Source organism: Schistocerca serialis, chromosome 10 (genome assembly GCF_023864345.2).
Source record: "Schistocerca serialis cubense isolate TAMUIC-IGC-003099 chromosome 10, iqSchSeri2.2, whole genome shotgun sequence".
In the NCBI taxonomy this organism is placed as follows: domain Eukaryota; kingdom Metazoa; phylum Arthropoda; class Insecta; order Orthoptera; family Acrididae; genus Schistocerca; species Schistocerca serialis.
In genome coordinates, this window is record NC_064647.1 from 40,193,871 (window position 1) to 40,338,049 (window position 144,179).

General features: G+C 40.3%; 1 protein-coding gene across 1 annotated transcript; it reads right to left on the reverse strand.

Moving 5' to 3' along the window:
- Positions 1-5,969: 5,969 nt before the first annotated feature.
- On the reverse strand, positions 5,970-115,102 carry LOC126425214 (serine/arginine repetitive matrix protein 1-like). Its single transcript, XM_050088171.1, has 10 exons — positions 114,999-115,102; positions 106,701-106,936; positions 102,544-102,732; positions 91,269-91,462; positions 83,165-83,205; positions 62,476-62,611; positions 45,143-45,300; positions 44,897-45,067; positions 10,605-10,813; positions 5,970-6,168 (listed from the first exon to the last, which is right to left on the reverse strand). Exons 1-10 carry the CDS (start codon positions 115,098-115,100, stop codon positions 5,970-5,972), a joined length of 1,635 nt encoding a protein of 544 aa, XP_049944128.1. The 5' UTR covers positions 115,101-115,102.
- Between the last annotated feature and the right edge of the window lie 29,077 nt (positions 115,103-144,179).

Consider the following 144,179-nt stretch of genomic DNA (forward strand, 5'->3'; position numbering starts at 1 on the left):
TTAGAGGCCAACGTGAAGCAAAGCTCGCTGGGAACTTAGTTGGACACGATATTCATTTTAAAAACATTTTCGAAGGCAAGACTGTAGAGGAGAAAGCGAATGGGAGGCCGAGAACATTCTATCTGAAGAATATGACCAGTGAGACGTGATATTGTTCATACGTCGAAATGAAGGGGACTGGTGAAGAGAAAAAGCTGTGGTTTGAGAGACAAAGTTTAGCCATTTGAAACAAGAAGAGGAATTATTTTGCTGCCTAAACGGTATCACCCTCTACTCCCCTAAAATCGCATACTGTTTTATGCATTTTGAAACGTGCTTCGGCTGGCACATCAGACATCGAAATACTGGGTCGTTGCCTTACATAACGCAGTCACACTTGGAGATATTTTGGCTCGGCGCCGCGCTCCACCGTGACGTAGAGCGGTCGTCGACCACGCGGCCGTCGACGCCGCCTGGCACGGGCTGATATCGCCGCCGCCCCCGGTCTTCTCTATTTACGGGCGCCCGCCGCCACGAGTGCCAAAGCCCCAATTACCAGTAATTAGCGGCCGCCGCTTCGCGAGTAATGGCGGGGGTGCGACGGAGAGCGGAGAGGGCACGCCTGGGGGGGGGGGGGGGGGAGGGAAAGCCCCGCAGTGCTGCCAACAAAACGCCGAGAGCAACAGCTGGCTCACTTTGCGGCGGCGCACGCAGGGGAAATACACGACCGCAAAAGCGAGCAGTGTTACATGAATTCCGCGACATGGAAACCCATTTCAGGTCGCAACGTAATTCCGTCAGAGGGCGTATTGCAAGAGTGGTGGTCTAACCAAATACACGGTACAGTGGACCACAAATTTTCCTGTAACTGAATAACAGTATCGACGATGCTGGTTGAACTCAAACGTGAAAAGAGAAACTTCATTAGTTCATTATGTGCGGAAGAGTCACTACGATTCCTCAGTAACCACTAGTTTGTGAATTACGCTGTGGTTACAGTTAAAATTGCGAGAACGAACGTTCCTAGAACAGTTAATCAATATGTTGGTTTCTCCTACATATACAACTGTAATTAGGATTTATAACACCCCTATGCTGAACTGTGGTTTGTGGAATTGAAGGGACCAGACTGCTACGGCCATCGGTCGCTGAACTGTAGTATGGCCCTACCAGGGGAAATGTTTGAAAGTCTAATCCACAAAAGTAGCGTTATGAAGCTATTTTGAAATTGAAAGTCCACAACTCGTGGATTAAGTTTTATTATGTAACTGTATAAAATTTTGCAATAACATTTATGATATAACGAATTGATGCCGTTAAAAAACGAAAAGAATTTTAGGTTTGGAATTACCACTTTTAAGTTTCTCTTTGTTGTTGATGGCGATTATTCTGTAGTTTAAGCGAACCATAATAACAGATCAAACTCGAAAATATTAAATTTATTCAATGACGGGTACAGTCACCGAGTCAATTCATTCCATAATGTTGCAAAGGGACGTTGACCGAAGTTTAGAGTCGTTAGTAGTACAACTAGGACAAAAAATGTCTTTCTTATAAAAGTATATTCGTATTTTTATATCCATTTGTGTACTGAAATCCACTCGACGGTAATCTGATTGGCTGACATTATGGATCTTAAGACATGTGGTGTCTTTCACAAAAGATGCCAACTAATAAACTGAAGAAAAAAAATTATTTAGTTACTTAGTTACTTGATTCACAGACTAATTGAGTCCGACAATAGATTTCCATTCTATCAAAGAATCACAAGAGTAGGAGGTATACTTCGAAAATACGGAAGATACGGGAAGATCCCTGTTAGGTTACATCATACTAGAAATTCCAAACACAGATATTTGATTGCAATGCGTACCCAGGAGCAAATATAAACTCAGATAACAATTAAGTTATGATGAAGAGTAGGCTGAACTTTAAGAGAGTAGTCAGGAAGAATCAATATGGAAAGCAATAGGATATGGAAATATTAAGGAATGATATGTTTGAAATTCTGTGAAGCTAGAGGCACAGCGATAATGAATAGCTTAGTATACAGCTCAGATGAACAGAAATTAACATCTCTAAACGAGCAGTCAAAGAAGGTGGAAAGAAAAACATAGGTAGAAGGAACGTAAGTGCAAGGAAGCCATGGTTAATAGAAGAAATACCTCAGCTGATACACGGAAGATACAAATACAATAACGGGCAAATAATTCTGGAATACACTTACACAGGTCACTGAGGAATGCAATAAATAGGAAGTGCAGGGAAGCTAGTGAGAAACAGTAGCATGAAAAAGTGAAGAAATTGGAAAGAAAATGATTGTCGGAAGGACTGATTCAGCATACAGAAAAGTCAAAACAACCTTCGGTGAAATGAAAAGCAAAGGCGGTAACATTGAGAGTGCAATGGGAATTCCACTGTAAAATGCAGACGGCAGAACGGATAGGGGGAAAGAGTACAATGAAGGCATCTATCAGGGACGTGACATGAGAGGAGGAGGAGAAGAAGAAGATGCAGAAGGAGGAGGAGGAGGAGGAGGAGGAGAAAGAGACAGAGAAGTCGATAGGGAAGAGATAGGGCTTCTATTATTAAAGTAATAATTTAAAAGATCTTTGGAAGACTTAAGGTGAAATAAGGCAGATGCGACAGATACCATTCCAAAGAAATTTCTAAAATCATTGGCAACAAAACGACTATTCTCGTTGTTGTGTATAACGCAAGAGACTGGCGATGTACTGTCAGACTTTCGTAAATCATCCACCCATTTCAAAGACAGCAAGAGGCGACAAGTGCGAGAAGTATTGCACAATTACCTTAACCTGCATCTAAGTTGCCGACAAGAATAACATACCTTAGGAAAGGTAAAGACAGCAGAGAGGCAGTTCCCAGGTCGCGGGTAGAAATGACGCAAGTATGAAGAAAAATCAAAACACGCTCATAGGAGTTGTCAACCCGGAAAAAGCGTTCTACAATTTAAAATATTGCATGATGTTCGTAATTCTGAGAAAAACAGTGACACGCTATAGGGAAACACGGTTAATACAGAATATGTATAAGATCCAACAGGGATCCAAGAGGGAACGAAGTGCTGGAATTATAAATGGTGTAAGACAGGAGTGTAGCCTTTGCTGTTCAGTATATACATCGAAGAAGCAATGACGGAAATAAATGAAAGGTTCACACGTGGAATTAAAATTGAAGGTAAAGGGATATAACGATAAAATTCTCTGATGGGATTGCTATCCTCAGTGAAAGTGAAGAGGAATTACAGGATGTGTTTAACTGGACTGAACAGTATAATGAGTTCAGAAAAAGTATCGAAGAAAGACGGCAGTAATGAGAAGTAGCAAAAATGAGACTACCGAGAAACTAATCATTGGAATTATTGATCACGACGAAGAAGAGGATAAGGAATTCTGCTACCTAGGCATCAGACTAATCTATAACCGACGGGCAATGAGGACATAGCGCTGGAAAAGAGTGCATTCCTGGCGAAGAGAAGTCTACTGTTATCAAATATAGGGCTTAAGCTGAGGAAGAAACTCCTGGGAATATACGTTTGAAGCACAGTGTTGTACGATACTGAAATATGGACTGCGGGAAAACGGGAGCAGAAGTAAACTGAAGTATTTGCGATATGGTGCAATAGCAGAATGTTGGAAATTAGGTGGACTTGTGCCGTAAGGAATGAGGAGATTCTCTGCTGATACGATGAGAAAATAAATACATCGAAACCATTGACAATAAGAACGGAAGGGAATAACTTACATGGTAGTAGAGGGAGCTGTAGAGGATAAAAACTGTAGAGGAAGACAGAATTTGGAATATCTCGAGCAGATAATTGAGAATGTAGGTTGCTGGAGCTACTCTGAGATGAAAAGGTTGGCTCTGAGCACTATGGGACTTAACATCTATGGTCATCAGTCCCTTAGAACTTAGAACTACTTAAACCTAACCAACCTAAGGACGTCACACAACACTCAGTCATCACGAGGCAGAGAAAATCCCTGACCCCGCCGGGAATCGAACCCGGGAACCCGGGCGTGGGAAGCGAGAACGCTACCGCACGACCTGAAAAGGTTGGCACAGGAGAGAAACTCATGGACAGCCGCATTAAACCAAAGGACGGTTGATAGGTTTCTCAAACAATGTAAGGCAAGAAGCAGTACTACGTTTGTGGAATTATAGATATGTCACTTAACCTGCACGAAATAATTTCCACGCCAGTTGCATTTTGGCCATTACAGATATGTCACTTAACATGCACGAAATAATTTCCACGCCAGTTGCATTTTGGCCATCCTGTTGTTGTTATTAGGTTATGATGTAGACCATTAAAATTTGTCACCTCTTTCTTCGCTTCTCTCGTCTCGAGTATTTTCCTCCACCTTTGTCTTCCGCACTTTCATTGCAAGTTATCAAATTTAGTCCCCACGGAAAGGGGACCAGGGTACGCAACCTGACTGTCACTCCCTGTACGAAACAAAAGTAGTTTCGAAAGGTATGCTTAACACACATTGCTCAATGAAGACATTATTTACATGCGACCTCTGGCTCCTTATCGCAAAATACTCACTTTAGGACGCTGAACTGTCTGTATAATTTTTTTCGTGGCAACCTGTACATTCTTTGCCACGTAGAAGGCACAGCGGCTGCCTAAGTAGAATCCATCGGGAAACACAGCAGTGGCCAGTAGTGGAATATTGTGTGCCGTCCACGACGCGTCGATCGCACTTGTAGCAGGCATCCAAGTATCTTTTTAAAATTTATTTTGGCTTCGGCAAAAACCGACCATGCAGCCAGAAATAGTTGTAATTGTTAAAAATGGAGTTAAAATAAACTATCGGGCTATATTACGTTTTTACAGTTGGAAAACCACGCCATGTGGTAAGAAGGTATGAAAACATAACTGTATGTGCTCTTAAAAAATCTGTAATTAACATTTAAAAACTAATATTTACTTTTATATAAACAGTAAAGAACATTCCTTATGTTGAACAGCCACAAAATAATGCTGCAACTGCAGTCAAACATGTCTGGGCCAAAAAACTAAATTATTCTTTGCTAATGGCGGGCCCCATCCAGAAAAATATGTATTGTTAGAACAAACACAGACAAAAGAGCTTCAACATCTAGGTGATTAATGCGTTACCCTTTGTAAACTTGTCACAATAATCGATTAACTGAATAGTCATGTTTCCTACGAGCGCTTCCAGACGATTCCTGGTATCGTGCAGAGGTGTCATCATCTCGACCCCTCTGTAATACCGATAACCTGTGACGTTGGTGATCTGCTTTTGTAGCGACACTAGTGTTTATAGTATGTATGTGTGTGTGTGTGTGTGTGTGTGTGTGTGTGTGTGTTGTGTGTGTTGTCTCCCCGCATAATTGTCGCCCCGCATATCGAGTTTTTAATTATCTTGTCCAGCGCTCAGCGCATTGGTACCTTGAAAATGAGAGGGGATGCGCTTTATCGAAACACCTGCTGTCTCCGAAGACGTCATCAGGCTGCGTTGCCGTACGATACTTGGACTAGAATTTTTATTAGACGTGAATGTGTGGTGTACATCCGTGTCCCAGCCTCATGCGAATGATGGACGTCTCACGAGTTTACTCAGCTTGAGATAATCGAACTACAGTCCAAAAGAGATGTCTGGTTGTATGACCAACGGGTTTCTTCCCATGTGGTACATACTGTTCACGGCTACAGCCACGGGGAAGCAGCATTCTCGGTGTTAGGTTTGGAGTCAGTGTACTGAGCAGCGCCCCGGCTGCCTTGAGCTACTCACCCGTCTGCGTGCTACTCACCCGTCTGCTTGCTACTCACCCGTCTGCTTGCTACTCACCCGTCTGCGTGCTACTCACCCGTCTGCGTGCTACTCACCCGTCTGCGTGCTACTCACCCGTCTGCGTGCTACTCACCCGTCTGCGTGCTACTCACCCGTCTGCGTGCTACTCACCCGTCTGCGTGCTACTCACCCGTCTGCGTGCTACTCACCCGTCTGCGTGCTCGAGTCGAAGAAGGTGCTGCTCGTCTCGACGGTCATGGTGGCGAACGTGCCGTCGATGATCTGCGCCGACGAGTCGCGCCGGCCGCGGGAGCGCGTGCACTCCTCCGCAGACTGCGAGCTCTGGCGCCGGAAGTTGCGGCACCGGATCATCTCCTCAGTGGTAGACTGCCGCCGGAACCTGTCGGGGCAAACGACGGGGACCTGTAGTCACCGCAGCGTAGCCAGAGTGCTGAGGCGCGGCGCGGCTACCCGCTCCGTACTTATCCCGGCCGATAAGTAAGTCTTCTTGAGGAGTTTACATGATACAAGGTGTTGATCTGAGCTGGGGCTTCCGGCGAAGGGTGGGGCGAGGGGGGGGGGGGGGGTCAGTCATAGGTACCAAGTGGCACTGTCGTTCAGGGTCCACGTTAGACTGAAGGCCTCCATTAGTACAGTTCGATAAGTGACCTCAGAGGGCGCAGGAAGGCGAGGGCGTATCATATGCGGTAGGACTATTCTTATAAGGGAAACTCCCATCGCAGCCCCCTCATGATAGAGCGGTAAAATGGCACAGTGGATAGTCCACCGAAAACCATTTTGTAAACCCTCGTCGCCAGTTTCGTAAAGGCCTCAAGGTTACTGCTGTGGAGACCGAATTGCCACTGTTGTTTACGGAAGGTCGCGAAACGGCTCTCGCTATTCGTCCACGAGACTCAGAGGGCCATAGACACGGGTTCACAGGTAGATGCCGTGTTTCTTGACTTCCGCAAAAGCGTTCGATACAGTTCTCCACAGTCGTTTAATGAACAAAGTAAGAGCATATGGAATATGAGACCAATTGTGTGATTGGATTGAAGAGTTCCTAGATAACAGTACGCAGCACGTCATTCTCAATCGAGAGAAGCCTTCCGAAGTAAGAGGGATTTCAGCTGTGCAGCGGGGGAGTGTCATAGTGTGGATGACATCGGAAGTTCACTGAGGCTTTTTGCGGATGATGCAGTGGTGTATCGACAGGTAGTAACAACGGAAAATTGTACTGAAATGCAGGAGGATCTGCAGCGAATTGACGCATGGTGCAGCGAATGGCAATTGAATCTCAATGTAGACAAGTGTAATGTGCTGCGAATACATGGAAAGATAGATCCCTTATCATTTAGCTACAATATAGCAGGTCAGCAACTGGAAGCAGTTAATTCCATAAATTATCTGGGTAGGCATTAGGAGTGATTTAAAATGGAATGATCATATAAAGTTGATCGTCTGTAAAGCAGATGCCAGACTGAGATTCATTGGAAAAATCCTAAGGAAATGCAATCCGAAAACAAAGGAAGTAGGTTACAGTACACCTGTTAGCCCACTGCTTGAATACTGCTCAGCAGTGTGGGATCCGTACCAGATAGGGTTGATAGAAGAGATAGAGAAGATCCAACGGAGAGCAGCGCTCTTCGTTACAGGATCATTTACTAATCGCGAAAGCGGTACGGAGATGATAGATAAACTCCAGTGGAAGACTCTGCAGGAGAGACACTCAGTAGCTCGGTACGGGCTTTTGTTAACGTTTCGAGAACATACCTTCAACGAGGAGTCAAGCACTATATTGCTCTCTCCTACGTATATCTCGCAGAGAGACCATGAGGATAAAATCAGAGAGATTAGAGCCCACACAGAGGCATACCGACAATCCTTCTTTCCACGAACAATACGAGACTGGAATAGAAGGGAGAACTGATAGAGGTACTCAAGGTACCCTCTGCCACACACCGTCAGGTGGCTTGCGGAGTATGGATGAAGATGTAGATGAAACGGCTTCTGGTGCAGTATACCGCTAAGACAATTTCTCCCTCCACTATTACACAGCTATGCCTCAGTATCAGGTAACAGTGTAGGAGAACGGCGGTTCTACAATACTCCAACAAGTTAGTAACATAGTCACACAAATGTCTTAAGAGATTTGCTTACCCTTAACTCATGGGGCGTGGTCCCTAAGACCGGGCGAGAAATTTCGAACTCGTTCTCCAAGGTCAGTTCAGGCGGAATACTACTATACTCCCCCTACCCTACTTAAATTGCCCCGTCTACGATGTTATGCTGTTGGTTGCATTATAGCCTTCTTTGCTCGTTACTAATACATGTTACTGATATGTGCTGAGGTCTCCTAGGCTTTGCCTCACGAACTATGTACTTGTTTCCTTCAGCAAGGTACAAAATTTGTACACAGGATCGTGTCAATTTTAACGATCCTAAGTTTCATCAAATAATTTTTCGGTGCATGGAAGAAGATGTCAGTGATACAGTTCAAAGAAATAGATGAAAAAGACGATTTTACAGTAGAGAATGATCACACTTCTGCTAATGGAGGATCATTCAGATCAAGAACTTCGGGACAGCTGTGATGTGCACTTTTCTGTTACTCCAATTGTAAGGTGTCAGGCAAATCCAACACCTTCCATGAAAACCCTGACATGATAAGCAAATCCAGTAGTATGTCACATAGCTCCGAATAAATCGTGACATTAAAGTAACCAAAGTAATACGAGTAACGAGTGAGCAAATGGAATACCACAGACTAATGTAAGAATGCCTAAATGCATGTCATACCTTCCCACCGTGAGTCAGACGCAGTTCCTAAGGGAGAAACGAAAACAGAAGCCGAGAGCAGAACCGTGTTAAGCTGGAAGGCCCTACGATAAGGGACTGACACCCACGTCGCCAGCTAACCGCTAGGACCACCCCCCCCCCCCAGCCCATGTTAAAAGCTAGAGCCCTCTAGAAGAACAGTATAGATCTTACGATAACACTAAAAGGGCCACCCCAGCCGCAAGTTTTAGCGTGAGACTTTTTCGCGTCTCTGTTACGTCAGGACCATCCCCCCAGCCCATATTAAAAGATAGAGCCCTCCAGAAGAACAGTATAGATCTTACGATAACACTAAAAGGACCACACCAGCTGTAAGTTTTAGCGTGTGACTTTTTCGCCCCTCTGTTACGTTGCAAACTTTAAAATCATTGCCCCACCACTAAAAGTATAACGTTTCTCATTGGATAGACAGAACTTTTGTAGGCGGAGCTTAAGGTTAACATTGAGACCCTGATTGGTCAGATGAGAACACAGCCAGATAGTTTTTTTTAAACTAACTTCGGTAAATTGTAGTAAGGAGGAGTTAGGAGAGAGTTGCTTCCGAGATGGCGAGGTGAGCGGAGCTGTGCTGCCCGCTGCCCCCTGACGAACACCGACAAGGTAATGAACGCACGCGATGCCACATAACAGCGCATAAAGCTTCACTCAGAACTGCAGAAGTCTCATCTGTTACACCCCCTTTTTGCGTAATGCTAGTGTCGATCGTCAATTAAAGCTCATGGTGTTCACATTTGCCACTTGAAATAAAAATCTGAAACGCCATGATTTTTCTGTTATATAGTTATTGAGAAGCCACATCAGCCACTGTAATTTACGACAAGTGAGATAAGTAATTAAAGACAATTGAAGGTCACTGTAGACCATTTTGACAGTTTTCGCTTTTGTGAAACTTAATTTAAATCTAGATTATAGATGTTATATGGCATAGGTCATCCTTCGATCCATTGTAGAACTTGGAAACCCATTCAGGGAATATTCGTTCACATTTTTGTTGAACGCAGTTGGTTTATACCATCCTGTATTAAAACATTTCGTTTTATCAATAGTGCAATTTATAAACAGTGTTTTGTGAGTAGAATAAAATTTCCAATGGTAAACTTAACTACTTTTTCGACTTTATTTTACCAGCTAACTAAAAATAGGAAAGCCTTGGACCCCTTCCTCTAAATTTAGTTAGTATTAAGATTCTTTTACAGAGAGTGCAGTGGAGCTGACGCTGAAATCATTAAGTATTTGGTGATATCATCGCTAGTCTCACGGAACTCTTCTGAACTCTACATGTCATGTGTGGTCTGATGTCTCCTTACCAGCAGCAGGTTCCAGGTTCAAACTAGTCAATTCCCTAAAAAACACGCTCAGAGCGTCGTTGCGCGAAAGTGGTAGGGAGACACGATATAGAACAACAGACACCACGCAAAATGTCAAACAATAAAATTCTTAAGTGTTACTGAAAATCAAATGTGATCTCAGTGGTGACAAAGAAAAATATGTATCTCAGAACTGAATGTCAATTTTGCAGACTGTCCTTTTGTACCTATTGAGAGCAATTTTTATATGTAAGTTTAAACCCTGGAGTTTAGTCTTATGTGAAAGTTTACTTCCTACAGGTACAGTCCATTTTGTCAAAATATAAAAGTCACTTCTCTAACAGTTCGCGTATGTGTGTTTTTTCTGTTAGAAATGCAGTAGATATCGCCATAAGAGAGGATATGTTGGAATAAGGCCGTTTAGGTATGCAATGTCGTGGACGTATGCAGTCACTTAGGTAGCGGTATTGGTAGTTTCAGTCTTTTGCAGGTTTCTTGTAGTTTGGATAGTAGGTAGGGTTTCCTTATGAAGCAATTTATTGGGTTAGCTGATTGGATAGGGTACCTGTGAATGATAAGGTAGAAATGGTGAAGGCTGCAGGTGATTTGTGATACAAATACTATCTATGTTTGGCTGTGCAGCGTCTGATGAGTGGCAGCCAGAGCTGAAGGTGTAGAGAGCCGGACTCACCCCCTGGCGATGAGGATCTCCTCGGTGGTGGACTGCCGGCGGATGGCGGGCGCGTGCGCGATGGGCCCGGCCGAGCTGCCGGCGCGCTCGCGGGCGCACGGCGAGGGGTCCCTGGAGGAGCAGGTGGACGAGCAGGAGTCGGGCGAGCGCGGCGGCGGCGGGCACACCGAGCCCGCGCGCGACAGCGGGCCGCCCGTGATCGACGTCGACTGCCGCCGCAGCCGGCCGCGCCGCGTGCGCCCCACCGGCGACACCTGACGACGACGCCACACGTACAGGCTGAAACGTCTCAGGCTACAACAGTACAGCATGAAATGACACGGTCGTGAGAGAATGCCTTTCCCCTTCTGTTTCACATTGCCTCGACTCACCTCAAGCTGCACTGCATGCGGACCTCGAGGAATCCCGCACTGTAGCCTGATAAACAAAGTAAGAGCCTACGGAATATCAGACCAGCTGTGTGGCTGGATTGAAGAGTTTTTAGCAAACAGAACACAGCATGTTGTTATCAATGGAGAGACGTCTACAGACGTTGAAGTAACCTCTGGCATGCCACAGGGGAGTGTTATTGAAACATTGCTTTTCACAATATATATAAATGACCTAGTAGATAGTGTCGGAGCCGGCCGTGGTGGCCGAGCGGTTCTAGGCGCTTTAGTCCGGAACCGCACGACCGCTTCGGTTGCAGGTTCGAATCCGGCCTCGGGCGTGGATGTGTGTGTTGTCCTTAGGTTAGTTAGGTTTAAGTAGTTCTAAGTACTAGGGGACTGATGACCTCGGATGTTAAGTCCCATAGTGCTCAGAGCCATTTGAACCACTTAGATAGTGTTGGAAGTTCCATGCGGCTTTTCCCGGATGATGCTGTAGTATACAGAGAAGTTGCAGCATTAGAAAATTGTAGCGAAATGCAGGAAGATCTGCAGCGGATAGGCACTTGGTGCAGGGAGTGGCAACTGACCCTTAACATAGACAAATGTAATGTTTTGCAAATACATAGAAAGAAGGATCCTTTATTGTATGATTATATGATAGCGGAACAAACACTGGTAGCAGTTACTTCTGTTAAGGGGAGCCGGAGGTGCCAATGCTGCCCATGTTAAAATCACTAAGTTTGGGGAACATTTATAAATAAACTACCAAATAGAAAAATTGAATTTTTTTTCATATAGAGTGGTTTAGTATTGCAGTTATGACAGAGGGATTTTGGAGTGTCTTTTCTAGTTTCCTTCCAATTATTTTTTTATTAATGACCCAAACTTTTTACAAATAATTGCTTTATAATTAAACTGAAATGAAACTACTGAACATATTGCCAAATGGCTGTGTTACAACGTAATTTTTACCACTAGGAGTGCTGTATAAAAATTTTCTCTCTCTAACTTGAGTGGATTTTGAGAAAATGTTCCTTATATTCGAAAAATTCTAATTTACGAGAAATGGCTATCAAAGTTTCTCAATACATTCCTGCACTATAGGATGGATTATCAGGGTCTTCTTCTTCATCCTCCAAAAGCTTCCTCTTCTGTCTTCTTCTCTGGCCTATTGTTCCATCATACTTCATATGCCTTTCTCTTCTTTCTGCTCCTATTATCCTTTCTCTGTCAATATTTCTTAGTGCTCGTACAGTGTTCACCCCAGCTGTAAATCCCAATGCCTTCAGAACTTAACACTTCACACTGTTCCCTTGGTTGTAGGTTGCTATTGCATCATAAATGCCAAAGTGCAGTGTTTTTATGCTTAGAAACACCCTTTTAGGAATCACTTTCCAAATCAAATTGTTTACGCTCTCATTAGGATTCTGCGTCTTTCCATGTAGACATTTGTGTAACAATTCTGGCTGTGCTAAGTGATGAAAAATTGGTTTTATTGTTCCCTCCTGATTCTTGTACATACTGCATATTACGCTTTACACAAGAAGTATAATACTACCAACAATAGGCGCAACACTGAACTAATTCGAAACGGTAAACAGCCAAGAGACTATGTTCCGCGCTCTTATTCATTGTAGTATCGCAACTTGGTATTAGTGTGAATTTTCTTTTCTCTACGTTCTTCCTCTTCTTATATACACGGTTACTAAAACATGGCATCGTAACCAGAACAAAAGTGAACGACAATATTAAATGGAGCAAGATGTTCGAAATTCTGAGGAAAATAGGAGTAAGCTCTAAGGAAATACGGGTAATATTTGTCACAGAAAACAATGTAGCCAACCCTTGCACATTCGCTGTATGCGTAACATAAGGCGCTGTATGCGTAACAGGCCGAGAAAATCCCAAGCAGTTCGCCAGGAAGTCACGAGAGGGTGTTGGATGCATTCAGCGGCCGCCCATTTCCTCTGCAGGCGTGGGGGAAAGTGATAATAACTCCACTTCTAGGGCGAGTAGAACAATAATTCAAAGTTTACATTAAAGAGGAATGTTCCAATTAATTTTCAGTAGCAAAAACAAAAATCGTAATTTTTTGGATTTGACCACCACCGCTCCCCTTAAATATCTGGGAGTATGCGTGCGGAACGATTTGAAGTGGAATGATCATATAAAATTAATTGTTGGTAAGGCGGGTGCCAGGTTGAGATTCATTGGGAGAGTCCTTAGGAAATGTAGTCCATCAACAAAGGAGGTGGCTTACAAAACACTCGTTCGGCCTATACTTGAGTATTGCTCATCAGTGTGGGATCCGTACCAGATCGGGTTGACGGAGGAGATAGAGAAGATCCAAAGAAGAGCGGCGCGTTTCGTCACAGGGTTATTTGGTGACCGTGATAGCGTTACGGTGATGTTTAGCAAACTCAAGTGGCAGACTCTGCAAGAGAGGCGCTCTGCATCGTGGTGTAGCTTGCTCGCCAGGTTTCGAGAGCGTGAGTTTCTGGATGAGGTATCGAATATATTGCTTCCCCCTACTTATACCTCCCGAGGAGATCACGAATGTAAAATTAGAGAGATTCGAGCACGCACGGAGGCTTTCAGGCAGTCGTTCTTCCCGCGAACCATACGCGACTGGAACAGAAAAGGAAGGTAATGACAGTGGCACGTAAAGTGCCCTCCGCCACACACCGTTGGGTGGCTTGCGGAGTATAAATGTAGATGTAGATGTATTACAAGCCACATGTGGACCGAAACGTGTCAGGCTATGTCAATGGCAGCTCTGCCTAATGTGGCAGCATGAAACGACATGGCTAAGAGAGAACCGTATGTTTACTTGTTGGACATCAGCTACTGCCACATGCAGCTGTAGTACATGGGCCCCATCAGTGGGAACTGAGGATAACTCACCAAATACAGGCTGAAAAGTCTGAGACAATCTCAGTTGCTGATTATCAGTGGGAAAGCGGCATAAAACCATTTGGTCACGACTAGGTTTCGTTACTAATGTCATTGACTGTGGGCCTCCACCAGTGAGTGTGGATGACATGTACAGACTAAAACATTGCAAATTACACCATTTGATCATCAGCTGCGTAAAGGCAGTAAGTAGGGACACAGGCATGAGAGAACACTTTTATTATTTCTTCACCAGGATGACAAAACCTATTGTTGCAACCAAAATTTCTGTATATACCACATGGGCACACCTGCGAATGACAAACTAAGACAGGACACAACATCTCAGGCTCAAATGTTGATCACCCACGTGGGGGCAGCATACAACGATATTATGAGAAAGATTTTCTCATTTAAACCCCCTGTGTTGAAAATAGATTGCTCCACCAGGAACACCTAGCGATGATTTGATGTGTGGGCTGAAACGTCTCAGACTACAGCTCCTCTTATCAGCTCTATGAAGGCAACATACAACGATATGACTACAACACTATTTATGCCCCCTGATTGGATGTGGATCTCCACTGCAGGTCAAATGACTACATCAGCTGCTGCTCAGCTGTATAAGATACCATACCGTCTTATGATGGTAAAAGAATGCTTCATTTACCTTGCGGTATTGTATGTTGATTGCCATTGCAGATGGTTCTGTCATATAAGCATGCAACAAATAGCAAGCTATGCCATCTTCATAACCCATTGTTCCGATTTAGATAGTCTGCATACAACGACATTCATGTAAAAAATAGGAAGCTATGCCATCTTCATAACACATTACTCCGATTTAGATAGTCTGCCTACAACTACATTGTCAAGAGAGAACTATTAGGTTAAGAAATATTAATTTATGTGTAATGTTACTGCAAAGTGCCATGCTGCATGTGCTCCATTAGGAACTCCAGAAAACAGTGCATCTGGTGTGGGTCAAGCTTCTCAGACAACATCAACGCTGCTCTGCTGTACGAAGACAACATCTAATCAAATAGTCATGGGAGAACAGTCCATTTACTTAACCCTCCACTGATTGTCACTGCCATGCTTCATATACCTCGTGATATGACAGCAAGAGATTGCGTTGTTTATTTATTCCCAGAAATCGACCTTGATTAAGACTGCAGTCAGCTGCACCGATTATGCTCAGCCAGCTACACCCAAGCATTATGCACCACACACAGTCTGAGTTGTTTATCTCCTACTGATAGAGTATATGAACGCAGAATTTAAATATGCTACAGTGAGAGAACTCTTAAATTAATTATTCATCATGACTGAACCAGATTACAACCATAAGTGGCTGCAGCACCTACAGCCAACTGATGATCTCTGAGCTTGTCATGCCATGTGCAGGTCAAAACATTCGGTCTACATTATCTGCTGCTCTCTAGCATGATTTTCGTATATAATCGTGAGGTCACCTCATAGCCGTTCCTTGTTCTATATACTTTGTGAGATGAAAGTAAATTCTGACACTGAGAAGGGTCAAGCTATGGTCTCAAATATTAAAAGATTTATTAGAGTAAATTAGTTAAATAAGTCAGTTTCGGATTATTTAAAGAAGTTACAACTTACAAATAAAGTAAATGTCATATGCATGTATGAAAATCATTAGACTACTGAATCAGTAATGTAGAATACTGATGGATACATCGTACCCTCCAGTAAGTACAGACTGGATATGAAGGAAGGATAACTTGCCACTTACACTAAAAAGGGATAGAAATATGAAAGAAGCAATATTCTCAGGTTTGATAATGATCACCATTTTAAAGCCTGAGATACAACATCAGAAATTTATGGAAAGTTAATGGTAACAGCCATAATATACAGTTCTCCAACTGATAATGTGGTAATACTTAGTGCTGATTGCAATTAAATTCTTTGGAGCATACACAATCTATGCTGGAGTCCCTTCACCTTCATTATGACATCTGACACAATTTGCATGAGGAGTTATGATAACCAGCAGCATCGTCATTGATAACATTTTTATGTACGCTTGAGGCTGCTGTCATCTTTTACATACGAAAAGTTAATGGAAACTAGCTCACTCACTAGTGTCTTACGGTACAATTATGTACGTGATGTCACACATCACTTAGGAAGAAAATAAAGATAACACAAAAGCAAGTTGTGAGAATGATATACAGTGTTCACAAACATCTTGTAGGCATGTATTCAAGGAGTTAAGAATATTAGAAGTGTTGTGAATTGGCAGGGGTTTGGAGGAAGCCGAAAGGCACGCGTTTAAGCTCACGCAGGCTGGCGTGAGGTCTGGAACAGGTAAAGTAATTATGCTATCAAGAAAAGTACGTAGCTGCTGGAATACTTAACTTTAATCCATAATTGGTGAACATCGCTCTGACTGTACATGCATCACAAGATAAATAGCAAATGATAATGGCGCCTTGCTAGGTTGTAGCAAATGACGTAGCCGAAGGCTATGCTAAATATCGTCTCGGCAAATGAGAGCGTAATTTTTCAGTGCACCATCTCCAGTAAAGTCGGCTGTACAACTGGGGCGAGTGCTAGGACGTCTCTCTAGACCTGCCATGTGGCGGCGCTCGGTCTGCAATCACTGATAGTGTCGACATGCGGGTCCGACGTATACTACCGGACCGCGGCCGATTTAAAGGCTACCACCTAGCAAGTGTGGTGTCTGACGGTGACACCACAAGAAGCTCCTTCACAGCATGTCTATTCCATAATGAAATTTGTCACAAATAGTCCATGCAACTCGAGAAGGTTTGTAATGTCAATATCTACAATACCTGAAGGAGATTAACTTTCATCAGATATCATGATAGCTGTCATAGCCTCAGAAAAGAGTTCAATGAATTTCTAAAGATTTCTGTCATATTTTGCCATAAAATACAAAATGTCTGACAAGTAGCAAAACACATTTTAATACAGCCTAAAAACATTTATTCGGCACAAAGTCTATTCCACATACAAAATTTTAATTAAAATCTGGTAACATTTGTACATTAAAAATTAAAATTAAGTGTATTACTGCTTATTATCCATAATATTATAAATTTGTGTGAAAGTTCTTATGACAGTTGTGCCAGTGAACTACTTACATGTTTGTAATATGTTGTTTACCAGCATGTAACCCTACCACCTAGATCATTCCCTATAATTTTCATCAAAAGTGTGCAGATGACATATAGATCACATAATTAAATAGATAAATTAAGTATTGTAAAGTTTAAACCAAAGTGATAATATCACTGAAATTTAGATGTTTAGGATAAATAAGTTCATCTGCTAGAACAACTAGATCTATGAGGAACACCACGAAAAGTGGGACTGGAAAAATTAATAATGGAAATGAGAAGATTTTCGTAAACTATATGATATGACCAGAGTTTTAAAATTATCGGTAATTTTTTCTGACAGTGACAGTGAGACGTAGCACCCTGTCTTGTACCTCTCTATGTAAGAGACAGAAGCAAGCAGACAGATACATTCTGATCCAGTAGCTAGCTGCAAGTAGGTACAACTGTGGCAGAAGGCTGTGAGCATATTATGGATTATAAAATACTCTGAACAGCCAAAGAAACTTGCTCAATAACGTGTGTGACCCTGCGAGCTAACATAAGTGCGGCGATACGATGTGGGATGGACTCGACTAATGTCTGAAGTAGTGCTGCAGGGAGCTGACACCATGAATTGTCCAAAAATCCGTAAGAGTACGAGGGGTTGGAGATCTCTTATGAACAGTACATTGAAAGTCATCCCAGATAAGCTCAATAATGTTCATGTCTGGGGAGTTTGGTGGCCAGCGGAAGTGTTTAAACTCAGACGAGTGTAACTTCATCCAATCTGTAGTAATTCTGGACGTGTGGAGTGTCGCATTGTCCTGCCGCAATTGCCCAAGTTTTATATTGCACAATGGACATGAATGGACGCAGATGATCCGACAGGATGCCTACTTGCATCTCACCTGTCGGAGTCGTATCTAGAAGTACCAGGGGTCCCATATCACTCCAACTGCACACGCCTCACACAATTACAGAGCCTTCAACAGTGTCCTGCTGTCATGCACGGTTCATGGCTTCACGAGATTGTCTCCATACCCGTACATGTGCATCTGCTAGTTACAATTAGAAATGAGACTCGTCCGACCAAGGAACATGTTTCCAGTCATCAACAGTCCAATGGCGGTGTTTATGGGCGCAGGTGATACGTAAAGCTTTCTGTCATGGATTCATCAAGGGTACACGAATGAGCCTTCGGCTCCGAAAGCCCATATCGATGATGTTTCGTTGAATGGTTCTCACGCTGACACTTGTTGATGGACCAGCATTGTAAACTGCAGCTATTTGCGGAAGGGTTGCACTGCTGTCACGTTCAACGATTCTCTTCTGTCGTCGTTGATCCCGTTCTTGAAGGATCTCTCGACCGCAGCGATGTCGATGATTTGATGTTTCACCGGATTCCTGACGTTCACGGTACACTAGTGAAATAATCGTACGGGAAAATCCCCACATTATCGCTACCTCGGTGGTACTGTGACCCAACGCTCGTGCGCCGACTATAAAGTCACACAGAAACTCACGTAAATATTGATAACCTGCTATTGTAGCAGCAGTAACAGATATAACAACTGCAGCAGAGACTTGTTGTCTTACATAGGCGTGGCCGACCGCAGCGCCGTGTTCTGCTTGTTTACATGTCTCTGTATTTGAATACCATGTCTGAACCAATTTCTTTGGCGCTTCAGTGTAATACGCAGTTAAAATATATTTTGTTTATTGGTCTGAATGATGGTGTGAATGTAAAGAAAGGTAATTTTTGAATATTATTATGTTTATTAACTGAGTATACGTTCTTGTGAGAACTGTGTAAAAAGAGTGAATCATACTCAGGAGAAACTGTAAAGTGCAACTAGCCTGTTTAGGAGACTGTGCAAACAAGCAACATTGTACAATACTTTCGTTAATTAAAGAAGGAGTTAGTTTGGTATTCGTGGAGGCTCTAAATTTGTGCATTTAGTAAATTGTTCATAAGAGCTATTAACTTGTGTTTGGTCAAATGTAAAAGATGTGCAGTGCACGGTTTTCATGGTAATGTCGGATTGGCTATTATGTGTATCAGCCAATCAGAGGTCGGTACGATCATGCGTCACTTGTGGGTTAAAGAACTGGTTTGTAAAGTGCAAAGAGTTCATTTCGAAGCTCAGCCAGGATGATGTTCAGATGCGTATATAAGGAGCTCCGAAGGGACGGGATAATTTTGTAGAATAATGATTAAAACTTGACAGTGGAGTGCAGCAAAGTGGATGAGAATGTTTGAGAAAATCGTGCACGTCAAATTCCGATATTAATTTGTAAACTGTGACTTTTGTATAACCAAAATTCGCGTGGCGTGATGTACAAGCCGTGACCGTAATCTGAACGCTAATAATGGTCAAACTGTGTAATATTTGAGCGAGCGTTGTGTCACAGATAATATGTTTTGTAATCCTTTCCGGTATTAGGTTTGGTTCAATACCGTAACCAGGCTATTACGAGTGACTTTGTGTGCTGAAACTAGAACTTAAGATTAATTTAGGTTAGGCAAGGTTCTTGCATCAAATAAGCGCCAATATATCAAAGTTTTCACTCATAGGCTACCTTTCAATTAATCTCTCATTTAACCTGATACTGAGAAACATTTGTTGCACCCGTTGGATTTGTGTAATGCTTCTGATTTTACTACAGTTTTTCCAGTCGGATGCAGCATTCATTTTTAACAGGGAACGCGTGTCGAGCGGACAGCAGAAGAACAAGCCCACCGTAATGAGAGCTGACAGTTTCTGTAGGACGAGAAAAAGCAGCCGCGCCGTCACAAGTGGAGCACAGCGCCCGAAAATAAAAACTGTAAGAGGTCGAAACAGCGGTCGGGAACAATTTAGAAAGAGGACAGTGTAACACAGTGTGCGAACTGTAACATGGAACTGTGCACGCAAATATTAAAAAGATTGTCGATGCCAACAGGACGGGAACTTTACGACGGCAAATATCAGCGAGACAACATAGCTCGCACCGTAGAATTGGACAAGGCAGCGGCATATGTTGCAACTAAGGGCTAGCAGAAGAGGGCAGTGCAGCAATTGTGGACCCAGGAACTGGTATAACTGAGGACGGAGATTGGACACACAGAAACAACACGCAGCGACCACTGGAGACAATGGAAATATGTGAAATGTAATTCATTTGTTGCAGCTTTGTATTAAAAAACTTACAAGCGGGAAAGAAAGTGAGAAGTCCGTAAATGTGAAAGAAGGGGATGAAGTACAATGTAGTACCAGTGCGAATCAAACAAGCAATCCTGAAAGAAGAAAAAACAGATGATCTAGTAAACAATGCTGTTTCAACTGACGATATAACTCAGTTATCTCCATTTGTGGGGGTAGAACTTGACAAAAATGTTTCCACAAATGAAGCTATGGGAGTCTAAACTGTAACAGTAATCGGTTGAGTAATTTGAGTGAAACTAGTTCTATTTGAAGTTAGTCCATGCAACGTAAATAAACAAGTGAGTGTGGAAACATATACCGAACAGGGTCTGATGACTGCCGAAAGTGGGCATAAAGTATGCAGGAAATATTTGCTGCCTAAATGGAAACTGTGAAAAACAATTTTATGGTGATAAACAAAAATTTTACGTATATAAAAAAAAATATAGAACAACAGACGAATAACCTGGATACGAAAATAGAACTTCAAACAGAAGTACACAAACGTTTGATAGCGAGTTGAAACACCAGTCTAGTAGTATTAATAGTTGGGCTGGTGAGCTTAAGCCGTTTAAATCTGAAATTAACGTGAAATTGGAAAACTATGCTGCGGAGTCGAAGAAAATGTGGGAAAATGATTTCCATTTTCTGGTACTAAGGTTGACGAAACAAGCTGAGAAAGGTTGTAAGAAATCCTCATAAAATGGTAAAAGTCAGCTAACAGAGGTTATTAAAAAGGTAGCTATTGGAAGTAAGCAACAGATAAATCAAATTAAGGAGGATGCACATAATATTTAGCAAAAACATGTTTGCGCAAATGACCACGAAACTTTGGAAATTAAAATTAATGTTGTGCAAATTGTTCAAAATCTGCGAACAACGTGTCTAATGGTGTGGAAGTGGTAGAATCTAACACAGACCAGTTGACTAATGAAGTTGAAACAGTGCAAACTAAACCGCATGAGCAGGACAACAGATTGTCTAACGTAGAACATAACGGTGGATTATATACAAACAGGTGGGGGTTGTAGTTTGGTTCATCAGAAATTACATATACACTGAAGCTCCAAAGAAACTGGTATAGCCATGCGTATTCATTTACAGATATATGTGAACAGGCAGAATACGGCGCTAAGGTCGGCAATGCTCATATAAGACAACGAGACTGGTGCAGTTGGTAGATCAGTTACTGCTGCTACAATGGCAAGTTACCAAGATTTAAGTGGGTTTGAACATGGTGCTGTAGTCGGTGCAGGAGCGATGGGCATGCCATCTCAGAGGTAGCGATGAAGTAGGGATTTTCCAGTACGACCATACCATGAGCATACCGTCAGTATCAAGAATCCGGTAAAATATCAAACCTCTGATATCGCTGCGGCCGGAAAAAGATCCTTCAAGAAAGGGACCAACAACGACTATAGACAATCGTTCAGCAAGACAGAACGGCAACCAAACTGAAAATTGCTGAGGATTTCAGTGCTAGGCCATCAACAATTGTCAGCATACGAACCATTCAACAAAATATCATCGATATGGGCTTTAGGAGCCGAAGGTCCACTCATATACTCTTCATGACCGCACGACACAAAACTTCACGCCTCGCCTGGGCCTGTCAACACCGACATTGGACTGTTGATGACTGGAAACATGCGGCCTGGTCGAACGAGTCTCGTTTAAAAATGTATAGAGTGGATGGACGTGTATGGATATGGAGACAACCTCATGAATTGTGGACCCTGCATGTCAACAGGACACTGGTGGAGGCTCTGTAATGGTGTGGGGTGTGAGCAGCTGGAGTGATGTGGGACCTCTGACATGTCTAGTTACGATTCTGATAGGTGACGCGTACATAAGCATCCTGTCTGATCGCCTGCATCCACTCATGTCCATTGTGCATTCCGATTGACTAGGACAATTCCAGCAGGACAATGCGACACTCCACACGTCCAGAATTGCCTCAGAGTGGGATCAGGAACATTCTTCTGAGTTTAACCAGTTCCAATGGCCACCAAACTTCCCAGACATGAACATTATTGAGCATATTTGGGATGCCTCGCAACGTGTTGTTCAGAAGAGATCTCCACCCCCTCATATTGTTACAAATGAGGAAAGTGACAAATTCCTGGCATGTATTGTAGGTAAAAGAAAGATTTGGAATGGTGTAATAAACAGAGGACAGTGCTGGGGGTAATGACCTCAGAGGGCATTTTACTCTTTCCAATTCCAGATGTTGGACTTTGATAAAGCACTCGAATTTTTGAAAAAATTATCTCTTTTTCCTTTCATATTGTAATCATCCTGTCATTTTGAACTTTGTCTGTAATCTTCTTAACTATCGAGGAAAAAGTAGAGTATTGCAGGGTGTTGTGAAGAAGTTAATTATTGGAAATCTAAGGAAATTCAGAGTCAAGAAATGTATTAAGAAAATCGGAAGAGTACTAATGAGGTCTTGAGGGTCTATTTGACTGAGAAGTAGTGGCTCCAGTCACGAAAACTGACAACTGCTTATAGAGCGGTATGCTGACCAGATACCTCTCCATATCAGCAACCAGTGACCCCTATATGTTGAGGACTACATGGCCATCAGTCAGTACCATTATGGTCATCCCAGACCTGGTGCGACAGAGTTTACTTTTAATCATGAGGTCTATGATTAGCTATGAAAACAATTAATGAGGAAATGGAGTAAGCTGTTTCTGAGAAGGGAGAGTTGTTTTGTTGAATAACCGACAATGGATACTGAAATAGTGTTGCAAAGATTAGTAGAGATGACATCTGAATGAAGGATCAGTAGGAGAAAATTAATTGTGGAATGATGTGACTTGTGGTGGAAGAGGGTGTTATTGGATTGGAAAATAGACAGGACGTCACAGAACAGTGAAGTAAATAATACCTGTTGTGCTTTATCAAGAACCTAACTAGTTATGGAATAAGGTGCTGATTGCAGAAGAACATGCTGAAATGATGAAAAGTAATGAATACGTTTTGGAATAGTGACTAAAATGTATTAGATGTGACTAATTTAAATGAACTGAGTGGTATGATAAAGCAGAGTTTTACTGGGATTATTGAATATTTATCATAGTATGAGTGAACCCAAGTGTCAAAGAGAAAGACTGAAAGAAAGTGATATTAAGAGTTTTGTAATTAATTTCATGATTTTGGATGTAATCTCTTTCTGTATTAGGTCAAATATTTTATTGTGGTAGTTCTGAGAGATATCCTGGCCGACCTATAATATATATGAGTGTATATAACTGTGAAGAGAAACTGGTAAAATGGAAATGAAGTAATCTGTTTCTGCGAAGGGTGTGTTGTTTTGTTGAAAAACAGGCAATGGATACTGAAATAGTGCTGCAAAGATTAGTAGAGAGGACATCTGAATGAAGGATCAGTACGAGGAAATTAATTGTGGAATGATGTGACTTGTGGTAGAAGAGGGTGTTATTGGATTGGAAAATAGACAGGACGCCACAGAACAGTGAAGTAAATGATACCTGTTGTGCTTTCTCAAGAACCTAACTAATTATGGAATAAGGTGCTCATTGCAGAAGAACATGTTGAAATGATGAAAGGTGATGAATAGGTTTTGGAATAGTGACTAAAATGTATTAGATGTGACTAATTTAAATGAACTGACTGGTATGATAAAGCAGAATTTTACTGGGATTATTGAATATTTCTCCTACTATGACTAAACTCAAGTGTCCAAGAGAAAAACTGAAAGAAAGTGATATTAAGAGTTTTCAAATAATTTCATGATTTTGGATGTAATATATTTCTGTATTAGGTCAAATATTTTATTGTGGTGGTTTTGAGAAATATATTGGCCAACCTATAATATATATGAGTGTATATAAACTGTGAAGAGAAACTGGTAAAAACAGAGATACGTAAATTATGTTGCAAAACTATTAAAAGCATGATTTACTGTAGTTTTAAGCTTTTCCAAAGATTCTGCTAAACTTAGGTACTGAGTTAAGTAAATATAAAAATTGCATTCAGTAGTAACCTTCTGTACTAAAGTTATTGATGTTTCTTATTTCAGGAAGAAATAATTTTTCAAGTAGCTTCATGTTTGTCCCCTTTGAAAGCATCAATCAAAGATAAATTCTTTGTTAATTTACTTCCAGTGAGGAGAATAAATTAAATATTTTCACTCCTCAAATACATGACAACAAGAGGACTGTTTCTGAACGCCATAAATCATTATCACTGTTGCTTTTGTGTTATCACTCTTTTCTTTCTGTGCAATGTGTGTCATGATATAATTGTACCACAAGACACAATTTATTGAGCTATAAGTCATCAACATCTCTTATCTAAAAGATGACATCAGCCTCAAGGCAGATGTAAAAATGTTATCAAAATGATACTGGTGGATACTGTAACTCCTAATGCAAATTGTGTCAGATGTCATAATAAGAAGTATTTTTCAAGTAGCTTCATGTTTGTGCCATTTTAAAGGACAAATTAAAGAAAAATTCTTTGTTAATTTACTTTCAATGGGGAGAATCAATTAAATAGTTTAAATTATATTTAAAAAAATAGAAAAAGAATAATTTTAAGAAAAATGTATAGTATAATATTTGTCTTTCCAGTACACACTGTGTAAAATATTAGTCTAACATGAAAGTACGGTTTCACATAAATAGCCATGTAACTGCAGTTAAGTCTGTGTTTTAAGCAGAGGTGAAGTCTTAAGGATGCCACACAAAGTAAGTGCTGTGGCAGTGTAAGAAAGACAGTTCCAAAGGGAGGACACTAGTGAAGTGCTGTATATAAGGTAGAAATGGAAATGTAATTATACATAGACACATTACTGAGAGAAATGAGTAGAATTTCGAGGTGAGGTGAAAAAGATATTGCAGAAAGTATAAACAAACAAAGATTTTAAAATTAAAAGAAAGAGAAATTGATTGGTTCACTAAAATGCTGTGAATAATTTGTAGTCTCAAAACAGAAGCTAATTTGTTGGTTTTAAAAACAATTTGTATAACTCATGATTTTGTTAAGTCATAGAGAAAAACAAGATTTTGAAAAACCATGGGCTAACTGCAAAGTCTGGAGTAAAAATTATGTATTCTTGTTTAATATGTTTTCTGTTGTAAAACTATTAAAAGTAGAAAAATTGTTTTTGTTCAGTATAATTACTAAAAATTTATTAGCAATTTTTTTCATAATCATAGGGTTTCTGAAGGCATCTATGTATAAAAGAGACAAAAGCGAGCACAAAGATGCAACAGTCATTGTTATCACATAACAAATGCGCTCTGGTTCAGTAGCTAGCTGCAACTAGCTACGATTGTGGCCAAAAGAAGTGAGCATTTTATGGACTGTGAAACAATACGTAATTAAAACATATTTTTTTGGAAACGAAACTGGTCTATTACGATTTTCATTAATTATTGTTAATTTAATTTACTTATTAGTGTGAATGGAAGATATGATTATAAATGAATATTGTTATTTATATTAAGTGAGTATAGGTTATTGTGAGAAGTCTAAACAGACATTGAATCATACTATCATGGGAAACTCCATACTGCATCCCCCTCAGATTTAGTGGTAAGAGGGCCCAGTGGACAGTCCGTATAAACTGAACTCAGATCAAGCATGAAAACAGGAAGAGGTGTACTGAAATGTGAAAAAAAGGCAAAGTAGAAACAGAGAGTGGTCCAAGAACAAGAAGTGTAATATGGAACAGGCAGGAACAGAAATGGCGGCGCGGTTAAGTGATTACTGTGTTGGACTATCAGGTGGGCGAGATGTGTTCAAACGTTCCTGGTGCCAATTTTTTTTTTTTTCGCTGTTCGCTTTATTCAAATTTGTGTCTGTGTCACAGTGTAACGTCTGTTTGCAATGGCAAGGTGTAAAGTAGGGACCTATTATGACAGTGTTGGGCCACACACAGTACGTGGTTAATATGATAGGAATCTCTTACCGACCCACCTCATTTGTACAGCTGATAAGTGAGATATGCCTCCTCCCCCAATAGAGGTGTTCGTATGAACGTGATCACTACCGAAGAAATGATGAAAACATAATAGTTTGCCACATAAGCTGCAACATATGAACGCAACAGTTTCACAATCACACAGTTTCTCAGTGCTCTGTCAAAACACAAGTTTTTAACGTTTTTGAAGTTACATTCCGTTTTGGAAGTCTTGAATATTGAATTCCTGTGTTGTAAAATAGTTCACATAAGTTTATTTGTTGTGTTCATTTCTGTGAGACATGCGTGTGGTATCTGGCCTGCTCCCACTATTCATCACATTTACTTGCAACGGTAACGTATTTTTACCACATGACTGACAACCAATGTATAATTTGACAACTACCAATATTAGAGAAAGATAACAAACATTTCAGTGACTGGACGGACTGTTCATAATGTTGTGAAAAAAAAAAATTCATGGCAAGAGGTAGCTTTCAACACGAGTCACCCGCTTTGTAGCTCAACACCATGACCTCATACCCACGATGCCGATGCTGTCTCAGGCTGCTCTTTTATCGCACTTTTTGTTCTTGGATCGTCCACTGTTTCTTTTTGTTTTATTTTTTTACCATTCACTACACCTTCTTTCTGTTTTCATGCTTCATCTGTGTTCAGTTTTTGATGGGATATCCACTGGACCTTCTTACCACTAAATCTGAGGAGGATGCAATAGGGACTTTCTCTTGTATGAGGAATTTGTACAGTACAACTAGCCAGTTTGAGAAACTAGGGAAACAAGAAATATTTTGCGATAATTTTGTTATTTAAAAAAGAGGGATTTGCTCTGATATTTCTTGATTTTCTAAATTTGTTCGTCCAGTAAATTGTTTATAAAAGCTATTAAAAGCCAAATGTAAGAGATTGTGCGATTTATTGTTAAGGCCAGATTGGCTATTATGTGTATCAGCCAGTCAGAGTACAGTGCGTTAGTGCGTATTTTGTGTAGTTGCTTTGTGATGACTAAAGAGTTCATTTCGAGGCTCAGCCATCATCCTGTTCAGATGCGGATATTAGGAGTTCTGAAGAGACTTACTAATCTTGCAGAATAATGAGAACTTGACCGCGGAGCGCCGCTAAGTGTATGCGAATGTGTGAGAAAAACGAAAAGGTGAAATTCCGGAAATAATATATAAACTGCGACTTTTGAAACTAAAATCCGCATGGCATGTTACACAAGCCATGACCACAATATGAACACTAATAGTGGTCAAAATGTGCAATATTTGAGCCAGCATTGTTTCACAGATAATGGGTATGAGGTTCAGTTCAGTTCCACCTTGGCTGTTACGAGTGACTATAATTACATGTGGGTGTTGAAACTAGAACTTAAGATTAGCACAGACTTGGCAGTGTTTTTGTATCACAGAAGGGCCAATATACCGAGGTTTTCACTCCCAAACTACCTTCAGTTAGTCCCTTAGTTATCTTGACATTGAGATACATTTGTTGCGTCTGGTGGATTTGTAAAATGCTATTAGTTTCAAGTAGCAAACATCATTAGTTTTTAACAGGGAGGGCATATGGACCGGACTGCAGAAGAAGAAATTCAGCACAAGATGAGTGGACGCTTTCTGCAGAACGAACGACAGTAGCCTTTCCGTTATAGGAGTTAATGTATGTTTGAACTCTGACTTTGCAACACTTAATTAAAGGATTACAAAACAAGTTTCATAATATTTATTACGTCTGACATCCATAGAATGACTTGTTCAAGAGGTTATCCTTAGTCTCTCCCTCAGGAAATTCCCTCTTCCCCACATACGCATATTACCTCGCATTAACAGATTAACTATTTGTGTCAGGATGTGACCTATCAATCAGTCAATTGTTTCGGTCTAGGTATGTCATAAAATTCCTTTATCCTCAGTTCAGTTCAGTACATCTCCATTAGTCAGACAATTCATCCATTTAATCTTCAGCATTTTTCTGCAACACTGCATTTCTAACACCTCTATTATCTTCTGGATTGTGTTGTTTACCATCCATTTTATGCTTCCTTATAAAGCTACATCCCAGATAAATACTCCCAGAATAATGGTCTTAAAATCCAAATTTGTTTAAAAAGTTAACATATTTATCTTCTTCACTAAAGGCTTTCTTGTCATTGGAACTTTGTCATTGTCAATTATGTTGCTCTTCAAATAACAAAACGTGTCAACAATTTTACTTTCTCATTCCTTAATGTAATTCCCTTAGCATTTCCAGATTTAATTAAACTACATTCCATTAATCTTATTCTACATTTTTTGATGTTCATTAAATGATTTTTTCTGCAGTAGAATAACCACTCCACTCAACTGATCTTCTGAGTCTTTACCTCTCTCTGACAAAATTACAATATCATCGAGAAAAGTGAAGTTTTGGTTTGTTTCTATAATCTTTAATCCTCTTTCCAAACTTCTCCCTTATTTCTGGGATCACTTAGTTAATTTACAGATTAAATAGAAAGTGTGATTACAATCTTGTTAAAATAAGTAGTAGAGCTTCGTAATATATTGAATTATTTGTGTAATGAATCTCTGTGTGGTGGTATTTTTGTTGGAAACCCTTTTCGACATTATAATTTACTTCAGGTCGCGTTTGCATGTACAGAAAATTTTATGGCAGCATTTTCAGAATGTATTCCATAAGATAATACTTGTACCAAAGCACATACCACAAGCTGACAGTGTCTGTGTATTGTTGATATCGCTAATATGCCTGTAATATTATTTGGTTATAAGGAATTTCTTGTGTCATGAACCATTATTGAAGGCAAAGGAAATCGTCTTTTACAAATGAGATATTGTACTCATGTTTTCTGTAGTCTGCGGAGTGACTCCCGACACATACCCTACGCTGCACTTACAGTTCACACGTATTAGAAGATGCATATGTCTGGTGAAGGGAAAGCATTAGTCCTAGTTTGATATACGAATTTCCAAATTATTTACGATACTCAGATATAACATTCCACATCTTCTGCAGTGAAGCTTATCTAGTCCTAATTGACAACATCTAAGAAATAATCTGACAGTGTACAGATTGCACCAAGGAAAGTATGGTGAATGCTGCTGTGCTATTACACACACATATATATGTCACCTGGAGTGTATTTCAATAAAATGATTCTAAGTGTGGAACCACATAACGATATAAGAAACTATTAAAGTTCTTGCTACTTCTTCAGACACACTTCAAAAAGGTAATGAATGTCTGCCTGCAGTAGTGGTTGTTCATAGTTTTATCACATCACGATGCAATCACACATACTGAATAATTTTATTGAAATGAAAGGACAGATTTCAGTGCAGTAAATCAGAAATGGGAAAAAAATAATATGAAAATATGAAAAACTAAAATCCAAAAAAGGGCATTGCCATAAATCTGATAGATGTGCCAATATCCTTCATTGTTTCTCTTTTCTTGTTGGGGCATTGATGTATAGAATTAATCACATGAGATGCTACCAATATTATCTTTGAAATGAAAGTGAAGCACATAAACATAACGTGAAAGTAAACTATATTCAAAGAAACAACACCCCAGATTATATATAAAATCGCATAATCACTTAAATAGCTGATAATAAACAAGATTCTGGTAACTTATTGCCTATTAAGATATAGTGAACAACTATTAATTCAATATAATTGGAATTTATGAAATGTTGAGAAGATGCAATACTGATTTTACAACTGAAGTAGGACAATAATCACAGTATGCATGTATGTGAACACCTCATCACGTTGTACTACAATAGAACTCTATGTTTCAATAAAATGTATGTTAGCGGAATTTTAATGCAATTTTGCTGTAGTACCAAAGCCACTTTGCTAACTAGGAAAACTAAAAAATCTCTGAAAGACACAATATTACAGTATCAACTAAATGAAACTATGTCGTTCCAGTGGCCTTTTCAATTGTCAAAATCTGTGATGTATATATGCAGACTAAATTGACAAATGAGAATTTGTACCAATGCCAGGATTTGAGGCCTGAGCTGCTGCTCAGTTGGCAGATGCGCTAACTGCTATGCCAGCTGGGCACAGTTGCATGGACTATTCAAGCATGGCCCCACTCCTCAATTCAAATTTTAATTCACACCTCAGCCTACCTAGTATTTGCTCTAAATTAAGACAGTATTGCATAGGCTCTCCAACAGTATTAGAATAACGCCTCAGCATAGAATGAAAAAAAAAAGAATAACAAATCGCTAATTGTGTTGTAAAGTCATACATAGACACATATAAAATGTAGCCAATCTTAAATTACAAGTCATCATTGAGATCAATAGCAGGATGGTGGACACCACTAAGCTTTTCTGTATGTTACAATCCTTATCAATATGAGTATATTATGCTTCTAAATGTTTCAACATCACCAACTCACTTTCCAGTAGGAAAGTCACCACTTAGAATTCAATATAAACTTCCCCGTTTCAGTCATGTATTTGTCTGGATACCTATCCCACCAGTCTATATGTGATTTTCATGACAGTTGGAAGAGAGCAAAGTGAACATTCCACATTTTCTTGCATCACTCCTGTCACATATAGTTTTTATTTTTATTTGATCTCATCTCGTGAGTGACACATATATGACTGTTACATAAACCAGCTACTTTCTTATTCTAGCAGGAATTCACAACATTTTATTACTTATGGTGCAATTTCCCAATTACACATGACTGTTTTCTATTCACTTTAGGCTGGCCGGAGTGGCCGTGCGGTTCTGGGCGCTACAGTCTGGAGCCGAGCGACCGCTACGGTCGCAGGTTCGAATCCTGCCTCGGGCATGGATGTGTGTGATCTCCTTAGGTTAGCTAGGTTTAATTAGTTCTAAGTTCTAGGCGACTGATGACCTCAGAAGTTAAGTCGCATAGTGCTCAGAGCCATTTGAACCATTTTTTATTCACTTTGAGTGGAAATAATATTTACAAAGTGAAACCCATAATTAAAGATATGAAAGGGACAAGTAAGTTGAAATTCTTTGTGTGCAAACAAGTGTTTCTTGTTAAAGTGGTATAGTTAATCTGAAAGTCCACTTCCTCATTTACTCCATAAGCATTTTGCTTTTTCCAAAAATGTGGCACTTCATGAATTATTTGCACTTACAGCTTTTGTGTTCCAGAACATTAGAATATGAAGTGTTATTTATATCCAAATTTCAATGGAATATTTTCGTAGCTCTGATTTTTGTTCTTCTAAATTTGCCCATATTCACTAGGAGAACTTGCTACTTTGACAATGTTCGACTCGTAAAATTAAATTCTTAGACCATTTTGGAGCCTCTTTGAATCCCAACACAAATTTAAACATTGCACATAATGAGTTAATCATGCTGGTAATAGTAAAGCAGGCTTGCTGACTTATTTACTATTTTTCATTCTCTTATTTTTCCCTTATTTCTGTTGAAACTGAAAATATCATAACATATTAAGATTTTATTCACATGCACATCTATAAGTAAGTGTGCAGGACAATACTTCAGGCACTCCACAAGAAGCAGCCAACTTTACATCTCTAGGCCACTTTCAGCCAAAATAGACAGTTCTAGGTTAGTCATTAAATATAATATATGAAGAAATAAATTTCAGAATAACATACATAACAAGACAAAAAAATTGTCAGTAACAAGGTAGATGACATACTACAGTCAGTCTGCATGTATCAAACACTACATTAACAGCATGTAATGAAAGAACAGTGAGCATGGGAGAAATTTCAGTATATACCATATCCACATTTCATCTACCTTACCTGCTACCAATGAAATTTGAGACTTCATTATTGAATGTAGCTTATCGATCTAGTTTAAATATTGTGACTCTTGACTATTAAAAACCTGATCATCATAAAAGCAACAAATATGAAGAAATTGAAAAAGATGTGATAGTGTATGACATTTAACGAATGTCAGTACAACCCATCAATAGCAAGACACACATTCAAGACTATAGATTATGATATAAGAGAAGGAGAATAACTAGATGAAGTAAGTTACATGATGACAATTATTTATTCCACTAGTCTCAGTTTCACAATATAATTGTTTCCTGCCTTTATTAGTAAAATCCAGTGTGTACCTTTCCACAGTTTACTGAGCATCTCAAGTTTTCCACATTAACAATCCAATGGTCCACTGCAGTAAGTGACAACAAGTGTCAAATTCATGTTTTGAAAACTGAAATAGCAGTCTGTGGCTTACGATAAGCAATCCAGGTCATTTTTACTCTTATATTTGTTTGTTGTTCTGACCATGACCTGAGTTATTGAACAGGTGTTATGAAGAAAATAAAAATGTGATTAACCAGTTCTGTAGCTTACTTGTCAATTTTTTGTTTCTTCAATTTTGATGCCTTAGCCATACAGTACTTTCATCTCAACACATAAGATTTTCATGTCTATTTTTGAACTTTCTCTATTAATTCCTGAGGATTGTCTACATTATGGACAAGTAGTATCATTTGTATTCACCTCTCGATTTACCATTTTAAGGAAATGAATTCTTTCTCCATGTGTGGATAAATAAGTTCTTGTGAAATTGAATCTCCTTACGTGACTTCTCTTTCAGCTATCACTGTCGACATGGGGTATTATGAAAACTGCAGTATTAAAATACAAATTCTTCAGTGGATGAACAATGGTAGACTTTATGACTTATTTCTCAATGGCTCATAGCTCAGATTTAAAGAGAAATTGTGTAGAATGCTCTGTTACAACCAATGAATCCCCTAGAAACTCGTCTGCCTCAGTCATTGTTCTATCCCATAATATGGTTCTTGGTCTGAAACTAATTCATCACATTACACTATCTTGTGGAGCCTCCTAATCCCTCACCATTATTAAAATTCAGACTTACTTCTATGTAGTTGATGATGATGTTAGCGAATTAATTACCTATTTGTTTACGACAATGTGTATTATAGAGAAAGAAATGAGAAGCAACCAACAAGAGTAATAACGTAAAAACATATGAAATTAAGAAGTATCTAGAAGAAAATTGATATGAAAGCTATGCATTTAGAATTTTAAGAACAATTTACAGTGTTTGTTAACTTTATGTTTCTGTTTGCTGCACTGAGTTTGAATGTATATTTTAGTGACCATTTTCGTAAGGCCTTATGTTTAGTCTGTTGCCAGCACAATTCTCAAATTTATTATACTGACAAAAGGTGCTGACGAAAAAAATCCATTAAATCATGAACAACAACCTAAATGACAACCACAAAACCAATATTGTATATTTCACACCGAAAAAATCTTCAAAAAATTCATAGAATACAGTAATTTAAGATGCAAACTTGGACAGAATCTGTACAGTTAAACTACACTAGACTAGATCAAAAGCTTATAGCCAAATGTTCAGAGTTTATCTGTCTCAATATAAGAAAAATCGACATATGTGAAATGATCTGCATGATATACAAATGATAATTACTCAGGAACAGCATTGTACAGAAATGGATTTGTGTCATTTTAACGTAAATGTGGTAGATAAATTTCTCAGTGATGATGGAACTTAACAAAAGTAATTCAGCAATGATAAGAGCTGTAGTTATCATGTAGCATGTTAATGCATCAAGCTGCAGTAGTGGGCACTAATGTGAAAGCTTCTTACTGACATAAACAGCAGTTATACCTTGTCATTAGCATTAAGAGCATAAAATAAAGGGTTTTTAAAAACTAATTGATGATTACAAATGTTATTTTATTATCTTATATGAAGACTTGAAAAATTATAAAAGTAGTATGTGATACATATTTATGTTCCTAAATTCCAAATAAGTCGCAGACAAAACTGTAAAATTAATAAATTTGTGGTAATAATTACTTCATTGCTGCTGATAATACAACTGAATGCAAATATCAGTGTTTAGTGGATGTTATTGGCATATCACAAACTACAAGTGGATTTTTCCTGCATTCATATTTGCGAATTTATAAACTGGTATCCTAATTCTATAGTGACTTAACAGAGACTATTTTCTTTCATTCAGAAAGGTACCAGAGATGTGACCATATAAAGTTCGAGTAAATTAAATAAATATCATTTAATCTGTATGGAAGCTATGACTGACAACTGAAGACATGTGAATTAGATAATTAAATCAAGCAAACCGAATTTGACAAATGTGTAAAAATTGATACAGTAGTTCTAGAATAAAAATAAAAGTATGTTCCACAAAATTCAAAATGAAACAAAATGTTTATGAGAAGAAATCTGCATTACCAACATCTTATTATTTCGGTTAAGTAAATGGAGAAAAGGGATAGCTATATCTGAAAAATTGTCAAATCTTGTAAAATTTCTCTGTTCACATAAAACTAAGAGACAAAACCCGCAGTTGTATTGAGACAGCTTATGTATTCCATTGTGCTCTACAGAATTAAAAATTATTGAAGCCTTACGGAGCTGTATAAAGTGTTTGTAGTGCCAACTGTCTTGAGAGATGTAGCACCCATAAAATGCTAATAATACGTTATTATAATCATAAGCATAGTTCATTTGGTATCAAAGTATTGAAAGGTGGACTTTGTCAATGTGACTAATCTAATTAAATAATTCTGTTTCTTACTTAATTATCATTTACATAAGAGCTTTATCAGAGGTTTGGAGGCCCCCAGTATTATAAGAATTTACATTTGTGCAATGTTCAGCTATAGTGCATCACACTGTGAAAAATATGTTTCTTAAAATTGGTGTTAGGGGTAGACGAGGTAACCATAATGTCAGTAAACACTGATAAGACTGAAATATTGGCAAAATTTTGCAAAATTTTCAGTCAGCAGCAAATAGTAAACTACAGCCTCCATAATTACTGACAAACTTAGATGAAACCAACTGAGTGAAGTACACTGAATGTTTTGGTTCAACTTTCTACGTAAAGGACTAACAACACTTTATATTTGTTGTTGTTTTTCTATCATTCATTATGCACTCAATTAAAATTATGTAGGATATTGCAGTTTTGAAAACACTGTTTATAATGCAGTGCAATGTAGGCACTGCTAGGAGCAGTTTAGGCATTTCATTTTGGTATAGAAGATATTGAAATAACTTTTGTTCTAGCAACTGAAGCAAATGACCAAAGCACTAAGAAGGTTGCCAGCAAATTTGGACTAAACATAATCCAAGCCAAACCAGAGTACCTCGTTATGATGCGTGGTCATTCTCAGACTGCTGATCATCTACAATCACTGCAGATTGGGGACCAGTCCTACAAGAGAGTGCAAGAATTCAAATACCTAGGGGCATGTTTCACTGAGAACTCGTCATGTGAAGCAAAGATCAATGCCAGAATACAAGCAGGAAACCAATCTTACCACAGCCTAGCACAACTGCATCGGTCCAGACATCTCTCCAGACAGTTCAAGATTCGACTCTACAAATCCCTCATCCAGCCTGTTGTTCTATATGGCTGTGAGACATGGAGTATCCGGAAACAGGGCTTCCATAAGCTCCTGGTTTTTGAGAGAAAAGTGCTTCGGAAGTTCTGGATGCAGATAGGGGGGAGTGGTGGATCAGATACAACCAAGAGCTTTATGAACTATACCAGCAGCCCAACATAGCAGGAACTGTCAGAGGCAAACGAATGCAGTGGGCCGACCATGTGGCCCGGATGGAGGATCACAGATGGCCTGGGAAGCTCCTGGATTTCACACCTACAGGAAAGAGAGCGCCAGGGAGACCCAAGAAGCGTTGGAGGGATGGACTTCATGAAGATTTAAACCAAGTGTCAACTGATGTGAATGGGTGAGGCATAGCAGCAATGAACAGAATACAGTGGAGGAGGAAACTTGTAGATGTGTGCGGTCCACTGGACTTGATCACGTAGTAGTAGTAGTAACTGAAACAAATGCATCAGTCATTTCGACAATATATCCTACATATATTTATATATTTAGTTCAGAAGGTACTAGTAAGTATCAATATAGGAATAACTATGTATCCACCACTTTCTATCACTTCTGATATTGTTATTGCAGCATATTAAAAGTAAAGCTCTGTGGAAAAATGAATAGGCCTAAATAGACACTCTTTCGACTTTAAGCTCCATGGCAGCCTAAAATTAACTATTCAGCCCTTTTACAATGATGACCTGAAACTTAGAGCAATAAGTGACGAGAGCCTAACTGAAATGCTAATAATAGTTAAGACATTTAGTGATGACAGTTTCATGTAGCTCGAAACTAGCAAGTATGCGAGATTAAGTGTTGGTGGAGAGAGATTGTGAAGGTTGGAGGTACCAGAGTTAGAAATTTGTAAGGGGGAAGAAAATAGGAATTACACATACGAAAAAGTAAGAAACTGTTTATTATTTCAAAAATAAGCACCATCATTGTTGATTCAACTGTCCCATAGTGAGATAAGAAGGTCAATGAAGTCATAGAAAAATGTTTGCAGCTGTTTACAGAACCAAGACAGGCGTTGATCTCTTCGTCCAAAGAAAATAGATGCCAACGAACGTCTTTCTTCAGAGCTCAAAAAATATCGCACTGGGAAGAAGTGGGGAAACTGCTGCAGTATAGTGAAACAACTTTTACAACATAAGGACACCGCCACAATCCTGATTTCTCCTCATGTGATTTCCACATATTTCCATGAAGACATTGACCCTATTGTATCATGTGGGATGCTTCTTTTAACGTTGATGGCCATTACTTTCAAAATAATTAACAGTTTAGTTGCTTTTAATCCATCAAGTTTCTTTTTAATTTGGCTCATCAGTATGGAATATGGTGACACATGTAGAGAAAAATCCCGAAACTGCAAAGAAAGAGCAAGATAAGAATACTTCAGGAATACATTAGGAAGGTTAATCTTATGCTAAGAACTGAACTGAACTCCAAGAACACAGTTATGGATGAAGGATCACTTTTTGTTTGTGTAATTGAACACAGCTCTACTCAGGTAGGCTCGATCAAACAATACGTTTTATCTGCAGATCATAAGACAAGATGTTGCTTGTTACTTTTGGTGAAGTTCGCTCAAGACAACAGACATTCCCTGATACATAGGAAAGGCGTAGGGGTTTGTGGGGGTTGGGGTGTGAGAGGGGGCTGGGGGCTTAAATACAAGTAGAGGCAGCACATAACAGTTCAGTAGTCTGTATGTAACCCAGCACTTGAATGGTCTACGAATGCTATAAGTTTCTCACATTTTTTCAGCTACGGCAAATAAAGTCTACTGTAGTGGGCCTAATATGATCGAGTGCACTGAATGATTAGTGAATAAGATCCTTGACTCTGTGTTTACTGTTACTTGTGGGTGATCCATTAGTCAATCAGTTGTGCAGTCCTGAGACATTCTTATTTGAGGACGATAGCGTGAAGTTGAGTTTTTCAGAGAAATAGTTCCGTTATTTGTGAAACTGCGAGAAATTGTCAGGTACAATTTATCGTCGAATGACAACACGTTTATATGATTTTCGATGAATGTTAGAGGCTGTGTTTGCAGTTTCTTTGTAATGAGAGAATTTTGTGATTATCAAGAGCTTTCCTATGTTGTGCAGTCTATTTGTCAATAACAAGATTTTATTTCTCAAAAACTATTTTTTTTTTCAAGTAAAACCCAGCTCCATGATTGATAGCAAAAGTTTGAATTTTTATTGTATGTGCGTTGTCCCTTACGCCACACGAAGCAGCAAACTGTTTCTGTCAATTAAATACGTTTAGAGTAGGTTATTTAATTTTAGCTGCTGCAGCTGCTGCTTTATTCATTTATTTATTTTATTTACATGTCAAGGTCCGCAGAACCAAATTGAGGAGCAGATCTCCGAGATTAGGGAACAGGTCAGTACATGAAATTATAACATAAAAGTAATAACAGATAAAAATAAAATGTTTATGCACACAAAAGAAGTCAGCTTAATTCTTCACGGAACTCCTCAACAGAACAGAAGGAGTCACCCCTGAGGAAACTCTTCAGTTTCGATTTGAAAGCACGTGGATTACTGCTAAGATTTTTGAAATTTGTAGTAGCTTATTGAAAATGGATGCAGGAATATACTGCATACCTTTCTGCACAAGGGTCAAGGAAGTCCAATCCAAATGCAGGTTGGAGTTCTGGAGCATATTAACTCAGTGAAAGCTTATTCTTGGCAGTAAGCTGATATTGTTATCAAGAAACGACAGTAAAGAATATATATATATATATATATATATATATATATATATATATATATATATATATATATATATCTTAAGAGGCTAATGTCAAAATATCGAAACTAGTGAACAGGGGTCGACAAGAGTTTTGCAAACTTGAAACACTTATTGGGACAACTGCCCGTTTCTGAGCCAAAAATATACTTTTAGAATGGAAATAGTTACCCCAAAATATATTACCATACAACATAAGAGAATGCAAATAAGCAAACAAGCACTTACTTCAGATACCATACACATACTTAAAATGGCAGCATTAAATCTCTGAACTAGATCCTGAATGTGGGCTTTCCATGAGAGTTTACTATCTATCTGAACACTTATAAATGTGAACTGTTCAGTTTCACTAATCATATGCTCATTCTGTGAAATTAAAACGTCAGGTTTTGTTGAATTGTGTGTTAGAAATTTAAAAACTGAGTCTTACTGTGATTTAGCGTCAGTTTATTTTCTACAAGCCATGAACTTAGGCCATGAACTGCACTATTTGAAACCGAGTCAATGTTGCACACAACGTCCTTTACCACAAAGCTACTGTCATCAGCAAACAGAAATATTTTAGAGCTACCAATAATATTAGAGGGCATATTATTTATATAAACAAGGAACAGGAGTGGCCTCAATACTGATCGTTGGGGCACCTCCCATTTGACTGTACCCCACCCAGATACCACATCACAACCGTTCTCAACACTGTGAATAATGACCATTAGCTGTCTCTTGTTATTGTTAGTGATGAACCAATTTTGAACTACTTCCCGTATTCCACAATGGTCCAACTTCTGGAGCAATATTTTGTGGTCAACACGATCAAAAGCCTTAGGTAAATCAAAAAATATGCCTATCGTTCAGAACCGTTTGTTTAACCTATCCAGTACCTCACAGAGAAAAGAGAATATAGCCTTTTCAGTTGTTAAACGACTTCTAAAGCCGAACTGCACATTTAATAGCAAATTATGTGATATAAAATGATCATTTATCCTTACATACAGAGCCCTTTCAATAACTTTAGCAAACACTGATGGCATAGAAATAGGTCTAAAATTGTATACATTATCCCCTTCTTCCTTTTTATAATGTGGCTTTACTAGTGAGTACTTTAATCATTCAGGAAACTGACTGTTCCTAAAGGAAAAATTACAAATATGGCTAAGTAGAGGGCTAACATTTGCAGCAGAGTACTTCAATATTCTGCTAGGCACTGCATCATATCCATGAGAGTCTTTTGTCTTCAGTGAAATGAAATGCCGTGTGGCTAGGGCCTCCCGTCGGGTAGACCATTCGCGTGGTGCAGGTCTTTTTAGTTGACGCCACTTCGGCGACCTGCGCGTCGATGGGGATGAAATGATGATGATTAGGACCACATAACACCCAGTCCCTGAGCGGAGAAAATCTTCCACCCAGCCGGGAATCGAACCCGGGCCCTTAGGATTGACAGTCTGTCACGCTGACCACTCAGCTACCGTGGGCGGACTTGTCTTCAGTGATTTTACTATTGTACTAAGTATCCCTCTTGTCAGGATCATAGTGGAGAATTTAAGACATCAGTCTCAGAACGGCGCTATCCAAGAGAGTTATATAAATCCCTGTAGAAACTAGATTTTTATTTAGTTCACCAGCAATGCTCAGAAAATGAGTGTTAAATACTGTACACATAACTGATTTATCAGTAACAGAAATATTTTTAGTTACAACTAACTTTATATCGTCGACCTTGTGCTGCTGACCAGACATTTTCTTCAAAACTGACCATATGATTTTAATTTTATCCTGTGAATTAGCTATTCTGTTACACACCACATGCTCTTTGCCTTCATACTAATATTTTTAAGCAACTTACAGTACTCTTTGTAATGGGCAACTATAGCTTGATTGTAACTACTTCTAACATTTTGATTTAATTCCTTCTTTGTACTAAATGATATTGGTATATCACTAGTCAGGCACCCAGGCTGCCTTTTACTGCTAGTACTCCATTTACAACGTTCTAATGGAGAGCAGCTCTCAAAGAGCATGAGAAATGTGTTAGGGAAAGCATTATATTTGTCATCTATGTCATTGGCGCTATAAACATCCTGCCACTCATGTTCCTTGACGATTTTTAGAGAGCTCACTATTGCTGTTGGATTAACTTTCCTACATAATTTGTAATTATATCTGACATTTGTTTAAAAACAAAACCCTTTCAGTGTTAAAATGTGTGTATCACGGTCTGAAAGGCCATTCACCATTTTTACTAACAAAATGCCCATCTGGCAATGAAGGATGATTAAAAATATTGTCTGCAGATGTGCTACTGTTCCCCTGCACTGTAGTTGGGAAAACCACAGTCTGCATCATACTGTCAAGACAGATCTCATCTCGCATTCTTGTGAAAACAGTGCATAGTCAGGATTGTCAGGTGTCATGCAAGCAAGTACATTAATTTTGACTGAATGGCATTGGAATTTTTAACAGTTATTTTCTTCCGAATAGAGCAGCAATTTATTTTTCGTGGATGTGATTCGTCTAGTACTGCACTTCATACAACGCGTCGTCCATAATGTGCTTTGATATTGAATTATAGTTACAATGTTTTCGGCGAGAGCACATGAGGAGAAAGTTTTTGGAAGAAATGTATTCAGTTTCCTCAAATTCAGACAAAATTTTAATAGAAAGCTTACAATGGATCAAATAATACAATTTATGTTTGGAGATGAAAACAGCACAATTATTGCCCAGGGTAAGAAGGTACCAATGTAACGTCAAAGCGGAATCTCAGAATAAGATAAAACTATCTTTGCAAAGCATATTGAGTGATCAGATTCATCTGTCGCTTAAAATATGAAGAATGAGAACAGAGTAAGAAGCTATAATAGTTGGTCCACAACGTCTAGCGTTGACGGCGAAGAAATATCGTAATGCAGATCACCCAAGAGGAGAGATGTCGAATGTGTGGAGTACACTGTGTTGTTGTATGTCAACCGTAAAGATGATCACGCCCATTAATCGATGTATCTGGGCTGTTTGATGGGAAAATTAATGACAAACTTCTGTGAAGAAATTGAAATTTAATGATCCAAGCGTCAAGGCCAGTACAATGTCGAACGTTAAAATTGATGTCATCCCTGTAATCCTTAGTGTCCGGGGCGAATACAACATAACCGGGAGAGCAGCCTATCTAGAACTCTAGACTGCAAGACCGTGAATTACAATACCGTTAAAAATAGCCCACATCTCGCGTAAGGAACTAGAAAATCACATGAGTCACCAGAATTACTCCTGTACAAGCTGCAGGTATCCCAGAGTTAGATGTGCCTGTATCCCACAATGTTATCTCCATTTGGAAAAAAGACAGAGAATAAATGGAAGTAAAGGAGAGAAATATCAAATACTACAATTATGCCTCTGTACAAAGTATTGTGAGCCTTCACCATGCCTTTAATAATTCTGAACTAAAACTGTTCTACCTCTGGGTTACACCAGCCTCAGTAAGATTCGTATCGCAGCACTGATACTATGTGTATGGGATTTTTATCCTCGGAATACAGCCTAACGGCGCAACAGAGCTACATGAACAACTTGACTACCAGTAAACAATGAAGGATAAGAAGAAAAAGACATTGCAGAATCTGGAGCAAAAGGTAGGAAGAGCACAGCTGCTTACGTATGAACTTGTAATTCATCAGTGAAAGAAGAGACCGATACATATCTGAAATTGTTCATTATGATACTGTTTTGAGTTAGTAAATTGCGATACATATTTACAGATGAGTTACAACATTTGAGCTAAGTCATAAACACCATTTTCCTAAACTCCCAGAAATTAATGTGAGCAATATTTTCACTTATAATTAGGGCATTATGTCAGTTGTACTAAATAGACAATAAAAGGGATAAACAGTTAGTGACTATGTTAATTAATATAGGTACTTTTTATGCTTTCTGCTAAATACAAGCTGAGAAATTCGTGATAATTTAAAATCGTAAGAGTTTCGTTGGAAAGTCAAAAATTAAAACTTATTATTCTTTATTTTATGCCACCTCAATGGCTGGAATAATGTGGGTAAATTGACTGGAAATAATCTCATTGAAGCAATATTCTCAAAAATACTAATGTAAGCAAAATAAATTATTTTTAGAACATTCTGTGACAAACGATGGCTTAAATCAAAGAATAAATACACTGATTTTGTTACATTTAAACTGTAATTTCATTATGTACATATAATCATTGTCTATTGCTTTCCTTACAGTTTATAAGTAATTTGAAAAGGTTATCTCCCTGAAAGCTCACACGCCAAAACAGGATTCACATAAAGGGTGAAGGAGCGACAGTTATGTGTTTTCCTTGTTACGTATTATTCAAGTATTCAAAATGTTTGAGGCCTTTGTTATATAACTTCAAGATTTATAAAAAAAATAAGTCACTTGTTCCATTTGTTGTGCGAAGAATAAGTCCTGTGTTAGTTGTTTGATGTTTATTTTGTCTGGAATATTTTTTAGAAAATGTGTGTGGAAGTAAGGAAACAAATAGATTCATTGGATATAAGTAGCTTAATAAACATGTTTAATAGCTGTGAAACCCCTGTAAGTAGAGAACATGATCGAATCTGGAAACAAAGTTTGAGCCATCATGACTGAGGGTGAGTAATGAAATTAAATATTGTTTATGAGTCTCACTGTCTGTAATAACTTCCCACATACTCAGATAACTGTGATTAATACCAAACAGCACTAATAAAATGATTCAATGATATGGGTACTGAAGCATTATTAAGTTACATCAACTTATTTGGCGGTTATAAAGAGATAAACTTTACAACATGTGTAGCATATCAAGAGAGTGAGAACTAGTACTTGGTTTTAGAATCACATTTCCGCTCTGCAGTGGAGTGTAGGCTTAGATGAGTTTAATGGCAGATTAAAACTGTGTGCCACATTGGGACTTGATTCTGGGACCTTTACTTTTCGCAGGAAAGTGCTCATCTGGCTACACTTCCCACGTATGTCTTACAACATGTTCTCCCAGATGCACTTCTAGCAGTAGCTCATCTCCTATCTTCCAAACTTCCCAGAAGTACTCCTGCCTAATTGCAAGAGTATCACTCCTGGAAGAAAGGGTGTTGCGAATATGTGGCTTACCCATGGCCTGGGCAATGCTTCCAAAATAAAGTTAGTGAATTGAAGAGGGGACCACTGCTGCCAGCTGCAGCAGGACATTAAGCAGAATCAGCGGCGACGAGCGCAATTGTGTATTGGGCAGGGAATCGAACCCGAGATCTCCAGCTTACTAGGCAGGTGCTGTAGCCACTGCACCATCCGGGACACACTGTTACCACAAGTGCACTATCTCGGTATGCCCCACAGCCGATCCACACTTCCAACGAGCGCCACCTACATTGCCTGTCCACTATACTCCTGTTCGCTACTCACAGATACTCACATGAGGTTGGATGTATTTGTGTATTCGCATTGAAGCAAGTGGATACAGGCTTATGAATTGTCAATATGCATGGTGTCCGTTCCTTTGAGAGAAGATGCCATGCAGATCCTGCAGCTGTCAAATACCAAATTAAATTGAAGGGGGGGGGGGGGGGGGAAATCACTGCTGTCAGATCCAGCGGGACATTAAGCAGAATCAGTGGTGATGAGCGAAAATGTGTATCTGACCGGGATTCGAACACAGGATCTTCTTTTTACTAGACAGGTGTGGTAGCCACTGTGTCATTGGGGACACAGCGTTATTGCAACTGCACGGACTATCTTGGTACATCTCACAGCCGATCTCGCTGCCGGTGAAGCAGTGATATCCCTTCAAATTATGTATAATGCTTCACAACTGTGGGATCTATATGTTGTCTGTTCTTTCGAAGGGACAGACATCATGAATTCAAAGGTTTGTAAGATAGAAGACGAGGCAGTAATGGAAGTATAGTAGTGAGAGGCCCACCGGTTGGCCGTGCGGTCCGACGCATGGCTTTCTGGGCGGGAAGGAGCAACTGGACCCTGGCATCAATCTGCCCGGCGGATTTGTGTCGAGGTCCGGTGAACACGCCAGTCTGAGGATGGTTTTTAGGCCGTTTTCCATCTGCATTGGCAAATGCGGGCTGGTTTCCTTTATTCCGCCTCAGTTACTCTATGTCGGCGATAGATGTGCAAACAAGTACTCCACATACGCGTACACCACCATTACCACACAACCATAGGGTTATACTCGTCTGGTGTGAGACGTTCCATGGGGCGGAGTCCACCGGAGGCCGAACAGCACGATAACCCTGGGTTCGGTGTGGGGCGGCGGAGGGGTGGCATGGACTGCGATAGTCGTCGTTGGATTGTGGACCACTGCGGCTGCGGCTGGGATGGAGCCTCTCCATTGTTTCTAGGTCCCCAGTTAAGATACGATACAATACAAAGTAGTGAGAAATTGCTGTGAGTTGTGCTCATGTAACACATTCGGTTGAGAAGTTGGGCATGAAGGGCGAAGGTCCCAAATAGTAGTCCTGGTGTGGCATGCAGTTTTAATCTGCCATGAAGTTTATTTGTGGATGGCTGAATGCGCCAGGCAGAGGAGATAGAGAGGAACTGGACACAGCGCAGTGAGCGGCGCGCGCTCACCTCGCGGTCCCTGTCCGGAGAGAGGTGTGTGCGCGAGTCTCGGCGACCGCGGCTGTAGGAGGCGGAGTCGGGGCTGAGCGAATCGCGGCGCGCCTTGCGCCCCGCCCCCGGGCCCGGAGGCCCCCCGCCGCCATCGTCGGACGCGGGCTGCAGGTCTGGCGACAACGTGGGCTGCGAGCCGCGCCGCCCGCCGCCGCCTCCGCTGGAGCTGCCGCCGCTGCCCGACGACCCGGCGCCGCCCCACACCCCTGGCGGCAGCGAGCTCTCGTCGATGGCCGTCGACTGGCGCGGTAGCCGCGGGAACTTGCCCGAAGACTCCTTGCCCGACGAGCGCCGCTCCGGCGACGCGTGGGACCGCGAGTCGCGCCGGCTCTTGTAGTACACCTGCCGGCAACAGGGGCTCGCTACAACACCGCACTACTCTCACCTGCATCTTGCTGCACACTATTAGCTCCATGTGAGAATATTTGCCAGACCAGTACTCGGGTCTAGAACCCATCATCAGTGACTCTTCATTGACAGAAGAAACCGATAAATGGAAACATGTTGTTGTTGTTGTTGTTCATGTTGTTGTGGTCTTCAGTCCTGAGACTGCTCTGATGCAGCTCTCCATGCTACTCTATCATGGGAATCTATCCATGCTAGCATGAGTTTCTTAGAACTAGATACCTTAGGGGTTGCGAAGCAAATCGCTTGATACGGGCAAGTCTTCATGTCCAGATTGTATACCGATTAGGTTCCTTCCAGATTAAGCTGATACAATAGCTGCCTGCTTAGGAATCATATACAACCGCTCGCTCACCGATAGATCTGTACCTGCAAATTGGAAAATTACGCAGGTCGCACCAGTGTTTATGAAGGGTAGTAGGAGTAATCCGTCGAACTACAGACCTATCTCAAGGACGTCGGTTTGCAGTAGGGTTTTGGAGCATATACTGTATTCAAACATTATGAATCACCTCGACGGAGCGATCTATAGATACGTAATCAGCATGGTTTCAGAAAACATCGTTCTTGTGCAACGCAGCTAGCTCTTTATTCACACGAAGTAATGGCCGCTATCGACAGGGGATCTCAAGTTGATTCCGTATTTCTACATTTCCGGAAAGCTTTTGACACCATTCCTCACAAGAGACTTCTAATCAAGCTGCGGACCTATGGGGTATCGTCTTAGTTGTGCGACTGGATTCGTGATTTCGTGAAAGGAAGGTCGCAGTTCGTAGTAATAGACGGCAAATCATCGAGTAAAACTGAAGTGATATCAGGTGTTCCCCAGGGAAGTGTCCTGGGACCTCTGCTGTTCCTGAACTATATAAATGACCTGGGTGACAATCTGAGCAGTTCTCTTAGGTTGTTCGCAGATGATGCTGTAATTTACCGTCTAGTAAGGTCATCCGAAGACCAATATCAGTTGCAAAGCGATTTAGAAAAGATTGCTGTATCATGTGGCAGGTGGCAGTTGGCAGTTGACGCTAAATAACGAAAAGTGTGAGGTGATCCACATGAGTTCCAAAAGAAATCCGTTGGCATTCGATTACTCGATAAATAGTACAATTCTCAAGGCTGTCAATTCAACTAAGTACCTGCGTGTTAAAATTACGAACAACTTCAGTTGCAAAGACCACATACATAATATTGTGGGGAAGGCGAGCCAAAGGTAGCGTTTCATTGGCAAGGCACTTAGAAGATGCAACAAGTCCACTAAAGATACAGCTTACACTACACTCGTTTGTCCTCTGTTAGAATATTGCTGCGCGGTGTGGAATCCTTACCAGGTGGGATTAACGGAGGACATCGAAAGGGTGCAGACAAGGGCAGCTCGTTTTGTATTATCACGTAATAGGGGAGAGAGTGTGGCAGATATGATACGCGAGTAGGGATGGAAGTCATTAAAGGAAAGACGTTTTTCGTCGCGGCGAGATCTATTTAAGAAATTTCAGTCACCAACTTTCTCTTCCGAATGCAAAAATATTTTGTTGAGCCCAACCTACATAGGTTGGAATGATCATCAAAATAAAATGAGAGAAATCAGAGCTCGAACAGAAAGGTTTAGGTGTTCGTTTTTCCTGCGCGCTGTTCGGGAGTGGAATGGTAGGGAGATAGTATGATTGTGGTTCGATGAACCCTCTGCCAAGCACTTAAATGTGAATTGCAGAGTAATCATGTAGATGTAGATGTAGATGTAGATCATGTGCAAGCTTCTTCATCTCCCAGTACTTACTGCAACCTACATCCTCCTGAATCTGCTTAGTGTATTCATCTCTTGGTCTCCCTCCACTATTTTTAACCTCCACGCTGCCCTCCAATGCTAAATTTGTGATCCCCTGATGCCTCAGAACATGTCCTACCAACCGGTCCCTTCTTCTTGTCAAGTTGTGCCACAAACTCCTCTTCTCCCCAATTCTATTCAGTACCTCCTCATTAGTTATGTGATCTACCCATGTAATCTTCAGCTTTCTTCTGTAGCACCATATTTCGAAAGCTTCTATTTTCTTCTTGTCCAAACTCTTTATCGTCCACGTTTCACTTCTATACATGGCTACACTCCATACAAATAATTACAGAAACGACTTTCTGACACTTAAATCTATACTCGATGTTAACAAATTTCTCTTCTTCAGAAACGCTTTCCTTGCCATTTCCATGGAAACATAAAATGTGTGTAATGTACAAAATGCATTCCAAAAGTAATGCGACCAAATTCATAAAAAGTCATTTATTGAATATATTCGTACAAGTAATCAAAAATTTTCAAAATAGCACCCTCTTGCAGAGATACACTTCTGGAGGAGGTGTTTCCACGCCTGGAAAGCATGTTGGAATGCCTTTTCCGGAATGTCCTTTAGAGCTGATGTAACATGCGGCTGGATGCTTTGAATCATGTCCCAATGTTTTCCTCTCATGACTCCTTTTAACCGAGGAAACAAAAAAATGTCGGCAGGAGCCAGGTCAGGACTGTTGGGAGGCTGGGAAACCAATGGGGTCTTGGTCGTGGCCAGGAAGCCGTTGACAATGAAGGCGCTGTGACTCGGCGTGTTGTCGTGGTGAACTTTCCACGTGTCCTTCATGTCGCTTCGGCAGCGCAAGACTATCCTTTTCAGTCTTTTGGGCACTAAACTGTGTTCACTGTAGTCCCGGTAGGTACGAATTCGTGGTGGACAATGCCTCTGACGTCAAAGAAGACAATGAGCATGGTTTTGATCCTGGACTTGCTCATGCGTGCCTTCTCGGGACGGGGCGACGATGGGGTGTGCCTAACTGAACTCTGCCTTTTTGTCTCAGGGTCGTACGCAAAAATCCACGACTCATCACCAGTGATAACTGAGTTTTTCACACATTTCCACCATTTCTCGGCAACGAAGTAGTATCTCGTGCTCGTTTTCGTGGGTCAACACTTTTGGGACGAGTTTGCACACACCTTTCTCATGTTAAAATCTTCGGTCACAATGCAGAAAACGGTTGATTTGACATCTTTATAGTCTGTGCTATCAATTGAAGTCTCAGCCGTCAGCCAAATAATCGCTCACACGCTTCACATTTTTGTCGATTCGTGCGGTTGATCGGTCGATGGCCGTCCACTGCGGGGTTCGTTGGTGATTTCCTCTCAGCGCTCCTTGAGCGATTTGTGCCTTCGGAAAACTTGTGATTCGGACAACCAATGAATCCCAAAGGCATGCTGAAGTAATGGAAACGTTTCGGTGGCGGACTTCCCAAGTTTAACGCAAAATTTGATAGCGTACCGTTGCTCTACAGAATGATCCATTGTGCCGTGTTACATAAACTCACAATGGGGTTGACGGAAACGCACGACCTAACTCTCCGGCAGCTCGCTGCCGAATGAGACAAGAGCGTTTTGAAGCCAACACCCCCCTCCATTTAGCCCAGCCGGTTACAACACGCTGTGGTTGCGTCAGAAAAAATTGGTTGCAGTACTTATGGAACGCACTCTGTAAGAACATTCTGTACACATTTCTGTACAAAGGTAAGGTTACTCACATATTGTATACGTCTCTATCAAATGACGAGTGTGGCAAGTATGAAATTGTTGTGACTAGTCGAAACTCATTCGGCCACAGCTGTGAGTTCTCTGATTATTCTGAGAGAAGGCTCATCTCAATGCAACATATGCTATGTTGGTTCACTTTATTTCACAAACGGATAAAAGATTTGCTTAACTTTAACACAGTCCTTTGCCACAGGATTGGTTGATAAGTTACAGTTACCATTGACTATTGAAGCATCACTTGATGCACAGGTTAACAAACTATTTTCTTGGAGTACAGTATTCCACATTTAAATGAACCTGGTCCATCAGTGGTCCTAAGTACGATGTCGACTGGTGTGGTTGAATCTCGAACTGGGCAATGTCTCAAGTTGAGGGCGCTGCAGAAGTAATAGGGGAAGAGTGTTCCTTCAGGAGCGTGTCTCGTAAGTCAACGCCGATTGCAGCGAGCCCTCACTAACCTCCGTGGTATCGATTCACTTTGCTGTGGCACAGCGATCTCTGCACGATACAGCAGATATTTCCTGGTGTTAAAATTGATGTCCATCTAGAAAAACATACACGGGCCAGTCACATCAATGCGACCACCGCCTGTGTTCGGCGTCAATGTGCAATAACCAATCACAGACGGCAGGTGGGACAGCAACAATAGTGAATATTATATAACGCGTATTATGAACGGAGGTGGGGACGAGGGTCGGAAAAAAAAACAGTGCAGTACTGCCGAATTAGAGCAAATTAAATGCTGTCCAGAAGGGCCATTTGGTTTAGTGACAAGTGATTAAGTCGTCGAAAGTGCACATGAACCAATAGGTTACCAACAGTGTCTCCTCAATGACTGTTGAGCAACCTGCTGTTCATCCACGTTGAGGGCTGAAATATCGCAGACGGACGTCCACTGAGAGGCAACAGGATGTCTTCTCAGATGAATCACTTTTTATGCTCCATTGCATTCATGGCTGTTGGCGTGTACGGCGTGAAACGTGTGCAAGCAGAGGGATCCAGGCCAGAGGAGGAAGCGTTATGATCTTCGGAATTTTTTCGTGACACTCCCCAGGTGACGTTGGTATTCTGGAAGACACAATGGATCAGCAAAAGCATCCGTCTAATTTTGGGGACCATGGCTATCCCTACATGCAGTTTGTCTTTCCGCGGCACAATGGCACCTACCAGCAGGACAATGCAACATGCCACATAGCTGGCAGTGTAAGTTAGTAGTTCGAAGAGCACCTCGATGAGAGTTTGATGCACTGCCCTGGTCACCAAACTCCCCAGCTGTAAATCCAGTCTAGAATCTGTGAGACCTCCTCGATAGGGCTGTTCGTGGCATGGATCTAGTGTAGGTGTAGGGGTACACGGCATGGCTCTAAATCCCTGTCGGTACCTTCCAGAACGTCACCGACTGTCTTACTGCACATTTCGCAGCGTTCAGCGCTGCAAAACGTTGTTATTCAGGCTCTTGACAGGTGGTCGTATTAATGTGACTGGGCAGTGTAGAACCCGTGGACTTTTGAAACTTAATTATAAGCATGTCTACGTGATCACATTAAAGTCGATTACCTGCCTAACCTCTGTGGTGCACAGGTTGTCGTGTACTGTCAAACGCTAAATGGGCACATTTCTTGGTAGTGTTTATCATGGGGTGTTCAGTGTTTACCAGTTATAAAAAACAGACACGACAGACTATGTACCATAGAGGTCGTGATCACATACACATGCGTATACTTTGAATTTTGATGACCACGCGGTTCTGTGTTCTCTAGATCGACATCAGTTTTAACATCATGTAGATTTTATACAGGCTACACATGTCATTTGATATACACATACACGATATGTAAGTAACCTTATCTTTCTACAGTCATGTATAGAGAATCTTCTTATCTTGTACACATTGATATGTATGCGTTTATTTGCAGATCATTTGAATAAGACGCCACAGGTGTGGCAATTAAACATTTTTACATGCAGCTCATAGTGTACAACAAGACGTCTTGTAACAAATAGTTACAATATGCAGAATACGAAGCATACAAGATTTTCACACAAGTCTTATTATTTATGGTAGATTTACTAAGTACTTGTTCTTGTATGATATCTGTAGGAAAGAGGCGCTCAGCTCACGAATTGCTAATTTAGGTGGAAATAGGAACTCACTGTGCGGCCTAATAATGCCTGGAGATAGGGCAGTAGTGTAATCTGCACAACCTGTAGGACCATAAGTGGTCTGTGAGAAGGGCTAGCAAATGTAACATTACTGTTTCGATTTTACAAGCACGCGATACAAAAGGGTCGCAGGTTCATTGCACATCAACAGCGTTTCGGAGTACAATTTACCTACATGGCCGCGCCGTCCAGCACTGCCGTACTTAAGCTGAAGGTCGTTTGAGGCCTCTAAGAAAAGAAGCCTAGTCTAATCCATGTCTAGTGACAAATTTACTTTAACCAGGAGATCTTATATGTTATCCAGCTTTAGATATTTGTCTAGAAAAGATTGTCCTTTAGCACCACCCAGAGGTTTAGCCTCATGGCTACATGAAAACTCTGCCTGCCAGACAGTCTTACCACCCAAGTAATTTAATATAGATGTGACTCTAATAAGACATATGTTGTTAATGTAATGAAAACATTTCCATAAATTTACATTATATAAATGTGATATTACTTGTTCGTTAAATAATAAAAGTAATAAAAATAGTAAGTACTGAATGTCATGGAATTACGACTGGAGACGGAACATTATTTTAAATGCATAAAATATAACAATATTACTAATCAAAAAACGTAAATTCGTAATATTGAATATTAAGTCGAAGTAATACCGTACCTCGAGGTCTAGGGGCAGATGCAATAAGCTTGATAACTGCCTGCCATTATATACGTGGCTAACCGACAGTAAAAGAACTGAGTCATTAAATGCTATAGAAGGTAGAATATAATCTCTAAAGACTAAAATTTTAACAAAGTGACCTTATTCTTAGCTATTTGTTCTAGAATACAGCATGAAATGCTGACATGTAGAGCACATGTCAAAATACAGAAACCAATGCCTAATGTGAAATATTCCAGTATATTCTGCCATATGTTCGTGAAGTTGATCGCATTTGAAGACCGAAAAGCCATAAAATATGAATATATTCCACATCTGTCTTAAGGTCGAAGTGTTTCGTATACTGTGTACTATGTAATGCATTTCTAGAATTTATGCTTCATACGAAAATAGTGAACGGCTAAAACATATTGCTATAAACAGAGGCCTGGGTCCTGCATACAAATGTATGCGTCCATTTGTAAACACCAATTAATAAAATGGATACAGTCTTGCTGTAGTGGATACATCGGTTCCTGTCACATGACCGAAGTTAAGCAATGTCGGGCGTGGCCGGCACTTGGATGGGTGACCATACGAGCCGCCATGCGCTGTTGCCATTTTTCGTGGTGCACTCAGCCTCGTGATGCCAATTGAGGAGCTACTCGACCGAATAGTAGCGGCTCCTGTCAAAGACAACCATCGTAACGACCAGGAGAGCGGTATGCTGACCACATGCCGATCCTATACGCATCCTCTGCTGAGGGTGATATAGCGGTCAGATGGTCCCGATGGGCCACTTGTGGTCTGAATGTGGAGTGCTTTTTTTTTTTCTTTTGCTAGAAACATTAAAAACATTAGATGCCAATTAGAATCACAAGTAGCCTGATGGAATACTTTTTTGGTCTCACGGATCATGCCTTATTTCAGGACTGTTACTAAGTATGCGAGAATAGCTTACGGTCAGTTGGTAGGTAGAAAAAAAGTTCCATATCTAATACAATGATGTAAGACTAGTTATGGCCGTAATTGGCACTTAACGTTTTTAGTACCTTTTGCGTGTCTATCTTATTAATTGGCGTTTTACAAATGGGCATATATCGCGCCCTTTGTACGAGGGGCGTTCAGAAAGTAAGCTCCGATCGGTCGCGAAATGGAAAAGACTATGAAAATCCGATAAAGCTTTGCACAGATGTGTTGGGTAGTGTCTCTAGTATAACCCCAGTTAGCATCACGTCGCTCTTCTCATTTCTGAGCACGCAGTGAGTGCGTAAAGATATGTATAAAATAGTGTCTGCCGCCAAGTACGAGGGCCTGGTGAGAAATTTCGCCTGAAGCTATGCAGCTAACATTACATAACTGTCGTGCTGTTTCGTCTTCACGACAATTCTCAGCCGCATTCTGCAGGGGCAATGAAGATGCTCCTGCATCGTTTTCAAATGGAAATGTTAGATTACCCACAATACAGTCCGCAATTGTCTCCCCCTGAGTTTCATCTCTGGTCACATGAACCGCTGTCTTTGAAGACAACATTTTGACACAGACAACGAGGTGTAGGCCAGCGTGGAGAATTGGCGGAAAGCACTGGCGGCTGCCTTCTATGATGAGGCTATTGAAAAGTTGGTACAACGCTATGACAAAAGTCTAAGTCAGAACGGCGACTACGTAGAGAAGTAGCTGAAAGGTGTAGCTAATTGTTACAAGTAAAACATTTCTGATGTTCACTGTGGTTTCAATTTGGCAATCAATCGGAGCTTACTTTCTGAACAGGCCTCGTACATAGCACCCAGGCCTCAGGTTATAAGAGTATGTAATTTATATCTATTCACTGCTTTTATGAGATGCATAAATTCTAGATGTGTTTTATTTGGTATGCAATATACGAAACAGAGTTTAAATTAGATGTGTATTATGTGTGTACTTAATGGCTTCGGGAATTTTGAATGTAGTGTGAAGTCAGTGACGAAGCAGCGGAATTCAACTAGTTGACAACGTGGAAGATGAGCTACCTCTGGCCACCTTGTGTGGTAGTGTGGTGTCTACCTGAGTGGTCGAGTCCCTCCTGGAGGTGAGCATGGGGTGAGCTGGAGAGGAGGAGCTGGCTGGTGATGCCTGCCCAGACTGGGTACTGCTGCTGCTCGTCTGCTGTTGTTGTTGCTGTTGCTGCTGTTGTTGCTGCTGTTGATGTTGCTGTTGCTGCTGCTGCTGCACGGGCTGGTTGATGATGGTCACCTCTGCCACCACCACTGGCGGGGGCGGCTGCGGAACGGCTATGCTAGCAGCGGGCGTCTGTGCAGCAAGTGTGGTTCAAAGCGTTACTCACGATTCACATACAGTTGTAACAAAAATGATACAGGGCAACTTCAGGAGAGCTTTCTCCCACAGAAACGATTAATACCCAAGTTCGACTATATCGAAGCTAGTATAAACATGCAAATCACATCACTGCTTGCTTCGATGTGCCAGGCAGCTCACTACCTCACTTCTATGTGGTAACAACTGCTTAAATGGTCATTGTGAATTTGGGAAACACTAGGCTGTTTACTGATCTTCAATGAGCCCCTGATTTAATTGTGATGGATTCAGTAACTGTTGATTCACTAGCAGATATCCGCGATGGGCCATGGATATTTCAGGTGGATCTTGAATACCAACGGTCCCCACCACTGCTTTAGTGGACGCACGACCTTCCGACCGTTATCCGCAGTTCCCGGTACCGGCTTTGCGGACTCTCACTAGGTACGGGCGGATTTCTGCGACGAGCCTCGTTCGGCAAAGTCCGGCAGTTTCCGGCTAGCCGATAGCGGGCGCGCTACTCCGGCAGAACTGCGCGCTTACGTCGGCTACCGCGCAGTCATTCTCAACTGATTTTAAAGAATCTTTTCGGTAAGAAATTGGTTTTTATGCCGGCTATAGGTTTATATACCGGTTTCATGATGACGGTCCTAACAATTCCCTAATGGTCAGAGGTAGTGTTGAGGCTAAAAAAAGTGGTGTATCATAGTAAGTGATACAGAGACGAACGAGTGTGCCGGGGCTTACTCCAATTCACTACGACCAGCGCATCATCAGAACGCGGCTGCGATCAACATGCAAAGGACTACACCATGATTTAAGAGTGAAATTAATCATCAAAATAACTTTTCCAAATGTCAGTGTATGCTTAAGTAAATGTATGTTGACATTGTAAAGCCTCAGAATGATCAAATGAATACGATAGGAAAAATATACGGTCTCAAGATAAAAATGAGTGGCACTGAATAATAAAACTAATTGGTCAGAGTATGTAAATGTAGGTCACAGTTAACAGTTACAAGTGTCAACTTCACAAGAGCAATATTTTTGTTAAAACCGACATCTTTTTACGAAAAACTGAAGCCACTAAAAATTAGAATCGGAAAGCTGAAAATTCCTATGTAACCTCAGTTTCACGTAAAAAGATTGAATATGTGACACCAAAGGGCGCCGCTATTAGTTTTCAAGTTATTAACTGAAAACCAAATTTCGAGCAGAAATGTCCTTATTCGTGATAGATTAAGTATCATTTGTATTTCTAATAGGAAGTTATAATTACAGCACTCAATTGCATTTATGAAACAACAAAGCTGTACCAAGTTTCAAGATAAAACCTTTTCAGTAACTAAAGCAAACTTAACTGAATTTATGCAAAATTCAATAATGTAAATTGTTAAACGATAGTATTATTATACTATGCATGTCCGAGAAAGGTGACATTTAGATACTGTTACTTGTGAATAGGGACGTTTTACAGCAGGTGTTGCGTTTGGCAGTCCGCTGTACCTTTATGTAAACACAGACAGGAAGGCACTGGTGGGAGACACTTCACATCGAGATGTCAAACTCGGCATCCCTCAAACACCTGAGTGGGTTGTTGCTTGGATGACGTCAGAGCTGGGCAGACTTGATTGCGTCTTACTAAATGTTGGAATTGAACTTGCGAGGACTGAACACCGTCCTGGATCGCTAAGATTTCACGAAAGTAACTGTTTGTGTGCCGCACATCATTCTGACAAAACCGCCTGGCCAGTGGCGAGGTTATTTTTCACTTCTAAGACGGGAAATTATATTTTGGTGACTGGAAGTCAGGGCGATAGACTATTTTACTTGTAACTTCCTGTAAAGGTCGTCTCTAAACTGTCAATAGTGCTGTTTCCGCTACAGATACTAGTTACAGTACTGAGACTTATACCTTTGTGCAGGTGAGCTTGTACAAAATATATCAATCATTTAAAGCTCAAATTTCTTATTCATTGTCATAGTTCCTGATCCCACTGAATAAGTAGCAACAACAAAGAGGAACTTCTTATTTCAGTGAGCACACAGAGCAACGTGAACTTGCAGACTGCGAATTATGGCCAGTATTTTCTCCATTGCTCTCTGGATGACTGCAAATTAGTTCTCAGACTCTTGGAAAGGATGCACAGAGAATTAAACAGTCTTTTCCTAACGACGTAACGCAGTAACGGCCATTTTATTATTGCCCGCCGCTCCACAGCGTGGTATTTTGCATGTAAATTACACACTGCGTAAAATTCGAGAAGTTTGCAATAAATAATAGTGATCGGTATGTATTTGCGTTTGGTGTGCATTAGACCACATATTGCTGCATATAAAATAAAGCTAACGTACTGAACTTTTCTTTAGGTTTCTGCTATCATGTGCACTGGCAATGAAGCTGGAATGAAAAAAAGTCCATCACATCTCCAGAAACGGTTTGAGACAACGAAACGAGATTTTGGCAATGATCGCACACAAGGAAGGCAATATATTGCCATCTGGTAAACAACGAGACTTTTTTTGTCTACCACGATTTAAAGTAACTTCAGACACTTGTAAGTAGCTAGTGAAATTAGAAGTAGTGTGGCTTTGTAACAAGATAGTGAAACTACACATTCATATTTATACTGAGAATACGCTTTTTGCTAATTTTTTACTCGATTTGTCCCCAGTTCCTCGTTTAATAAACCACTGTGTCAGAATTACGTCGCATTTATAACTTCGTTAGGATGTTATCAAGGTGACAATGTGCAAATACCGCATTGTTCTGACACAAGAAGCAAATTTTTACATTCCAAAATGCAGGTCATACTCGAAATTCGCCTCTAATGAGCGAGAAGTCTTCAGGTTGCAGCAAGCTTTAGCTAGTACAAGTATACCAAAGGAGGTGGACAATATAAAAACTTACACAACTGTACTGTGAAATACCTTGTTCGTGAAAATTCGTACATGAATATTACGCGAAGAAGAATTTAAGAAAAAAGTCGTTCAATGAGATGGTGGTGTAAAGCGAGGATGAGGGGGGGGGGGAGTTGTATGAAGCAACAGTATAGTGAGCACTGATAAAATGTTGCTCTTACAATATTCATTGTTGTAGGGTATGACCCTCAACTTTCGCATTGTGAAGGGACAGATCAAGATAAGATGGATAGTTTTTATGAGCCACTCAGTGATGTAGTTGTTAAAGAACAAGGACAGTGTTCTGCTCATGGGTGATTTTAATGCCATGATTGGAAATCGAACAGAAGGTTATGAAAAGGTTATGGGTAAATTTGGAGAGGATATGGAGGCCAACAGGAACGGGAAACAACTCTTGGATATCTGTGCCAGTATGGGCTTAGTAATCACAAACTCCTTTTTTAAACATAAGAACAATCACCGGTATACTTGGGAAGGCAGGGGAACCAGATCTGTCACTGACTATATAATAACAGATCAGGAACTCAGGAAGGCTGTGAGGGACACACCTGTATTCAGGGGATTCTTTGATGACACTGATAATTATTTAATCTGCAGTGAAATTGGGATTGTGAGGCCGAAAGTGCAGGAGGTCAGGTCCATATGTAGGAGGATACGAGTGGATAAACTTCAGGGTAAGGAAATCAGGCACAAGTACATAACAGCGATCTCAGAAAGGTACCAGTTGGTTGAATGTAGTCAATTACAGTCATTGGAAAAGGAATGGACAAGGTACAGGGACACAGTACTAGAAGTGGCTAAAGAATGTCTTGGAACAGTAGTGCGTAAAAGTAGGAGGAAGCAAACAGCTTGGTGGAATGACACAGTCAAAGCAGCCTGTAAAAGGAAAAAGAAGGCGTATCAAAAATATCTACATACTAGAACTCTGGTAGACAGAGAAAGTTATGCTGAAGAAAGAAACAAAGCCAAATAGGTAATTGCAGCATCCAAGAAGAAATCTTGGAAGACTTTGGAAACAAGTTGAAAACTATGGGTCAAGCTGTTGGAAAACCATTCTGGAGTGTAATTAGCAGTCTTCGAAAGGGAGGTAAGAAGGAAATGACAAGTATTTTGGACAGGTCAGGAAAACTGCTGGTGAATCCTGTGGATGCCTTGGGCAGATGGAGGGAATATTTTGAAGAGTTGCTCAATGTAGATGAAAATACGATCATTAATGTTTCAGATTTCGAGGTAGAATGGGATAGGAATGATGATGGAAACAGGATCACATTTGAGGAAGTGGAGAAAATGGTCAATAGATTGCAGTGCAATAAAGCAAGTGGGGTGGATGAAATTAAGTAGGAACTCATCAAATACAGTGGAATGTCAGGTCTTAAATGGCTACACAGGATAATTAAAATGGCCTGGGAGTCGGGACAGGTTCCATCAGACTGGACAAAAGCAGTAATCACACCAATATTTAAACATGGAAACAGAAAAGATTGTAACAACTACAGAGGTATCTCTTTAATCAGCGTTGTGGGTAAAATCTTCTCAAGTATTGTTGAAAGGAAAGTGCGAGTATAAGTTGAGGACCAATTAGATGAGAATCAGTGTGGGTTTAGGCCTCTTAGAGGTTGTCAGGACCAGATCTTTAGCTTACGGCAAATAATGGACAAGTGTTATGACTGGAACAGGGAACCGTATCTATGCTTTATAGATCTAGAAAAGGCACATGACCGGGTTCCTAGGAGGAAGTTATTGTCTGTTCAACGAGATTATGGGAGGCAAACTTTTGCAAGCAATTAAAGGTCTTTACATGGATAGTCAGGCAGCAGTTAGAGTTGACGGTAAATTGAGTTCATGGTTCAGAGTAGTTTCAGGGGTAAGACAAGGCTGCAACCTGTGGTGTCACCGCCAGGCACCACACTTGCTAGGTGGTAGCCTTTAAATCGGCCGCGGTCCGGTAGTATACGTCGGACCCGCGTGTCGCCACTATCAGTGATTGCAGACCGAGCGCCGCCACACGGAAGGTCTAGAGAGACGTCCTAGCACTCGCCCAGTTGTACAGCCGACTTTGCTAGCGATGGTTCACTGACAAATTACGCTCTCATTTGCCGAGACGATAGTTTGCATAGCCTTCAGCTATGTCATTTGCTACGACCTATAAAGGCGCCATTATCATTTGCTATTTATCTTGTGAAGCATGTACCGTCAGACCGATGTTTACCAATTATGGATTAAAGTTAAGTATTCCAGAAGCTACGTACTTTTTTACTAGACTCAACTCCTTTAACTGTTCCAGACCTCACGCCAGCCTGTGTGAGCTTAAACGCGTGCCTTTCGGCTACCGGTCATAGTGGATTGGCTGTCTGGCCAGTCCACAACACAACCTGTCTCCACTGTTGTTCATATTATTTATGGATCATATGTTGAAACCAATAGACTGGCTGGGTGAGATTAAGATATGTGAACACAAAATAAGCAGTCTTGCATATGCGGATGACTTAGTTGTGATGGCAGATTCGATTGAAAGTTTGCAAAGTAATGTTTCAGAGCTAGATCAGAAATGTAAGGACTATGGTATGAAGATTAGCATCTCCAAAACGAAAGTAATGTCAGTGGGAAAGAAATATAAACGGTTTGAGTGCCAAATAGGAGGAACAAAGTTAGAACAGGTGGACGGTTTCAAGTGCTTAGGATGCATATTCTCACAGGATGGCAGCATAGTGAAAGAACTGGAAGCGAGATGTAGCAAAGCTAATGCCGTGAGCGCTCAGCTACGATCTACTCTCTTCTGCAAGGAGGAAGTCAGTACCAAGACTAAGTTATCCGTGCACCGTTCAATCCTTCGACCAACTTTGTTGTATGGGAGCGAAAGCTGGGTGGATTCGGATACCTTATCAACGAGGTTGAGGTTACGGATATGAAAGTAGCTAGGATGATTGCAGGTACTAGTAGATGGGAACAATGGCAAGAGGGTGTCCACAATGAGGAAATCAAAGAAAAACTGGGAATGAGCTCCATAGATGTAGCAGTCAGGGCGAACAGGCTTAGATGGTGGGGTCATCTTACACGCATGGGAGAAGCAAGGTTACCGAAGAGACTCATGGGCTCAGCAGTAGAGTGTAGGAGGAGTCGGGGCAGACCGAGGAGAAGGTACCTGGATTCGGTTAAGAATGATTTTGAAGTAGTAGGTTTAACATCAGAAGAGGCACCAATGTTAGCACTGAATAGGGGGTCATGGAGTAATTTTATAAGGGGTCTATGCTCCAGACTGAACGCTGAAAGGCATAATCAGCCTTAAATGATGATGGTGATGATGATATTGGGTTATGTTGAATCATCTGGTATTGTTAACGTGTCATAGTTTTCGAAAATCCTTTCTTGGCTCCGATCTCCTATGTTGTTGAAATGAACACATGGACACTAGAGATCCTTTGCGGTACTTCACTCACAAATAAATACTTTCCACTTGACAGAAGACAGTGTTTAATGTTGGTGCTGTGTATAAAATCCTGTTGGTCACCGTGCTTTGTAAAAGACAGGGAGAGACCGACTTAACATAGCTGAGTATATCACAATAGTAAAAAAAAAGTAACTTAATGAATCACGTAAATGTTTCGTATGTGGTTATACTTTTCACTGAGGAACTGCATTTTATACTAAAACTGACTAATTCTACATCACAGCTCAAGATCGCAAATATGATCCATGGAACATGCGAATAACTAAATCACATAAGCTGTTTGAAGAATACGTCTGTTGTATTTTCGTATCGAAAAGTCATACGTGGCACCACCAAGCCTACACTAAACTATATGTACCTATCTCTAACACACAGTTCTTGTTACATACGTAAATGTTAATTAACACTTTTCTTAGTGATCACCAGATAAACTGACGCCTAAGGAATACGTGACCATAGTGCTGCTTACAGTTTGCAGATTTTGAATGTAATTACTTCGCTAGCACATACATGTCCCATTTGAAAGTGCAGTTTATTTTTTACATGTGTCTCATGGGCACCTTCTTTGAGCAGTTAAGCACTTACTGCCTTATGAAGTTCCAAATATTTACTATCAGAAACAGTCTTTGTCACAACTTGTAGTCTGCAACCCATGTACTGTCCGAACACTGTTCATTTTTCCCACATGTTTAAATATTTTTAACGTTTCTTAACTGAAAATAGATGTTGAATAAGCTAAGTTTTGTGTGTGTTTATATTCCTTTCTTGTCAATATTCTTTTAACTCAGAAATTTTACTTTGTTATTCGACAAATAATTCATTTTTTAGCAATGACATTGCTCTGTCAGAAGTGGGCGGAGCCTCCAGTATATATGGTAGAATGTGCACACTGGTTTTACCATCAGAAGGAGGTTCTTACTCATTGGTATTTCATCGTCTAATAGCTTTGTAACTTTATGTATTTTCTTTAATGTGTGTAGCTCTCTAATCAAAGCTTTGTATATGACCTGTAATCTGAAGATGACCACAGTTGTGGTCGAAACCGGTCACTGGAATAAACAATTTATGATCAAGACTGTTTTTTATAGTAAATATTTGTGACAACATTGATCACTGTTCACTCCCACAATGTATTCAAAAGTAATTAACTCATGAAGTTCGTTGCCAACAACCAATAAAATTTACAAAATAACAGTAATATCCATGAATATAATATTAGAAGCACAAATTACAATATCAGTGACTTGGGTTTATTGTGGCACAGAAAGGAGTGAGATATTCAACCGTTAAGGAACGACATACAATAGGATGTAAGAAATCTAATGGGTGATGAAATTAACCCCAAACTGATATCATCTGTTTCACATCTCTTTCTGGTCCATAAAAGAATTAAAAATTTGTAATAATTACACGATATGTATATGTGGGTCTGAGAATGAGAAGGGGAGTGGGAGAGGGAGAGAAAGAGAGAGAGGGAGAGAAAGAAAGATAGAGTGAACATACAAAGTGATCCAAGACAGACCCACATTGAAAATCAATAGTGTTATTCTAAAGGTAAAAGATGACAGTCCTCCGATGCAGCCAATTCAAAGGACACGCTTACACTCACATTGGGTTCACACAACTAATGAGATACTTTATGCTACCTGTGGTATGAACGAGACCTTGCCAGCCTCTGGTGGCCGAGCGGTTCTAGGCGCTTCAGTCTGGAACCGCGCGACCGCTACGGTCGCAGATTCGAATCCTGCCTCGGGCATGGATGTGTGTGATGTCCTTAGGTTAGTTAGGTTTAAGTAGTTATAAGTTCTAGGGGACTGATGACCTCAGCAGTTAAGTCCCATAGTGCTCAGAGCCATTTGAACGAGTCCTTATGAGAACTTTTGACAAGGAGGAAGCAAATCTATAACAGGATTGCTTTAAAACTGTAAGATACTGGGCTAGACTCCTGGTGTAGCACTAAATGTTGAAAAAAAAAGGCAGTCAGTACTAAAGCAGATGGTGCGAAACGCCCTGAGGACTTACCCCGGCACAGGGTGAGGTGGCGGGCGGTGTGGTGGAGCTGGTGATGATGGTGGGCGGCGGCAGGCCCTGGCCACACGTGCTGGTGCCAATGCTGGAGCTGGTGACGTCCGCTGTGGTCGAGGTGGTGCCTGCGGCAGAGGAGGACGGAGGAGGCGCGGGCACCGCCATCGACGGCCCCGAGTCCGACGCCGTGGACGACGTCGACGGCCGCTGCTCCTGCAGACCGACATGCGGAGTCACTTTAGTGAAGCTACATTTGTCACAGAATGTGGCATCTATTCTTTGTCAGAGCGAGAGGGACAGTAACAGCCAAAGGGCGGTCATCACTCATTATATGCATAATTCACAGAACTGAGAGACCAAAAATTTAGTAAATTAGTAAAAATTAACAAAAATTTGGTAATTTAGTATAAAATTAACAAAAATGTAGTAAATTAGTCAAAATTAACAGGAATAAGAAAATTAGAAAGTTCTAATTGTCTGCTTTTATCTGTCTATAGAAATAAGATAATCATAGAGTTTTATCTATACATAAATCCGTGATAGTACGAGGGGGTGGAGATTTCTTCAGAACAGCACAGTGCAAGGCATCCCACATATCATAGTATGAAGGCTTTCACGACCGGATGACATATCTTCTGGTAAACCTTCCGGGATGTAAGGTCGTGGTCCATGAAACTCTTCAGCTCCCAACGTTTCGTCCAGAGCTGCGCAGGACATCTTCAGAGGGGTGTTTCTCCTCCGGTGAGCTGGCAAGACTCACCGGAGGAGAAACACCCCTCTGAAGATGTCCAGCGCAGCTCTGGACGAAACGTTAGGAGCTGAAGAGTTTCATGGACCACGACCTTACATCCCGGAAGGTTTACCAAAAGACATCCCACATATACCCAATAATATTCATGTCTGGGGAGTTTGGTGCTATTATGTAACAATGCTGTACCTTGTCCTACTGGTCGCAATGCACAATGGACAACAGTGGATGCAGGTGATCAGATAGGCTGTATCATCTATCGGAGTCCCATCTAGACGTATCAGGGGTCTTATATCACTCCAACTGCACACACCCTACACGATTACAGAGCCTCCACCAGCTTGAACAGACGCCGGCTGACATGCAGGGTCCAAGTTTTCATGAGGTTGTCTCCATACCCGTACACGTCCATCCGCTCGATACAATTTGAACGAGACTCGTCCCACCAGGCAACATGTTTCCAATCAACCACAGCCCAACGCCGACGTTGACGGGCCCAGTCGAGGCGTAAAGCTTCGTGTCGTGCATCATCATACGCACACGAGTGGGACTTCAGCTCCAAAAGCTCATATCGATGATGTTTCATTGAATGGTTTGCCCGCCGACACTTGTTGATGCCCTCGTATTGAAAGGTTAAGTAATTTGCGGAAGTGTTGCACTTCTGTCACCTTGAAGGATTCTCTTCAGTCTTCGTTGGTCCCGTTATTGCAGAATCTTTTTCCGGCCGCAGAGGTGTTGGAGATTTGATGACTTACTGGTTTCCTGATATGCATGGTACGGTCGTGAAATGGTCATATGGGAAAATCTACACTTCATCGCTACCTCGGGAATGCTGTGTCCCATCGCTCCTGCCGGCCGCTGTGGCCGAGCGGTTCTAGGCGATTCACTCCGGAACCGCGCTGCTGCGGTCGCAGGTTTGAACCCTGCCTCGGGCATGGATCTGTGTGATGTCCTTAGGTTTAAGTAGTTCTAAGTCTAGGGGACTGACGACCTCAGATGTAAAGTCCCGTAGTGTTCAGAACCATTTTAACTATTTTCAACCATCGACTACAACACCACATAACCTGTTATTGTAGCAGCAGTAACTGATCTATCAACTGTGCCAGACACTTGTTGTCTCATATAGGCGTTGCCGACCGTAGCGCTGTATTCTGCGTGTTTACATATCTCTGCATTTCAATACACATACCTATACCAGTTTCCCTGGGGGTTTTATATATATATATATATATATATATGTGTGTGTGTGTGTGTGTGTGTGTGTGTATGTATGTTTTTGAGTGTGTATTGTACATCTCCTACTCAGTCAATGAACCAATTTCAACCAAGAGGATACACACATCTCTCACTGTCTGGACAGAATCTCTGTCTACAAACCACATACCCCCAAATGGTAGGAGGTGGTGGTGGAAAAGCAGTGAAGTCCATGACGTGCGAATACCCGCACTTTAGTCATTCATTATCTAAGAATATGAACACTTAATGACGTGCAACAAACTTCATCATTGATTTCAAACCTTTGCAAAACAGTTTCTCGCTGCAACCCCTAAGAAACGACGAAGGGAAATATTTTAATCTCTTACTATGGTTTTTTTGCAGGAACACTATCCTAGAAAGCATGATGTTTCAATTTACTGCTTCTTTGATACTAACTGTATTAGTGGCGCATTTTGCAAATAGTGTTCAAGTGTACCATTGAAAGTACCAGAAAAGATATATCATTGTACAGCGTATAATTCGGGAGCTATGACAACAGAAAACTGCTGCATCATGCAAGACATTCAAAGTTATTACTCTGTTGTTACCGTTCTATCCGCAACACCTTTCACAGGCAGTACGCACATATGCCTTGGGATGCATGGGATGTACCTACAGGAATCTATCACAGTACGACATAGTTCAACAGATACGACGTCATAAACACTGAGCTGTGTGAAAATGTAACTACAGAGCGAAATTCGCTAGAGATATGTGTGAAATATGTGTACAAATTGGTATGAAATACGTTAAGTATATGTTATATGCATACATGGGCAAAGCCAGGGATGAAAATCCCATTCTAAACCCTCCCCCCCCCCATATGATTTCAAAAAAGTTTGATACAAATATTAGTTACTACCTGGAAAGAAATGTTGAGGAGCTTACGAACCACCTTTTGAACTGAGTGTGATAAAGCTGGATAGAGAGGGGAGGAGAATGGATGGACAGACAGCGAAGGGGAAGGAGATGGTCACAGATGGGGGTGGAGGAGATGGCCAGAGAGGGAGGTAGCAAGAAGTGGATAGAGAGGGGTAGGAGGAGATAAGCAAAGATAGGGGAGATGAGGAAATGGATAGAGGGGGGAGTAGGACGAGATACAGTGAGGTGCAGGAGGTGGAAAGAAAGAGGGGCAGAGGAGAGGAACTGAGACATAGTGAAGGAGGATATGGATGTGGAGATGGGTGAGCAGGAGATGGACAGGTTGAAATGAATATGTGCCCTTCAGTGCTTGGTACTCAGCTAATACATAAATGTAAATATTTCGTCAGGACAAGTAAGACCATGTGCTTCTTTCTCACTGAACAACTGATTAAGTAATTCACCGAATAGTGACAATAAAATTCAAAATTAGCTAAATCAAAATAAAAATGAAAATAAGATTATTGCAATCAAATTCCCAGAAAACGAAAAATTAAAATAATAGCCTGTAAGCTTGTAAGATGGCTATTTTTTATGATGTTATTGGGTGTGTTAATATTTGTAAAGGAAAATGTTTATTTGAAAAACTGTGGTCAGAGAAAAAGTTTTTAGGCAACAGTATCTTGTGTGTCTGCGATGCCAACAGTGTAGATTCGTAGAATCTATGACTGTCAGTAGTGGATAGCCGCAGTGTCCAGCAGGCAGGGACTCGTTGTGTCATGCATGGACTCATTTTTGGAACTATGTGGGTTGCCTATTTATTATGAGGAGGAATGATGATTCAGAACAATGGCTGAATAGCGTATGGACTTAAAAAAATTTTGAAATGAAGAACAAGGTATTATTTGATGTGAAATGTTTGTTTTTATTCTTATAGACCTGCAATGTAGGTCCACTTCACTCTCGTCACAGTCGAGTTTTTGATCATTATTTGCTGACTGATCTTCTGAATTAATTTACAGTAATAGGGAAATTATTAGATTAAAGAATTTTCATATTAGGTGATCATTTCCTTCCTTACTGAATTTTCAGTACTTAAAGGTTGAACCATGTGTTTCATTGGCTTTAAGAACCCGACTTAGGCAGACCAACAGTAGTTAGTTTCAGCGATCTTTTTAACTTTTATACAAACTTGCTGTGTTGCTGTTTCTGCCAGTACTTCAGTTACCAGGTGAGATTCATAATACGTGATTGTTTCATTTCCAATGCACAAAGTAGGTTCTGTCAGTTTCTTTATTTTACCAGGGTCATACGCTAGTGCAGAAATTTTCGTGTGTTTGAGGTTACATCTTGCACAGGACGAAATTACAGTTTCTTTATAGAGTTACGTTTCTTCAAACAATTCGCACTGACCAAGTCTACTGAGTGAGACATTATTGGTTTATTTTTTTATTTGCTTATGAATGAGAAAGGTTTTAACAAACACATGATTCTTTTCAACTTCATGTAAGTGATGTGGCTTTGAGCTCAGTAGCACTTTTAGGTAACCAGTTCACATTCACAGGTTTACGTTCATGATAAAACACACAAAGGTAAAAGCTATTCACTTACAAACTATTATGGGGTATTCCTGTACAGAGTAAAGGGAGTATGCTTCAATGATACTTTTCAAGTCTCATTTAAAAATCTTAGTTTCTCGTTCGTGTTATACTCTTCAGCCAGAAACACAATAACAACTTAATGTGCATATTAGTTCATTGTATACTTTATGTGCAGTTGTTAAGAGAGAGTCAGCCACCAGAAAACCGTTTCTCTGTTTAGTGCTCAGTGGGTGAATACTGAAGTTCCTTTAAAATTAGTCACCATCATCAAATGTGACTCCTGTTATATAATATGTTTACAAGGATAGAAGAATTAAAGTTCTGTGAGGGTCTGAAAACAGCCTGCACAAGTTCTTTACCAACAACACAATACTCAATCATTTTCTGAGAGAAGAATATCACTCCTGCATGAACTGAGTAGTCATAAAATTTATCACATAATGTATGTAGAGTAGGTTAATAGAGATATTTTAACATTCACTTAAAATCTTTCACTAGTTTCTAACTCAGGAAAAAATAAGGAAAAAAATAATTCTTTAAGAAAATGTACAAACTGTAATTAAATGATGGATGTGGCTTAATCTTCTATTCTAAAGCTGACCGAATTTTCGATCTCATGGTTGAAACCAGTACAGGTCAACAATCTGATACATAACAATCTCAAAATGCAAAAAGGAGTACTAGAAAGAATTTTAAAATGAAATGAACAACTAATAAAACACAAGAATAAAAATGACAACAGAAAAATTATGGTAAATATGATATTAATGTAGAAGATTGAATTACTGTTATTCCTGTTAAGTAACCATAGAATGAAATACACATGTAGCTGTTAAGTAAATCGACTCTTGGGCCATAGGTTACTTTTAGCGAGAAGATGACATATAAAGCAGTTTGATATAGGAAACTTAAGATCAGATCCAGAATGAGATTTTCACTCTGCAGCGGATTGTGCGCTGATGTGAAATTTCTAGGCAGATTAAAACTATGTGCCAGACCGAGTTCGAGTCTCGGTCCGGCACATAGTTTTAATCTGCCAGGAAGTTTCATATCAGCGCACACTCCGCTGCAGAGTGAAAATCTCATTCTGGAAACATCCCTTAGGCTGTGGCTAAGCCATGTCTCCGCAATATCCTTTCTTTCAGGAGTGCTAGTTCTGCAAGGTTCGCAGGAGAGCTTCTGTAAAGTTGGGAAGGTGGGAGACGAGATACTGGCAGAAGTAAAGCTGAGAGAACGGGGAGTGAGTCGTGCATGGGTAGCTCAGTTGGTAGAGCACTTGCCCGCGAAAGGCAAAGGTCCTGAGTTCGAGTTTCAGTCCGGCACACAGTTTTAATCTGCAGGAAGTTTCTTAAGATCTGATGTTTATTTCAGAATTTTGAAGACAACAGTAGGCTTCACTAGGATAAATGAAAGTCACTGAGAAACTAGTGTACAATATTTATGAAAAAGTAGAGAAATGTAATGAATAAATTGGATACTTCCATATTGAGGATGAATATTTTATACCACGTTTGAAGATTGTATCACAGCATTAACAGGTCTCACCTATCACAAGCAGGGAATGTTACAAAACTATCTCTGAAATTGCTGAACTTATCATCAGCCAGACTCCACCATGTGGGTAACATCATTAGATATCCTATACATCATTAATCTTGTTCTACAGAAGAACCCACAACTGGTGTGTAGGATATTATTTACTTAATGACAATGCAATTATTACGATCACATAAATTAGTAAAGTGAATAGAAATGATCCTGAAGAACAAATCTCCCATTTGCAATACTACAAAAATTCAATATGAAGACTAAATAAGTAGTGTCATAATGAATGAGACATTGTGGAAAACTATATGTCATAGATGCAAATTACTTCACTCACAGTTAAACTAAAATGTTAAAGATAGAAAGAACCATACAGAAAACACAGAAAAAAACATTGAGTAATACTAAATGAAGAACGGAACATAAAGTGTCCATATAGAATATAGGTAAAAATTGAAAGAAATGAGGAGTAAGAGTAACTGAATTATGACGTTTACAGTTTGTTACAATATTTCCATTGTTTGACGTTTATAGTTTGGATGTACAGTGTACGAGGAAACATTTAGTGGAAAATTTCTCTGAATATAATAAACAAATGATTTCATTATTTAATATGGGTTACCGTAACAATGTTTAAGTTTTCGGTAATAGCTCCTTTCAAACAATTTTGTCATATGTAGTGTAATTTTTGAATATCATTGTTTCACATCGTAATTTGGTTTCCATTAGTCTGTTGCATATTTATAAACTCATATTTCTGCACTCACGTGCATGAGAAATTATGTCTTAAAATTCGGAACACGATTTTCTAAATAAAAAACCTGTCAGTGTAGACATTTTGGCTCTTTTAAATGGTCGATTTGAGAATTTATGAATAATAACAATTCTTCAAAATGCATCTTTACTGTCGGCTTTATTGTTGATGTTGTGGTCTTCAGTCCTGAGACTGGCCTGATGCAGCTCTCCATGCTTCTCTATACTGAGCAAGCTTCTTCATCTCCCAGTACCTATTGCAACCTACATCCTTCTGAATCTGCTTAGTGTCTTCATCTCTTGATCTCGCTCTACGATTTATGACCTCCGCGCCGCCCTCCAATACGAAATTGGTGATCCGTTAATGCATCAGAACATGTCCTACCAACCGATCCCTTCTTCTTGTCAAGTTGTACCACAAACTCCTCTTCTCCCCAATTCTATTCGATACCTCCACATTAATTATGTGATCTACCCATCTAATCTTCAGCATTCTTCTGTAGCACCATGTTTCTAAAGCTTCTATTCTCTTCTTGTCCAAACAATTTAACGTCCATGTTTCACTTCTATACATGGTTACACTCCTCAGAAATACTTTCAGAAACGACTTCCTGACACTTATATCTATACTCGATGTTAAAAAATTTTTCATCTTCATAAAAGCTTTCCTTGCCATTGCCAGTCGACATTTTAGATCCTCTCTACTTTGACCATCATCAGTTATTTTGCTCCCCAAATAGCAAAACTCCTTACTACTTTAAGTGTGTCATTTCCGAATCTAATTCCCTCAGTATCACCCGACTTAATTCTTCTACATTCCATTATCCTCATTTTGCTTTTGTTTATTTTCCTCTTACATACTCCTTTCAAGACACTGTCCATTCTGTTCAACTGCTCTTGCAAGTCCTTTACTGTCTCTGACAGAATTACAATGTCACTGGCGAACCTCAAGATTTTTATTTCTTCTCCATGGATTTTAATACCTACTCTGAATTTTCCTTTTGTTTCCTTTACTGCTTGCTCGATATACAGATTGAATAACATCGGGGATAGGCTACAACCCTGTCTCAGGCCCTTCCCAACCACTATGTCCCTTTCATGCCCCTCGACTCGGCTTCATAATTTTGAAATAATGTTTTTACCCCATGAGACAGTAGTAATAGACAGAAACATGACAATGTGGCTCTCCAAGCTTTGTACATACGAAGATTAACACAACAATGTAGCCCTAATGACAAATAAATCACTTATGGCATCTCAAAATAATGTCCCATAGTGTCCAAGTGTGATAATGAGGTATGAATTATGCAACAAACGTACATATTGACTCTCTTAATTGCTCATCACTGCATTGGTGTTTTTGTTTAAAATGAGATTTGTTGATAGAAGTTAATATAGTAGCAAGCATTGTAATTGTAAATGAAGTGAGAATGCATGAAATGTTAGGGTCATCAATAGATAGTTGCCTCTCAGAATGTTACTAACCAAGAAAACAATCTACATAATCTATATTTCGAGGAGGAGCCACTGAGGCAAGAATTAATCATTCTAGAATACTGCTCAAAGACATGGACTAGACTGATATATGTAGTGCGCATTAGACGAACAGAAAATACAAGAAATTTTTATTAATAAATGTCCATACTACTATTAGACCAAAGATTACAGCATCAGCAATGAATTACTCGAAGAATAAAGGTATTTTGAAGAGCAAAAAGAAAGTAGTTCTGGTCAATGAGAAGCAGCTGCTATGTTGAGGCTATAGCTCATTACAAGGTGTACTATGAGATTTTAATGCTTAGTAATATAGACATCAAAACAGCTACCTTATAAGAAATGGAATTAAATGAAATGATAAAATGTTACTGTTGGGCGGAAGGCCCTATGCGGGGGAGTTCAGCAGCCATATTGCAAGACCTTTTTAGTTGACGCTACTTCAGTGACTTGCGGATCAATTATGATGAAGATGATGAAGGACACACAATATCCAGCCCCAAGCCGGGTATCGAACCCGGGACCCTTGTGTGGTAGGCGGGAAGGATACCACTATGCTAAGGAGGCGGACACCTTACAAGAAAAATATAATAACAAAAATAAAGATAATACGTTGTGCAATGAAGAAAGACAATGTTTGAAATAGAGACGAGTAGGACCTGATAGCCTGAAGAATAAGAGGTATATTGGTAATGGATGTGAAAATTTTTAACAAGCATTAAACAGTTATTAAAAATATAGGATTATTAGGTTCAATAGATCCTGACACAGAATATCTCATACCAGCCCTTATAAAGAAAAGCTTTGGTCAACCACAAAATCTTTAGAATGAAATATTCTAGTGATTATGTTGAAAGGTTGTTAAAGTTAAATGAATAGTGTTCTTCAAAGTTATGTAACATTTAAGCTGTTTGTGTAACAAATGATTTAGGAATTGAATGTTTCCCAACTGTCCGGAATATGCTGAAGCCAAGCCTCTATCTGTAGGAAATGAAATTAAGGAAAACCATGATACTTCTGTCCAGTTTTACTGTAGCCAGTATTTTAGAAAACTGGAGAAAATTTCAAATAGTCTGCTTCCTAAACATCTGACTAGTGTACAAATCATGGCTGGGTTACCTATCGAATTCTGATATTCAGAAGGCTATTTACACATTTTCAGACGGTTAGTTACACATAAAGTGGGACTGTAGATAATTCATCACATAATGTATTATAGGCTCTGTTATCTATCAAAAAAATCTCTTTGTAAATTACATTAAGCCACTTAAGCAAATTAGAATATTGTAGTGTAAAAGAAAATGCCAGAAAATGAATCCCATTTTATCTTTTAGACACAAAACGATGGGAGTCAATAGGAAAGAGTTCCATATTAAGCTATCAAGCATCATTGTAATGACAGTGAATTACATGTGTATTTCATTCTGTTCAGTCATAAAGCCCTTACCTTTCATGTGCATCTACAATATATAACCAAAAGCCAAATTTATAAATTATGTATAATCTTGAAAAGATCAGTCCACAAAATTTTCATTGACATTAATAAATGTATTATAGCTAATTATTTGTCACTAAACTTTAAAAAACACACTGCATTCAGCTTGGAACTTGTACGAGGATTCCCCTAGTATATGTCTAAAATGTAAAGACAAGCTTATAGGAGAAAGGAACAATGTTCTATTCTGGAATTACGACTAGATAATTAATTCAGTTGGGAGGAATATACTGCACAGTCCTGAAACGTCTATTCAAACCCTTACTTGCTATCTGGGTGGATGGTGTCAGACACAGGTGATGTAAAAATAAATTACCATGTCGTCAAGCAAAAGTTTTGAGGTTCAAAAATTGTGTAATACAAATTATGTGTGATGTGAACTCAAAACTCAAGGAGAGAGGAAAAGCACTCACTTTGGTCTATTATTTATGAACAAACATTTGCTATATATATATATATATATATATATATATATATATATATATATATATATATATATATATATAGCAAATGTTTGTTCATAAATAATAGGCCAGAGTGAGTGCCTTTAAATCTTTATTAAGATTACTCTTAATTCTAGTACTGTTTGAAAAAACTGAAGAAGACATGAGTCAATATTTATTACGTCTTCAACAGGTACTTTTAATGGCGTCACAGGAAAGTGGCCTTCTTTGGCTAGAACAGGAATTCCATCTTCAGTTAACTCTTCATCAGACAGGTCAATAAAAGTTTAAGAATTATCCTCAATTGAAGCTACTGACTTGTTCTTCTGCAGACTAGGATATTCCTGCAGTTGGAGAGGAAATGTATGTAGAATGTTTTATACATTGCCCATGGCTGAATGGACCATAAGTTGTAAGAGATCTCAGCACCAGCCATGAAAGCTTATATCTTTCTTAGTGACATGTTACTCACTACCACTGAACTGAAAACAAGTTAACATTTTTTTACTAGTTCTACATATTTGAGTACCATTTCACTAATGAGCTGTTAAAAGGGTATTAGACTGTCTCTTATTTCTAAATATGCACATGTATAATGTACTATTGCTCTATGAGGTATTCTACATCCTTGAGGATCTGCTTACTACAGCTCCATTGGCCAGAAAGCATTTATAATATAATCATCTAACAACCAATCAGACTGAGAGCAGATGCACATCACTTTCCAATGATAATTGAACTGAAATGGAGTTGGTTTATCCAATGCATCAGAGAGACCAAAAGCTATTGGAGACACCAGCTATACATCCGAACAAGGTAACAATGTGAAAAACAGATTTAAAGAACCACAGTATGGTATGTATCACAACACTGTACCAGTCAAATGACAAATTATGGTTTCAAGTCTGAGTAATGCAATCTAAAAAATAGTTTCAGCTAAATATGATACTGTTAGCTTTGAGAATGTTAAATATAGCTTCACCCTATGATTACACTTTACTTAAAATGAGCCTATAATTAAACGTTAAGTGAGACATCCCTGGTAGCAAACATGATTTTCGAAACATACCCAGTAACACAAAGAAAAAAGTGTTCATATGCTATTAAGCTATTACAAGTAACTGTCAGCATGCAGTTGAATAAGCGTTCATCCAGTATCAGAATTCAAAACACTGAGGCAAAAAATTAAAAATGACTTTAAAAAGCTTCATCCTATGGCAGAAAAAATCTGACATTAAAAATGCCTGAATTTGTTCAGATACAGAAAAGGAAGTATCCCTAATGAATGTTAGAATGTATGGTAACCCGTCATACACTTCATAACGTTTTGCAGAGAATAGATAAAGATGTAGACGTACATGACGGAAACAGGAGACAATGCAGAAATACCAATAAGTCTATTTAATGATATGACTAACCAGAATTTTGGATTTAGAATTATCCTAGAGTAATAATAGAAAATTTGTTTGAGCTGTAGCATTATCCTTTAGACTCAATAAAATGTCCTAAAACATATTTTCTTGCATGTGCAGGATGGATGAGTGCACAATAAAGTATCGAGAGGAGTTAAAATTACTTTCTAAATATGTGTCCTATGGATCCTGTTCCAAGCACACATCAAACATACGATGAAATCTGAAGTAGAGGACTATGGTATGTTCTCTGATAATGAATAATGAGAATGATTTATTGTGTAATACATTTTTCAGCTAACACTGTACAGCTTTGAGAGGAAGAAAATGCGATTTCATTAACACAGAAGTAAAAAAACAGAAGTCAGCAGTGGTATTTTGGATAACAGCAATACGCTTGTGGACATTACAATGCACAACATTTGCGTAAGGTTTTTATATGTGAAAAGTAGAAATAGAGAATTAAATATGAGTTTTATCTCCTTAAGTACATATTCCTTGTTTAGTGTAGGAAACAATGAATTCCAAGCTTCTTGTATAAATGAGAGTAACTGTTTTTTGTACAGTTCGATAGATTTACACTATGGATTGTGAAAACAGTAGAAATAAAGGAAGATTGAGAAGAGACAGATCAAACAGAAAAAGGGTAGAATATAAGCTATGAAGTGAGGAGAAAATGCAAGATGCGATGAGCAATTCTAAAAGGAAAATCAAAGGGCAACTGAGAATAGTGGAAGAGTAAAAAAATCATTTATTCAGTATTGGCACAGGGATGGAGACTATTAGAAAGGTGAATGCTGTCCTTTACCATTCTCTTGAATTTATTGTCTACTGGATTTGGGTAAACTACATGATAGATTGGCACATTTGTGGCCAACAACAGAAGAAAAGTTTGTGCTTCAGAGACGAAATTTACTTACTGAAATTACATTACAGGAAATTTATTCAGCTCCAAGACATATCACGATGTAAGCATACTTCTCACTTAAATGCAATTAATTTTATTGTTGGACAGAGGCATTTCTGACGTTATGCTTGAAAATGGAAATGTGACTGAAGAAAAACTGGGACTCTTCCATAGGGTTCTACGAACTGCTGAAAGTACGTGACAATGCTTATGGTGTACCAAGTATTCAGCAACGTAAGTATATGCCAGAGACGATATCGGAAAATGTACAACTTGCACGAGACCAAGTGGGAAAAATAAAAAGGATGGAAAAAGACAGAAACCCTAAGATTGAAATTTTTAAAATTGAAGGCGGTTCACTAGTGTATATACTCTTCCTTTACCCAGTTTAAGAGTCTGAAATCTTTTTCGAGAACTGCTGAAAATTGCCTAGCTATTGTTACATCCCTGTGTTCCTTATTCTCATATATTGTAATGGACTCTGCACCTGTAATGCCATTCATTACTCCATTACTATAACATGGCTTCAGGGCTTTGAAATTCGTCTCATCCCCATTAAGTGTGTTCCTTCAGTCTTTTTTGAGACGCATATAGTCTTTAGTTTCCAATGTCATGTGTATAATCATGGCTTAGCTACATATTGGCAGCAGTTATATGCTTTACTAATGGAACATTTCCATAGTCATCGAAATCTCTCTAACAACATTTTTTTAAGTCTGACGATATTACCCCGAATCGCCCTTTGCAAACGGAAGCAGACCACTCCACATAAATTTAATTTCGCCATCAGCAACAATAGCCTTTTTCATGAGTTGTTTCTATGATCAACATTATCTTATTCAGTAAATATGGTGAGCAAACCTCTCTGCCTTTCTATGTGTGGTTTTTCAGAACAGAAGGCAAGTCAGTTGCTGTCGTTGCCGCAGCTGGACTCCATCACTGCATATGGAGTGCGACTACCTAATGTCTTGGATTTGTGAGTTACGGTAACAAACTGGGAGCAGCACACTCTTTGCACATAACTGAGCTACAAGCATGTTTGCTCACAAGTAACCCATGTAAATTTAGGCGGTTACAGCAATGTGCCAAGTTCAGGGAAATCTATTAATTAATTACCATTATCGTTAGAAACACACTATATGAAGTATGTCTGATCTGTTTTGGGTCGCATTTCCTGAATGGTGCAGTCAGACTGCATTATTGTAAAAATTCATGGGTGTAAACTTTGTTAACAAGACAGTATTTCATTTGAGGGCTTACTTGGGAGATACTTTTGCATGTAATAACATTTCAGTACTGTGATGTGAAGCTTTTTTTTTTTTTTTGGATGGTCATTCTCCCTACTGGTTTGATGCGGCCCTTTACGAATTCCATTCCTGTGCCAACCTCTTCATCTCACAGCAGCACTTGGGGGATGTATTCCAATCTCCATCTTCCACTACAGTTTATACCCTCTAGAACTCCCTCTAGTACCATGGAAGTTATTCCTGAGGCCTTTACAAATGTCCTATCATCCTGTCTCTTCTCCTTATCAGTGTTTCTGACGTACTTCTTTCCTCTCCGATTCTGCACAGAACCTCCTCATTGCTTACCTTATCAGTCCATCTAATTTTAAACATTCGTCTGTAGCACCACACCTCAAATGTTTCGATTCTCTTCTGTTCAGGTTCTCCCACAGTCCATATTTCACTACCAGACGTGCATTCTCAAAAATATCTTCCTCAAATTAAGGCCTATGTTTGATATTAGTAGACTTCTCTTGGCCAGGAATGCCTTTTTTTCCATTGCTAGCCTGCTTTTGATGTCCTGGTTCCTCTGTCCCTCATTGATTATTTTACTGCCTAGGTAACAGAGTTCCTTAACTTCATCTACTTCGTGACCTCAATCATGATGTTAAGTTTCTTGCTGTTCTCATTTCTGCTACTTCTCATTACTTTCGCCTTTCTTCAATTTACTCTTGATCCATATTCTGTACTCATGATTGTTCTTTCCATTCAGCAGATCATGTAATTCTTCTTCCTTTTCCCTCAGGATAGCAATGTCTTCAGCGATTCGTATCGTTGATAACATTTCACCTTGAACTTTAATCCTACTCCTAAACCTTTCTTTCATTTCCGTCATTGGTTCTTCAATGTACATTTTGAACAGTAGGGGCGACAGACTACATCTCTGTCTCACGTCCTCTTTAATCCGAGCACTTCGTTCTTGGTCGTCCACTCTGATTATTCACTCTTTGCTCTTCTACATATTGTATCGTACCAGTCTCATTTTTGTACTTCCTCCTTTCATCGACCAAATGAAGTAATTCTTCTGTTACCCATGGTTTCTTCACAGTTACCTTCTTTGTACCAATGTTTTCTTTCCAGCTTCTGTGATGACCTATTTTAGAGACGTTCATTCCTCTTCAACAGGGAATAGCCCCAGGGAAGAACCCACAGTTGGCTCTGAACTCCCATATACGACCTGGAAAGCCCTGAATAAACTACGAACAGGCGTATCAAGATGCAGAGCAAACTTGGAAAAATGGGGCTACATTAGTGCAGACGAGCCCTGCGAGTGTGGAGAACAGCAAGACCCACAACACATACTGGTCTGCAGGAAACTAAACAACCCGTGTTCGACTCAAGACCTATTTGAAGCAAATGACAAGGCTATTCAAGCTGCAGTGTATTGGGCTTCACGTGGGATATGAAAATCGCTCTGTTTCGCATCCTTAGCGCTTATCATTATATGTTACATACTTTTCTATATTATTGTAGTTAATTTACCTTATAACCATGTACTATTGTATTATAACTGCTTCTCTTGCATTGTAATATAATTTTTTTGTAAAATGGTGATGTCTTGGATACGATAAATAAATAAACTGTGCTCTATAGTCTAAGAGAGCTTCAAGCGTATCTCGTCATTCCTTACTACTTCTGTATTCCACTTCTTTGCGTATTAATTCTTCCTGAATAATGTTTCAGACTTCAACCTACTCTTAATCACTACTGTATTGTAATCCAAATCTGCTCCTGGGAATGCCTTATTATCGAGTATCTGATTTCTGAACCTCTATCTGACCATGCTGTAATCTAACCGAAATCTTCCCGTATCACCCGACCTTTTTCAAGCATATGTCCTCCTCTTGTGATTCTTGAACATTCTCATTCCTTGTCCCAAGCCCATATTCTCATATAACCTTTCTTCTACTCCTTCTCCTATAACTTCATTCCAGTCCCGCGTGATTATTAGATATTCATCTCCCTTCACATACTGTGTTACCCTTTCAATATCTCATATACTTTCTTTACTTCCTCATCGTCAGCTTGCGAAGTCGGCATGTACACGTGAACTATCATTGTCGGTGTTGATATGCTGTCGATTTTGATGAGAACAAAACTATTACTGAACTGTTCACAGTAACACACTCTCTACCCTACCTTCTTGTTCATAACGAATCCTACTCCCGTTATACAATTTTCTGCTGCTGTTGATATTAACCTTTACTCATTTGACCAGAAATCCTTGTCTTCTTTCCATCTCACTTCATTACTATATCTAGATTGAGCCTTTTCATTTCCGTTTCCCAATTTTCTCGTTTCCCTACCACGTTCAAGCTTCTGACATTCCACGCCCAGACTCGTAGAACGTTATTCTTTCGTTGGTTATTCAGCCACTTGTGGATACACGTTGCGTGATTCTAATGTAGTTATTTCTATCACCTTCTGTGTCCTCATCCCGTTAATCATTGCTGGTTCTTCCGCCTTTAGGGTCAGTTTCGCCACCCCAAGGGCAAGAGAGTGTCCTGAAGCTCTGTCCGCTCCTCCGCCCTCTTGACAAGGTCGTTACCAGAAGTCTTCGGCCGCCAGTGCTGGTTATTAATCAAAATTTAAGCAATGGCGGAATCCGAACCCAGGACCAAGGATGTTTTCATTGCTAATGAGAGACACTACACCTAGACCACGGGAAGCCTACATATGGCATTACGCTTCTGGGGTTCTGAATGTAGTTCTTCTATGTGTTTGTGGGATCATTCAATTTAATTCGAATTATGAAGGTATTTCTTGTTTATACTGTCAGTCATCCTTTTACTTACGTCAAATATCCTGCCATGCTATGAAATTTTATTTTTCTAGTTACTTCTTTGCTAATGTAAACGTTTCGTATTTTCTTGTCCAAGGCACTATTACATTTGATTTCTTAAATTGCGAATTTACTGAGGAAGTACAGTATTTAAATTAAACTATATTTTATATTAGTTGATATATACAGATCCTTGTTACAAACATTTTAGGTATGTTTGCACACTTTCAGTTTTCTCAGAATCATTAATTATTTAATACATTGCCTTGTGGTGTGTTTGAATTGATTTTACCAACTGTGTGTCGAAACTTATTGTATTCCCTTGTGGCATTTGCCTAACTGCCAGAATATTTACTGTCTGTGGTACTCAGCAGAATATTCAGACTCTGTTGCATTCGTTGATGAAATTTGGGAACTATACAGTGTCAATCAGGTTGTGAAATCATTTCATGTTTCCATTATTAATGGAAGAAAAACGACCTTCTTTATAGTAGAATGTTGAACAGAATGTTTGGGTTGAATAAATTAATTTTCCTTTCTAAATGAAAGTGTTGTACATTGAGGAACTTCTCTTACACATGTGAAACAATTTAATATCTTGTTCATCTTAGTTGCTGTTTTTGTTACTAGAATTTTATTCTGTGAGTGTATTTGCACTGATCAAAGACGCTTTTGATAGTTTCGAAACATAGTACAGTGAACACAGATTACATTCATTAATCTTAGTTCTGTCTTCTACACTTGTAGATCCTAACGTAATTTCTGTGGTGCTCTATTCGTTCATTATAAACACATTTCTTGATACACATCATATTTTTGCTTGTACTGCTTGTGGGCGCATTCATGGTAACACGTACGAATAATTTCAGGAAATCAGGTTTGTGACTATATTACTGCAGTGATTAGAGTATACTGAAACTTTTCTGTTCCTTTCTTGTTATATTTAATTAGAGTGATAATTCTTTATGTGTTTTAGTATAAAGGGAACTTAAAGTTGCAAAATGTGAATTTGAGATTCTGTAATTCATGCTCAGCTCTTTCATTAACTTGTTTGATGAGGCTCAGAGGTACTGATGAATGTTTGATAAGAGAGTAATATTTTGGGACAGGGAGCAATTTGAGGGCTTTGTCAGGATTTAGCATAATATTGAAATGTGGATAGGTGCCTGAAATAACAACGATTTTTTGTTAGGGGGCTTTTCTTTCTGTGAGATGCTGGTACTAACTGAGGAATTTTTCCTCTCTGAGTGGCATTAACACTAGCTTTTTGTATAACAGAATTGTATTTTAAAAAAATATGATGAGTGATTTTGGGAAGTGTACTGTGGTGATCAATGTAGGAATCCTAAATGCAAGTTTTCTTTACTCCATTTTGGGGGTGACATATTACTGTGAATAAAACGCCTTAAGCTGTCTGGTATTTAGCGTGCAAAAATTCACTATTGATTGAGTTCTGTCTATGTTATTGAGAACTTCAGTGGATTCCGAGTTTATCTTTTTCCATGTTAATAATTTGGACTGTTGCAACAAGTAGTTTAATTGCAGCGGGATATGTGGAGTGACTGGGAGTAACATTTCAATGGTTGCAGTCACAGTAGTTGCGAGAAATGGTACTTGAGAGAGCAGTGAGTGAACTTTCTATTCACCTCTTACACACCCCTTCCCCTCCCCAAATTGTGATCTTGAGTCAGATTCTGGGTACAGTTGATTGCATAATCATATTCAATATTCACACGTCTTAAGATTGCAAAATACATTACAACAGATAGTTCCTGTACCTTTGTTAAAATTATTTTCTGAGAATAAGTGCATATTATACTTTGAAAATTTTGTGACGTGGGCAGCTATGGAGTAGTGTCGAAACTGACTATTGAAATGTGAACTGTTCCATGCCACTAGTATTGGATTTCTGTTGATTGTGACTTGTATCACGCCTTTGTCGATTCTTTATTTATTCTTTACTAGTGTTTGAGGACAAACTTTTGTTTTGTTAGATGTTGGTGTCCATTCACTCTTGATTGTATAACAGACTGGTGGTTGTCGAGGGAACAATATGTTATTGACCTATGTTGTTTGTCCTGTGTTGCTTTCCAGAAGTTTGGTGGGACAGTGGAATTTTATTTTTATTTTTGTCATCTGTATAAACGCGATTACTGCATTTTGTGTGGTTTAGTGTAACATTTTTAAGGAGACTAATCATTATCCTCAGTCTTTTAAACATTCGTTACAGAATAGAGAAGACTACTGCAGAACAGCGAGGGACAAGAAGCGGTAAATTGGGAAGGCGTTTGAATAGGAGATTCACATATAGGTTGCTGGTGCAGCCAGATCGCGGTATTTAGTCAAGGGTCTAAATTTATATAAAAGAGAGAATATCACTTCAGTGGACATTTAGAATGTACTTTTGCATATAATTCAGTTTTAATATTAGGACGGAGCGCAACAGGTTATTAGAAAAGATCAAAGGAAACACTTTTGTTTTGTTACAAAAATGTCGTATGTGCACAGTTGGCCCCCTAAGAGGTCCTTGAAGGATTTAATGCTGGATTTACCATGTATTTCTCGAATAACGACTGCAGCTTCAAACAATGGGCACCCAACTCTTCTGGAATAGTGTTGGTGTCTTGTACACCCAACGCTTCAATCTAAACCACAGAAAAGAATCCATAGAAGTGAGGTCGGGAGAGCATGGTGGCCCAATTCTTCGCAATCTAGCAACTGGGGAAACGTTTCCGAGAGGTTCTCTGACATCTACGGCAAGGTTCATGGGGTCCTGTCATGCTGCAATCATAATACTGCCTAAATTATAGCGGGACATCTCCAAAGTTTTCGCCAGTACCACACGGAGAAAAATACGGTAATGTCCTCCACCGACGATGTTGGAGGCAGATACAGCCCAATCAGACACATGTGAACAACATCAAGCCTTTATCGTAACACACGAGATGTCTCCAGATTTTCCGACTCCTCATTGTGGCCGTTTAAAGTATGCAGAAGCCAATTATGTCGAAACAGTAAAATTTTCAGTAACATCTCTAAAACAATTTCCGTCACACAGTTGTTTGAACGCCATCTCTGAACATCACTAGAGGCAAAATCTTCATAGACCCTAGTGGGGAAGCGGTGCACCATTGAAACTGCATCTTTTATAAGGACTCAAAAATATTGTGCATCTAGTTTTTTCTGACTTTGCCTGATGCTGTAGTACTATTTCTTGTAAAATGGTGGGGCACTTCATTGTAAATACAATAAACTAATAGGAACCTCGGAATATTGATATGAGTTCGATCAATACCTCGTCTATGAAGAACACTATAGATGCCGCTGAAACTGAACGAAATGCAGTGAGGGAGTGGCACCCGACAGACCTGCCGGTAGTACTTGGGCTGCTGGCCCGCCTCGGTGACGGGCAGCGCCGTCCTGGAGTCCCTCCTCTGCCGGTGGTGGTGGTGCGAGCTGCGGTGGTGGTGGTGATGGTGGTGGTGGTGCGAGTGCTGGTGGTGGATCTTCGGCGGCGACGGAGCCGCACCCGACGCCGTCGAGTCTCGTCGAGCAGCGCCTGCAGACCAAGTCAGTATTCTGTGAGGGAAGTCCCCCGAGTAACTGGCTGTGGCTTTTCTTGAATATCGTCCTCATATAGCCCACATAAACGTCAGAGGTGCACCATTATTTGTAACCGTTGTACCTTTCGCAGTTATTTCTTGGCACAGAGGAAATAAGATGGCTATCGAACAGATAGAAAGAGGGGTATGAAATGTGGAATTCAAATGAATGTTTCCACTTAGTACTTCAACCTACTGGTGGTTGTTGACGTTATATCCTCAGAGGCTACTTTGACACCATAAAAAGGCTGATGGTTGTGTGATTGTTGTGTAAATGAGGGAGTAGAAAACCCATAAGGCAAGAATTCTAAATGTTTAGGAACTCTTCATTGATGTTGACAAGTGTGTTGGATATTAACCTAACAATCTCAGTCTCTCTAGTAGCGCTATCATGCGGCATTTAGATCATTTACTTGGATTTTTTTGTTGGTTGCAAAACAGTGGTTAACCGAATGGTAAAATTAATTAATATATGATCTAAGATTTGCACCAATGTGGTTTTTAAGTGTTTCATAACACGTAACTAGCTTTAGATGGATTTTTAAACTATATTCCTTGTTTTTGAAGTTGATTTACGTACCTTAAAAGCTTTATTGAAGGAAATAAACAGTTCGTTAGATCCTGAAAAGAAAATTGTATTTATAATTTAACTTTTTTCACAGAGGACTAAAGAAATCAAATCGTGGGATGCGAAAAGTTGCAGCACAGACTTTGGCTACGTCATGTCCCAAATATACTATGACGTTTTTTTATGTCCATCCTTGTGATGGGAGGTCTGGGGGGCTTGGGCCATTCACTTATGCAATGAAATGGAACACCTACAGCCGTCCATATGACGTCATTTATTGTGTGGCTGCCGGTTTTGGTGCTTCAGTGCACTACCTTCAGGCCTCAGTGTCAGTTAAAGCCTGAAGATGGTGGACTGAAGCACCGAAACTGGTAGGCATACATGAAATGACATCATATGGACGGCTGTAAGTGTTTCATTTTATTCCAAAATAAAAGCAAACAGATCCAAGGTCCCATCAAACATCGACCAGGATGTACATGTGTTAGAAAATTCGAACGAGAATTGTATTTCCAGACCCGTGGGCGATAAAGTATTTGTCTTGGAAAAACAATTTAAATAGGCACAGCACTTGAGAGTGGCGGTGCTGCCCTGAAACGAGCACTCCAGAAAAACTAAATATACACAAATAAAATAGAACGAAGTGAGGTTGTGGGAGCTCTGTTTCTAAAACGAACGAAAAGCAACTGATTTAAGAACTACAGGAGTCGTGGGAAATTGAGAATATATTAGATGACAATCATTTTGAGTTTAGGAAGGGCAAAGGCTCCACCTAGATACTTCTGACGTTGCGACTGATAATGGAAGGAAGAGAAAAGAAAAATCAAGACACGTTCCTATGATTTGTCGATGTGGAAAACACGTTTGACAGGTGAAATGGTACAAGGTGTTGGAAATTCCGACAAATGTTGTAATAAGCTACAGGCTAAGACGGGTTTAAATTCAGTATCTACAAAAACCAAGGGCAGGGAATAAGACTCGAAGAAAAAGAACGAAGTGCTCTATTTAAAACGGTTGTAAGACTGAGATATAGTCTTCCGGCCCTACTATTCAACTATAAGCCCAAGAAGCAACGACGGAAATAAAAAAAAAATAAAGAGTGGGATTAAAATTCAAGATGAAATGGTATCAATGATAAGATTCGCCGATGATGTTGCTATCCTAAGTGAAAGTGAAGAAGAATTACAGGATCTGGTGAATGGAAAGAACAGTCTAATGAGTACAGAATATGGACTGAGAGTAAATCGAGGGAAGATGAAAGTAATGAGAAGTATCATAAATCAGAACACCGAAAAATTAATATCTGTATTGGTGACCACATATTATGTTAAGGAATTCTACTACCTTGGCAGCAAAGTAATCATTGAGGGAGGACATAAAAAGCAGACTACAACTGACAAAAAGGGCATTACTGACCAAGAGAAACCTACCAGTATCAATTAACGGCCTTAATTTGAGGGAGAAATTCCTGAGACTGTACATGTGCAGCAAAGCATCGTATGGTGGTTTTGTCAAGGGCTGCTCAAAAACGTGAACAGAAGAGAATCGAGGCCTTTGAGATGTGGTGCTGAAGACGAATGTTGAAAGTTAGGTGGACAGATAAGATGCGGAATGAGGAGGTTCTACGCAGAATCAGAAAGGAAAGCAATACGTGGAAAACACCGACAAGGAGAAGGGACAGGATGATGGGACGTCTGTTGAGATGACTTCCATGGTACTAGAGGGAGCTTTAGAGAGCAAAAACAGTAGAAAAAAACTGGGATAATAATACATCCAGAAATTGAGGACGGAGATTGCAAGTGCTGTTCTGAGATGAAAAGCTTGGTACAGGACAGGAATTGGTGCTCGGTTGCATCAAACCTGTCAGAAAACTGATGACTTAAGAAAAAAAAGGGTAACGACCTAGTGCCGCTTTGACATCATATCATTGGCACATAGATCCAAAGTCTGGGGAATTTTATAGCATCAGTACTTCATTGGCACTACCACTATGAGTACAGGTCTGCAGAGTAAGTCTGTGAGAGCGTGTATTTGGAGGGAACGATGTTCTTTCTGTCAGTTGCACCTTCATTTGGCGAAGTGTTTCTATTATTTCTTTACTGGTAGAAGACTTTTCGCTTTCCATCCTGTCTTACTCACCTTTCACAGTTTCTACTTGTCTGATTTATTGTTGACATCAGATATGGTCAACATGTGAATGAGTGTCTCTACTTGTCCTGTATGTTTTATGCAGGTGGACAAACCGCAGTCCTATCCGTGTGGGATGGCTATCAGGGAACGACTAAGGCTCTGTGTTCAACTGAGTTTCTAATTCTCTAGAGCTGCCCAAGATTTTCCAGATTCTTGGCTTTCATAATACTTCATCTAGCGAAAGTTAGCTTAAGATTGTGGGAACTGTTATGTGCAAAGATGTAAACGCTTCTAGTAAACACTTCTCTGGGGGAGAGCTGGTGACCATTCACGCTCGTATCCGTCCATGGCCAACTGAGATTACGAATGAAACAGTCATACAGCAAAGAGCCCGAGGCAGATACCGCCTGACAAAACATCAAAATGTCTCTACCCTCTTACCAGCTGCATGGACATACACTAAAAGCGTGAATCAGTGAAGACGAAAATGATAACGAAAGGGGAAAAGAGGAAGGTTACTTTTTAATTAACCACTGACATTCTGGTGGTTTGTGACTAGTATTACTTCAGATCGCAAAACTGTGGTAAAAACGGATTGTCATTAATTTTGGTGAAGTAGGTTTCCCAGTATTCACCAAAAGTTATTTGAGAGAGTTACCGGATATCAAAATTGTCATGTGGATACTTACATTCCCAAATATAGTGACAGAAAAAAAAACCGCATCACGAAGAAGAAATTGTGTGACTTAAACGAAAGTTGACAGGCGTGTTTCTTCATCTTGTAGATGATGGCCATTCACAATTCGCGTCAGTTGCTCAAGACTGACGTTAGTAACGCCCCATCAGATTTGCTTTAAACACATGCTGTAACGGTCATGATCGTTAGTTAGCTTTAAGAATGGACGTGATCAGTCGAGAATGCCTTTAAGGTTACAACTACGCCGTTATCAGCGCGTCACTGAGATTGAACGAGATCGGGTAATAGGGCTACGAGCCGCTAGATGTTGCTTCTGCGATACTGCAGAAAAACCTGAGAGGAATGTAGCCACAGTATATGACTGCTGGTAGCGGAGGCCGCTCGAATTTCCTGTCGCAAGAAGACAGAGTTCCGAAGGGCCATGTGGCACTGTCGAGAGGGAAAATGGCTCTGAGCACTATGGGACTCAGCATCTCAGGTCATCAGTCCCCTAGAACTTAGAACTACTTAAACCTAACTAACCTAAGGACATCACACACATTCATGCCCGAGGCAGGATTCGAACCTGCGACCGTAGTGGTCGGAGAGGGAAAACCATCGTGTTTAACATGTGGTTCTGGCGCATCGTACTGCATCTGTAGCAGCAATTTTAGCAGCAGTTGCCACCAATGTGAGACAACGAACCGTCAGAAATCGGTTACCTGAACAACACCTCCGAGCCAGACGCCCTGTATGGTGCAATCTACTAACCCCAAACTACCGCCGTTTGCGGCTTCAGCTGTGTCAAGTAAGCGCTCATTGGAGGGCAAGGTGGAGGTCTGTTGTGTTTTCCGATGAAGGCTGGATCCTTCTCATTGCCAATGACGGGCGTGCGTTAGAACGAGGCGAGATGAGGGTCTGCAACCAACATGTCTGCGTGCTAGACACACTGCACCTAACCTGGAGTCATGGTATGGGATGCGATTACGTATGACCCTAGGAGCGCTCTCGTGGGTATCCCACACTTCCCGACGTCAATCTGGTGTCTTACCTGTTATGAACAGCGTTTAAGGGCGTGTTTTCCAACAGGATAACGATCACCCACATATCGCTGTTGTGAGCCAAAATGCTCTACAGTTTGTCGATATGTGGCTTTGGCCTGCTCGATCATCAGATCTGTCTCCATTCGAGCACATGTGGGTCGTCACCGGACGGCCACTTCAGCATCATCATCACTATCAGCACCTCTATTCACCAGCCTGGTGCAACAAGCTTAGAACTTCATCACAAAAAACGACACCGGGATCTGAAGGACAATGTGTACACGTTTGCTTGCTTGAATTTAGCATGGCGTCTACACCGATTATTAATGTACCAGCATTTCACGTTTACTATGACTTATTTCACACTTACATTAACCTATGAACTTGAAATGTTAATCACTTAAATATGTTATTTAGCGAATGTATAGCCATAATTTCACTATTGTACATTAATTACTTTTGGTGCTACAATGTTTTCCATCATTGTATGTTCTCAGCATTGGAACTGCTACATTACGTCACTCAGTAAAGGATAGAATGAACAAAATATAATAAGTGAGTGGAAGAATGAAATAGAATCATTTCCTGGAACGAAAGTATCACCAGGCTGCAGTAAGTACTTGGGATTTCAGTTCTGCTTGAAGAGTAATAGATAGGTCCTGAGCAGTATTGTGGAACGCAAAAACAGCAGCCTGAGATGGAATTTCAGTCCTACATTATTGGGTTTGCTTCTCCTAGCTTTTGGTTTTACTAAAAAATAGTACTGAGAGTTGGGAATGACCTGACGAATTCATAGAGATACTAATCAACTTCAGAGAGTGAAAGACTACTGCAAGTAAAGAAATAGCACTAATATGTGTCATTTACCTAAAATTACTTACAAACGGTATATGTTTAGTGTAGTTGGTGAATTATATGAGTCTTTTGCAAAAGACAAACATGCTTGCATTATATTAACCAAATTAATTTGTCTCAGCTGACTGGATGAAAATGAGGAGTTAATACAGTAAATTTTCATGTTGTAGAAATAAAAATTGTATTAGATGATAATTTTACATCTTAAATAATAGTGTAATTGTAAAAGCAAAGGCGGTTATATTAATAATGCACGGGAATGTTAAGAAATCTGTTTGTCACAGCCCTAATATAAATCTTATTTTAAATAGCTAATGAACAATAGTTCAAAAATAGAAGAAAGTTGTTGCATAGTTGAGAGCAATACTAGAAGTGATAAGCTGGTTCTGATCACTGTAAGGTATCTTTCTCTGAAAAAGAAAAGGTAAAATGATAGTATACTCAATACTGTGAGCTAAGAACATAATCTTTAACAAAGAAAATATGTGCAAAATGTACTGGTTTATAATATCAGATATAACTGACTTGAAACTGCAAACAAGTTGCCGTTGCCTGTGAGACACCAAACTCAATCAAAGCAGCATCATAAAAACAATTTTCTTTCTATTAAGAGGAGAGGAACTTCCAGTACTACTTTACAGATAATATTCTCTAATTCACTCACCTCAACCCATCCCCCTCCCCCCACAATATGGCTCAAAAACTATAGGAAATAAATGTCAGGTAATAGCATATTCACATGTTCTACCAAGTAGGTTAAACAAATAATGTTCCAGATTGAAAAATTGCTGGCCTCACAATACAGTTATGTATAACGCTCAGTTTCGCTTACCATTTTCAGAATAAAAGAAACTCCAACCCATCATATTCAAATCACTTCCAAAAATTATTTTTCTCTAAAGTGATTTATAAGATATACTAAAATATTAATACTGCCCATTACTTGTCTCAGACATAGAAATATTTGTTAGAACAGAAACTGTAAATAATAATGAGTGTAACGTGTATACATTTATCTAATGGGCATAATGTGGACACATGTATATAATGGATGTAACATGTATAATGGATGAAAGAATTTGCTACTTGCTGCTGTTATAAGAGGTGTGTATCTTCCCTGTCACTAAAACTTTGGATGTAGCAAATATTGGGAGGTGAATGAGTGCAATTAAACTTGTCAAAAAAATCTACCTACATAAAAAGACACAATGAAGGAATGTCATTCTAGAAAGAATGGCATTAAAAATCCTGTAAATTGCAGTTACTATCTTACTCATCCATTACTTGGTCTTTCATATAAATGAACCGTATTTTCAGCAACATTACACGAGTTACATGAAATGTCCAAAATAGCAGAGACTTCAGAGAAAGTTTCGAGAAGGTTAATGCAATTTCAATACCAGAATGGCTTAATACGACAAACTTTTGATTGAAAATGAGAAGCTATCTTCACAATTTGTACATCTAAAGGACAGTAGTACATGGGAAAATATGGGCCAGAGAAACTGAAAATATAGAAATGTGGTGCTAGGAACACGTTTCAAAAGTTTCTGTAGTAGATAAGGTAAAATTTGTAGTAAAGTTGAGGAGACTAGGTGATGAAGATCTTGAAGAAAGCATACAAGAATGAATTATAGGTTATCAGAATTTGAACGAAGGTCTGCAGGAACAGATGACATGCTACTGTAAAATTTTTAGACCAGACAACCTTTACAATATTTAAAACAGGTTATTGAAAACATTGGATGTAGCAAATATTGGGAGGTGAATGAGTGCAATTAAACTTGTCAAAAAAGGACTAGAAGACACAAATAAAAAATAAATTCAGTGAATTCAGTATGAATCTTTTCAGTTAAAATTTACTATAATTATTACGAATATCAGTTGAAATACACAACAAATGAAACCAGACTTACTGAGCTTTCTACTAAATATATTAGAATACTATAGCTGGATTGATTTACAAAGTGTACACAGTTTTATTAAAATGTAATCGAATATCAGCCTGTGACAAGTGAAAGACAGTGTCACTGGTGACACACAAAAGTCATAAGTGCAAATCGCCCACTTCGACTCAATTTAAATACCTCCAACTATTGCACATATAATGGTCAAAACGCTCACTAAGAATATCATTCAGTGTTTAGGTTGCAACAATTAAAGTTTCAAGTTCATAAACAGAATGTGTGAATCATGGGCGGGCAGTTATGTTCTCGCAAAAATTAACAAAATCATAAGAAGAATCACTTGAACAGTGGGAAGCTCAATAGAAGAATATGGAGTAGAGGATATGTGAGGATTAACTGGGGAAGTAAAAGAGTTTGAAGAAAGTGATGGTAATACACAATGCTAAAAAGTAAGTTGACAGATAAGGTACATAATGACATGCAGTTACAAGAATAGATGAAGAGGGAAGTCTAGAGAAGAAACCATGCCAGATAAAGGGATATGTTTGTGGACATTTTATACCGTGCCCAGGAATTGTTTGCTTGACACTAGAAGGAGTAATAATTGGGAGAAATGCAGGAGCAGACAAAGACTAGAATTTTCCAAAGACGGTAGACTGAGTGTCAGGTGAAGTGGTCGCGTGGAGACAGGGAAAGAGAAAGGAAAACATTGGAACAGTCATAAGACTGACAGCTACTAAGAAGACCATGAAGTAGGAGAATTAGATGCAGAAGACAGAAGAAAATTACAAAGAGTTGAAAACATACAGGAAGAGTAGGAGGAAATAGATAAATAAGGAAATAGAACTACATAGGGATGGAGTGGATGAAGGATGTGTCAAGGCCTCCATTATTTTCCGACGATAATATTATTTGTGGACCCGTGGCAGATACTGTATTAAATTTAAAAAATCTGTATTAGCTTTGGGCCTTCAAGTAAACTCTACTTGAATGAAAATGGGGCAGATCATGACAAGCTTTTAGTATTAGGAACCAATGAGGTTGCGCTGAGACTCTGGAACTAGTCACAAATAATGAAAAATAAATGAATGACAGAAAAACAATACAGTGAAACTGTGGAACATCTGTAGCAAAAAAAGAACGATGTGAATAGGAAGGACGACAAAGGTGTTGAAAGAGAAAGACAAGTAGAGAGATAGGGATGTAAACAATGGATAGAAAAATACGTGAAATAGAACAGGAATGTGTTAAATTGAGAATGAGGATCAGAAAAGTTAGCTTACACAAGAGGAGGAAACTATTTTCTTCAGAATACTCCTGTGAAAACGCCCCAAGGGAGGTGCAGAGCTGCTCGCCTGAGTATGGAGAGGGATTCACTTGCCTGGATAGGAGATTCGGCAGAGCTCTGTGTTGAAATTTTAACAGGCAAAAGTGAAAGTAGAGTAAAGAGGAGACGGACAATGGTTCATGCACACAGCCTCTCCTGGATATGGATGGCCACTTGCCTGAGCGCGCAGATTCCCCAGAGCCCCTCCTGGAGCCAGAGGAGGCAATCACAGTGGTGGAGTCCCGGCGCCCGCCACTCCTGGACGACTCCCCAGAGCCGCGCCGCTGAGCTGGGTCCCTGGCTGTGATGATGGTCGCTCCGGATGTCGCGCTCGAGTCCCGCCGCGAGGACCACAGCCGCGCCAGGTCAGACCTGCAGAAAGTCGAGTAGTGCGTGAGGGCGCCAGGATAACGTCACCACAGCATCCCACTGACAAGCGATGGAAGTAAGTTATTACTCAGGCATCCAACAGCTCTGTTACGATCCATTTTCAAATAGTCTTACAAACACAGATGTATGTACTAATTTCACATTTATTCATTCCTTGATATTATATTTTGATGTTACCTATTCCCTCCTGATTTGGACCCTAATTCATATCTGGTACTGGATTATAATAAACTGGCTGATTTTTAGTTTTTGTTTGTTTTTGTGTGACCTCTTTCAGGCAAGTATTTTTGAAGATTTAAAAAAGGTATGAAATATTGTTTAATTAACCTTACATTCATGTGTATTTTCAATTTTACTTGTTTTTTCATGAGCTCCAAAATTTAAATATTGTTTCAAGTAATTATTATGTAGGCTTAAGAGATCACTTTCAAACGAAACAAAGAGAGATTTTAATGTATTCTTGAAGTCCCAAAATACATTTTATGGTAAATAATTGTAATACCTGAACTACCACAAACAACCAAGCAGCACAAGTAATCCACTGTCTGCATAAAATAAACTGGGAGTAAACTACACTCTGTGGACTTACGGGTAGAAATGGGAAGCAGGGGATTCTGACCTGTAAACTTAATTCAAAATGACTGATATCAGTGTCTAACAGATAGATTTTTGATCACTATGGTCATTACTGACATATGTGATTACATACAGTTTCAAGTCTATCACAATGTCAATTGATGTTAAATCCTAACTTACCTTCCACTGTGTGGCACAACATGAAAATCTTCGTAATTTATTGGCGTTCTCTCTATTTCTATATCCATCCATGTTTTTTCGCATCAGATACACTGCTCAGTATGTTGTTTCAAGTCAAATTTATGTTTGCAAAAAAGATACTGCAGTTCATACTTGAGACTATGTTGAGTGTTTATTTACTGAATTAAAATGGATGTATTCGATGTAGATGCAAAACGTTAAGATGTAATGATATGAAATATCAGTGAAAAACATTCTGAAACACTGAACTTTCAATTTAATGAATACATTGTGACAAATGAAAATTATTGTGAGACCAGGACTTGAGCCACCTTTCTCTCCTCTTCTTCAGCAGTCGCCTTAACCATTAGGCTGTCCAAGCACCTCTCCAGGCCCGATTAAACCGTCTGTATCACTGATATTCCCGCCTACACTTTAAAAAACAACATCTATAGGTACTTCCACATGGTGTGTGGAAGTAGCTCCACTGTGGAAAACCAAAACTTGGGAATAGCAATACAAAGGAAATTGTTAAGTGGAATGTCTTAGCTTATCATGTCATACAGAGATCACTAATATGGTGGAGATGACTAGTACTGTAGAGGAGTGTATTGGGGTTTAAATCATGGCCTGGCTCAAATCTTGATTTAGGACAACATAATCATTATAATAAGTATTGTGTTCTATTTATCTCTGATGACCACTGGTTGACAAAACATGTCATGTAATAGTGATTAAATGGATTATTAGTTGTCCTAAATTGAATACGAAGAAAGAGAACAAATATGAACAGGAAATACAGGGGCACCAGAGGGAATTTTTAAATGGGCTCATCTGATGCCTGCATGGTCTTGTTATACCCATTATGAATCAAATGATTTCATTTGAAGATGACGAAAAAAACTAGATATTCTTGAGACTATGTCACTAGATTATTTTGTGTATTATACATAGACATATATGTGTGTATGCAAGTAATCCTTACTCAGCTCTTCTCACTCACTAATAGGTGTAAAAAACCATCATGGCTGCCACTAATCAACCAACATACCCAGAATGTTTTTAGATATGAGACTAAAAGCAATCATTTTCAGCTATTATTGGTGTCACACCCTTTCCAAACCCCCAATTAGGAGTGCTAGGCATATGTGGCCACCAGTGGTTTTCAAATACTAATACATATTTGATAGCCGGACCGAGTGGCCGTGTGGTTCTAGGTGCTACAGTCTGGAGCCGAGCGACCGCTATGGTCGCAGGTTCGAATCCTGCCTCGGGAATGGATGTGTGTGATGTCCTTAGGTTAGTTAGGTTTAATTAGTTCTAAGTTCTAGGCGACTGATGACCTCAGAAGTTAAGTCGCGTAGTGCTCAGAGCCGTTTTTACATATTTGGTTTAAACTGCCGTGCACGCTCAAGGCTTACATGTTCTGTGTCACTCATCTTGACATCTGCACTTCTCTATCAACCACCCACTCATTACTCGCGCACGCTTTGGCGATTCCCGTAAGAGTTTGGGCAACCTGTGCGCATTCGCACACACGACGGTCAACGGCTGGGTAGCCTTTAACTATATATATACGAAGACAGTAACTTGTTCTCGAAAGAACAGTTACTGTTGATGACTGTGCAGCTTTTTTCTGGAATAAATGATGACTAACTGAAAACCTCAGCTGCCGACAGATGTTGATATACCTCGATGTGGACAGCTGAAAATGTGTGCCCCGACCGGGAACAGGTTACTGTCTTCGTATATATATAGTTAAAGGCTACCCAGCCATTGACCTTCGTCTGTGCGAATGCGCACAGGTTGCCCAAACTCTTACGGGATTCGCCAAAGCGTGCGCGAGTAATGAGTGGGTGGGCAAATGTCTATAAGGTACAATGCATATGTAGTATTGTGGACAGTTGGGAATCTGAGTCTCATGGGAAGCGTGCAAGGGATAAGTCCCTGCAGTCGCGCTATTCAACTGTGTCCTCGGTGGCTCAGATGGATAGAGCGTCTACCATGTAAGCAGGAGATCCCGGGTGCGAGTCCCGGTCGGGGCACACATTTTCAGCTGTCCACATCGAGGTGTATCAACAACACCTGTCGGCAGCTGAGGTTTTCAGTTAGTCATCATTTATTCCCATATGACGTGGTACCAGGAGACGGTTACTGTAGGTGTAAAAACCCCTAGCACGCCTATCTGTGGGGCACATATAGTAATGGGAAAATAGTGACATGCAAGCTTAGCTCTGTAATGCCTGGTAGAATTCCAACAAAACTTGGTGCACATATGACCGAGTGCCAGGAAGCGGTTACCAATGGGGTAAGACACCCCTAACAACCCTGTCTGGGGGTCAGAGGGGGAGAGTAATGACCTGTAAGCATTACTGTGAAATTCCTGGAGCAATATCAATCACGCTAGATACTTTTATTACTGTCTGGAAAATTGATATTATGGGATAAAATAACTGTAGCACTCTAGCCCAGTCAACAAGGACCAAAAACGTCGAACAGACGAAACATCGCTGATTTTTGTATAATGGTAGGGTGGAGTGTCATGAACAATATGTTAAAAATCTCCGCCAGTGGCGTGTCAGCGTAGGGTGAGATGTTTGGCATTTAAAAGTCACTTTTTTACAATTGCAAAGCTTTACAGTGCACTGTCAACGACAGACAGCAGCAAGTTGCCACGTTTACCTGTCCAGTACCTCATCCACCAATACTAGAAAGCTCGCTGACATCATTACATTTACATATTATACGCTTTTCAGCTTTTGATTATAGGAACATATTTTACACAAAATCTCACATAACAACAGCAAATAGGTGCTCATTTAATAAAATGGACATAATTCAACTATGTAAAGATTAACTCAGTCAAGTTATTTGGTCTACCCATGTAGCAGACTTGTTTAAGAAATGTTCGGTAGATTCAGCGTGTCTGCAAAACGAAAAGTGAACTGCGTCGTGGCGAGGAAAGTTGTCTATCCCACAACAGCGCTACAGTTGCCGTACATGATGGCTAAGAATAAGTTTCTCCCATAGCAGTGTACAACAGTGTATAGCGATTTCCGAAGATTCTGCCCACAACGCTTTCTTGTTTTACTATTATTAATAGCTCGTACCTATATTCCAAGTAGTGTTAACTCGCGCGTCTCTTCACTGCATCGCCAGTGACTGACAAGCGGCGCCGCTAGAGGTCGGCATAACTTTGTGAAGTATTCTTCAGTTGATTTTTGTGGCAAATTCAACAGATAGAGTGGGAAATCACCCACTTGTGTTTCAATTTGTAGACCTACAGAGCAGGGAATTGCACAAGCACAATCCAGCAAGCTACCTATCCTCACACATCTGCACTCCATCAGTTCCCCTCCACTCACTTACACCCCCAGAAAACAATTTAGCCCTTAATAGTCTCTATTGCGCTTAGACGTGGTACATACTTATCAGATTTGTTCTTAATCCTTTTAGTAAAAAGACAAACATTAATTTTATACCAGTAAAACACAATTTATTAATCATGTGCGTTTTTCCATCCCCTGCGATGTGGATGCTGTTAGTCCTTTAGAAAAAAATGAATAGAAACTTCAGTCAAGGAAATTTGATGTACAGTACTGTAATTTTGTACTGGCAAACATTTTTTCATGAAGCCACAGATTACGAGTTATTTAGAAAAATATAAAGAAAGTGACCTTCAACCCCCCCCCCCTCCACCGCCAAATACATACTTACACCATAGTGGAAGAGACTTTAACTATGGTGTTCACAGCAGTATCTCCTATCACTGCACAAAAATTTTTAACTCTTCAATTCTCCCCCCCCCCCCCCCCCAATTTTCTTTTGTTGACTGGGCTACTCCTAGAGATACGCATGAAGTGGAATTTAAAAGTATACTAGTGTCTTTCCATAGTTTTCACAGTGCTGGGCTGAATGGTGACAGTCCTGATGGCTTTTACCCATAGGGGTGAGGGTGATTCCAGAATGCTGGGAGTGATTTGAACCAAACTCTTTACATATAGCAGTTATTATATGTTAAAGAAGTACAATGGGACTAGCGCACCACTAGCATTTCTAAGGAAGAAAAGTCAGGGTAGGAGAAGAAAGGGGGTGATATGTAATATAACTGACGAACCCATAGAGAAACTACCACCAAACTTAGCACACATATGGTTTCCTGCTTAGGAAAAAGTGTAGTATGGGTAAGACACCCTTACTGTCACAATTTATTGGAATGGGGATGATAAAGAAGCGATATGTACACTTAGTTCTGGAATACATGGACCAGTTTCAAGAAATGTTGCTGCTCATAGTTGAAAAAAGATGTCAGTTCACTCATAGTAGCTGATCGAGAAGTGCATATGTCAAGATGAGTGAACAGAACATGTAAGCCTTGAGCGTGCACGGCAGTTTGAACCAAATATGTAAAAACGGCTCTGAGCACTATGTGACTTAACTTCTGAACCCAATGATAGCTTCTGAAACCAATGATAGCTGAAAATTATTTCCTTTAGTCTCATATCTAAAAACATTCTGGGTATGTTGGTTGATTAGTGGCAGCCATGATGGTTTTTTACACCTATTAGTGAGTGAGAAGAGCTGAGTAAGGATTACTTACATACACACATATATGTCTATGTATAATACACAAAATAATCTAGTGACATAGTCTCAAGAATATCTAGTTTTTTTCGTCATCTTCAAATAAAATCATTTGATTCATAATGGGTATAACAAGATCATGCAGGCATCAGATGAGCCCATTTAAAAATTCTCTCTGGTCCCCCTGTATTTCCTGTTCATGTTTGTTCTCTTACTTTGTATCCAATTTAGGACATCTAATAATCCTTTTAATCACAATTACATGACAATTTTGTCATCCAGTGGTCACCAGAGATAAATAGAACACAATACTTATTATAAAGATTACGTTGTCCTAAATCAAGATTTGAGCAAGACCGTCATTTAAACCCCAATACCCTCCTTTACAGCACCAGTCACCTCCACGATATCAGTGATCTCTGTATAGCGTCCCCACTGCTATATTACGGAAAGACTTAAAAAACAGTATTTATAAAGAAGAGACATTTAAAAATTTAATAATATATTTTTATCATGTAGAAATAAAACAATAATTTCTCTGTCGAGAAATGCAAGGAAATGCAATGCAAAGAAATAATTGATGACAAAATGATCTAAAGAGACGACAAGATACGCTCTTTTGTTAATTTTTTTAATCGATTTCTTCACTTGTCTTGATGATGTACAGACGGACATCTTGCGAGTGCTGGCAAATGTAAGCATATTTGTATGAGTTAAGCATATAATATACTGATTTAATATTATTGTGCACTTTTAATTCGTAAGAGGTGATCCGGATTTCAAGTCTGCCTTCCTTGAATTAACCTACATTCAAACAATTTACAGTTCAACAATCGCAGCGGCCGATGCAGCCAACGACGCCATTACGTGGCGATATTAACTTATGAAATTAGCGGAAGCGAAATACTCGCCCACTATTAACATAATATTAATTTTTCTCCACAGCCACACGAAGTTGCAGAAATACGTAGCTTTAAGATTCTTATTTTCAGTACCATAGCCGAGAGCCAGAGCCAGGGCTCCGACTACAATACAATGGTTAACGGAGGTAAGAAAAATACTCTCGCGCGTGTGTGGGCTGCAATTTTAATTAATAACTAAAGATCTTTTGCTTTAAAGTGAACTGACTAGCCGAGGAAATTAATATGAAAAGTTTATTACATTGTTCAACTTATATGCTCATGTTTTAAGATTCAGCGAGTCTAACATTCATTAACGTAACAAATAATTTGAAATTAATATTGTGAAAAAGGAGAACTTCAAGAAAGCTTTTAATCGTAAAATCAAAATTAAATGAAATATCATTTTTATTAAGGCCCACCACGTAAGTCGGCAACAATCAAAAAATAATAATAACAATAATAATATATTAAATTACGACGGACGACGGACGCGAGATCTGTATGACATGATAAGCTAAGACATTCCACTAAACACTTTCCTTTGAATTGCTATTCCCAAGTTTTGATTTTCCACAGTGGAGCTACTTCCACACACCATGTGGAAATACCTATAGATGTTGTTTATGAAAGTATAGGCGGGATTATCAGTGATACAGACAGTTTAATCGGGCTTGGAGACGTGCTTGGACAGCCTAATGGTTAAGGCGACTGCTGAAGAAGAGGAGAAAAAGGTATTGATTGGCGACTCCATGGAGTGTCCTGTGCACCACGACCAGATAATGGATATACTTGGAAGGAGAGACAGCATTGGTCGTATTTTTTTGTTTTATTAACCGCAAAATCGATTTTCGGTCACTTAGTGACCATCCTCAGTGCTGTAATATACAATTTAAATATGTAGGCACTGGTGTCAACAAACTTAGAGCGATCCCATAAACTGAGGAAAAGGGTGGCTCAAGTCTTGGTCTCACATTAATTTTCATTTGTCACAATGTATTCATTAAATTGGAAGTTCAGTGTGTCAGAATGGTTTTTACTGATATTTCATGTCATTACATCTTAACATTTTGCTTCTACATCGAATACATCCATTTTAATTCAGTAAATAAACACTCAACATAGTCTCAAGTATGAACTGCAGTATCTTTGTTGCAAACATGAATTTTGACTTGAAACAACATACTGAGCAGTGTATCTGATGCGAAATAAATTACGAAGATTGTCATGTTGTGCCACACAGTGGAAGGTAAGTTAGGATATAACATCAATTGACAATGAGATAATTGCAAACATTGTTCTCTGTTGTGATAGACTTGAAATTGTATGTAACCACATATGTCAGTAATGACCATAGAGACCAAAAATCTATCTGTTAGACACTGATATCAGTCATTTTCAATTGAGTTTACAGGTCAGAATCCCCTGCTTCCCATTTCTACCCGTAAGTCCACAGAGTGTAGTTTACTCCCAGTTCATTTTATGCAGACAGTGGATTATTTGTGTTGCTCGGTTGTTTGTGTTAGTTCAGGCATTACAATTATTTACCATAAAATGTATTAGAGGACTTCAAGAATACATTAAAATCTCTCTTTGTTTCGTTTGAAAGTGATCCCTTAAGCCTACATAATAATTACTTGAAACAATATTTAAATTTTGGAGCTCATGAAAAAACATGTAAAATTGAAAATACACATGAATGTAAGGTTAATTAAACAATATTTCATACCTTTTTTAAATCTTCAAAAGTACTTGCCTGAAAGAGGTCACACAAAAATAAACAAAAACTAAAAATCAGCCATTTTATTATATTCCAGTACCAGATATGAAGTAGGGTCCAAATCAGGAGGGAATAGGTAAGATCAAAATATAATATCAAGGAATAAATAAATGTGAAATTAGTTAACATCTTAAGAAAATTCAGCTTAAACCATATACTTCTCATTCTTCATATCTTTCTCATGTACCTCATGAGAACCAGACTAAAATTTGGCAATTTGAAGGTATTTTTATCTTTTTAACCATTACATTTATTTCTCTCATCAGAATACAGTTATGTTTCCTTCCATAATTTGTTTCAACATTTTCGAATTCAGCAGCTTCATGTTCTTCAGTATTCTCCAGACAATATTCAAATTACATTTTATATATTATGAAGTTTAACATGTACAGATAGTGTTCAGTCAGCAATTTGATTACGCTTCCAGTTGTCTGGGAAATTACAAATGTTCAGTAAGCTACATGAAATTGTATTGAAATTAATAATTTATAATATTAATTTTGAAATTCTTTTGTTTACCACCCATTTGAACACTTTCTTGTATATGTCAGTTATAAAACGATATTGCCATCATCGAATTAATAAGTTTTATTTCTCTAATTCAATTTCGTATTCATTTCCTTATCCCACAATTGGAACACAAACATCCACGCCATCTGCAAAAATTTTCCTTGTGCTCAAAGACTATTTTATTTAAACTCTAGCATCATTAACATCTGACCATCGCTGAAGAAAGTAGCCAGCTGCATAAAAGGTACAATTAAAACAATTTTCCTCATCATTTCTTTACAGTCTTTCAAGGATCATCCAGGAAATTCTGATAGATAAAGAACTTGATTCTTTTTCTGTTTATCTCATTGTTATTTATGCTATATTCTGCTAACGACATGGTAAAGCTAATTGTATTAAAACAGTAAAGAAATGAAAAGATGTTCTGTTCTACAGAAATATAATTTTCCCATCTTAATTTGTATGAAGTATATTGCATGTGTTCTTAAATCAATTGGTTTCGATTTCAGACACTGATATGGTGTATAAAATCGCTTTGTTTGACATAATATTGCAGTTTCTTTAGTTCTATTACAATTGATAGTTTCATCATTCTCAACAATTACACACATTATGAAATCTTGGACTTTGTCATGTGTTGGTACTAATGAAGGACGTTTTGGTTCATAACTAGAAGAAACTCCAATGTCAGCTTTTGACGTAAAAGAAAAGAAACTAAATGTCTAAGTCCTAGGTATCAGAATGCATGAATCATCTGAAGATTACACAATTGCATTAAGAAAGGAATGCATAAAAACCTTACATTATTCATGCACAAGTGAAATTAAAATGGAATGCCTTTTGTTGAAGATAAAGGTTGTTTGGTTACAAATTGTTTAGTAAACTCTTAGAACATATACTATTTAATGTTTAAATGCAGAAGAACAGAAATGTCATAAAGGAACTGCACTGAACACACATTAAATTTATCATCATGATGATGCAAATAGTAATATAATCTGGTCTTGTAAGGCCTTAAACTGAATAAATATTTTAGTATGACCTGGGATGAAATGAAAAAAAAAAACAAAAAAGAAAATCAGTATCAAAAGAAAACTGAAAGAAGTATTCAAAAGTACAAACTGAATTTAATTTGATATATTAGTAGATGGATGGTTACTGATGTTGAGTAAATGACTGGCAATAACAATAGTCAGAATGAAAATGTGGGATGTATGAAAATATTGACAAAGGAATTCGGCTCTTTCATCATCAACAATCTGAAAGGTATTTCATATTTAATACGGTTTTTGATCAAACTTGAACAATTAAATTTCCACATGCTTTGTGGAAATCAGAGAAACATGGTAAAGAAATAGGTGACTGGATGAATAAATATTTTCTTTTTAAATTAATCATCTTGGCTACATTTATTGTTTTCCAGATACTAACTTTGGGAAAGTTTAGTTAAGGGACTGAAGGCATTAACTCATTGCAAGGTGAATAAAGACAGCATTTATTGCTTAAAGTGCGCAAAAATATTTGGAATATGGGTTTGAAGTATCTAAAATTTTAGACTTAATTTAAAAGAAAGAATGTACAATTAAGTTTTCAGATGGTGAAAACATAGCTGCAACAGCTGGCAGAGAAATTATGAAAGGAAAAAGAAATTTCAAATTAGGAGCAAAAGTAAGAAATAGTAATACATAAAGGAGCACACTTAGTTTAAACATAATATTACTCCTACAGGTAAAAATATAAGGCAGCTGATAAACATAAAATATTCATCTATATCTTAAATTCTCTCTACACTATATTATAGCTCATCTGATCGGATATATTTAACTGAAGATGTCAGAATATTCCTTACAACAAAGCAAATACAGGATTTTTTAAATTCGTTTGCAAAAGTTTCTGTATCAAAGTTTGTATTATATGATAGTAGTTGATTCTTCAAACCTCCCTTTTTAAAATTTGTAGACGTTTATGGTAATATATCATCAAAATATGTTCTGCTTTTTTTTAGGTTAATTCATACCTTAATCCTCATTGATGAGTCAGATGCATTCTTGATATCCTGCCTGAAAGGAACAATATTCAATTCTGGCAAACTACACCACGTGACTATCTGTTGCTACAAGGCTCAGAAAACAGTGGAGATTACATGTTCAATAATTATCTAATGGAAAATGTGACTATAACATTGAATGTTCCGTAGGCACATCCTAAAAATATATCATAGCAGACTGTCAAGAAAGGTTGTTCAGTATGCTGTAAAATTAAAAGGAAAACCCAACTGGCTTAGGGAATTTCATGAAAGCTTATAAGAAAGTGGCGAAAATAAGCAAGGAATTGAAGACAAAACACGATTAAGAGTGGGAAGCGTTTGGAAACATAAAGCTCCAAAAAATAGGAAAGAAAATGGATAGCAGAAGAAAGAAACAGGATAGTTAACAGCTGGAGGAGTGTTTGGCAAAGTGTGAAGTTAAATTAATGGATTAGAAGAAAATAACTCTGACGAGAGGTTTAGTGGTGAATGAGTCTGTGTGTCTCACCTGAGGTCAGAGATGGCGGAGGAATCCCTGCGCTTGCGGCCCGTGAGCGTGGCGTCCGCCGAGGACTCTCGCCTCTTGCGGAAGCCGAAGCCCGACGAGGTGTGCGTCTCCGGGGGCGGCGCCGACGTCGTCGTGGAGGAGCGCCCCCAGGGCAGCGACTTGGCCAGGTCCGCCAGCGTCTCCCGCCGGCTGTGCCAACACCACGTCACATCGCGTTACGTACACAGTATGGACTTAATCTTAAGTACTGTAATCATCTACTGCGATGGTAAAAGCAACTGCACTCCCCACTTAATGGGTTGTGCATTTGAGTCGAACCACATAGTCACAAGGAGCTAATGAACAACATGCAGTAAGTGAAGTTTATTGCTACACAGGAAAATCCGTTGAGACAGTAAGATATGTGAGGTGTAGTGTATTTCGAGCTAGAAAGTCGCTCGTACCCAGAAAGATACTTTGTGTCAAAAGGATACTATAAGCTGGAAGGACACTAAAAGCCACAAAACCACTTCATACTGGAAGGATACTGTGAGTAATTTCGGACTGGAGAGATAATGAAGAGCTTGACGTATGCATCATGATGGAAGGATATATCAAGGCAGAGGGGTACAGCAGGATAAGCCTTTGGAGAACCATACAGCGAGCAAAAATGTTACGTTTCAGCTGCAGGAATGTGGAGATGGAAGAGTACATTGACACAGATGGATACCTTGGCGCAAAAGGATATGTCTTAGTGGAATGTTTTTAGCCAAAGGATGCATCAAACTGGAACTATACTGCAAGCCAGAACAATACTGCGAGGCAGAAAGAAATGTTAAATAGGAAGGATAACTTGATCTGCGGTGCTGTATGAAGGTGGAAGGCTATGTTGAGCTGGATTAATATGTCAAGGCAGAAGAGTATGGAAAGACATGAAATGGCAGAAGGATATGGCCTGGCAGAAGGACAAATTGACGCATAAGGGTAATTTGAGATATGTGGATATATTGAAATTGTGCTGGTGTATCCTGGCGCCATCACACCATGCGGCATAGAGGTTACGAGAGTATCGATAGAGGCCGATGCAAGACTCCCTGGAAACGCGCACCCAAAACCTTCTTGGTCGCCATGGACCGGAGGGTCAGTTAGTTCAGTTAGTTCGAGCTAGTTCAAGCCTGTTGCACCTAGTGAGTTCAAGCGTGTCACCGACTCAGAGCTGCAGAATTAGCCTCTAGCACAGAGACAGGTAACATATAGCAAAACCTTATAGTGAACATAGCAGACTTCTACTTCACCAGCAGTGAGGCTAAAGTAGACAATATAGGAGAGCTTGTACCACAGCACATGGGAACTTAAGCTAAGTAGCTCTCTGTTTATGAATAAAGAACCCAGTTAATAATTGCTTGCAGTTTGTGTTACAGAACGATGATACTGCCAAAAAAAACCAACATCTCTTTCTTGCTTCCCATAATACAGTTCGACAGAGGCAACGAGGTGACATAAAAGCTGGTAACGAAAATCCAAAAGAAATAATACGATACATTGATATTCAAGGGTATGTTGAGTTATAAAGGTACATTGAGGCGAAATGGTACTTCAAACATGAGGGATATGTGGCGGGGATAGGGTGGGCGGGGGCGGGTGAGCGAAGGACGTAAGTCCAGCTGGGACTTAAGAATTTGTGAAGCAAAAAATTTACAGAAGGATATGCCATGGCAGAAGAACATGGCGAAGTACAAGAATACGTTGATACAGAAGAACAAGTGGAGGCAGAAGGATACAATGTGAGAAAAGCACTCCAAGGTTTCAAATACCCATGCCCAGTCAACCATAAGATGCAAGGCCTTATTATGTGTGAGCAGCCGAACTTGTGACTACAGAACATTAGGGCAGACTCTGGAAAATATCGTGGAAGTATATCCCACAGTAAAATATGGTGGATTAGCTGAGGACTTTGTAAAAACCACACCACATCCTATGAAGTGAAAAGTAATCGCGATGAGACGAAATGTACAATCTCCTCTCGATATGCAGCCCTGCTGCTACTGTTTCTGACAGCAGGGAAAAGTTTTCAGTGGAGTGATAGTAAATGAGATAATATTTCATACTGACATGGGCATCGATGGCATTAATAGATTGCTTGGAAGCAATAGTCAACAGAGTTTGCGGGGACAAGAATAAACTTTAGTAGGTTTTTTATGTTCGACGTATTGGGACTGGTTTTCCTAGATTGGCGCCGTAAAATATGCTTTGGTAATTGACAAACATACTGACAATAGCTTGCTCCCCACAAGTGATGGTGAAAGTTAGCAAATGGAATATAAAAATTGATATTACATTGATCTTCAAGAAACACATTGGGTTCATATGCAGCAAAGGAACAAGTCTGATACATCAGATGTATATGCTAACAAGATAAAGATATTTTATACAAAAATTAAAACTTTTGATCATATTCATTCTTCAGATCACACAGCACACATTGAGATTCAATTTCGGTTTTATTCTAGATGCGAACAGAAACGCTATAAAACTAGTTGAATTTCGGTATTAACATAGACCCAAATATAAAGTCAATGGAATTAATTCAAAGCAAATTTTTGTCACATTGCTTGTGAAGCACAATTACGAGCACTGCGATACAAGTCCGTAGCCTTCCTAAAGTTATAAAAAGGAAAATGCTTTTACATGTATCCAGAAACATTGCTTCATATAATAGTTCGAAGCATAGGAGAAATACATGCATGACTGTGTACTGAGACTAAAACAAACTATCACAAATCACCAAACTCTTCTAAGATCAAGCGTTTAGAGCATTATATCGCTATAAGTGGAAAAATAATTTTGCGCACACCAGCTGTGCACAAAGAACGACAGTGGAAAAGTTTCAGCCTGTGGACTCAAACGGTTGGGTTGGAGTCCAGAGAGTGAGCGACTGAATCTGCATTCGATACTCCTGAAGAAGACATAAATGGGAGCTTAGTTAATATCATAGACAGATGATTTCGTCGCTGTGTTGGCTACCACCGTCCTACACACAAATACTTAGTGTAAGAGAAGGGGAATGTGGTGAGAGTGATGGAGAGTAGAGAAGTTTGGCAATCAGAGTGAGGGCCACCTAATGAGTGGGTCCTATTGGTTGGTGCTGTGCAGGTGTGCTAACTGCAGCCAACCCTCTCATTCAGGATGAGTGTAAGGCAAGAGGAATGTTATAGGGCTGGTGGTGAGTTGAATAATACTGCAGTCAGATGCCACGCGGGATTAGCCGAGCGGTCTAGGGCGCTGCAGTAATGGACTGTGCAGCTGGTCCCGGCGGAGGTTGAAGTCCTCCCTCGGGCATGGGTGTGTGTGTTTGTCCTTAGGATAATTTAGGTTAGGTTGTGTGTAAGCTTTGGGACTGATGACCTTAGCAGTTCAGTCCCATAAGATTTCACACACATTTGAACATTTTTTTGCAGTCAGAGTGGGGGGCCACCTGGTGAACAGCACCTTGTGACTGGAGCCATGTAGCTGAGCTGGGTGTAACCACCCCACTTATCCAACAGGAATGTGACAGGAGCGGTGACGGTTGGGGTAGGCAGAGTGGGTGGGAACCTAGTGAGTGGGTTGTTGTGGATGGAGTCATACAGCTTTACTAGCTGTAACGACCCCAGTCTTTCAGGATGGGTGTAAGACAAGAGGAATGTGATAAGACTAGTGGTGAGTTGAGGTGTTGGGCAGGCAGATTGCGTGGGAAACAGGTGGGTGGGTTGTTGTGGATATAGTCATACAGCTGTACCAGCTGTAACCACCCCAGTCATTCAGGATGGGAGTAAGACAGGAGGAATGAGATAAGACTGGTGGTGAGTTGAGGAGTTGTGCACTCAGAGTGGGGGCGGGGGGGGGGGGGGCGTCATGGTGAGTAGGTCCTTGTGACTGGAGCCACGTAGCTGAGCTGACTGTAACCACCCCACTTACCCAGGGTGATTGTAACACAAGACGAATGTGGTAGGATCAGCATTGAATTGAGGGATTGGGCAGGCAAACTGGGTGGGAACCTGGTGAGCGGGTCGTGGTGGATGGAGTCGTGATGCTGCGCTAGTTGGAACCATCCTTCTCATTCAGGGAGTAAGACAAGAGGAATGTGGAGGGTGGTGGCGAGTTGAGCAGTTGGATAGTCAGAGTGGGGGGCCGGCCACCTGGTGAGTGGGTCCTTGTGGCTGGAGCCTCTGAGCGAGCGGGATCCGTGCGAGCTGCCGCCGCCCCACTCGCGCAAGATGTCGGTCAGCTGGGCCAGCGAGGAGCGCCGGCGCCGGCCCGCCGTCGTGGGCGGCGACGTCTCCTGTGTCTCGGTGGGCGGCGACACCGACGTGATCTGCGCCGCCGAGTCGCGCCGCCCCGCGCCCAGCCGCTGACGCAGCGTCGACTCCTCCACCTGCCGCCACCAGAAACACGCGTACAACGCACTACACGCCACGAGAAGAGGTAAGGCTTCTTCTCCAGCTACACACAAGCTGAATTAAAGACTTAGCACGTGCTGTGGTTGGTTCGAGACAGGGAAGAAAACGGGCCCTGACAACACACATACCCTACGCACTAGACACCATAAAAGCTTCACTCCAAGGGTTAGTTATGATTGGAAACCCACTCTCTGATGAGGTCATAAGAAATTGTACACAACCTTATACAGGGCTTACATGGGAAAGAAACTGGGACATAACTCTTTAGAATTACTTTTTCGTCTTTGTTCTGCATAACCATCGCTAGAACTCCAAAATCACGTGTGAATATACGGTATTTTACCCAACCGACACGCTGCGTTTACCAAACCTAAGGGTTAAAATTTGTAACACGGATAGCAAGAACCACATTTCACTTATTGTGCGTACACACTACAGTAGCAAGAGCTATTTCTACCTTAACTGGCGGTACACACCAGTGAGATTTCTAGCTTATTTTTCGTATTCAAGGAAAGTGATGTAAGCTCTATTTCCACTCAATGTGTCAAACTTCGTATCTGTTTACTGGCTATTTTTTCAGGGGTTTTCAGTAGCGATATGTAACAGGGCTTCCTCTCCCCCACCTTTTTTCATTCCAACGACATACGTATGAGTCGTTCTGATGCTCACAGGCATTAACATCCAAATGGTATACGGCACCATGATACCGCCACCAATAACATGCCAGAATGTCCCGAATAAATACCACCTGAGGTCCATCATTCAAACAGGATGGAAGCAAATAAGCTCAAATTTTCTAAGACTGTACAATTATTCCAGTCCACAACTTGTGAGGTAATCGTTGCCGGTTATCTGAGACAAGCATGTCTACGAATTCTCAGTACTCCATATACTGCTATTTCAGCTCATGAAATTATGGTCACAGTTGAAAGTGGTCTCATCAGTGAACAAGAAAACAGCACGACCTCCAGCACGTCGGATAATCAACTGACGGAATCAAACTCCTAGTGCAAAGTCGTACACACCTTTTGTGTGCACGTAAGACTTACCAAAACCCAAGGGGAGTTCATACGATTTGTCGATTTTAAAAAAATGTTTTCCAATGTAAAAGCGTGCAATATGTTCAAATTTCTAAGACAAATGGCGATAAACTGTAGGGAATAACGGATAATATACAAGTATACCCGAACCTAGAACGAACAATAGGAGTTGAAGATCAAATACGAAGTGCTCGCATGAAAAGGGTATAAGAGAGGGACGTAATTTTTCACCCCTACTGTCATATCTACACATTGATAAAGTAATAATGCAAATGAAATAAAGGTTCAAGAGTGAGATTAAAATTCAGAATGAAAGGATATAAATGGTATGATACGCTGATAACTTGGCTATCTTCAGTGAAAGTGGAGAAGTATTACCGGATGAGTTGAATGTAATGAACAGTCTAATGAGTACAGAACAGAGGCTGAGAGTAAACCGGAAAAACACAAACGAAATGAGAAGTAGCACAAATGAGAATAGAGAGAAACTTAACATCAAAATTGGTAATCACGAAGTAGTCGAAGTTAAGGAATTCTGCTGTATTGGAGGCAAAATAAATCTTGATGGACGAAGATAGGACGACAAAGAAAGCAGACTAGTTTGTGCAAAGAGGACATTCCTGGCAAAGAGAAGTCTACTAGTTTCAAACATAGGACTTAATTTTGGAAAAAAATAAATGAGAACGTACGCACAGCAGTGTATAGTAGTGAATTATGGGAAGTGGGAAAACCACAACGGAAAAAAATTTAAGCATTTCAGATATGGTGCTGCAGAAGAACGTTGAAAAGTAGATGGACATGTAAATTAAGAGATAAGTAGGTTCTTTGCGAAATCGCCGAGAAAGTAACATACGAAAATCACTGAAAGAAAGAAGGATGACAGAACATGTTTTGATACACGAAGCAGTAATTAAATTCCGTTGTGCTTTCGGTTGCTGTAGAGGTCAAAAAGTGTAGTACTAGACTGGAATACACACTACAAATAATTGAAGATGTAGGGTGTAAGTGCTACTACTAGATGAAGAGGTTAGCACAGGAGAGAGATTCATGGCGGACGACATCAAAACAGTCAGACAAACTGATCATTCCCAAAAATTGTTTTGATGAAGCTGTGCACTGAGAGAAATGGATAATGTCACACCATGACCCGTAAGTCCTATATTTATCAAACATTGTCGAAATATTCTTCACGTAAGAGGTGTTAAATTATTAAACGTTCGGAACTGTTGTCTTTAACCAACATCAGTATGAAGTGTGACCCTATTGGAAGCAATACAATGGTATAGCCATTGCAGCACAGAAGCAAACTACATCCGAATGACACGTTGAGCAATGTTTTGATAAGCTCGTGTCAATTCATGAAGACTGCAAGTTTGTTGTACTAGCGAATATTCGGCTTTCCTTAAAGATATACCAAATCAGTGTTCGAGGATGGAGAGTTATGGGTCTCGATAATCGCTGCTGGGTTTGATCTTTCATCAGGTCATCTGTAAACACGCTGACGTCGATCAGGCATCCATAATCAGAAAAGATACTCATCACTGTGAACCAAAGAATAGCCATCAACGGGCCAGCTCTCTCTGGCCCCATAGTTTGCAAGTCTCATTAGTATTGTGTAGTGATGTCAGCGATAAAGGAAGCAAGACTGCTCTAGACCGTAACTGAGTGTGCAAAAGTTCGCGGTGGCATCCAGCCTGTAACCTCTGTCCGGATTAAACGTTGTCATCCGAGTATTCCTCCGAGCAAGCCGATCATCATGTAGTCCTTCTGGAAGGCCTGTGCCTACCCTTCTTGTCACACTGTAGTCCTGATTCCATTTCGTCACCATTCGCCTGTGTGACCTGTCGATATGACGGTCCTATGTTCCTCATGCCAATGATTCGACCTTTCCAAAGATAGAGAGATGGAGGCAGACTGCATGTGAATGTACACTGTGTGATCCAAAGTATCCGGACATCCCAAAAACATACGTTTTTCATATTAGGTGCCTTGTGCTGCCTCCTACAACCAGGTACTCCACATCAGGGACCTCAGCAGGCATTACACATCGTGAGAGAACAGAATGGGGCGCTCCGCAGATTTCAGGTTCTTCGAACTTGGTCAGATGACTGGGTGTCATTGTGTCACACATCGTACGCCAGATTTCCACACTCCTAAACATCCCTAGGTACACTGTTTCCGATGTGATAGTGAAATGAAAACGTGAAGGGACACGTACAGCACAAAAGCGTACAGGCCGACCTCGTCTGTTGACTGACAGAGAGCGCCGACAGTTGAAGAGGGTCGTAAAGTGTAATAGGCATACATTTAACCAGACCATCACACAGGAACTCGAAACTGCATCAGGATCAATTGCAAGTACTATGACAGTTAGACTGGAGGTGAGAGAACTAGGATTTCATGGTCGAGCAGCTGCTCATAAGCCACACATAACGCCAGTAAATGCCAAATAACGCCTCACTTGGTGTAAGGAGATCAACACTGGGCGATTGAACAGTGGAAAAACGTCGTGTGGAGTGACGAATCACGGTACGCAATATGGCGATCCGATGGCAGGGTGGGGGTATGGCGAATGCCCAGTGAACGTGTGTAGTGTCAACATTAAATTTCGGAGACTGGGGTGTTATGGTGCGGTCGTGTTTTCATGCAAAGGGTTTGCACCCCTTGTTGTTTTGCGTTTCACTATTACAGCACAGCCCTCCATTGATGTTTTAAGCACCTTTTTGCTTCCCACTGTTAAAGGGCAATTCAGGGATGGCGACTGCATCTTTCGACACGAACGAGCAGCTTTTCATGATGCACGGCCTGTGGCGGAATGATTACACGACAATAACATCCCTGTAATGGACTGGCCTGCACGGAGTCCTGACCTGAAACCTATAGATCACCTTGGCCTCACCGATCGACATCAATACCTCTCCTCAGTGCAGCACTCCGTGAGGAACGGGCTGCCATTCCCCAAGAAACCTTCCAACACCTGTTTGTAGGTGTGCCTGCGAGAGTGGAAGCTGTCATCAAGGCTAAAGGTGGGCCAACACGATACTGAGTTCCAGCATTACCGATGGAGGGCGCTACGAAGTTGTAAGTCATTTTCAGCCAGGTTTCCGGATACTTTTGATCACATAGTGTAATTTAGCTATGCTACGTTGTGATTTGAAGGGCTACATTAATGTGAAACACAGCCAACAGCCATCGTGGACTTACGTCTGTCTTCACCTGTAGGAATGACTTTTCTGTCCAATGAAAATACTTCGAATAAGCTCAGGTAATGATGAAATTTTATTCAACATATCCCACATGCATGGAAATACTGGAGATGGATTTGTTAGCTGGTTGCCAAGGTGTTGATAGTGCGACATTGGCCATTTCTATCAGCGTAATATCTGGGCCTCCTTATACCCAGTCAGCTGACTCAGTGGTTAGCACATTCGAGGACATCAGTTCAAATCCCCATCCGGTCGGCCGGAATTAGGTTTTCCGTCACTTTTTCTGTATCGCTCCAGGCAAATGCTGGGATGGTCCCTTTGAATATTAGAATCTATTTCTTTCCCCATCCTTTCGTATTCCGAGCTTGTATGGTTATCTTGTCAGTGATGTAGTGTCTTGTAGATAAAGCGTTTATTACATTTTCACGAGCTACATACGTGCGGCTAATTTCCTGTTATCTTTGTGGTTACTAGTTCACTTTTCAAATTTCTTCCACGCTTGAGCGCTTGCTAGAGACAGTCTTGCATTTCAGAAGCAGTTTAGTGTGAAGTAGCGCCGCTTGTATTGTCCACCCTTGTATCGTACAGGCGTTTGGTTCTTTTGGTTAGAGCATCTGAGTGTTGGTTATACCGTCGGTGACTCAGCACCTTGCGTTCCTGCAGCAGATAATGCGAGAACACAGTTCGTTCATATATTTTAACTTTCAAACAGGTAGTGTCTAGAGTATAGTTCCGTTGTACCTAGTATGGATTGAAACTGTGGGTTGGTAATGCTGTGGTCGTAGCTCCAGGTGGTGTCACTCACACGGCTTGAGGCTGCTGCTAATGGGGATCAGTCTAGGAAGCCGGACATTGGGATCCAGTGGATGTCCCCACGTGACCTCAGGTCGGTCGACTATAGCCGCCACCCGAGATACTGGCTGCAGTGTCATTGACAGCAAACCTGTTGGGGAGTGGGAGATTACGCTAAGGTGTGGCCGGCAGCGAAAGAATTTCTAGGGACAGTGTTGGAGGGGGGGGGGGGGGGGGGCAATTGGTTGGAGGACGTCCACAGTTCATCTGACGTATAGGTTTCTGACACTATCTGTCTCTGACAATATCCTTGTGCCAGATGCAGGAATCCATGTGTAGTCTGGGTGCACACTGAGAGGAGTCATTCCAGATGTGTAAAGGTTGTTCCAGATGCCATGAAGAGCATAGGATGCAGCCAATTTCAGGTGGTAGCTTACGTCAGTACTAACGATATGTGTCACTTTGAATTAGAAGAGATTCTTTCTGGTTTCAGGCAGCTACTCAAGTGGTAGAGACAGCCGCCTTGCTTACGAGATGAAGATGGGACTCACCATCTGTAGCATCATTGTTAGACATGGCGGTTGTCCTTTAGCACAAAGTAGAGTGAAGGGTCTGGATCAGAGGCTCCGACAGTTCTGTTAATCTGTATGGTGCAGATTCCTCGGCTTACGCCATAGGATGGTTAAGCAGTTGTGACTTCGACTTGATTCCTAAGATGAAGTCAAGTCGGTAATGTCATTGGATTTCCCTCTTTTCGTATATTTTGGTATCTAGAATGATTCCACATTCGTCTCTCCTCCAACTTGTTCACTTTTGTTACTGTGTAATGTGGCTGCAACGCCAGCAGGAGGCATAGATCTCGCGGTGAACAGTGGTCACTATGTTTTGGCTCATCATTGTACGCATGTAATAACCTGCTTCAAAACCTGTACACTTTTTATGAATACTGCTCTAATTTTTTCACGAGCATCTGCACGTAGATGAATGCCGGTATTTGAGTCTCTGTCCGAGACCTGTTGCGTATCGTCTATAGAAATTAGACATACGACTAACTAAATGCAAAAATCTACTGTTGGGGCAAGACTCTCCCAGATGTCCTCATTGGGGAGGGAGCAAGTGTCATTTATTTTCACGCCACTCAAACAGATATCTCCACAACCATTTGGAATGTCTCACAAAGAATCCTCTATACATTTATGTTATGTCAAACGATTCATCTTTATGTCCACAATGATACAGAAACTTCAGAGTAATGTAGGATCACACACAAACACACACACACACACACACACACACACACACACACACACACACACACACGCACACACAAATGCACCACTTTCACCCTAATAATTTATTTATTCTTGCTTTTGTTCAGAAAACTGAAAGTAATTTATTCTTAAATTAATAATAGTGAATTTGTAAAAGACTTTGCTTCGATACGTGTATGATGTTCTTATATTTTTAAATAGGTTGGAATAAACATTTGATTAATTTCGTGTGCAAAATAAGATTCAGATAACTTATCAATTCTAGGTAAATAGTTACGTAGCAGTGAAAGTGATTGAAACGGAACACAGGTATTACTTTATAAGTTTATAAGTTAGTCACAAACCCCTACCATTCCAATAAACCAAAAATAATTTAATATAGATCTCAATATTTTTTCTAAATGATAACGCTTTTGGCATTTCGTACAACAACTTCACAAATATAATAAACGGACATTTAAAGGGCAAAAATGTTACCATTTACTATATGCTATATGGCACTGACTCCAAAATATTGGAGAGTCATTGAATATGTTTATTAATTAAATAATTCAACCAGTTAAATGGTCGTTCCACATGAGTTTAAGCTCATTTACAAATATCTTTTGCTGACAGCAGACGCTATTAATGAAAATTGTGTTTGAAAATCTGACACATATTTTTCATTAATATAATCTGAAATTTGGAAATTTCGTGTCACTTAGGAACCACTATCCAGAGTTAAATTGTTAGCCATGTTGATGCAACATCTAGTTCTCAACAGCTGCTGACCACAGTTAACCATTTGCTCTTAGAAGCGATATTCACGTTGTGTATGCTTCAAAATACCTGGTGATCAAAAAGTCAGTATAAATTTGAAAACAATAAATCACGGAATAATGTAGATAGAGAGGTACAAATTGACACACATGCTTGGAATGACATGGGGTTTTATTAGAACCAAACAATACAAAAGTTCAAAAAATGTCCGACAGATGGCGCTTCATCTGATCAGAATAGAAATAATTAGCATAACAAAGTAAGACAAAGCAAAGATGACGTTCTTTACAGGAAATGTTCAATATGTCCACCATCATTCCTAAGCAATATCTGTAGTCGAGGAATAATGTTGTGAATAGCACTGCAAAGCAAGTCCGGAGCGATGGTGAGGCATTGGCGTCGGATGTTGTGTTTGAGCATCCCTAGAGATGTCAGTCGATCACGATACATTTGCGACTTCAGGTAACCCCAAAGACAATAATCGCACGGACTGAGGTCTGGGGACCTGGGACGCCAAGCATGACGAATGTGGCTGCTGAGCACACGATCATCACCAAACGAAGCGCGCAAGAGATCTTTCACGCGTCTAGCAATATGGGGTGGAGCGCCATCCTGCATTTTGGTTCTAATAAAACCCCATGTCATTCCAAGCATGTGTGTCAATTTTTACCTCTCTATCTACATTATTCCATGGTTTATTAAGTTTTCAAATGTATACTGACTTTTTGATCACCCGGTACATTAAATAGTTTAAGTTAGGTTGGGATAGTTTATGTTCGATTTTGATCTCTTAGGTTAGGTTAGATTATGTTGGATTAGGGTGGTTTAAGTTAGCTTATATTAGATTATGCTAGGTTCTGTTAGGTTACATTAGACTATATTTCGTTGAATTAGGATAGGTTATGTTAGGGAAGGCCAATATTTACATATTGGGCATGGACAGTATGTTAACCTCGACAAAACACGTACCTGCTCCCGGACGAGGTCGTCCCAGCCATTGCCACCCTGCCAGACGAGCCCCACCTGGTGGCTCAGGATGGGCAGGTTGCAGACGAAGCAGATGGCTGTCATCGTCCTGTGGGCACCCCAAAGCCACGATGTCACCCGACCAGTTCATGGTGGAAGGTGCATTGCTGATTAACTATGTGATGGCCTTGGCTACAGGACTGAGTGAGTGAGTGAGTAGCGGTAAGAAAACACGCTTACCAGAGAAAACCTTATTCACCCCCTGTTCGTTTTCGAACGCTGCATATGGTGTAGAAGTCCCAGACGGTCATCTAACTCTCCACCACTGACGGCGGTAATATGTGTGTAACTGTTTGTTTTATGTAACAAGCACAGAGTCAGTTGGTCGACGTGCAGTCGTGACGCAATGGAAGAAAGGAGCAATAATGTTTGGACTTCTCCTAAATTACGCAGTAAGTGAAATTAACAGACTTCTTGGTGTATCCACACGGAATGGTGTGGAATGGTGTAGCACTTAGAGGCTGGAAACCGACAGCAACCATGCATGATAGTAAATTGCTACAGTCAGAGACTGAATGTTCATTTCAACCAGTTTACGAATGAAAACTTGAATGTAGTTCATGGAATGAATAATTTGGGGTTGATTACCTTGAAAAAGTCCATTGCACACACTGGCACAGAAGGCTGCATGTCTTCAGTGGGCCAAACAAAACTTAGTGGAGAGTAGATGACTGAAAGCGTAAAGTGTGATCTGAAGACACATCTTAAAGTACAGAAATGAATGAGTGCATCGAGGCCTAATGAAGCGTTGGGCCCACAGTGTGTCGAGCGTGTTGTTTAAGCCAGAGATGATTCTGTGATATTTTGGGGATATTTTTGTATGCACGACGTGGGCTGAGAATTCCGGTTACCGTGAACGACACAGATTTTTTATTTCAAATTTTTCTTCACCAACGGTCCTTCTACAGCTTCGTGACTGCAGAAACTCTCATTTTACGAGATTGAAAAAGCTGAGTTATCATGCCTGCATGTGTACATTTCTGGTTTGATATATATTCGGTCATGATGTCAGCCTTTGAAAGGCCAATCTAAATCACCTGAGCTTAATTTCATCGAGTGGCTTCAGCTGGATTTGCCATGCCTGAGAAAGACTTTCTTCCTCAGTAAACTGAGGGCAAAGTCAAGGCTACAGAGGTTAACGTGATGTCTCTTTGGAGTGATCAACTTTATGTCCCGTGTCCTTGGATTGCGACTAATAGTTTGGAACGTCAGGCAATCATGTTGCAAAATGTATGTATATTTTGTGACATGTCCAGTACCTCAATAATATTTCACTCTGTGATTCCTCATACTCAATTTTAAATTAAGGAGCTAATCAAAGTAGAAAGAGATTGCCGTATATCTTAGAAAAAGATTGCCGTATATCTCCACTCATGATTAGAATTATAGAGCTCAACAGAAGCAAGGAAAATTCAATCTGCTATAAAATGTACAGATACATCCCAAAAATGCATGTGTAAGTGGAGGACAGGTCATTTACCTTCAGACGGTCTCTACCACGAAATTAAGTACATGCTACTCCTATATCAGAATTTTAGACGTTGTGGTGAGCACATTTTGACTGCTGTTTACTACATTCGTGTAATGAAATGTTTTTGTTTCGCACAGAACAGCAATTATTGTTGTCAAGTAAGCCATTTATGATTCTGACGAATGAGAAAAACACTACTGCATATTTTCAGCTAGGACAGGACAATATTAGGCTTTGTAGAGCTTCTCTATGAAATAATTCTTTACAGTTATTTTAAGAAGTAGAGGAAAATTATCATCTTAGAACCAAGAGATGGAATGCATAAGCAGATTAAACTTACCTGACACTTCACTAAAATTAAAATAAAGAAGTAATGTAAATTTAAAATACTAGGTACTATTGAATAAAGTTCGCTTTAGACATTCCCAACCAGTGCATTGGAAAAGAAATCGAGAAGCCAATAACTTTGAAATTTTAATTTAGCAAGTAGCAGTTAGTTGACGATGCCTTAGCGTTAGTATCTGAAAACAGCGTTATACATTCTGCGCTCTCATGGAGATGCAGATGGCTCCTAAAGCTACAGCCTCAAATGCGCTGCTGAAAGAGAAATAGAGCAGAGAAAGTCAGCACTGGCATGTATTTAGAAACCAACTTCAGTTCATTAATCAATATGTGGAATGTGGGCTAGTGAAAAATCAAAAATTTCTTTTATATTTGCGGCAACTTCATTTTAATTAAGATTTGGTGTCCTCACTATAACTTTTAAGCAACGTCTATTTCAAAAATGTTAAATCCTTTAAGATACCGAATGTATGAATAATATCAAAACAAAAGGAAAAGCAGGTATTAGGATTCAACATAAAAACTCAGTACTGAACAAACAATACAAAAGTTGTAACAGAAGTATTACTTGATTGCATGATTTATTTAGACAGGTCCCGATAAATTTATCTTTATAAATGGAAGTATTAAAATAGTTTTATAGTAGTAATTTAACTTTCAATTAATTTATGATCAAAATTTAAATTTTCTTTAATGAGCAGTCAAATGACATAATTCTTTACACCATCATATTTACTTTTTTATATTTGTTATAAATTTTGACACTTATGTAATTGTAGTTAAAATAATGAAATCCATATGTTAAAAGTAAAATTGCATTTCTATACATAAGAACGAAACATAAAGAAAATCATTTCAGAAAGAACACACTCATGCTACAAAAAGAGTATCGTAAGGATATGTGAAGTCTAAATGTGTACTGGTGTCAAGGTAAATGGTATCAATTCATCACACATGTTTCTACTAGATGTAATCCTAAGAGGAACATAACATTTTTGAAATAGAGCACAAGTGTCTAGCAACTGTGACATGCGTTGCTAATCTTAGCAAGCAGGTGCGATGCGTATAGCGTAACGTAGAAAAATAGATCATCTATCTGCGAGTAATGCGTTCCAAAAATGCCATGCACCTGTCCTTTAAGTGAACAGTGTGTTTATTGAAACAATAAAAAATGTATTTGTTGCTTAGATGCGCATTCCAAAAGCTATTTTGTGCCATAGGTATCAAATCAAAAACAATTTCGATAAAAATATTTCTGTGGTTTGAAAAGCAGGCTGATGAAATAATTTATGTGCTCCACCACTGACAAATTACAATAATTATTTGCAGCCAATAATTTTGAAAAAGTTTGACTTTCGATATGAAAGAGTTTAAATAAAATTTGATGTATATATAAAGAAGCTAGAATACGCAATATCCTACTTTGCTGGTGATCAAGAAATTGCCACAAACAAAATGGCCACTGACGCAACATATTTGGATGATGTGAATGCGAAATTATGAGACACTTCTGGAGCAGAAAGAAACTTTTTTGTGGTAGTGGAAATGAAATGTCAAATGTATGACATGTGAGAAAACGTGGTTTCCCTCAGCATGAGACTTTACAAATTTATAGAAATTGAATAAATAGAAGGCTTTCGCTCACCTCTGTTTAACAGCAAAATTGAAATATTGGTTACTTTCCCATACCATTCGATAGTATGTTATCAGCTTTGTTTTCAGTACCGATAGTACTAGTGCTTTGAACATTAGTGTCGTGACTGTAAAGAGTTTTAGGTAACGAAATTCACTTAGAATAGAAATTCACTTAACTTTGGATCGCAAGAGACCTCAAAACACTTACTTGTGTATTTAATGACCCATTTGCACGGTACTCACAGTTTCGTCAGTGAAAAATCATCGACTCCAAAACAGTCGTTCAGTGGCCTATGTACTTCCAAAATACGTGAAAATGTGAGACTAGGCTTGTCACAAAATTTTAAAAATGGAAAAAGTAAGTAACATCTCTATCCACTCGGTGTGAACGAGTGTGTCTGTTGGTACACCTGTAGTGACGAAGGCGGGGAGATGGGAGCGCCATTGCTCATTCTCGAATTCTCCGCTAGATGTCAGGCGGGGCGCGGGGGGTGTACGCGGGGGGAGTAGTTGTGGAAGAGGTGGAAGCTAGGCCCCTGCGGCTGAAACAGAAAGCAGTGATGCGTCTCCTGCTTACACTGCAACACAACCGTCACAGAAAGTCCGTCAGAGCGGCGGCTGACATCCTGCGCGCCGCCATAGTCGTCAGATCCCACTGTTGAGCTCCGCCATGTCACTAGAGTACCTGTTGAAGAAACACTTTGCACGCACACGTAGCAAAGATGAATAACTCAAGCAATTACGAAACCTATTAATTCTAACTTCTGCTACTGGCAGATGACGTGCAAATATAAGTAATACACTACTGGCCATTAAAATTGCTACACCACGAAGATGACGTGGTACAACGCGAAATTTAACCGATAGGAAGAAGATGCTGTGATATGCAAATGATTAGCTTCTCAGAGCATTCACACAAGGTTGGCGCCGGTGACGACATCTACAACGTGCTGACATGTGGAAAGTTTCCAACCGATTTCTCATACACAAACAGCAGTTCACCGGCGTTGCCTGGTGAAACGTTGTTGTTATGCCTCGTGTAAGGAGGAAAATGCGTACCATCACTTTTCCGACTTTGATAAAGCGGGTTCAAGAGGGTAATACGGAACGCCGTGCTGGATCCCAACGGCCTCGTATCACTAGCAGTCGAGATGACAGCCATCTTATCCACATGGCTGTAACGGATCGTGCAACCACGTCTCGATCCATGAGTTAACAGGTGGGGACGTTTGGAAGACAACAACCATCTGCACGAACAGTTCGACTACGTTTGCAGCAGCATGGACTTACAGCTCGGAGACCATGGCTGAGGTTACCCTTCACGCTGCATCACAGACAGGAGCGCCTGCGATGGTGTGCTCAACGACGAACCTGCGAGCACGAATGGCAAAACGTCATTTTTTCGGATGAATCCAGGTTCTGTTTACAGCATCATGATGATCGCATCCGTGTTTGGCGACATCGCGGTGAATGCACATTGGAAGCGTGTATTCGTCATCGCCATACTGGCGTATCACCCGGCGTGATGGTATGGTGTGCCATTAGTTACACGTCTCGGTCACCTCTTGTTCGCATTGACGGCACTTTGAACAGTGGACGTTACATTTAAGATGTGTTACGACCCGTGGCTCTACCCTTCATTCGATCCCTGCGAAACCCTACATTTCAGCAGGATAATGCACGACCGCATGTTGCAGGTCCTGTACGGACCTTTCTGGATACAGAAAATGTTCGACTGCTGCCCTGGCCATCTCATTCTCCAGATGTCTCACAAATTGAAAACGTCTGGTCAATGGTGACCGAGCAAGTGGCCTGTCACAATACGCCAGTCAGTACTCTTGATGAAATGTGGTATCGTGTTGATGCTGCATTGGTAGCTCTACCTGTACACGCCATCCAAGCTCTGTTTCACTCAATGCCGAGGCGTATCAAGGCCGCCACTACGGCCAGAGTTGGTTGTTCTGGGTACTGATTTCTCAGGATCTATGCACACAAAATGCGTGAAAATGTAATCACATGTCAGTTCTAGTATAATATATTTGTCCAATGAATACCGGTTTATCATTTGCATTTATTCTTGGTGTAACAATTTTAATGGCCACTAGTGTATAACATTCAAACAACAGCAAGTAAGATTAAAATAATATTTACATCTTCAGGCAGATTAAACCACGCCATATTCCTCTTCAGACTTCTTCCTAGAAACTCGAGGCTGAATCAGCTCTCAAAACAGTTAACTCCAGTGACTAACCTACAGACATGTATATCAGATTAAAACAGCTTAGCTCAAGAAACGACATGCTCCTCTTGTAATTGGCAGTTTCTAAACAGCGTCTTCCCTAGTTAACAACATAAACCAACCGATCGAGATTGTATTTTGTACATGCTTCAGAAATGCAAGTAAGTAAGTAGAACTTTAAGTCTTGCATACTCTCAAATTTCTACTTTTCTTACCATGTTGCAAGAAACTTTCGATATTTGCGAGAACTTGTACAGCTAAATAATAATAAAAATATACATTGGTTTGACAAAAATAATAGGATAGCGATATGCACTCTTACAGGTGGCAGTAGTATCGCGTACACAAGGTATAGGTCAGTGTATTAGCTGAGCTATCACTTGTACTCCGATGGTTCGTGTGAGAAGGTTTTCGACGTGATTATGACCGCAAGACAGGAATTAATAGACTTTGAACGTGGAATGATAGAGATAGACCCATGGTACATTTCATCCCGGAAATATTTAGGGAATTCACAGAGTCAAGAGTGTGCGGAGACTACCACAATTTTATGAGGCATTACTTCTCACCACGGACAACGCAATGGCCAACGGCTTTCACTTAACGACGGTGAGCAGCGGCGTTTGCGTAGAGTGACAAAAAATAAAAACACCTAAAGCCGTCCTTATGATTATATTTTGTCGCTGCCAGTTTCAACGCTTCAATGAGATCTTCAGGCCGTTTTTGATGCGGCCATGCATAACCCATTAGTTGCCAGCATTCCTGGATACGCAGATAATGTGTCAACACACTGACTCACTTGTACTCAGATGGTTTGTGTGAGAAGGCTGGGGTGCTGACACATTAACTGTGTATCCAGTAGGGCTGGCAACTGATGGGTTATCGTGGGAATCATATCAGCCTGTACCGCATCAAAAACAGCCTGAAGATGACACAATGAAGCGTTGAAACTGGTAGCGACAAAATAAACTAAAATCATAAGAACGGTTGTAGGTGTTTTTGTTTTATGTCACGATAGTAAACGGCCGTCGTCCCAGAGACCTCCTGCTAAAAGAATGGACATGCAAAAGTTTCCAAATAGTTGTCAGTTCTAACAGACAAGCAAAACTGGCGGAAATAACCGCAGAAATCAATGTGGGACCAACGTGTCCGTTAGGGCAGAGCGGCAAAATTTGGCGTTAATGGCCATTGACAGCAGACGACCAACGCAAATGCCTTTGCTAACAGGCAGCGTCTCTCCTTGGCTCGTGAACATATCGGTTGGACCCTTGACGACTGCAAAACTGTAAGATCCCCGATTTCAGTTGGTAACAGCTGATGGTAAGAATCGAGTGTGGCCCAGACCCAACAAAGGCATGGACACAAGTTGTCAACAAGGCACTGTTCAAACTCATTGTGGCTCCATAAAGGTGTAGGCCGTGTTTATAGTGAATGGACTGAGCCCTCTGGTCCAATGGAAATGAACATTGACCGGAGATTGTTGCTTTCAGCTACCTGGAGACCATTTGCAGCCATTCGTAGACTTCATGTTCCCAAACAACAACTTAATTTTTAGAGATGACAATGAGCCACGTCACTGTTCCACAGTTGTTCGCTATTGGCTAGGAGAACATCCTGGACAATTCGAGCGAATTATTTTTCCAATCAGATCGCCCGACGTCGATCCCATCGAACGTTTGTGGGACGTAATCGAGAGGTCAGTTCGTGCACAAAATCCTGCACCGGCAACATTATCGCAGTTATGGGCGATAGGGGCAGTCTGGCCCAATATCTCTCCACTGGTCTTCCAACGCCTTCTCGAGTCCATACCATGTCGATATGCTGCACTATGTCGGGAAAAAGGAGGTACTATACGATTTTAGGAGCTATCCCATGACTTTTGTGACCTCAGTGTAATAATATCGTCCAAATTCTGTTTCCACCTGCTATTTGTGTACAATTGTTGTAGGTATCCTAATAATGAGTAGGCGAAAAATTAGCGCAAAATGTGGTAACAAAATTTGTTCTAGTGTAACTTTTACAGGAAAAAGTATCTGAAACCTGTGAGATAGCACTCAAGAGATTAACTAACATACGATTCAAAACCATCTTTTAATTTTGTTATTAATTCTATTGGGACATTACGAAATACACAAATGGGAGGAAAATTGTAACATTAAGTTTTTTTCGTTCGAAACTAAGATATTTACTGGAAATGTTATCGTCACATGAATCGGTGAGCTGCAAAGAGGGCCATGCTCCAGAAATAAAAAACTGTTTTACAACACAGCGGACTAAAGCGTGGTGTCGTAGAGATGCCATGTACCCGTTGTCCCCAGGATGAAACAAGATACACTATTACAATGCACTCTTGCCGATGACTGTGGCCAATAATTGAGTTTGAAAGTGCTGGAGATGACCGCTTTTATAACCTCATACCGTTTATGGGGCAAGTAGCTCTTTGTTTGCAGTGGAAGGGTTGTGTTAAATACGTCTGTATTATTCATATTCGTTACAGGAATGAAAGGGTGAGTTAGCCATAATACATTCAAGATACAGCCACAAGAAAAATATAGCAAAGCAGACAATGGAGGGTATGCTTCATCGCTATCTTGTCTATTCTTAGCTGGCCACTGGCAGACGCTATTATAAAACTGTTTGAACTAGTCAGTTATGTGATGCATCAGTTTCTTTCATCGTCTAGTTTTTATTTTTTTTATTTTACTAAAACAGGTCCACTATACGCTTGTCTACATTCACAAGGCCCTTCTCTAACTCAATACTCTTTCTATGGTGTCACATATCGATACCAGATCAGAGGCATCATAGCAATGGAACTGCAAATTTCCTAGAGTCGCCGATAGCAGTCGTGCGGGATCTTGTGGAGCCAATGGAGCACGCCCGCTGAGCCATACCATGGGCGCCCTCTGCTTTCACAATACAGGACGGCCAGTGACAGTGACTCAGCCATTCGCATCCATATCTGTTTCGCAGTACTATACCATGCAATCAACACCTAGTTGTCCTCCATCCTTGCTGCAGTCAGAGAGACTATTCCTTGTGGACAATGATAGTTTATTTCTCGTTGCCTCACTTGTGAGGAGACTTTATACGTTTGGAGAAATACAAGTTAAGTAATTGCTACGTTTGATGTCCTGCTTTCCTACGACGAGATTTGCCGCAACAATCCATAGCCCACCTCTCCTTACCGCTGTGTAAAAAGTTCTACACAACACTTTTAACCACCTTTTCTGTTGAGGGGATGCGACCCGCGTTACACCAAACGATGCATACAGATGAAAATATCAGCTGTCTCCGGTAAACGAAATTTGAAAGAAAAAAAAAAGTTAGACATGACCCCTCTCACATATATTTTCTATTATGACTTTTTTACTTAATACACTAACTCCTATACTAATGTTCTTTAGGCGAATAACAGACTATCTATTTAAGTATAAAATTGCATTTAGTCAGTATCTCCTAACGGACAACACCTACTGGACATCAACTTTATACTAAGCTACTGTCTCTCAGATATCAATAAATTGATGGTGAAGATCGGATGATGTGCGTGACGCGTGAGTGCAAGTAGACACCATCAGAGTAAATCTCCTTTTTAAACATTGATGTTCATAAAAAGACGGAACATTGTGCATAGCTTAATTTCAATATCTTGATTTTTGTATGTTAATCTACGTATTTATTCATCTACATCTACGTGATTACTCTGCTATTCACAATAAAGTGCATGGCAGAGGGTTCAATGAACCACCTTCAAGCTGTCTCTCAACGGTTTTCTCTTATTTTATAGTGATGATCATTTCTCCCTATGTAGGTGGGTGCCAACAGAAGGTTTTCGCAATCGGAGGAGAAAACTGGTGACTGAAATTTCATGAGAAGATCCCACGTCAACGAAAAACACCTTTGTTGTAATGATTGCCACTCCAATTCACGTATCATGCCTGTTGCACTACCTCCCTTATATCGCGATAGTACAGAACGAGCCGACCTCGTTTGAACTTTTCCGATGTCATCCTTCAGTTCTACCTGATTCGGATTCCACATCGCACAGAAATACTCCAGAATAGGTCAGACAAGCGTGGTCTAAGTAGTCTCTTTAGTAGACCTGTTGCAACTTCTGTTCTGCCAACGAATCGCACTCTTTGCTTTGCTCTATCCACAACATTATCTATGGGATCGTTCCAGTTCAGGTTATTTGAAATTTTTAACATGTTAATTTTTGGGTGCACGATATTCTAATGTCATGTACAATTTGTGGTAACTTTACTAAATGTAATGTCTGAAGCAGAGTGATGGACTGGCAGACAAAGAGCCAGACAGAGTTTGTTTGCGGGTAAGTTCGCGTGTACGGAGAGATAGTAGCGGGTCCGGGTCGTGTGCTGAACTACCAAATATTTAGATCTCGAGTACTTTACGAGCTCAGTATTGCCATGAACAATGTGGGAAGAAAGTATGACACTTATTTACATAGAGTTAGCAACGTGAAATGCTGTCAACGAACACGCAGGAAAGACTCAATTCTAAGTTTGCTGGACTGAATTCGCTGGCGTTTTGGGGCTGGCAAAGGCTGATCAAGTTTACCACTTATATTTTCAAGTTAATATGGCTTAGCACTCGGTGATATGGTTATAAATGCAGTGGAACAGTTTTCCATGCGTAAATATTAACCGCCAGATAGCGAGGTCGATGATTGACGCGTATAGGAACAACAAACTGCTATTTCGTATTCCGTAAGTTGACGTGATTTCGCAAACTGTAAGAACTATGGACACCATTAACAGTATGTTATCGCAGTGCGATATCTTGCAGGAATCGACAGAGCCAACTAAATAGACTACGCAATCTTCAAGACGACGTATCAGCTATACTTCATTGTTAACAGACCTATTAGAACTTCGACGTCACCACATAGCTGCAGACAAATACCAACATTACTCGAACACAAACGTGTAACTCATTCATGAAAAGGCCCATGTTAATCCTACAATGGTAGTATGGTGTGATGTTGGAAAGTTCATTGAAATCGTTGAGCCACATTTTTTTTTTTTTTTTTTGACAACAACGGTCGGCCATTGGATGTCAATTGGATGGGGTTTGCAATGTGAAATTAATAATATTTCATCATTCCCGAAGCTATGAGTGAGCTTATTTGCCTTTTAAATTACCTGTGGCCAGTATCAAGCATTGTTTGGCATATTTTACGAGTATAAAGTTTGTCTACGAATTTTTGTAAATTACAGTTTTAATGCTTTTCTTTATCACTTGCGAACATCTTTTATAGTAATTTTGGCATCCAAAAGGCTTTTTTATAGCTTTTAATTATTTAAATTCGATAGTTCAATGGTACACAGTTTCCTGACGACAGAATCCTACTAGGGATATTGTTTATCATATACATTGAAAAGATAATACCTTTTCGTTTCATGAGGCCGTCCAGTAACAAGGCCAGGAGTTTAATTTCGTCAGAGCCAGTTTCGTTATGTCTCCTGCCATTCATACCTCCCTACAGACAAATGAATCATATGCCAACAGCCTCACGCAGTTTATAAATTACTTTTTCGTTATTGTAATGTAGCTATGACAATTATGGCCATTACTAAAATTTCGGATTTGGAGCCATTTACACAAGTGAAACTAAAAACCCACCTGATGTATGAGCCATAAAATAAGGCGTAATGTGATCAAGTACACAAAATATCGGTTCCTTGGAGTATTAGTTATCACCTCATCCCCTAGCACATGTCAAACTCTCCACACAAAAAATCTGCAATACATGTTGCTTTCTGACATTGTCCACCTGATATAAAATACATACATGTGTGTGTGTGTGTGTGTGTGTGTGTGTGTGTGTGTGTGTGTGTGTGTGTTTGTGTGTATGTGTGTGTGTGTTCCACACTTCTCTACCTAAGCCACTTGATCAATTTCTACCAAATTTGATACACCTGCTACTTGTCAGCTGTAAAGAAGTACTGCAGGGCCCAAAAATAACTAGCTCGCACTAGGTGTGGGTGTGAGGGTGAAAAAGTTGGTAATGCCTGACAGGTAGACTGCGCTGTATGACAGGCATGTTGTGTGGGCAGTATCAGTATGCGTTCTAGGGGTATATGTGTCGGTTGGAACGACTAAACAGATAGAGGAGGAGATTTACAGAGAGAGGGGAGAGGATGACAGAAAGAGGAGAAGGAGGAAGACATGGACAGAGACAGGGGGAAGAGGAACGGATAGAGAGTGGGAAAGAGGAATGGCTAGGACGTTAGGATAAGGTGCACATAGTGGAGAAGAGGACCGAGAGGAGGGAGAAGGACAGAGATGTTGAGGAAGAAATGCATGGTGAAAGTGGAGAGAGACAAAATGTGCAGAGCTAGGGTAGAGGTGAGAAGGTAGAGATGGTAGTACAAAATGGACAGAGGGGGAGGAGGAGATGCACTCTGGAAGGGTGAGGAGGACATGGACAATTGGAAGTTGCAGTTGAAGATACACAGAGAGGGTCCCTTAGGATACGGACTAATCGAAGACTAGAATAAATAAATAACCAGCCAGTGTTGTGTATTCAATTAGTTTGTATATACAAACCAGATTCTTTGTTATAAAATACAACAAACCATACACAGAGCTAGAGAAAACATTATGTACATCGGATGTACAGGCAATTATGTTGCTGGGCTACGATATTTTTGAGTCCAACGTCAAAAGACTCAATAACATGATGACGACTATCTGCTCTAATCCCAATGCCGTACAGAGTGTATGCACTTCAGTAAATACAATGTGCTACAATACTGTTAATTGATGTCCCTCTTCAGAATACCGGACGGGAAGTTTACAGGTCTTGCAATTGGGTTTGAAATAATATCAGGTTGCCTATGTGCGACCTGCTCTGTGGCAGAAACTTACAGGAAAACAGAAAACAGAGACACACTGTTCCCACATTTACGCGAACAGATTGTAACAGGTTATGCAAACATTAGACCTGTAAACATTCCTTGTCTGTCGTGTTGCGTAACTGTTCATGTGAGATAAGCTGTAATAACAACTACAGTGTTTAGTGCTATATTTGTTCCGCTGTGCTTTCACTACTGTGCTTGTAGCTTGGGTCTGGTAATTTTGAAACTCATTCCGGACACCAACCTAGCGTTCCAGCACTGGCAGGACAACAAACGAGCTATTTATTCTCCACTCGTCATTTGCAACATGTAAACAAATAAACCTGGACGCTTGCGAATGTGTGACTAGGTGCACTATACGAAGTTATTCGAAACAATTTCCACTGTGTCTGACAAACAGAATCTCGTAATACTGAGAGTATTCATGCACTTTTGGTTGATGGAATGTCACCATCTACACTTTTTTTTGCAAGATTATACGTTGACGGAATTGGAAGGCGATATTTACGGAATTTTTTGGCGAAGTTCACCACATAATGGGCATTAAATGATTAACTAGCCGTCCATTCGAAACTGATATCCATCGATAACACTACTTAAATAGCATAAGTAACAAGCATTAATGCATGGAAATTTATGTATGAAGATGTGTCGTAAATTCAAAAATAATATTTCACGTCGTTCGATTCAATTTTAATGACGTTTTACCTTCATTCACACAACTACCCTCATATCATCGAGTTCACTGTTTCAAATACTGTCAGTTTTAAAAGCAAAAAAACAGTGCAAAACATTCGCATAGGTCACGTGGTTGATGAGAAACTACCAGAGACAGCAAGCATCGTTTAACATCTAGGAGTATCTATTCCGATCCACCGTAAGTAGAATGGCCGTATAATACAAATAGTAGGGGAAGCAGATGCGAGACTAAGATTCAAAGGAAGATTCTCAAGGTAATATAATTCAACCAATAAAGAAGTGTCTTAGAAGACACTTGTTCGACCGATTCTAAAGTACTGTTCATTAATCTGTGATCATTACGCACTACGAGTGTTGGGTGAGGTGAATAATCAATGAAGAGCGGCAAGGTTCGTCACGGAAGCGTTTAGTAGGTGCAAGAGTGTTATGGAGACGCTCAACAAAATCCAGTGGCAGACGCTGAAGGAGAGGCGTTGTACACCACACAGAGATTAACTATTGTAATTTCGACAGAGTACTTTCTCGGAAGAGTGGAACAAATTACTTCTTCCTCCCATATACGTCTCGCGAAATGAAAACAACTAGAAAATTCGAGAAACTAGAGCCAATACAGAGGCTTAATCCGTCCTCATACGGGAAACGTTACCCTCCGCAAAGCCTACCAGACGTGGTATCCATCGTGGTTGCTGCACGCTACAGCTCACGGAACATAGTAAGAATTTGCGGAACGACCTCCAGAGATTTGAAGAACGGTGCCGGCTCTGGCAGTTGACCGTGAACGTAAATAAGTGCAACATATTGCGCATACATAAGAAAGGAAATCAACTACTGTACCGCTACACTATCGATGACAAACAGCTGGAGACAACCTCTGCCGTAAAATATCCAGGCGTAACTATCCAGAGCGACCTTAAGTGGAATGGCCACATCGAACAGATAGTGCGAAAACCAGATACCAGACTCAGATTCACTGGAAGAATATTAAGAATATGTAACTCATCCACGAAAGAAGTGGCTTATAAGGCGCTTGTTCACCCGATTCTTGAGTATTGTCCATCTATCTGGGATCCCTATCAGGTAGAATTGGTAGAGGAAATAGTGAAGATCCAACGAAGAGCTGCACTTTTCGTCACGGGTTCGTTTAGTCGGCGAGAGGACTTTACGGAGATCCTAAATAAACTCCATTAACAGACGTTACAAGAGAGGCATTGTGCATCATGGAGAGATTTACTATTGAAATTTCGGGACAGCACTTTTCAGGAGGAGTCGGAGAACATATTACTTCTCCGTTACATACCTCTCACGTATTGACCACGAGGAGAAAAGTCGAAAAATTAGAGCCAATACAGAGGATTACCGACATTCGTTCTTCCCACGCAGCGGAACAGGGTTGGAGGCACCAGATAGTGGTACCGAAAGTACCCTCCACCACACAGCATTAGGTGGCTTGTGGAGTGTGATGTAGATGTAGATGAACATAACATACTCCTCATCGATATTAGCGCTCTTCAGCTTCAGTTGGTTGCGTTTGGCACATAAATAACACAGTTTCTTTACGAAAATGGAAGCGCATAGCACAGCTGCGTTAGCTGACTGTCGAGGAAAAGTGGAAGAAATCTCAAAGAAGATTTTGGACAGCATCCCCTTCTTTGGTTTTAGGTCAAGTATAGTTACAGTATAATGGCTCTGAAGCAACGCGGCGGCTGAGGACGCTCGTATTCCAGAGCCAGAGGCATGCCTCAGCTGGCCTGCACCATTGGGTCCACGGAAACTTCAATTGCGTTGCCAACTTCGCGGTGCCTAAGGGACGTTATGGATATGTGACACCAAAATCACTGCCTGGATGCAAAGTTTGTGGTTGGTAAGTCCGAGTCCGATGGTGACGACTGTCCGGATTCAAGTACAATACCATAGCACTTAGTCGTAATGTCCTGTTCAGAATAGCGTTACAAATAATGAACACAGTATGCTGCTGCAGAAGCCAACGCTTCTGGATATCAGCTGGCGTGAATAGCTGGAAAAAAAAGTACTATGAGTTGTGGCAGTATGTGTTGTCCCTAACTGTGCACTTCGAGAGAAATCGTGATTGATGGGGTGAGTAGTAATCATCAACTCGTCACCAGAAGCGAGGAGGCCTCTCGAAGCCTGACTGACTGGCGCTGTCCTGTCATCAGCTTATCCAGATGCATGAGTCGGGATAATGTAGGAGCTATTCCCGTGTCATGTGACGCTGGGCGGAAGTAGGCTCCGTGTTGGCGGCACCCTTTCCAGGCGCCGACTGCTCCTCTTCAAGGCTGCCTTTGACGGCGTCGTGTCGCACTTGCGGCTCTGAGGCACTCAGGGGCAGTGCTGGCTGCTCGCAATATGCAGTTGCGCGAAGGGTTGCCGATCTACTACGCGAGAGCCTCTGACATGACACTTTCCAGTTACCATAATGTGACGACCCTTTGTATCGCGGACCAGTAAGAGACGTCCAGAGAGAAAGTCAGTGAAGTTCTGGAAGGTACCGACAGGAATGTGGTAACGTGCCGACTGCAGTGCGATTCCTTGGCTGCGCTAGGTTCCCCAGTTGAGGTTCAACAGCGCGAACAGCTTGCTCGAGGTGGTTCCATAGATTCCTAGATTCCTGACTGGTTTTAAAGCCATGGAGTTTGGTGGCCAGGGAAATGCAGTAAACTTCTTCTGTTGCTCTTAGAACCACGCACGTGCACTGCGAACTGTCCGACACATTGCGTTGTCCTCCTGGTACATGCTGTCATGCCGAGGAACAACAAATTGCATCTACGGGTGGAAATGGTCCTAAAGGGTAGACGCGTATTTGCGTTGATACAAAGTGCCCCCAGAACGAATAGATCACAAAGGAAATGCCACAAAAACATTTCCCACGCCATAACACTCCCTCCTCTGGCCTAGACACTTCCAGCGATTGTTGCAGGCTATTGGTATTAATATGCTACATGCCGATGCAGCATAAAACGTGATTCATCCGGAAAGGCCACCTGTTGCCACTCAGACACGACGTCCAGTCGTGGTGCTGGAGTGCGAATTCCAGCCTTCGTCGCCGTTGAACAGCAATCACCATGGGTGTATGAATCAGCCACAATCTGCGGAGGCTCATACACCACGACTTTCACTGAAAGGTCGTTGAGGATACCCTGTTGACAGCCCATCTGTACATCTGGGAGGTCACATGCCCATTAGTTGCACGTCTATTCACCTGTATATATCTCTGCAGTCATCTTTCACACGCATCATCTATCTCCCGAAGTGCACAACAATTGTCTCAGCGTTGGTCTTGGACAGCACCATTTTACCCTGCACGGCATACTTCAATCACAGCAGCACGCAATCAGTTCACAAACAGCCGTTCCGGAAATGCTTTCACACTTGAACAGAAAGTCAATGATCATCCGCTTTTGGACGTCGGATTAATCGATCCGTTTCCATATTACGACAACCACTGCACTGTTTTCCGCGTCCCCAGACGCGCTTTGTATACCCTCCGTTGCTAGTGCTGCCAACTGGTGTCTGTGAATAGTTATTCCATACTGACGGGGACTGTTGCTTTTGAAAGCTGTTACTTAGGATTTTAGCAGCTTTCTGTCAATTATCTAGCATCTTGTTGCTCTGATTTTCATTGCCGCACGAAACCTGAATGATACGGAAATTGCATGTCGATGTCGAACACCGGTGATGGTGACATTAATGTGACTGGACCGTGTGTTTTTACACTGACTTCATCCTGCGATGTAGCAATCGTCTATTGTCGTAACGCAGTTCTTGTTGTATCAGAAGGCAGTCCACGGTCCGCTCGGGTTAGACCACCTCAGGTGGCTCCTAGCACTAGCAGTGGCGCGTGGGCAACAGCAGGCGAGACCGGGCCGCGTTTCCGCAGAGCACGTTTTTCAGGAACCATTCTCGCTACATCGCTATCGACAGTTGAAGGTTAGCACCAATGACGGCTCGGTTTCTTAATTGATAGACTATCGGAATGTCCTCGGCCATCCCAACAATGTAAATATTACGTTACAGTTCGTTTTGACAATTCAGAGTATACATTAGTTTAAGTTGTACCTTGATACGAAGCAACAAAGTCTTAACTGAAGATAAATTCGGATGTATAACAAGCTTTAACATCTACACTATACTAAAACGAGAATATAAGACGAAAATATAACAAAGAATAACAGAAGTAGCAGGGTAAAATAATTTACAGATAACACAATAAGAAATAATAAATCACAGTTTGTACATATTGGTGACATTTCCAATTCAATCAATATTAAAGAGTATGTATCTAAATTATCACAAAAATGTTCATTTGTTTGTCCCGTAAGAAATGTTTCAAAATCTGCGAACTTAGAGCCTGACATAGGAACCAACGGGCAGTTTGTCGACATAAAATTATCTTGCGCTCTTAAATCTAATGTATATACACCACAAGAGAAAATAATTTTAAACACAATAAATCTAATCAACAGGAACTTAAATGTTGCGGAAATAAAACCGCGAAATATGTACGTGTGGCCCCTATTTTGTACTTTCTGTCAAGTGCCCGCAGTACGCCTGAAGGATCGGCAACCCTTAGAACAGAAATGCATCCCATATATACTACTTGCAAGGCGTCCCGTCTCAGAACTTCGGCCAACAGCGGCAGTCATAACGCCACCAGAGAACCTCCTCTGGTGTTTACTTTCCTCCGCTGAGTCACGTGCGTGGAAATTGATGCACAAATATACCTCCGCGCGCCGGCTCTTTATAGCAACTCAGTCCACGCATCGGCTTTAACTGTCACTGTCGAAGGGTGGTATGGGGCTTCAACTCCCACTGCCACACCTTCAACATGCTCTCCAGCGATGTCTTTGGAATGACATCATTGTAGAATAGAACACTTCTACCATCCATAAAGATAGTAAGACCGCGGTCCACCGGTGACGCTGTAATTCGAACTGAAAAGAAATGAAAAAAAGGAGAAAACAGAAACTTATCGGCAGTTCTCCGTCGACGCTGTGGGCCAAGGCATATGCCAGTGCCGGCTAATCGAAGCCCGTTAGGAGCCACCGCATTGGGATTTAGGACCTCTAGAACGTCGCTCGCGAGAAATATCGTCGGGCACTTTCCCGCCGAGTATACTCTAATTTCTTCCAGTGGCCAACTTCGTTACATTAGTCTCTACATCCCGGCCTTTTAATTCAGTTCGTAATTTTCCAAGAACATGTCTGACAGAAGACAGAGAGAGTTTTGTGTTAATTTTTGCGAGAAGAAGTCTTTGTTTTGTCAGTATCCTGTTGTTTTGGTTAATAAACCATTTCCTTGTTGATCTGGAACGTGTTGCCTCTTAAACATCTCACTACGTGAGACAGAGCACTTTTCACTTATTCTGTCATCTTTACTTAACTCAATGTCTTATGTAATTCCTGTACAGTATTTCCTGGCTGTAAGGTCTATCTTGCCTAAAACCAAATGAAATAAATGAAAAAAATAAAAAGATGAAGCCGATCGGTGTGATTTGCTGTTTTAGCGGTCAGGCAACAAGAGTTTGACGCTGTTGACACTTACGCGAAGTGTACAGCAACGCAAAAGGTGGGAATGGCTCTCTTTTCTGCAGAACGCCACTAAACTGTTAGCTCACCGGTGCTGTTGTGTGGTGAAACGTAATCAGACCTTGCCAAGCTTTCACGGTCTGTCTTTGCAAACATTATAAAAAAATATTTAAGATATTGGAAGAGTGCAGAATGAAATACTCTATCTTAAAAGAAAAGCTTCTGATGACAGAAATGCAAGCAACATTTTAGTGGGAGTAACAGATAAATAAGCAGCTTGAATTTGCGATTAGTGCAAGCCGAGGAAGTGATGTGCGAGTACCACATAAACATTGCATCACTTTCACATTTCGCTGCAGTTTCGTGGTAATTTCTTTCAAAATAAATGTAAACTTCATTTCTCTAGACTGCGAATTCATGAAATGATTGTGCTATGAAATGAGACCGGTAATGTCATTTTATAAACTCGCAGTCTAGACAAAGGACGTTTACATTACAAATTAAGATCGCTGGCCCACATTCTTTACCACGTCAAGCCTTATACGATACTTATAATTCTTCCTCTTTTTTTAGGAAAACTGCAAACTGACGTGGCATTTCTATGCAAGAGTTTTTTATGGATGAAGCATCATCCTACGACTTGAATGTCCTCGCTTGCTGAGAGAACTGGACATACGGTACATCGACCTTGGTCAGTCGACATGAGATGTGGGATTTTCAAGAATAGCACTATTGGTCGCTTTCTTACAGACGAGTTTCTAAATAGGGAAACGTATCTACAGTTCCTAACACATATGCCACTACACGTGCCACTGCACATGAGGCAAACCATGTCGTACACAAAACTGGCAGATCGCTTACCTGGCTTCTATCAGTGGAAACACTGATGACTCCCGAAGACATTAAATGCCACATAACACGCACCTGTTCTGTTCCAACTCAAGATAAATGAAGCATGCGATACTGTCTATCCGGAATCCCTTTATAATAACGTAAATCAGAGGAGAGATTGAGCACATTTTTAAAATCGCGTATGTAAAGTGCCAACGCACACTTTCAGTAAAACTTTTTCTCAAATGGTTCAAATGTCTCTAAGCGCTATGGGACTTCACATCTAGGGTCGTCAGTCCTCCTAGACTTAGGACTACTTAAACCTAAGTAACCTAAGGACATCACTCACATCCATGTCCGAGGCAGGATTCGAACCTGCGACCGCAGCAGCAGCGCGGTTCCGGACTGAAGCGCGTAGAACCGGTCGGCCACAGCGGCCGGCAAAAGCTTTTTATGTAACTAAACACACCAGTTGTCTATGACACTGGAACATAATATTCGACCACGAAAACATCTTTATATTGCGGCATCTGCCCATTACGCTATGAGTGATATGTAGCATTCTAAAAGCCTCAAACTACTCCATTTTTCAAGTCAAAACCTGTGTATATACACTTATAAATACATTTTTGGTTATAAATAAGTTGTCGGCGGAAGAAACAATTATCGAATGTTAACAATAGATTTTTAAGTATCTTATTGCCATACCTAAGTAGCTAACTGGTTTACTTACTGACAGTTGAAAACATTAAAACTAAGGCATATAATCCGTTTATCTTTAGTTAGTACAACAATTAATCTCGATGAAATATTAAATAAAAAACCTAAGATTTACAAACTTGGATATTTTGGTTTTCTTTTTATTTTCTCAGCCTCAATCGACACAAATCGTATAAAAAATTGTGCAAGCTTCGTGTAACTAAAACATACAAGGTGGGCAAGCTAACGAGTTACCTTTTTTTTCAATTAAGTTGTAGTTCCCCCCACTCCCTACACGTATGTAGGGACACTTTTGTTGTGATTTTTCCATGTCGTCATCCGGGTCATCAGAATCCGAAACGTTGACCATGTTAAGCCATTTCTACAAAATTACAAACTAAACAGAAACGTTTTCACTTACTTAAATCTATTTTTGATTTGTGCGGGAAGTATCCGCAACGAAAAAATGTGCGGCATATATAACGGATTTCATTGCGGCATATATTTGCAGAAGAGGGACGGCACAGCTTATAAATGCATGCTCTTAATAGTCAAGATGTCCGTACTAAAATAAAAAAACGCCCAATAGAACTTACTGTTATTACAAATACTCAAACATTTGCAAATATTTGACTGTTTAGCATAGACTGAGAAGTAATTGTGACCTGAAAAGATTTTGAGGGAATATTTATAGACTTGCCTCAGTTATACTCCCGTAGATTATGTAATACGTATTCCACCGAAACTTTAACACTTTCGTTATTGCTTGGCGTCCATTCAGCAACTGTAGTTTCGATACACGCACACTCAATCTGTGCTCGCAGAAACTACGAGGGGTGCGCAATCTACACTGCATTTGACTCCTCTCCCTGATTTATCCTATATAGCGTTCTGGAGGTCCACCACACCCGATTATTTAAACCACAGAATACCCTTATATGGAACCGCCCCGTTTTAAGAAATGCAAGTTTTTTGACCGTGCCATACCTCCGGAACTATATGTTGCCCTGTGTTACAGTTTCGCAGGAACTTTCAGTGGTATATGCGTATTCGGTCTGCAAAATGTTTTACGCCTAGATACAGCAGTACAGAAGTAATATACAAGAACGTTATATCTTACGCTGAAGTCTTAAGTGAAAATATAGTAACTGAGAAACTGTTTCCTTTCGTTCCTTTGTGGGCATGTACGCGGAAAACAGTTTCACCAACCTTTGAAATTGCGTGGAAAGTTTGTTTCGAAGTTGATAAGTTCTCTTTTTCTCAAATAAATGATGAATATAGCTTGCGTTAACTGCGTGTTGTGAGTTACGCGCCTCAAGAAATATCCACAGTGAAACCTTTAACATGAGATTAAATCTCTTAATAACTAGATTACGGCAGCATTTAAGATTTTTAAATTTGGTCAATAATTTTTTGAGACATTGAAAATAATATTTTTGCTGCCCTTGTTGTTATACAGCTTTTTACGGGTATAAGTGCAGTTACTTCTATCGATGACTGAAGACAATGTAATGGACAACATTTAATTAATATTTCAAATGTTTCTTAGTCCAGGCTTTGATCACAATATCACTTTCTTTGACGATGACCGGTTTCAGTCAGTAATGACCATCTTCAGATCTGTTCTACAACATACTAATAATTATAGTTATTGCCAGCAACATGTCTTTATGTAGATTAGTACCTTGTAACTGCAGTTTTTAATGTACGGCCTATTACGGAGTTATTTCCCTCCAACCCATTCTAGTGTGACAAACCAGCGTTTATAATGTTTTATTACTATGTGGATTGGTTATTCTTAGTGTGAAGGTGTTATAGCTCTGTTGTATTTATGACGTTGTAGAAAGTTGTGAGTTATTACGTCGCGACTGTGGGCTGGACGGAAGACGATCACACTCCGCCCTGCCTTACGGGAAAGATGGTGACTGACAGCGAGCTGGCTACCCAGCCACGAGCGAAGATGCACTAAGTCTTAAAAGTGTGGTTAACGCTGTTCGTTTGTTACTTCAAATGGTTCCAAATGGTATTACCATAGTATTCAGATTTTAACTAAGGTACGAATAGAACGACTGTTACCGTGAATAAGGCTACTGTTGGGGTATAGAATCCCTGATTGACTGTTGCAAATGTTGTCTAAGCGTTGGTTGGAAGCTACTGAGTAGCTGATTTCATTAAGCTTAGAGAAGAAGAAACTGGTACTCTGTCGGTAGAAGTAGAAAAGTATTTGTTTAAGAAAATGAGTAATTATGAACGCGCCCGCATCTCGTGGTCGTGCGGTAGCGTTCTCGCTTCCCACGCCCGGGTTCCCGGGTTCGATTCCCGGCGGGGTCAGGGATTTTCTCTGCCTCGTGATGGATGGGTGTTGTGTGATGTCCTTAGGTTAGTTAGGTTTAAGTAGTTCTAAGTTCTAGGGGACTGATGACCATAAATATTAAGTCCCATAGTGCTCAGAGCCATTTGAAAATTTGAATTATGAACGCCTTCGAGTGTAGCATATTGTTGAGGTTCATGGAAGTATTGTCGAGAATAGTCAGATTGGGCTCGGATTGCAACTGATTAATGTTTGACACACTCGTGAGGATAGCGGCGTCGTTTGGTATTAGAGATGTGGTGACAGATTGTCTGGGGTACTAGGTTACACACAGAGTTCATTATTTGATATAATGGAGTCGGATTGATTGACACCGGACTTATAATTTTGTTCGTAATTATCGGAATTGTAACACAGATCCATTTTGTAATGAGGTCATTTCCTACGCAGGAACTGATAATTTGGAACCATTGTGACTACAGGTGAACAAAGCTAGCGACTACTTACAGTAAATGTTCAATAAGTGACCATTGGCATTAATTTGGGGGAAAGAGTCATCGTACATAGAAGCCAAAGTCTGAAGAGGTCCTGCTTTGTGCCATCACTGACTAAGGTTAAGGCATAAAATGGCGGGGTGACAGTGATTTCGTTTCTTTGATTGAATTTGGTCTGATTTCTGTGTAGCTTTTTATTTTGATTTATTATTTATTTTTTTTTTTTTTGGGTGGGGGGCGGGGGGAGTTTACGAGTCACTCGTTGCTAGCTGCATACCGTTGAGTGTAACATTAAAGAATTAATAAATTGTTGGGAAGGCGGATATGTTAACACTTAATTCCTGTAAAATTGTTCATTGGGTAGTTGCATAGTAAGTGAAAGAAGGAAACACCGTCGAAAGTGCTACTAACAGAGAAAGTACAAGGAAAGAGAACACGGAAGAATTATACAGATAAATAAAGAAGCTGTAGGCAGATTAGAAAGTAAGGATATTAAAGACAATAATCACTAATTAGTTTTCATGAACGTGCTCTGACTTGGATATAGAGGCAAGTCTTAGCAACGAAATAAAAATTTAAAAAAGTAAAAAGTAAGACCCGAGAATCACTACAGTTAAAGTTCCTGACTTTGAGATAAAGTAAAAGATAACAATTATTGGTGAATGGTAGCCTTATAAAGGACCATTAGTTATAGAGACAGGTTTTGCAATATAAAAAGTCGTTAGATAAACATTACTTTAGTAAGTGTCGTACGCTTGTGAACGTTGATATAGGGATATTGACATTATTTTGACTACCAGTGTAGTATCGCTGACGGTTGCTGGTAATGGTCTTTGATTATATGTAACTTTGTAAATGAGACACAAGAATAAAGTTTCTACAACCATTTCGCGGCGTAAACTTTTTAAAGAACTCGAAAGCAAACACTCATAAACTGATTTTTCAGGTCTACTGATAACTAACTGATGACATGTCGATTATATCTTGCTTGTTACTATGGACTTCGAGTAAGGTAAAGAAAGATTTGCTTGTTTGAACTTGACTGTGAGCGATGAACGAAATCACTGTCGAGTGCTAAGAAATATTACTTTGTCCAGTGAAATAATAATAGTTCAGCTTGATTGATGAAGATTATTCTAATTTATTAGTTATACGATCACGTGCGGCGAACTTAGGAGAACAGCTGTTAAGGAAGCCATTGTGTGGAGTGACATATTGAACTTTACGTCTTGCTAGTTTTGGTCTTTAATGGAGCCTTATAAATATATAATAGTTCCATAAAAAATAATGCCAAGTAATAGTAATAAAGTGTTTTTCCCCTAACGAGTAGATAATGGGTAACTTCAGTACATTATCCGACCCTTGTCTTTGTGAAAGGAATTAGCTCTTCGTGGACAGGTTATGTTTAATGATAGTGATGTAGTTCCGTTCTGTACGTGTGTAGTGTGTTGTGCAGGGTGACCAAAGTGCTCTTTACTACAGGGTTCAAAAGTTTTTTTGATATCTGTTCCCGTGTTGCCTGTTCAGTATCTAATTTAGTCGACGACTGACAGTCAGTATTACTAGCCCATACATCAATGTAACCTATGGGCTATCAGCAACATCGTCCTACCATTGGTATAGTGAAGAGGAAGTAGTAATGTCTAGCTACCCAGTCCAAACTGACGTTTTCGAAAACCCACAACGAAGACTTCATGAGCGGTGGCTGATACCATTAAGTGATATTAATATGCGCAATTCGTACTACATTAGATACCTAATCTGGTTTGGATTCTTAAATAATAACGATTACGTTAACCCTTAAACCAGTGGTGCTTTTACCGATCCCAGTACATGCATGATATAACAGTCATGACTTAAACAGTGGATTGGTTGGTTGCGGAACCGTGGGTCTCTCGCTAAGTTCGTGTCACCCACACAGGCACAGTACAACCTTCAAGTACACGAGTAAGACGTAAATGTTTATTTTTCCCTGAGCAATGGGCCAGGCATTCAAGTGTGGACGTATGGACGCAAAACAGTAGTGTATACTGACAGTCACAGTCCACGTCGTGGCGCAGCTACGACTGTGCAAGAAACATTAGGTAGTAAATTATGTGACGCATTTGCGGGAAGACAGTTATATGCAGAGAAAAACAACTAACACACTAAAGTGGCTACGTATTGAGGTACCAGTTATCCCAGAATCTGTACATATACCATTAGCACCCTATGTAGGCCACGTGTAAGTGGGATTTGGTGCCGGCTGAGGCTTGCTAATACAGATGTCAGTGCTCCAGGTCAACATTTCGAGCACTTAATACGACAGCTGCACAAATTATATAACTAAGATGTTGTCATAATTCATCTCATTCTCTACTAGATCTCACTCTTGCTGGTAGGTACCCTATGTTTCGCACAAAAGAGCTGTTTTAAGTGTCGCAAATTACTTAAGTACAATTTACGAATTCAATAACAGATTTAGTTCTGTATTACACTAGCGCCCTTGGAAGACTGTCCGTGGTGTAGGAAGTTGGCACAGCGTTCGGGCGACCTCAATAAGACCGTATCACTAGTCAAAAAATTTTGCTTAAATACTTAGTCGTCATCTCAGCTAGAGATCCGAAATCACACCAGCACTTTACATTACACTGGTTGACACTAAAGATCAAGTTAAATATCAGTTTGAGGTTCTCAGTCGCAACAAATGTTGTCCATTACCAACTATCTTATCGAAGAATGAGAGATTTTTAGAATTCGCTCCGAGAAATCTTTTACCTCTTTTGCATTGACGGACAACTTTAGACAAATTTCTGTTTGAGCTCTTCCTTTTAATTTATGGTGTGATAAAGAACTCCTGTGTGGTGTGTATGTCACTGTTATATGACAGTATCTTTTTTTATGTGAAAAATGTAAGGTCACTTCCTTACACGACGTTTGTAAACACGCACCTTGCTCGAAGCAAACTTCGCAGCGGTGTATTGGTATCGACACTTCGCCAGCAGATTTAAGACACAGCGCTCGGGGCTTACACCTCTGCCACCTGTCGGCTCAAGTCTGAACCAGCAGCTCTATCAGTTCCGCTGGCCGCCGCTAGGTGGACAGCGCTGGCGGATATTGGCAGATTTATACGGCTTTGCGCGGCTAACGCGAAGTATCTACGGCCGTTCTACTTGTCTGGCGTAGCGCTAATTTTGTTAACGGTGAAGTGCACAAAAACATGATCTAAAATCAGATAAGGGCGCAATGTAAGTAAATATTATCACTTCCCTATAAATTAAACGTCGCTTGTCGGCGTACTGCAGCGCTAAAGGCATGAGCGGACTGCTCGACCGCCACCCGCTAAATATGTGAGACGTGCATCAAAGGTGACGGGCCTCCGAGGTCACTCATTCGTCACAACATATTTAGAAATTTTGTACACGAACGTTTCTAATTAATCATTCAACCTCACAGTCAAATCTGAATCAAAACCATCACAGTAGCTCCTGTGATTGCACCGTATACACAGAAAGTAGCATGCCATTGGTCTTCTCGCAGCAGTGACACCGGTTCCCATCAGATCGCCAAAGTTAACCGCAGTCGGGCTTGGCTAGCACTTGGATGGGTCACCGTCTGGGGCTGTCAAGCGCTGTTGGCAAGCGGGCTGCACTCAGCTAACTGCTGAGCTATTTGACTAAAAAGAGTATGTTTTTAGTTTTGTTAGAACTTCCAAGTACATGTGGCAACAGCAAGCCATTAATGCTTATGAAAATTAAATCAAGACGCTGAGGACCTAAGCTGTCGACAGGCGTTGATATACATCAACGGGGACAAGAAAATGTGTGCACCGACCGGGACTCGAACCCGGCACCTTCTGCTTATATGGTAGATGCTCTATCCATCTGAGTCACCGAGGTCACAGAGCATAGTGCGACTGCAGGGATTTATCCCTTGCACAGTTCCCGTGAGACCCACATTCCCAACTTAATGTCCACACAGTACATTCGAAGTGCCCCTGTTCATTAAACTCATTACTCGCGGCAGACAATCTTACCGAGTCCCGTAAGAGTTCGGGCAACGTGTGTGCGTCCAGAAGAGGAGAAGAAGGTCAATGGCCGGTTAGCCTTAACTATAAGAAGATGGTATCTGTGCTTTCGAACATGTCCGAAAAAACAGATACCGTCTTCATATATTAATGCTTATTTTCCCTCAGGCAGCAAGTCGAAGTGTGAACACGTACAGGCAAAATGGCTAGTTTATACTGACAGGCGTAGCCCATTTAGTGGCGAAGTTATAACCATGTAGAAAACATCAGGTCGTAAAGTGTATAATGTGTTTGTGGGAAAGACGCAGAGAAAAAAACAACCAACACACTCACACACACACACACACACACACACACACACACACACAAGCCGTGCGGGGTAGTCGCGCGGTCCAGGGGACACTGTCATGGTCCGTGCGGCTTCTCTCGTCGGAGGTTCGAGTCCTCCATCGGGGATGTGTGTGTGTGTGTGTGTGTGTGTGTGTGTGTGTGTGTTGTCCATAGCGTAAGCTAGTTTAGATAGTTTAAGTTCGATGAAGTAGTGTGTAGGCTCGGGAACCGATGACCTCAGCAGTTTGGTCCCATAAAGAAAGCCTTAACCCCCCCCCTCGCGCCTAAGTTGTTGTTTTTCATATCTCAGCTTCTCCTCTTTTCTCTCTTCCCTTCTTTTTCTTCTCTCTCTCTCTCTCTCTCTCTCTCTCTCTCGCTGGATAGAGAGCGAGGTACTGTAATAGGGTTATTCTCATCACAATTGACAGCGAACCAACGCCCACAACAAAAGTTCAGGTACATATGCCGTCATCGAAAGCCGAAGATAAAGACGAGAGAAAGTGTACTAGGATATTAAACGGATAATTCTCAGCGTAAAGAGAGATGGGGTATGGAATGCGGCTGTGGGGGAAGGAGTAGAAGATCAAGTTATGGCAGTAGTAATGAGAGAGGAGAGAGGCTAATTGGGGTCCGCAATAAATTTCTGTATGGAACAGCATATGCACTGTTGAATAACAACAAGAGGAAGAAGTGTACTTGGAAGATTTCGTTCGGAATACATCATTGCTAGGCACAGGTTCCGAAATAAGATACTGGCTTGCAAGGTGTACCCAGGAGTAGTACCAGATTCCGATCACAATTTAATATTGACGAAGAGAAGGCTAAAGTTTAAGAGACTGGTGAGGAAGAAAGAATGCACGAACAAATGGGATACTACAGTACTAAGGAATGAAGAGCTACGCTTAAAATTCTTTGAGGCTGAAGATACTCCGATAAGGAAGAGTTCAGTAGGCACGTCGGTTGAAGAGGAATGAATATCTCTAAAAAGGGCAATCATAGAAGCTGGAAAGTGAAACGTAGGTACAAACAACGCAACTGCCAAGAGATCAGGGATAACAGAAGAAATCTTTCAGTTAATCGATGAGAGACGGAATTAAAAAAATGATGACCTAGGAATACAGAAATGCAGGTCGCTTAGCAATGAAATAACTAGGAAGTGCAGAGAAGCTAAGAGGAAAGCACTACATGAAAAATTTGAGAAAATCGGAAAACAAGTGATGGTCGGTGTAACTAACTTAGTATGCAGGAAAGTCAGAACAATCTACGATGAAATTTGAAAAAGGGTGATAACATTAAGTGCAATGGGAATTCCACTGCCAAATGTAGAGAAGAGAGCGGATAGGTGAAAAGCGTACATTGAATGCCTCTATGGGTTAGAAGAATTGTCTGATGACAAGAAACTGGAGCCGATATAGAAGATCCAGTATTAGAAAAGAACTGAAAATAACGTCTGATGACTTATGATCGAATAAGGCAGAAGGGTTACATAACATTCCATCAGCATTTCTACAGTAATTATGGAAAGTGGCAACAGAACGACCATACATGTTGGCGTGGATAATATATGAATCTGCCTATATGCCACCTAAATTCCGAAAAAACGTCATGCACACAATTCCGAAGACTACAGAGTCGACAAG

Coding starts and splice junctions, on each gene's coding strand:
- LOC126425214 (XM_050088171.1), bottom strand. CDS start 115,100: ATGACAGCCATCTGCTTCGTCTGCAACCTGCCCATCCTGAGCCACCAG. Junction 102,733..106,700: donor CACAAGGACCCACTCACCAG/GTGGCCGGCCCC, acceptor GTGTTGGCACAG/CCGGCGGGAGACGCTGGCGG. Junction 45,301..62,475: donor CAGCTCCAGCATTGGCACCA/GCACGTGTGGCC, acceptor GCGGTGTTGTAG/CGAGCCCCTGTTGCCGGCAG.